Source organism: Pelodiscus sinensis, chromosome 27, assembly GCF_049634645.1.
Source record: "Pelodiscus sinensis isolate JC-2024 chromosome 27, ASM4963464v1, whole genome shotgun sequence".
Taxonomy (NCBI): domain Eukaryota; kingdom Metazoa; phylum Chordata; order Testudines; family Trionychidae; genus Pelodiscus; species Pelodiscus sinensis.
This window is the reverse complement of record NC_134737.1, coordinates 3,983,089-4,111,384: the sequence shown is the minus strand read 5'-3', so window position 1 is coordinate 4,111,384 and position 128,296 is coordinate 3,983,089. Positions and strand designations below refer to the sequence as shown.

The window sequence follows — 128,296 nt, the reverse complement described above, 5'->3', positions numbered from 1 at the left end:
TCAGCTTTTCATGGCTTGGTGAAAACGTGGCTTTGTTTCTTTGGCAACTGTGTGGGCAGCTGGGAATTTTCCCTGTGGCTCTCTGGATATGGCTGCCAGTTTGTCGGCATGGAATCACCTCTCATGTTATCCCCACCATCAGTACCCTGCAGCTGGCAGCACGCTGATGGTTTGATCATTCTTTTAAAATTCAGAATGAGACCAACTGGCCACTGCAAGTTCTACAAAGCTGCCAGAAGCAGATGCCGTATATTCCTAAGAAAGGTTTCAGAAAGGTTATGTGTGGAATTTCCTTGTCTTCCCTCTCAGACTGGTAGGGGCACCGACATTCCTAGGATGGCTTTGCTGTGAGACAGCCACGCCAGGTGGAGCCACAGCCTAGCTTGCCAATCAAGCCTTTGAACAACCACATTGTCCAACTTCCACTGCCAGATGGGTTTCTCCCTCCATTGTGTAGAGCAGCACCTCCCTCTCAGCTGCCCTCCCCATCCTTCCACTCAGGCCGGGACACTCCAAACAGCACTACATGAAAGCGCAGGAAACAAGATGCAAAAGAAACCCCCTTAATACAAGAAAGAGCTGGTACTGGATAAAGCTCACCAGACTGCCACTGGGCAGACAGAGAATGCAGGGATCAGGTAAGTTAATCACTGCTCTTTAATATGCCCCGGAAGCCACATCTAGAGCAATGAAGATTCCCTGCCAGTACTTGCATCCCAAGACAGCTCCAGGAAGTGGGACGTGCCTGACTTGTGCCTCGGGTCATGGACAAACAGAGACAGGCATTTCAGCAGTGTGCCTTATGCCATGGGTGAAGGGGACAGGGAAAGGTATCATGCTCATACCCATAATTCCTCCCTTTGCCTGCAGATAGCCTCTAGAATGGACCACACCTTCTGAAAGTAGAGTAGTAGCTTGCTTATGAAAGGGGAAATTACCAGATGTAAATGCTCACTCAGTAGTAGCAATGAAAGTAACTTAACATTTCCTACCAGTACCATCCTTTGCAACTCAGGTCCCTGCCAGCTCTCTCATTAGCTCCCTGCTGACTTTTGCCGCAGCTCAGCCAGCCCTTGCCAGAGCTGCACACCACGGTGCACCCGCTTACTGTCACCTCTGCTCAGTAGCGTGTCCTTTAAAGAGAAGCCATGTGCTTCTTGCCCTACAGAGTTTTCAGCCCTCACTTCCCATCTCAGGGTTGGAAAAACAGGCTCTCCTCTTGCTGTGGAGCAGCAGCACAGGATGCAGGAGTACAGTGATGGTCTGGCACCTCTAATTTTTTTGCATTGCCTTCCCGCACTTCCCACTTTGTGACTCTAGGAGCTCTGTGCTTTTATTGTCCTGTTCATTAGGCTTTTTTGTTAGAACCTTTACCTACAAATACAGAGCATCCTGGCTCCCTAGATACTACACACAACTGGGAAGTGATTAGACAGATGCACTAGGAAATTTAAAGGTGAAGATCTTGAAATGGCGCTTGCCTTTTTGTTTCCCTGATTTTTAACTCTTCTAGGGCCATTGTGGGAATCTCTGCACATAGGTATCAGAGGGTTAGTCTTATCTGCCAAAACAAAAGACCCCTGTGGCAGCAGGATTCCTTGATTTTGCAGATTAAAGCTATAAGCCTTTAAGGTGCCACAGAACTCCTCATGTTACGCCAGAGAGAGAGAAAAAAAGAGGGTTTGGGAAATAAAGAGAATTACATAGGAATGACCTTCCTACATTTTCTTTTTGGAAGTTTTCGCTTTTCATATGTTGCTTCAAGTATTCACCGACAACACGATCTCTCTGCTCTCCATACGCCACAAAAACGAGGAAGCAACCACCAGCATAGTGCCTATGATTTGCATTTCTCAGATTCCATCCAAATGAAGAACCAAGTCTGCTCGCACACATTTTTGCAAGTTCTTAGCCCCACCAGATGGGAAATGTGTTTTGGGTGAGAGGGAATGCTCACACAACGCTATACTGAAATGCAGAAAAAACCCCCACCACCTTCTGATATTTCATCAAGAACATTCCAATAAATAGCAACCACCCACTTACTAGATTATTCAAGTATTGATAAAGGGATCCGGGTATTCACCCATGGGCTGAGAGCAATATAAAACCTGCCTACCATTAAGGCCTTGAAGGGGAGTTAAGTTGCACCAGATTTAGTGTGAGCTTTCTGCACTGTTGTGCATTTCACTAAAAAGACCCAATCCTGCTGCTAATGAAACTAGGATCCATTTCAGGGCCTGAGCAAGGCGACTGTTTGCATTTTGTCCCCCCTGTAAACTCCACAGATACAAACAGCTTGTCATACCCAACAGATGATCCTCAATAGTTCTGGAAGTTGTCTTAAGATACATACGCTGAAGGAGCAAATTAACCATTAGAGCAGCTCACCAAAGAAATACTGAAGACTTTAAATCAAGAATGAAAGTCTTTCTAGAAATGTGCTAGTTTTTAGGCTGCACGTTGCAATCACTCCGTATCATTGTGTTTGTCTAATGCAGGATACCTGATTAAAGCTGTAATGTAGTCAAACTATGTTGGCACAATGTGTGTCATGCAGGTACGTGAATAATCTACTCCCAAGTCACACCGGGCAAGAAGTTGTGTGGACTGAACTATGGTGGCGGGAGAACACCATGGCTGTAGCCATGCCCTAGATCAGCATAGTCCCTTTCTCACCTAATTTTGAGAGTCTGGATATATATCCAAACTACTCCTCAGTAGTGGCCTGGAAGCAACCCACAGCACTGGCCCTGATCAACCTAATATTTGAGGCTTCAGTTGCTGGTGTCAGGGCACTCAATATACAATATTGGAATGCTGCTAGAAGGAAAAACAATATTCAAACTCTGATGTTACAATATGCTAAACGCCACATACAATAGCTATTATTTACACTGTCAGGCAAACAACTTGGACAATCCATCTTTCTTAGACAATATTATTCCCCCCCCCCCCAAAGATACTGCATTACAGCATTCTTTATTTATGACTATGTGTTTTCAAGCACTGATGTTAAAGCTCTTATCCTTTATCTTCTTTTTCGTTTGTTTGTTTGTTATGAATGTCACATTTTATTTATCAAGATTGGCCTGTAGTTCTTGTTTAGATATCGCAAAGAATGGGTTTATGATTTCCTCCCTTGCATGCTGCAGAGTGAAATTCCTGTCATAATAGAAGAACATCCTCACTTTCTGTTTTGTTCAGAGGGAGAGTAGGTGTGATCCAGGAGAGAGCCAAAGTCATCTGAGGTCTAACACAAACTAGGGTAAAACTACATGACTACCCATTTTTAAGGTTAGAGACTAACCCGTTACCCCTCTGAAACTTTGTGTTTATCAGCCCTCATGGAGGCCAGTAATCTGGCCACTGACCTGTGAGATTCTTCGAATTTGTGACTCTTGCTGGCCGACTACTACAATATAACCCAAGAATATACTGATGCTTGCAGGCTAACAGGTGTCAGCTGAATTGACTGACTATACCTTAGGTCAAGACAGTCATCAGTATAAAATGTTGCTGCAGCTGTACAGGTCAGAGACAAGGTGGATGAGTTAGTATCTTCTATTGGAACAATGTTAGAAGTGGATACAAAAATGCAATCTGTGTTGTTCAAAAAGGTCAGAGGGCTCCTAGGTGTCCAAGACAAGTGTGTAGCCAAAATGCATGCTTACTAGAACTGTCAGGTTTTATGCCTCCAGGACACAGAGAAATTGCTGCCCCTGGATACATGGGCTGTTAGTCTTGAAGGTGCAAGACTATTCATTGTTTAAGTTTTTCCAAGTTACAGACTAACTTGGCTCCCACTCTAAAGCTTCTGGATACATGGTGAGCTTGGCCATTGAAAGACCACACAAACAATACTGCAATCTCATTTCCATCAAAGCTGACGACATGTGGAGAACAGGATCCACGATGGAACAGGAAAGCAACTGTAGAGGTCAAAGCCAGTCCCCTGAACACATGGTGGAACGAAGCATCTGTTAAGGACACTGAAGTCCTGACTGAACAGACATTAGCAGCATTTCTGTCATGTCAAACAACAAACTGCCAACCTAGTAGGCCCACAAAATCGTACATGTGACAGAGTTAAGTCATGCACCAGTCAAGTGCTGAACAACCCTCAACACATTGAAGAGACTGAGAAGGGCACGGTAACAGGAGCTGAGTGTGTTTACCTATCAGCACTTTTACCAACATTCACCACCATCTACATGGTGGATCTCCACTCTTCCCCAGAACAAGAAGTTTTGTGCATTGCTGCCCATACCCAAGCTGAAGATCTTACTCCAGTTGAAACTGTTAACATTGGTGCAGTGCAGGCTCTCAGTCTATTATAACAAGCATCAATTGTGTACCAACCAAGCCCAAATGCAAGTGAGTCTTCTCCATTTTTTGAAGCGTGAAGCCAAGAGAACTCCTCATTTGGAATGGGGTATCACTTACTCATTAAAACCCCATCTTGCCTCCAACTGACACTAGCGCACACTGTCTCCTGCAAAGCACACATGGTGAAGGCAGCAGGTAAAATTTGGACCCAGACCACCACACTCAGGAAGGTTGCAAGTTCAAAAAAAGGGAACCAACATAGCAAGACTAAGAGCCACCACCCTTGCATTTTGCTATTCAGTGGCCTGGGAAAGATGGGATCATGCAAAAAATCTGGACCCTGTGCTGAATGACCCTTTTCACCACAAAAGTTTAAAACAGACCCCCGTGGCCAGCGTTTATGTGCTTGCCAGAACTACTCCACGGGATAGTAGGAGAGAGAACAAGCAACGACAGACCAAAGATACCAGACATCTGCACCATGGCCCCACTGCTTCAGGGTCATCCAAAATTATTAAGGGAAAGCTTCCTGGATGCAAGGGAGCTACTTAAAACCTCACCAACACCACTTGGAAACATGCCTGAGAAATCTTCATAAGGATGACAAATACACACTGAGGAATGCCTTCTTCAGAGCATGGAGAAGAACTGGCCAACCTGGGGATGTCTAAATCACCTCTGAACAAGAATTGGCATGTCAAAATTTCAGGGCTATTCCAGTGCCCAGACATAGGACTGTGGTAAAACACAAACCACAGAACATCTGTTGCTCTGCCAACTCCTAGAGGAAGCCTGCCCTGATGAAGATCTCACCAAGGCAACAGACTGGGGCATCACAACATGCCTAACACTACAAAAAGAACGGATTGTGAGGCAAGGACACTAGAAGAGGAATCAACCCATGCTTCGAAGCATAAGAAAAGTCACCTTGTGGAGTCAAAGTAATAGAAATTCACACCCAAAAGTTATAAAACCAGGGTGAAAGTCAGCTCTGTGCAGAGGGACAGGCAAATGCCTATTCACCACCAAGTTTCAATCCTTCTACAAGGCTATAACCTGGGGTCAGTTTTACCTCTACCCGTCTGCCCCTTTTTGTGCCCCAGCCCAAACAGAGGAAGGATGATGCTGGCAAACCGGAATTCATCTCAAGCTTGGAAAGCTTTTCTCACCGAAGCCCGGGTGAAGTCGCTTGCAGAGAATATCATGCTGGGTCCGGTTACATGCAAAAGCTTCCACAGCTAGACAGATGTCCATTGAAGCTCAGTCTGACTCCATTCAACACTCAGGCGGTCAGCCAGAACACGCTCCCATCAAAAGACCATGAATTATGACAAAAGCATTAAGGGAGTATGAACAGAATCTTTTCTTGTGCAGCAACGTCCAGCTGCACTGGATACATAATGGAAAGAAGGCCAAAGGACTTCATGCTCATAAAAGTGACAGTAACACACCAATTGTGGGCAAGCGCCTTACTTTGACACACATGCATGCATATACTCCGCTGGTGTACATCAGACATCCACTAACATCAATAGGGCTAGGCCAATCTACACCAGTACAGGAAGATACCATTAACAGCTTTACATAAGGGCTAATTATTTGTCTCATCGGAGTTGGTGCCCCGTGAAAGATCTACTTACCCTCCATTTTATAAGATTAAAAAATAACAATATTGTGATATCCTATAAACACTTAACTATATACCGTATAGCAAGTGCTATGCTACTTCAGTATCTTTTTAAATGAAGGGTGTTAAGCTGATGTTTCATAATAGCTTTCACTTAGCCTTTATGTAAAGCTGCTAACCTAATGCCTCACATGGCATGAACAAAGACATGAACTGGATGGACCATTATATTCAACACCCAAATGACATGAAAAGCTAAGTATCAGGCACTTACAGCCCACTATTAGCCTCGTTTAGCATGTATACTTTAATTGACAGGGTTTCCCCCCCCTCTTCCCCCATGAAAGCTCATGATACTATTTATATATGTGTTAGTCTAAGGTGCTACAGGACCATTGTTGCATAAATTAATACATCCTTAAAACACTCCCAGGACATGCGTGGTATCATGCCATTTTGCAGAGGAAAGCAACTAAACCCAGCATGCTGTTCCTGCCCTCCAATCCACTGCAGCACACCATGCAAAACTATACTTTGACTCTTTAATTTACTGTAAAAAGCAACAAGTTAGATGGGGATAAACTTTACTATTAATGTTTTATCTTCCCTCCCTTCATTAAACATAGCCCGCCCCTTTCTGTTTACAGACTAGATTTTGCACCAACGGAAGCTTGGCAGAATGTACCGATATTTCCTGGATGGGGAACCCTCTGTCAGGCCTGAGTCTTGAATTCCCCTTACAGCGTCTCCCTTCATATCTAAGCTCTGCCAAGAATTTTGCAAATGCTTTCTGCAGAACATCTAAGACACAGCCTTCCTTGTTCACCCAGAGCTAACATGCTTCCAGACTCAGCATCGCACAGCTCAATTATTGAAATGTCTTTTGCAAAACGCCCACCTGCCGTGCTCAGACCCATTCAGAACAATGCTGCAAAGATCACTTTCCTAGTCTGTTACTTGGGCAAAGGTGATGTGGCCAACCAGCTATACCTCTTCTCTCGATGATGCCTACAACACACTTGACAATAGTCAGGCTGCTGGAGCACAGGTACCATTACCTATCACAGGAACAATATTTATGGTGCTTCCCCCTAATAACACTTCATCTGCTGCTTTTTCTGTTATACCAAAGCACAGAAATTGTCTTTGTTCTGTCTTAACAGCTCCTACTGCAGGCTTGGCCTATGACTTGGTTCCTAGGTGCTACTGCAAAATTCACTCCTGTGCAAAGGGACAGCACTAAACATGTGCTGGTTACATCTCACGCACACCCTCAGAATAGGAATTCACTGGCACACAGGCCTTGTGTTACAACCCATATGAGGCAAAATACCAACTCTGAGGGAACCCATCCCAGTGCTTCACCTCTCTTCTAGTGAACTAGTTTTTCTTAATAGCCAACCTAGGCCACCCCCACTGCAACTTGAGACCATTGCTCCTTGTTCTGTCCTGTCACCACTGAGAACAACCTCTTTTTCCTTTTTGGAACCCCCTTCTGGTAGTTGAAGCTGCTATCAAATCCCCCCTAACTTTTCTCTTCTATAGACTAAACAAGCCCAAATCCCTCACGCTAGGTCTACACTGCAAAGAGAAGTTGGAAAAGGATACACCAATTGTGAACTGCAATTTATGTATCTTTCTGCTTTTCTTTCAAAAGCGTCTTTTCCGAAAATTGGCGCATCTATACAGTGCTAAATTTCAGAAAAAAATCTCAAGCCATCCCTTCTTCCTTGTGAAACAAGGTTTTCAGGGATGGCAAAAAGATGTTTGCTTTTCCAAATTTTTTTTGGAAAACCCGACATGTTTCTTGGAAAGAGCTGCAGCCTAGATGTTGCCTCAGCTTCTTCTCAGAAATCATGTGCGCCAGCTCCCTAATAATTTTTGTTGCCCTCCACTGGACTCTCTCCAATGCGTCTGCATCTTTTCTGTAATGGGGGAGCCCAGAATTGGATGCAATACTCCAGATGTGGGCTTTAGGACACAGATCGGTTTCTAAAGACCCCAACTTCCATTACACGATGGACAAATGGTCAGGATTAGAGGAGTGGAAACTAGAATGCTGGTGGAATACGTACAATTTGCCTTTGGTGGTAGCTGGAATCCCTCAAGAGACAATGCTTCTTCCATGAAATAAGTCATAAGATACCTTCCCAAATCTACCCAAAGACCCTATCATTAGCTGGCATGATGGCTTCCTAGGGAAAATAGAGCTACAAAAAGCCGCTCAGGGCATCTAAAAAGGGAAGATTAAGCTCTGAAAATCTGTGCTCTTCAGGGGTGCAAGTTATCTTCCTTTACAGTAATGAAAGCCCTCTTGTCCAATGTCCTCCAACAAGCTGCCTTTAATGGGGTTGCTATTGCAGAGGTAAAGCATTTTATATGGAACCAGGTTTACATTATCCTGCTATTTGGAGATCTAGCTTGCAATGCTGTTCAAATCCTTTAATCCATAAATAGGATTCCAGCCAGAGCTGGGCTGCTTTCCAAAACTGTAATCTGCAGTATATGAATTATTACAAAAAGATTAGGGTGTTTCAAGTAATAACATTTCAAATAAATCAGCTTTCATGGAGGAACAACAAACTAATATTGGAAATAACAATAAAGACATTTATATCGCTACTTGCTAGAGTAACTTCATGAACTAGGGGTAGGATTCTTTTTTCATTCACATCCTTCTTGTCGAAGAAAAGTACTTTTACATCCGTCATCTCACGGTGGGGGATTTGCTACAAAGCAATTAGGGTGCCCCCATTGCATTCTCTGCCCCCTTCAGATAAAGCAACCAAGTGCCAGGTCTTGTTACCCAGGAGTTTAGGGACATGTCACTCAAATGATTTTGTTCTTTCCTTCATTTCTGTGCAATTGTAATGCTGACAGACCCCAGATGTCTTGAGGGGGAATCAAACCAGGGACCTCTGGAGTTTAGTGCATGAGCCTCTATAGCTTGAGCTCAAGGTCATCTGGCTAGAAGCTAAGGCTGCAAAGCAGACTCATTCTCTTTGTAAGAGGTCTCAGTGTGACTACATAGGACAGTGCAGCACGCTCAGATGGGGTGGGGACTATACAATGCTCCATGTAGGATGGACAAATTATCCTCCTGGCCCAAGTATGTCCATTCATCACCATTACAACAACAACGGGCTCTGGATTTAATGATTACTTTTATTTTGGGGGAAAAAAAGCACTACCAGGTCCTTTCCCAGCGATTCAGACCCAGTTTTGTTAGGCACAATACACACACCACGACAGACTCTACCGGAGAGAATTTCCAAGTTAGGGTTTAAACAATATGCAGTTCAGCAAGGTACATAATGCATGCTTGAGTGCATCAATGAACACAGATGCTCTGCTGAATTGTAGCCCACGTGAATAAACAAATGAGCTAAGTAAGGGCTAGAGGACAGGGTCCAACAGACAGGTCTGATTCAATGTACTAAACATTACAATTTAGCTTTTGCAGCTATCGTAACTGGGATAAACCCCTACTGCATCCACAGACATCAGTTTGCAGAAGTATATTGGTTTTCTATTGAGTTGGTTATTGTTTAGAAATACTTTCATACAATATATCCTTAAGGCAGGCCTATACTTACCAGGAGATTGGTTGATTTAGCAAGTCTTCACTAGACCCTTTAAATTGACTCCTGGGGGGTGTCAATTGCCACAGCACCAATCACACTCATCAACTCTAGTACTTCACCAGAAAGAAGAGGGTAAAGAAAGTTAGCGGGAGAGTTTCTCCTCTTGACTGCCCACAGTAGAGACCCTGTGGCAACTTGACCTAAAGTGCTTCCATTCCAGCTAGACAACTCACGTAGCTGGAGTTGCGTGCCTTAGGTTGACACTGTTTCATAGTGTAGACCTGACCTTATTCTGTGTAGCTTTAGTTTTCATGCAACCAAGATCCCAGACAGTAAAGCAAAATAGCCAGAGAATTTAAGTGTGAAAAAATACATACAAAAATGAAGAGATAAGTGGAGGGGTACAGGCTATGGGCAAAAGATTTGGAAAAAATGTGAGCATGGCATTGTGGGGTAGTGATTGAATCAGGTTGTTCTTCTACTGACTCAAGGGGGACTTGAAGTCCATAGGTTTCATGCAGAGAACTGAGCAAAGATTCTCCTTTAGCTTCAGAAGCAGGAGGATCCGAGCTGATCCAATCTATCTGCCCACAGTCACCCATGAAGCTCTAGGTCACTTTGCAATAGCGCTGATATCTGAGGTAGCCACGGATTTATGACACCACGCTTCCATTTCCACAGGCTAATGAGTAAGTGCCACTTCTTGGTTCCTTATTTATCCATTTGGGAAGCTTAATGGACAGTTGTAGAGATTATTAATATATTACGGGGAAGCACATGCTGACTTTCTAATGTACACTTATGTTAATAAAGATGTGGTCATTTAGTTGAGTGCAACATGGGCTCAGTATATTTCCTTTTATTTTTTTTAAGCTACAAACTTACTGAAGATGGGCTCTTAAATATTGGTCTCCCAACTAGCCAGCAACCTAAGGTTTGTTTGTTGCTGCCACCCCAGTGGTCATTCTACATTATAACTGCCCCTCCTACCGGACCCCTCCCTTTCCATTTTATGAGGAAGGATCGAATTTCAGGCACATCCCATTATCCTGGCACAACCAAACCTTTACTTTGCTTTAAATTAGGGTAAGAGGAAGCTGCATACCCAATTTGGCGGCCCTAACTCTTACCATTTCAGACACACATTTCAAAAAATGTATAGTAAGAACTTCCTCCTCCAAAATCCCTTAGCAATGACCCACATAGTCCAACCTGCTTCCTCTCACCATGCCCTTTACCAAATGTACCTTCCAATTAGCAGCTCTGCAAAGTTACCTTCACATCCAATTCTCTTTCATTGTTCTTATTCTTAAACTCGCTTGCTAGAGACCTTCAAAAACCAATCAACTAAATATCCTGAAATCAAATCTTAAAAAGATACCCTGACCAGGATCAGAAAATTCTCCCTCAGGAGATATTTTATCATAAAAACATTTGAGGATCTTCATAATTTTTTGGCCAGCTTCACTATGTATTCAACTTGGGTTTATCTAGGACACTAGTCTCATACCATCAATTACACTTGGAAAAGTGGACAGTAAGTGAATCAGGTGGCATCTGATTTTCACCACCCTATAAGGAGGAAAATTAAAGCCAGAATTAAATTAAATTTTAAAAAATGCTGCTAATTCAAGGAAAACATGAAGTCACACAGAGCATGAGCAACACCAGTATGACAGGACATCCACAAGTTCTTCCAGGGAAGCAATTTTTGAAAAACATTGTTGATAATGACATGATCTTTGTGGCTGTTTTAGCAAGGAGCTAGGTAAAGATCAGCATGAAACATATTGGTTCAGTGCAGCCTTTTATAGAAGTGGTACAACCACCTCATGCTTTGTTTTTTAAATGAATGGGAATGCAAACAATCCCTAATCACATGAAATATAACACCTTCCCAACCTACAATTATAGTTGCAGCTTGCTAAGGTGGAGAACAATGTTCTAGACCAAGACTGTCAGCATGTCCATTATACAGCAAGTGTTATTTTTCCCCTGGAATTCATTTCTCAGCCATTTCAAATAGAGTTGGAACTTTTATGTACAAGCTCTGGGCTCAGAGGAATTATTCTTCCAAAATTAAATAAATCAGCTCAAATGTTGTGACTAGCTTCCTCACCCACGTCAAATAAAATGTCCAGGTTTACATATTTTTGCTGGCAACTTCGCAATGCCTTCAACTTGAACATAAGGAAAAACACAACTTATTATGCAAGGGGGGAAATTCACCTTGGGCAGAGGGTCCACAAGGCATATTGCACCACCTAAGTTGCACAGTGGCTTAATACAATACATAAATAGCACAGACTTTCTGCACAGAGAGGAACTTCAGTCCAAGGCTACATCTAGACTGCAAGCCTCTTTCAAAAAAGAGTATGTTCGAAAAAGCAAACTGCTTTTTCGAAAGAGCACCCAGGCAGTTTGGATGCCCTCTTTCGAAAAAGCAGTTTGCATTACATAGCACTTTTTTTCAAAAGGGCACTTTCGAAAAAAGGCGTTATTCCTCATCAAACACATTTTTCCAAGGTCGAAAAAACTGCCACATTTTCGCTTTACTTTCGAAAGAACGCGGCTGCAGTCTTGATGCAGGAAAAGATTTTTCGAAATAAGGCCACTTCAAAAAAAATCCCTGTAGTCTAGACACACCCCAAGTGTGCAGAGTCACTTTTCTGACTATCACTATTTGCATGAACAAAGCACCCATGGAGCTCCACTTAGCGACTGAGAGGTGTTGATTCTCAGCTCCCCCTTGCTTTGTTGGATGGTCTTATGGTTAGGGTGCTGACCTTGTGGCGTGTCAGGCCTGGCTTCAAACTGCCTTATGACTGCAAACTTCCTGTGGTACCTTGGACAAGTCACCCAGGTTTTTAAACCTACTGAGGTGCCTAAAGATGCTTTTGAAAATCCCACTAGGCAGCTAAACCTCTTTAAAAAGCTGGCCCTTGAAGCATGACTTCAGTGCAACAAAAGGGATTTTTTTTTACAGCAAAGTAACGCAAGCATGTCATCTCACAGTAAACATGCCCTTTTTGTGTTAAGTGATGACAAAGCTGTTACCACTCAGATACGACCCCTCTCCTTCCTCTTCACTGGTGTCTAGCTGGCCAGACATATGCCTCTGCTTTTCCCTTCTTCCTTGACCTTGGCTTTCTTAGTTCTAATTTGTGAAGCTGTTTATCATGCCTTTGGTATGTTATCTTTAGTACAATGCAATTTCTTGTACTCAAGGCCACGAGGTCCCATTTTGCTTAGAAACCGTATTGCTTATGAATGTGTGTGAGGAGTGAATGAGAAATACCCAACCAAAAAGGCAGTTTAGGATCTATGATCTTTTAAGGGAGACAAAGACCTTGCTAGCAGATAAATTAACTGAGGAGAGGCCAGAAAAATCACAGCAGAAGCCTGGGACCAGCTCAGAGGAAGTAAAGCCGCCTGCAGATCCAAAGGGATCTCCCAAGGAACATCATGGTTGAGTCTCTGGGAAGCTGACACCTAGCCAGCACTCCAGCCACCAGAGAAATCAAAGGAAATCTACACTGCACTTCAGCCCCCGCCAAACAGCCAGCATGACTGATGTTAAAGTGATACTCACGCACATACTCTTAAGACTCTGTACCATAAACAACCCCAAAAGCAGTACTGCTCCAGCCCACCCTTTGTCCGGGTTTGTTCCTCAGCAGGTCTGAGGAAGTGCAATGAAATCCATCACCTTTGTAAAATGGAGGTAACGTTTCCTCATCTCACAAGGGTGTTGCAAGCCAGGCTCTATACAGGAAAGACTGGGTACTCAAATACATGGCCTGTAATTACCATGGTTAAGTACTAAAGTGAATAAGGTATCTGCTTCCTGCACTAGAAACACTCATTTTGTTGTACTCTCAGCCTTGAAGCCCCTACTGCTCTGGGAAGGAGAGCAGGTTTCTGTTATGGCTCATGAATCATCTTCATTGATACTGGATCAGGCTGTCCTATTCAAAGCACAGGGCCTCGCTCCACAAGCAGTCCCATTGATTTCAATGGAACGTAGTTACAAGGTACAATTCATTTTAAGTGTGGCACAGGCTGAGTTGTGTGTGCATGCGCAGAAGTATGTGCGACATACTCATCACCTTCATACATGCAGGAAAACATGGTCTCTGCCTCCCAAGAGTTCATAATCCACAAGTGCAAGGGCTTATCTAGATAATATAGTCATTAACGTTAGCTCAGATTGCACAGTATTATGACTGTGACCAAGTCACTGCTGTGGTTTTGTTTCCATTGTATATATTTCTACTATCTACCTATCAACAGGAACTGCAACCATTTTGCCAGGTAGAACATTGTAGAGGTACATGCATTAGCTTCTCTCAGACTTGATTTTTGCTCACTCTTAGCTTTATGTTTTCCTTACACTGACCTAAAGGCCATAGACAATGGAAAAAGCAGAGTCTTTGTACATAGCGAAGCTTATGTACCCCTTGCGGCTGATAAGGAATTACAAGAATCTAGTCTGGTCACCAGATCCTAGGCAGTGTCTGTAGTACAAGGTCAGAGAAAAGTGATCTTTTGACCTGTGAATTGAGTGTGTTTGACAGACCACTGGAATCCCAGAGGCTATTTCTTTATTTTCTAATCCCACTTTAAAAATAATAATAATAATAAAAGACTACCCAATTAATGACACCATGGATATAGCTTTCCCATGAAAAGAGAAAATTATTTGGCTTAAAAGACTGCAGGATACATAAAAGAAAAAAACATTTCATTGCTGTACATGCCATGAATGGAAATTATGCAACAAGCCACCCGCCACAGCAATTTTCCCATCCTTTTCTTAAGCCACAAGGAGTCCTGTGGCACCTTATAGACTAGCAGATGTATTGGAGCATAAGCTTCTCGCAGCTGATTGCTAGAAGTGGGCCTCACCCTCCCTGACTGAATTAACCTCATTATCTCGAGACTTATTCTGGCCTGCATATTTATACCTGCCTCTGGAAATTTCCACTACATGCATCTGACGAAGCGGGTCTTTGCCCACGAAAGCTTATGCTCCAATACATCTGTTAGTCTGGATCTGCAAAAGCGATAAGGAGACCTGTGGCACCTTATAGACTAACACGGCTACCCCTCTGATCCTTTTCTTAGACAATTTAGATTCCAGCAAGCCACTCCCAAGTAAACCCCAAATGCAGCCCAAGGTGTCTCCTTGCACACCTCTATCAGAGCATGCGTCATGGAGCTGGATGGAACACAGACATAGCCCTTCAAAGAAGAGAGCAGAGATACCCCAGCATGCCCGGTCTCATTCACCGGTTAGAGTTCCCTGTGCAGACTCAGCTGGACTTGGAGGCTGACAAACCCTGCAAGGGGGCTGCATTCTCCTCTCTACCCACCCACGTTAACCCTTTCCCTACCAGATACTGAGTTGCCACAGTGTTATTGCAATGGCAACTCTTGTTTGTCCAATTGCACCTTAGAGGCCCCACTGTGATGCCTACTCCACGTACAGTCAGCCTCTGACCTGAAAAGCTTCAAGTCTAAGCAGACAAGACAGACATAGGGTGGGACCAAGGAATTATCATTGTCCCTGTTCAGACAGCAGGGAACCAAAGCACAGAACAATGACGACATTCTTCGGGGCAGGGACCATCTCTTTGTGTTGGCCTGGGGGTGCTTGTGCAATACCAACAGTAAAGGACTTACCCAAGGGAGTCTGTGGCACAGTGCGGAATCGAATCCAGATCTTTGCCATCTCAGCATTTGAACGATGCCAGCTCCCACCCTCTCCTCGGAGCGACGGAGAGAATGATCCTCCTTTCCCAGCAGGCTCGTCGTCCTTGTCAGCATGCTCAAGGACAGGAGTGAAAATGAATAACTGGGTGCACGGGACCGGGACAGTGGAGTTGCAGGGAAAAGGGGCTCTCAGTAGCATTTGCCCGCTGTTAATGGCACTGCAGCCTTTGGGGAAAAAACAACAACTTTGGAGAGTGACACTAAGTGCTTTTCATCATCATCACGATCATCCTCAGCAACTCCCGCAACTGCATTGCTCACTGTAGGACACTATGTTACGGCTACTTTATCTTCTCCAGAGCTTTCTGCCTTCGTCACGGGCCCCAGTTCTCACTCTTCCATCTAATGCTCTTACGCTTCCCTATCACTGATGTACAGCTCATTTCAAGATTACATTGGCCCATCTGTTATCTGTCTTGCTGGCTGTGTCTCTTGCTTGCTGCCATTTGTCTCTCCTTATCCTGTTAATGTAGTCACTTGCTGGCTTGGTTTCATATTCAGTTGATTCAGTCTCTTTTCCTCTGCAAGCAGTTTTTCACTTGGTGCTGTCTTCCAGCTTGCTTACAATCTGGGCCCCCTAACTGCAGGTCTGGCGGCTTTTTTTTTTTTTTTTTAAGTGCATGAGGATGCTCACTGCATAGGTTCTGTTCACTTAGAGCTGTGGTCTCCAACCTTTTTAAGCACGAGATCACTTTTTAAATTTAAGTGCAATCCAAGATCTCCCTCAAACCCACCTATCCTTGCCATGCCTCCTTTTTGCCCCTTCTCCGAGGCCCCCATCTCGGCTCACTCCATCTTCCCTCCTCTACTCTCTCACTTGCACCAGTCTGGGGCACAGGCTCTGGTCTTAAGGAATTTGAAGTGTGAGGGACTCTGAGCCTGGGGCAGGTAGTTGGGGTGCCAGAGGGAGTGTAGGTGCAAGTTCTGGGAGGGCGCTTGGATGCAGGGGTGCTAGGGAAGAGACTGGGGGGCAGAAGGGGGTTCATGACTGGGGTAGGGTTTTCGGATGTGGGCACCAGCTGGGCAGCGCTTACCTCAGATGGCTCCTGGGTGCTGGTGCAGTGTGGCTAAGGCAGGTTCACTCCTGCCCTGGCCCTGCACCACTCCCAAAAGCAGCCAGCAAATTCTATCCCAAGTCATGTTGCAGCCCCCGCCCTACTGTGTGGAGATAGAAAACAGGGTGGGAGGGGGCACCTTGACATCAGCACCCTCCTCTGCCCTGCACAGAAAGCAGAGGCTCCTGAGTGGACATCTCCAAGGCAAAGGGCAGATGGGCAGCAGGGGGGGTAGGGGGGAGGGGAGGAGCACTTGATAGCCTCTTGGCCAAACCAGTCAGGATCACCTGTCAGAGGCTCCAAGATCTACCAGTCGATCCAGATTGACCCGTTGGTGACCACCGACTTAGAGGCATGGCCTTTTTAAATGAAACATCTGGGTCATCACAAAATGGGCGAGATGCTTTGCCCTAGGAAGAAAATATTTGTGAACTGGCTTGTGTTCATACTACTGCCCTCCACTTGGCAGAATCTGAGCTGCTCAGTCATGTGACATAGGCCCTGCACTGCTAGCAACTTATTAAGATGCTCTAGAAATCTGAGGGGGGCACTAAGCAGAAGGAGCTAAGTGTTGTCCCTACAACTGCCTTAAAACTGAACAATCATGATCTAGTAGTAAAAGCATCTAAAGACCTGGGTGCAATTCCTTACTCCGTGGGCAAATTAGTCTTTCTGTACCTCAATTTTCCCTTTATAAAGTGGGACAATTTGCATTACCCTCTCTCACAGGGGTGTTGAGAAACTATATCCATAAATGATTATGGAGTGTTCTGATATTATGGGAATGGAGGCCATATACACAGTACTTTAATGATGGAGGCAGTGGTACTTTGGCAGCTGCAGAGTTGTTGCAGTTTTTCTGTTGCAACATGTTCTATGCTGCTAATGTATTTGGTCCTGGCATTCTCCAAGCTTCAGTTCAAATGTTTTCTAATAGGATACCCAGGTATTAGCATAAATGTGCAACAAGTCCTGTTGCTGGTGACAATCCAGACTGTTTCAGACACAGTACTTTATACTTGCTTGATTTCTCTGTGCTTCAGCCTTGGTTGAATGTGGGCATCTTCTCTTAGAGTAGTAGTATAATAAGAGTCCATCTCTGAAGACAGCATTACTTTGTATTTTCAGCTTCTAGGTAAAACTGACCGGCATTGTCGTTGGTTTACTCTGTGGATGCAAAGAATGTTTTTTTATTGAATTCAGTGTCATTTTTAATGCCTATCATTACATACTGATTTGGCTAGATTAAATAAAAACTACCTTCCTAAGTTTCTCCTTGCAACTCGTGTCTGTTTTCGTCCTACTTAAAATGCTCACAGATGCAATGTGGCTTTTATGCAAATCTTAGTCTTTGGGTACTGCACACAGCAAAAAACAACATCTGACAAAGTTTATTGTATTAAATAGAAGGTTGAGAATTCATTTAACCTACTGTACTCAAAGGATCTGGCAGCTCTGAAAAAACAGAAATAAGCACTTACCACTGAATTCACTTGCTATTCATATGGCTGTCACGTGTACCTTTCAACAGAAGTTCGAGTGCAATTCAATTTTAATAAATAGATGCTTAAAATAATGCTGTGTAGAATGTATCCATCTTATTGTATTAAACTTAAAACCTCAACTCCTAAGCCATCAGATTTCAGTCCAGCAGGCTGTTCACCTACAAATGAGATTGTGCACCCAATACTCCTAAGACAACAGCATTAAACTGAAAATTGTAAGAAGTCTCAACTCAAACTATTCTGCTGTTGGGGACTTTTAGAGCTTTGAAGCTTAATTAGGGAGTGAAGAATAAGTCAAGGGTGTAGCTGGGGTAGTTTCCAAATCTTCACTCTGATGCAAACTCCTGGGCAAAGAAAAAGGCCCGGAGCAGCTTCAGTCCCCAGATCCAAGGGAGGGTTCTCCTGATTCAGGCATCATGGAATTAATCTGTAGGCTAGCCCTAAAGAACCTGCTCATACACTTCTGTGTATTGAACAGTGATTCTCAAATCCCCACTTCCATCCCACCATGTGCAAATCCCTAAAGAATATCACTGAGGTGCAGATCCTTTGGGAAATGGCCCCACAGGGATCCACGGACCACAGATTTAAAACCACTGATCTAGGGAATGCCACAGCTGTGGTCAGGGATGGTGGACAGCCAGAGGACAGTTTGTCATAGTACACAAGCCCCTGGGCAGCTCAGAAATGAGCAGGGGAGGGAGGTTAAAGAGTAACTTACAGCCACCTTGCCCCTGTTTCTTTGGGCTGGCATAGGTACAGCACTGAGTCCCACCCTGAATGCTTACCTAAAGCCTTTGAAATTGGCCTGGCTAATTCATGAGTTCATGGGTCCTTAGGTACCTCTTGCTCCTGACCAGTTCATTGAAATTAAAGTATCTGAATGTTTCAGATCATGCCCCCCTATTCCCAAACGAAACACACCAACACCCTCTGTGCCAAAAGAAGAAGTGGAGATCTGGGCACATTACCTGTGGTAATATTTACAGAAAGTAGACCTCACTGCAAGCTTATTCACACCAGGATTTTGAGCAGAGTAATTTCAGTGGAGTTATTCTTGATTTTCCTGGTTGTCAGTGAAGCCAGAAGTATGCCAAATCCATTCACACCTTTGCAGATGTTGTGAAACGTCCCCTCTTTCCCAGGTTTCACTGACCAGGTTTAGAAACTGCCTCACAAACTTGTTTAAAAACTTTGTCCCTCCATCTAATCGGTCTGTCCAGCTGTCAAGAGCCCATAGCTATGGTATCGGAGCAGTAAACGTAGTACATTTACAGCTGCATAGCACTGCCCATCTGGTTGATGGGTATTTTTTTTAAAATATCAAAATCTTAGAATTACTCCATCAGGCAGAGGGGTTCTTTTCAGGCTAGCAGCTGGGAATGGACCACACAGAGTCAAGATGAAGATACGTTTGTTTTACTGTGGTTTTGTTTTCTACTTTTTTTGAGCCGTGCAACGATCCAAGGACAGAGCCTTTAAACAGTGACCCTGACTGCTGCAGGAATTTCTCACCTCAGTGTGGTATCTATTCATGCACTGCAAAATAGGATGAACTAGAGGACCAATCTTTAATTCCCTTGCAATAATAATGCCTAGTTTTTATATAATGTTTTTCATTCATAAATCTCCAAGTGAATGAGATCAATGGTTAGTTTGAATAGGAAGCTTGCTCTAATATTATTTTAAGTCTGTTGTGTGTATAGTGTTTCACCTCTATTGGGTAGAGCCACCCAATTTACATTATAATAAATCTGCCTCACTGTAAAGATTTTATTCTTTCACTGAATTAACCACCAGTGCAAAGCTAAATGACACTACAGTCCTTGCGATGCACAGTTCTGCTCTGAACTCAATTCCAAAAAAAATATTCACTACAGAGATACTTGGCTCCAAATGGAAGAAAAAACCTCAGCCACAACTATAACATTTTAACTCTCCAGAATGACCTCAGAGGAAGGGCACAGTGCAGATAGGTAACAAATGCATCCTGAACGCTATTTGAGGAAATCAACATCCAGGCTAAAAATGAGCTTGACAGGTCCTAACAGATGATAAAGCATATGAACTACTTTCTGCAACAGTAAGTATGGCTTAAAGCATCTTGTGGCAGAACACCACCTCTGGCTGGAGTGCTGGGAAAAAAAAATATCACTCAACTTTACTGCTGAGCTTACAAAAAGCTACGTTCATGTTTATCCTTCCATTGACACAATGACACACTGTTAAGGCAGAAGTATTTCATGCATATATACAGTGAGAGCATGTGGCTAAGTATATTTATAGTTAAAAGACAAGTATAAACTATATATGCTGCAGTCAGTGTGTATATAGCACAAAGTGCAAGATATATTCTACACAGGGAGAATGTATACAATACATTACTGTTAACGCAACAATTGAAACTCTGCTGGTGTAAGGAGCATTGTGTGATTAGTGAAAAATCAGTCCCAGTCTGTAGACAATGTAGTTTTTGGCTACATTTTGTTGTTAGGAGCAAGGCCTTTTCATTACAAAACCTCAACAAAAAGTGTCAATGTGTATGGGGAGGGGTGTGTGTGTGTGTAATTTTCCCAACCCCATGTCAGTTATAGAAGTTGTGCATGTGTTGGGTTGTTTCAAGAGGGAAAACCCAACAAAGTGAAGTTTGATGCTTTATCTCCGCCTACTGGTGATCAGCGGCACTTCAAGTCCTCAAATTGGACAACAGAGGTGGCCTGCTGAGTAGAGCTGGTTAATTTTTTTTTTTAAAGGAACTTTGTTGAATTATAGCTTTCACAAAAATGCATATTTTCATGACAATTTCAATTTTTGGTGATTTTTCCCCCCAAGTTTCTGCTGGAAAAAAAGTGAGTTTAAGAACATCTCAAAGTATAGGGAAATGTTTTAATGAAAACTTGTTTCATTTTACTTTTATTTTATGGAAAATAAATGCTAGCTTTCAAGCAGAGCTATTGCAGTGGCTACCTGGAGCACCAACACAGCCAACAACTTGCATTCTACGATAGGCAGGACTGACCTGATGCTTCAGGACAGCTGGTAAGACACTGGTGACTTGCTTTGTAATTCGGGGATAGGCACTGGAATAAGCAATAAAGTCAGACATAAGTGAAGAGGTGAATTTTTAAAAACAAGATTAAATTTTAACTACATCAGGCCTTACCTTTTCCTTCTACCTATGATTATATGGCCCTATTTCAGCAAGGTTATTTGAGGTCAATAGGACTATTAGTTTGCTTAGTATCATGCACGTGCTTAAATACTTTGGGGTATGAATATTGGGGGGCAGGTAGCGCATGGGTGTTGCTGGCTGATATTTTATGGACCACTTTCTTCACTGGGTTTTTCCCTGGATCTTTTTTGTAGATGTTTATTTACGCCTGGGGCCTTTTCTCCTTTAAATAATTAATTGCTTGGTTTTAGATTATTGTTCATGTCCCTTTTTTCCACCCCTAGTCTGGCTTCACAATTAAAAGTTCCTTATTTATTAGTAATGACTGAGTATTAAAAATAGGCAAATGCTTTGCTTCGTTGACGTTAATCATCCCTTTCTGAGAGCAGTATAGCATACAGATTCTCATGCTTCGGTATGTTGGCCAAGTTCTACCTAAAGGTATTAAGCAGAAATGTTACGTATGAGTAAGTCATCTTATCACAGCCTCCTCTACGGTTCTGGCACCTCTCTGAAGTACCGGGGACCAACCGATTTCAGAAACAGGATAGAGTAGGTAGACCAGAGTTCCAATGCAGCATAGCAATTCCTGTGTACCGAATAGAGGTGGGAAAAGACATTTCTTCCATGTAAGCAGTCTGACTGAGAAGCAGGTAATTCCCAGTATGCTTAGGGTTTTAAAAAGGACTGTGCCAGTCCCGATCTTATCACAGAATGTGGTAATTGAAGGCTAGAAGTTGGCCACTTTTTTCTTCCAAATGGGATCTTATGAACATCTGAAGTTTCTCAGTACTTTCATGCTCATTTTTTTTCCCCAGGAATTCTTTTCATTACTTAGTCTTTTTAAACAGCATTGAATTTCTTTCATCTTCAGCGTTCTCTGTTCATCAGATTTTAAGAAGAAACCTAGGTAACTTTGAAATGCATTGCTCTTCCATCCTGCTGTACAGGGTGGCCAGCAGCTTCTCTCCACTCTAATAAGAATTGTAAATGTGACCCCTCTAAAGTAATACAGCCAATGTCATCTCCTGTAAAATAAAAGACAGTAAAGCCTACTTTATAAGGCTAAGTAGAGGGGATTGTATTCGTTTGAGCTAATTAAGCAGATGGACAGCCTCTCTGATAAACAGGAGGTGGCCAGAACACGTGAGCTAGGGAGCGAAGTAATATGTCTTCAGATTCTTTTTTCTCCAAACATAGGGATCATATTCTTGTACCCAGCTCTGACCACATAGGGACAGATGAACTTTCATTTCCCCTCCTCTCACATCCTCCATCTGTTGGCACATATAGTTTGATATACCATCATTCTGATGAGCAAAAGAGAAAGTAGAAGCCTTCTCTTTTTAAGAGAAGGGGAAAACTGTTTTGGATCCTATTGCATGGTACAATTGCAAGTTCAAGCAGAGGAAAACACTTTTTCCTAAAACATGGCTCATGTGTGACCATGTCAGGTACCTATGGATATGAGCACCTCTAAACATCAAACCCCTCTGACTTCAGCATCCAAGTATTGATCTGTGTGTGCAATGTCAGGTACACTATTGTAACTTTGTGGTTGCCTTTACACGCTCCCTCAGAGTGTGACATTGCTATCAGGGGACTCTGAAATTTCACTCAACACCTCCTTCCTTTTATAGTCCCATGAAAATTCACTAAGGAACAGTTTTCCAAGGTAATTGATTAGTAAGCACGCAGCCTTATAAGATCCACAAAGTCAATCTTCAAATGAAGGACAGACTCATGGAGAAAATTGCATCAGCTATGACAGGTACCTAGCAAGGCAACTGAAGCATCATCAAGTTATTGGGAAAATTTTCCTGACAGGATCAGTTTCTTGTGGAATCCTCATTTTGAAGTGGAAACCAGAGAAAATCAGTTTTAAAATGTGGGACTATTGTTATTTCCCCATAACATGTGTTGTAAGAATCATCCAGCCATGGTAACAAATATACCAGCATAGCCAGACAACCAGGCCAATCAGTGTTGCAAGAGAGGATGGCAATGGAAAACTTGAAAGAGGCTGAGTCACAAATGGCTACTTGGTGTCTAACTCTGCCACAGAACACTCATTCCATTTTTTAATGGATAACTTCAAATGGAATTGAAGCTGGTGGCTGGTTTGACTGACTAACTTTAAGAGCACTTTATCAGGGGGAGGGGAAGAAGGGTGCAATCTCCAGATTAGCAGAAGAATGACATCTAGGAAACCTGGAAGTACTGCACAGAGCCATACAGTTGGCCTGTCCAGCACAATACATCTCTTTCCCATTGTTACTTAAGGGCTTGTTGAACAAAACCCCCATAGAGTAACTTGGTCATAGGGCAAACTTCTTTATAATCCCTTAAGCTTGAAGTGATATTCCTTATATCATCTTCATGTAACCAGGGTATCTTATATTAACTCTGTAAATATTCAGTGCTTCCTCAAACCCTACTAATCTCTTGACTTCAGTAACATGTTGAAGCAGTGAATTCCACAGGCTCATACGGAAAGCATCTTTTCCTTCACCTCTTTTAAGTGTCATTTTCTTCAGTTGTCCCTTTGCCTTTTTATTTTAAGGGGTCGAGATTCCCTGTGTAGCCACTGACTCATTGAGCAACTTTGGGTCCTACATTCAAACGCAAGGACAGCTGCTTGGTATTGTAATCTACATGCACAGCACTAGTGCCAACTCATCTCAAGCCTGTGCCAAAGTTCACATACCCTTTAAAAATATGATATTCATGTTCATATTTGTGAGCACACTGAACATGGGCCTAATACTATTCCCTCTGATTTCAGAGGACATTTAAACCTTGGACTTCCAGGGGAACAAAGACAGCACCACAAACTTTGGTTAAGATTCTCTCCTTAAATTCCTAACCTCTAGAATTGGTTTATCTGGGCAGTCCATTCATTTTCATCACCTAGCTTCTTGAAGATGCTTTGCCAGTAATATTCCCTTTTTGGCATGCATGGTAGCTCAGGGAGGAATATATTTCACAATTTCAAGTTGAGCTCAACTTTAATTGGAAATTCTCACACCCAGTAAATGATGAATGACTTTCCATAATGTTTTGTTGACCAACACATGTACACTGTGTCAGGCGTCGTAAGAGAATGCCATATGCAGTATGAAAATCTAATTATTTAGTAACAGCTGCTGCAATTACTCCCCCCTCCTCAACTTCAGCAACAATGCCTATGAATTTCTAATGTGCTTCTTTAGTTCTTGCTCCAGAGAGACATTTTTGACTCTGATTGCCATGCTTCCAATCCCAACCTGTCTGGTGGTAGAATGGGGAGATGTCATATTTGCAGACATATCCCAAGAAGGTTGGTAGCAAAAAGCAAGTGGCAATTCTGGATGCTTTTGAGGCCTCGGTCTTGTTTTTCTCCAAAGATTCAAGGGACAGGTTTCCATCAAACCTTCAGATAATGGTGCATCACCGTATGAGACCCTGTGTGCTGAAGAACCCGAAGATTAGGGGTGGATTCTATCACTGCAGAGAGCAGCATGGTCACATCTAGGAGTTCCTGAAGTGAACCCCACAGGGCCAGATCCTGTATTCCAGTAGCATCTAGAGGCACCAAGCGGACGAGAAGTCCAGTAGGCAGCTTGCTGCACCAAGTTGTTGCCCTGAAGAATTCTAAAATCTAAGGACATGAGGAAGTCCAATAAGGGATACACACAGGAGAAGCAACTAGCTCAGGGTCATATAGCAGATCAACAGCTGTGCCAGAAAAAAACCCAGATTTCCCAAATCCTGAGCAAGAGCCCTCTACATTGGACAACCACAACCAAATGAGGGGAGCAGCATTTCAGGTAGCAAAAGATCCTGCCTTGCTTGAACAACTCCATTCTGTGGCTCATTTACAAGACAGCACCAGAAGCAATAGAACTACCCTGGCCTGGGTAAGGGATGTGCAACATGAGAAAAGGCTGCAGATTCTGACATGGTTATTCCAGATGTAGTCAGCCCAAAGGAAGTGATCATAGAACACTAGAACAGGAAAGGACCTCGAGAGGTCTTCAAGTCCAGTCCCCTGCCCCCACGGCAGGACCAAGCACCATCTAGACCATCCCTGACAGATGTCCAACCAACCTGCTCTTAAATATCTCCAGTGATGGCGATTCCACAACCTCTCAAGGTAATTTATTCCAGTGTTTAACCACCCCAACAGGTAGGAATTTTTTCCTAATGTCCAACCTAAACCTCCCTTGCTGCAATTTAGGACAAGAAGCAATGGGCTTATCAGAGGCGATATTGGACTCAGCAATGCTGTGACTTCCTAACTGCAGTTATTATAACACTCATTCAAGGAAGGTATAGTCCCTGGCCCCAGCTGCTTCAAGAGAAAGGGAGAGAGAAAAAAAGACACCACACAACTGTCCCTTTTGGTTCTCAGTTCTTATACAGCACTGCAGCAAGGGATGCAATGTGAAAACCTGGATGGATCAAGCGAAGTTGCTGATTTTCCCCCAATTCTTGGCTGCAAAACAAACAAACCGCCCACAAAAAATGAAGCCTAAGACCTGGCTAGAGGGGGTTTGATTTTCACTCTGAGTATCTCACTTTGTCAGGCTGATGCCACCCTTGGCCTTTCCTATTAATCAGGGTGTTCTCTCGCCTCTAATGAAAGGCCAGACAGAGTAGATGGCAGCATTCTGATCTCATCAACTGCCTTCCCTTAGCAAAAGTGACCTCATTTTCATCTGCTCTGACATTTTTCTTTCCATTAGTATCCAAGGCTAGAAACAATTTGTCCAGGTGTTTGCCTTTCCCTTTATTCCCATAGCAGAGCAAAGCAAATCATGAAAGCCATCAGAAAGAGATGGGGAAAAGACCTATTAGACCTTTCAGTTCTTCCTTCAGGGACCTGTCTAAGCTTGATTCTTACAGCATGTTTTCTAGTGCTTCATTCAGTCTAATACTGTGTCAGGATTCTAAGGATTTAGAAAGCAGGAAAGCTTAGGGATTCAAGCAACAGGATGAGTTATCAGCCAGATTCTGCTCTTGATTAAAACAAGGGAGAGACTCCTGAATAAGTTTGCTCAACTCCTACTTAACTCCAAATTTACAGTTAAGGGGCTTGGTCTTCAACTTGTCACAAGAATGCTCCTTTTTCTATTATGCTGAATGATTACTTGCATTTCAGGTGTGCCCAGTGGTCTGCTCCCCTGGTCTGTGTATTGCACTGTTCCTAGGTGCAACACATCAATCATGGGCTCTATCCTGCAGAGAGCTGGTTAATGAGAATGCATTACATTTTCTTAAGTGCTTACATAACTTGGGAGTTACGCTCCTACTGAGTGTCAGCAAAAATGTAGGCCCTTGGGGTTTTAAGGGACTATTGAAAATTGAACATAGGAACTTCAGAATATTGCCCCTTGCATCATACATGATACAAGCGATCTCAGACATATGGAAGCGTGCAGAGACATTGTCTAATGAAGAACCAAAGAGAACACAAGCCATCAAGGCTGTTCCCCTTTCTGGGCACTTCAATTACAGAACTTCAACTTCTTTAGTTGGGAAACTTCATTTAATCTTGACAAACACTAGGGACACCTGTTATTTTCTCAATACTGTTTTCTGAGCTTCCCTCCCTTTTATCTGACAAGTCTCAGAAGCCAAAGCGATATGATGGCTTCCTACAGCATTCTGTCTTTGGAGCAGAAGACAGCTTTGTGTTAGATACGGATCAAAAAACCTTGTGCAATACTGCTGCCATCGTATCACTAATGCCAGATATCAGGTTTAATCTGCTCCATTTAATGCATGTACAGCCACCAAGACATTAACATGCTCACTACATAACCAGTATGTCTTAGGCCAACTCACACTCCATATTTAGCAGACAGCACTAGGGCCAGGAGCTGTTTAGAGAGCAGCAGCAGGAGGCACCTGCCCTGTTAGAGGATGATACCGTCCCATAGCCCAGCTGCGTGCAGGTTCCGATTTAGTAATTTGTATCGGGCTAATTAATTTACAGATTATAATCACTTGAAATACTCTAGCTGCTTTCTGCAATGAAAGATTAAATGCCTATGCTAGGATTCCTCACAGTACAAAGGATTCAGTTTTACAGGTTTGAACTAGGGAAAACATTAGAATATTCCAACCCTGAATCATCCCAGCTCTTGCAAAATTATGCACATGCGGATTATTTGCAGGCATGGTTATTGATATGGTGAAGGTGTCATTTCATCCATCTGTACAGATTTTGGTTCCCATACTTTGCAAGCACAGTACCTTTCACAGAAGATCCACAAAGCATTTACAAATGTGAGCCCTCTCCTACTTGCTTTCTCACCTTAATTTTACTCCCCCCCCCCCAAAAAAAAAACTGTTATAGCAGCACACAGTCCCAGACACATTTACCCAAGCACAACATTTTAACACATGGGCAACATTTTTTAGAAAACTTAGAGGAAGGGGAGTATAAGATTTAACTGGACCAGGAGTGTTGTGTTTTAAAATACTATTTGTTGAGATATACTAATATATCATGTATTTATTCTCTGGGCTGCACCACAGCCTGCTGAGCACAGCTTGTTTTGTTATTTGAATTTCAAAATCATCTATATCCCCATCGTGCTAGCCAGTGTGCAGACAGAGGGAGATTGATTTGGTGCCTGTCCCAAAGAGCAGGAAGTGAAAGACTTGATCAAGAAGGGAATAGAACCCAGATCAAGGAGATGGCCAGGGAGGTGAAATCATTTGGCAAATATCCAAGCTTAAAAAAGGCAGAGGTGCAAGAAAATCCCTTTCTCCAAATTCCCATTAGAGAGACCAGTGTGCTGTATCCCAGTGCCTATATCCATCTCTTTCCAGCGGAAAGATAGAATTTATTTTTGACTGCATCACACCTCCCCCTCCAACCATGGTGAGACTAAGCTAGCATCATATCTTCTGCTAACTTTATTATTGAATACTAAATGTTCTTTACAATAATTTATTCATTGGTAACAACTTCAGGCCCCAAATTGCTATTTAATTAATTACAGAGATAGGATTCGTGCTGACTTGACAGATCTGAAAAGGCATGATGCTGGCAGATATCACAGGGTCTAGTCTGTGCACATGGGAGTTCAGCTTGTCTGTCTGTCTCTGGAACTCCCATTAATTGTAACAAGCATTAAAGAGATAATTCTAAATACAAACACACACACACACACGGGAGAGCAAACCTTTGTGTGTTAGTCTGAAAGCACCTACTCTCCCACCCCCAACATAAACAATTCCAGGCTCTGCAGGATGAGCAACATGATAATACTGATAAGAGCAGAGATTATGTGTGATGTTGAAAGCAGGGCATGGCATTTCCCATCACTGCCTAGAAATATGGGACAGTTTCCCTCATTTTACTGTACATAATTGATATCAGGCCAGGAGCTGCTGGCAAATTAAATTTTACAACCCTTGACATACCAAGGCCTTGACTTAAAATTACTTGCGCTTTACTCTAATTATTCATCTTTTACTGGTCCAGAATTTAGGGATGTCATTTATTTTGCAGAAAAGTGATTTGCTGATCCACAACAGAAGGAAACAGATGGGAGGGGCAGAATCACTGTGGAGCTTCTGAACAAAAACAGCAAAAGGGAGAGCTGTTTAGGGGAACAAAATAAAGAAGTCCAAGGATAATAGATGATGCAACATTTGGTGTTATGCTATCAGCAGTTGTCATACCATGCTTCAGGACATGTTCTAATGGGAAAAGGACAGGAAGGTATTTGCTCCTCCCCATATGTAGCAATAGATAGGTCAAAGGAACTGGTGCCAGCCACCATACAGTATAGAATAATGGACTTTTGCGATTAACAGTCTGCTCTACTCCAAGGAGTCCTACATTTCAATGACTGAACTTTCTAGAAGATTTGTCCTCAGACAGCAGCAGTTCTTAACCTATGGATCATCACCTCCAAAAGGAAGCGTGTATAGCGAATTCAATAGAACGATTTCCTGATTCCCAAAAGTTCCTCAATCTACTGAATTAATTGTTGGAGCAAAGCATCATGGGCAGTGGCAAAAGCAATTCTGGACCGTGTGAGAGTGGGACTGGCTATAAACAGTGTAATAGACTTATATTCTAGCCAAGTCAGTACGCACGTGCCATGGACAAACCCTCCCTGTATCCTATGCCCTCTGATGGCAACTGCTCCCGCTCCCTTATATATGGGAAAAATAGATTTGTGAATCCATTTGTTTGTTCAAGAACGCCTATTAAACGGTAAGAGCTAAGACCACGAAATTTGGCATACAGCTTCCTCCTATCCTAACTTAAAGCAAGGTCAGGGTTTGGTTGTTCCAGGAAAACAGGATATGCTTGGAATTTGATTGTTTTCATAACAGAAAGGGAGGGGACAGAGAGGAGACGCATGATAATCCATCACCACCATGATTGCTATATGGACATTTAACATAATGAAAGAAAAATATACTCTTGAAAACATTTATGATCTTTTATTGGGCTAGACTTTAAGGCCAAAAGGGCCATAGAGAAGTCCTCCAGGCAACTAGAACGGCTGTGGAGGAACCAGCCAATCAGGAGCCAGGAGGAACTACAAAAGGAGCCGCAGGACTAAAGATAGTTCAGTAGCAGCCCAGGCCTGGGAGGGAGAAGGTTGGGGTGTCTTGATAGAACCAAAACCAGCTCAGAATGGGGAGCTGGAGAAGTCCTGGAGGCACCACTCTCCTACTGAGTGGAGAAACAGACTGAGGGATTGGATTCAGAGAGACTCTGCAGAGAGCACTGGAATGGGCTTCTGTTAGCGATATACCCCAGATGGGGTTTGTGATTTCACACAAGGCTGTGTGATTTGGCCAGAGGACTGAGTGGCTGAAAGGCTGAAGATTGAAAGCAGTGCAGGAACCCGCACAGCCAAAACATGGAAGGTGAGGCCTGACCCCATTACAGATATTAACAGTAAACATGAGGCATTAAAAGTCACTTGATGTTTGGAGGACCAAATAGAAACCATTTCAACCTGACAGGGGTGCATTAAATAAAAAGGCATTTAATGCCGTGCAGTCGATAATCTTTGTGGATACTTCAATAAATACAGATATCTATCAACACATTCCATATGCTCCATTTCGATTGCCTGTCCATACATCCCTTAGACACCAGAGCTGTAAGGACCATAGAAAAACCTAAGTAACAATCCCTAGATGAGTGGAAATGTCTGTACTTGGATAGATAAGCCCCATAGTGCATTTCTCCTCTTTATAGTAAGTATCTAATAATCTTTAATGAGTAATTTCTCTAGCCATCATATTTTCCCCTTCCATGGGCATCATACCTCCCTACACCCGTATGTTATTAGATGACAACATTAACTTTGGGGAGAAAAAAACTATTATTCAAACTGAGTGGCTTAAAATTGGATTGCTTACATGGTAATGAACCTTGGCTTCTGTTAAGAATAAATCCCTTTATCTGCATTGCTATCTCACATCTACATTTGCCACAGAAGGCCCTTTAAAACACCCGGGTGTCTGGGCCTGAACCAGATCTAATGTGGCTTTTAAAAAGTACAACGCCTGGTTCTCTCTGCTTTCCTCTTTGGGCCGACAATAGGAGATAAATTCGCTCCCCGGGAATCTTTTGTGGGCCATGCTGCTGAGGCAATTTGCAGTTTGCTGTGGAAAAGGCATCTTACGCTACATTTATCACCCCCTGCCGTTGGCTACAATTCAACCCACTTTGAGTCACCGAGCAGAGGTACCGAGTGGCTCTCCTGCATTATTATTCCTCATCATAATGGGTGTGCAGGGAAGCAAGCGATAAATATACAGCACATTCCAGAAAGGCTCAGCTGGGAAGTGAAGGTAGAAGAGCCAGAGGGTAGGTGGGAGGAGAGAGAAACATTTGCAAAAAACTAGTCGGACATATTCTCTCCTTTTAAATAAACATTTCTTACTGACCTTGCAACAGCAGAGATCACTGCCTGCCTCTTGCAGGAGATTTCAAGGATGGGCTGAATGAAATGAGCTCTTACAATCACCTCGATCAAGATCTACTGTCAAGAATGAAAAAAGGTAATAGAAAAGCCAAGAGAAATCTCCCCTCCCCACAAATGTTTCCAGCCTTTAAATATTCAGTTGCTTCCCTGCTTGCAACCCCCTTTGCTCCCCAGCATCCCAATCCAGACATGGACTCAACACCCTCAACTTCCATAGACTTCAGAGGATTTCGAGTACTGTGCACGATCAAACCTTGAATTTTAAACTTTAAACACAAGCGTAAAGTGCTTTGATTGATAACCATGAACTAAAGCACTTGCTGAGTCTGGGCTTTGTAGTTTACAGTAGCATTTGTCAGCAACGTTTAGACAGCCCCTCAACAGGTGTTGATCGGGTAGTCAATGGAGCTATCCCAGTTTACAAGTTTTGAACGTAGAGCACAGATCTTTATGCAGCTCCTTTCCTTTCTAGGAACTGTACCTCTCCACAGACACACGAACAGGATCTGCCCACAGCTTCCAAGTGTCCCACCCCAGTACCCGAGCAACTGCTGGATGTTAATTTCTGGGACATTAGAGTTGCATCAATTTCAGACATGACTTATGTTTTTAGGAAAAATTAGGAGTCTGGTGGCATCATTTTTGCAGGTACAGACTAACATGGATACCCCTCTAAGTCTTAAAGGTTATAATGCAAGCTGGAGACTTCCCTTATGGCAATAACTGGGAAACAGTATTTTGTTTCGGCCAACTGTAAAGAGACAGTTGAGAGGAAAAAGGAATACTTTATCACGCTATGGCATATTCTATGCAAGGAATTTATTCCTTACTACTGATGCCTAAAGACCTGTCAGGGATCAGGGTCCCACTGTGATAGGGGCTGCACAAACACAAAGACAGATCTTGTCCCATAGGCATCACAGTCTCTAGAACAAATGATCTGGTTATGGTGTGGTGAATCAAATCATGTCCGTCCATAAGCTCCTTCCTCATCCAGCATCAGTTAATCGAAAATGCAACGCAACCGCTGCCTGGGCTTTTAAGCACAATAAAAAACCCACAAAGGATTTGTTTGGCAGATTGTTAGGCACTGACCAGGTCTGGCTGTTGGGGTTATGACTGGAAGTAACTCTGCTGCCTGATGCTCACCCCGTAATCCTCCATGGAAGCAGACAAGCCTTATCTGGTGGGCTCCGATTCTGTCCCTTCTACTTGCTGCAGAACCAAATCCTTGGTTCCACCAGTAACCGGCCACGAGTGGATTGTCCAGGTTGTGCTAAAGTCCATGCCCTTCTGTCACAATTGAGGCTTCTTTTGGGCAGGCATTTTAGGGCAGTGATACCTTCAGCAGGAAGCAAAGATCTGGGGCAAGAGTCACAATGGTAGCCGGAGACTTCTTTTGTAAAGACAGAACCAAGTTTGATCCCATTACCTAGCATTCCTAATTAGGAAGCCACTTTTAGTCAATCAGCATCTTGCCTCCCTGAGCCAGGCACTGTGTACTAGAACTGGTTGCAACTTTCAATATTTGAAATTTCAATTTAATTTTTGAATTTTCTCCAGCTTTCATGTGCACTTGTGTAAATTCAATGCATGCCCTAAAGAAATTGCTGTCTTACTTTTGCTCGTTCCTCCTCCCTTTTACCTATTTATTTTCCTTTTACACTACTTCTGGGAGTAGGTACTGTGCCTCTGTGTGTGTGTGTGTGTGGAAAGTGTGTGCGCTCTTCAAGACACCTGTTAAATACCACCGCTACTGCTTTTCTCTTTTATAGAGCACACATGCATCTCTAAGGTCATAAATGATGCACATCTTCCCATAAACATAAGTCTCATCTCTCTGGAATGCAGCTGTGTATTATCAGGAGTTCACACCTGCCCAAGACTTTGTAATTGTCTATATGCTACACAGTGTCAGTCCTAGGATTCTCATGGCCAGATGCTCCTGGCTCTGAAAATGCAGGGCCCTATCATGACAACCCATGTGTTCCCTTCAACATCCCTGAAAATGTTTGTAGTGTTAACATTCTTGTGGGCACCTTTTTTTAACTTTGTGTTTGTAATGCCTTCACCTTAAGAATACATGTGCTTGCTTCTAATGAACTGTTTGGTAACTTGTAACAGCAAGCAATTATGCTGCTTACTGCTCTGCAAAGACAGCAAATCACAGATGCTAGGCTGTATAGGCAGTCTAGCCTCCTGGGAATATTGGTGTAAAACAAGTAGCAGCTTTCACACCTCAATCATAGAAGAGGGGGAAGAGATGTGGGTCTCTTCAAGCTAGTCGATGTCCCAGAATCTGGAAATCTGTAAGTGCCCCTGTAAAAGCATGGAAGGGCAACAGGTGCAGTTGCCTTGAACGGAGGCCAGGTCTACACGAGGCAATCAAGATATGCAACTCCAGCTACCTTAATTGCTTAGCTGGAGTGGACGTATCTTATTTGAACATTAGTGCCATCCCCACAGTGGGAGGAATGTGCCTGTCAACTTCCTTTACTCTTTACGAGGAGTAGGAATACTGGCATCATCAACAAAGTGCCCTCTGTGTTCGATTTAGTGGGTCTTTACTAGACCCATTACATCAAATGTCAGAAGAACAATGGCTGGAGCGCTCATCCACAGGTAAATATTGTCATGGCCTTTGACGCAAATCTCATGATAGCCCTGTAGGACCCATGACATTTGGGCAGTTCGAGTCCATTCAGTAGAGGGCAGTGATTCTATGGCAGCTAGATGCTATGGTGATGGGCCTGATTTAAGGGCTTGAATACAAGATGCACTACCCACCTCATCATAATATTCTCAGTTTTACTTAGGGGGAAGTTGAGACAAGACTAGTAAGTAGCCCAAGGTCACAAAGCAGCAGCAAAGCCAGCAACAGAACTCCAGGACTTGGGTTCAGTAGCCCTTAAAAGCCATCATTCCTCTTTCCTTGTCTGTACATGCATAGAAGATTCTTGATTTCCATGTACAAGAGCTATATTCTACAGTGATAAAACAAAACGGTAATGAACCATTTGAAAACCGTAGTAGATTCCTGTACAATAGTTAGAGGGATATTTTGAAAATAAAGTACCAATCAGTTCCAATGCCTGAGTGCTTCTCCCAGTCTCAGACCACCCCAAGAAAGGGGGCAAGTTTTCATTCAATGCAGCTGGTCGACAAATACAGCTTTTTACTATTATCCAGTATGCTCTCAACTCTGTGCATTGCTGGCAATCTTTGATGAATGTCTCAGTTAGCAAGTGTCTGTTAAGACCTCCTGTGCATATTAATTATGACTGCTACACATGCACAAAAATGTTACATTCCATGTCCCAATATTTTACACCTGTGGGGATTAGAAAATATAGCAGCCAACATGAAGATGCTAAGTTTGATCACTGGCTTACCTTGGGTCTTTGGTCCTTTGAAAATAATTGTTATGTCCCTGTTTGACACCTGGCATTATAATTAAAATCATACCATCATACCCTTTCCCCCATGCAGTTAGCTCTAATGGGGATGCCAATTTTAATTTCTCCTTTCCAGAGGAAGACAGTCCACGCACATAGAAATTATAGATTGAATCATTTAACTTTCGCCTGAGGTGAATTTTGCTCATGCTTAGCAGATTTGCAGCGTGTCGGGGTTTCGGGCCTGATGGCTTGCAGGCCCATCACAGACTACTCTGCACATGAAGGATAAATAAGCTCTCCTGCCGTTCAGCTTTGGCACCACTGACCTACCATAAGACCTTGCAATAATGTAAGATTTCAGCTACCCAGACTTCTGTTGGATACAGAGTCACCTCGTCCACTGGACAGTTCAGGGCAATGACTCCACGCCTTGGGGGCTGGTCTGGGGGCCTAGTGCCTTCAACTGGGGTTGGTCCTGCCCCTGCCTTCACTGGTGGAGGCAGGAATTGGTGCAACTGGGCTACCAGCTATGTCACTTGTGGGAGGGGGTAGAACTGTTCCCTCCTCCCCTCCATCCTCATCAGCAACAGGAAGTGGAACAACTTGGCGGGAAAGTCGGAAGAGCAAAGTGGCCTGGGGCCTTGTTTCTCTGCTTCCTGCTGCTACCAGTGAGTGTGGAAGAGCCCCAACTTCCCCAACCTTTGCTGCCAGTGCCAGGCTCCGGCAAACCCCCCCAGGTGGTATCACTCAGGGAAGAAGGCTTGGGCAGGAGCTGGTGCAGATGGGGGTGGCCCATGCCCTGCACCCCCGCTCCACTGGGGCAGCTCTGGTTGGATAAAGAATATCCCTGAATAGTTTCTAGTAAGCTCCTGCCATGTACTGGCAAGACTGTTTCAGAAAGCGAAGGAAGGAATGAGGGGGAACAGCCATTTTAGACTTCATTCTGTGCAACAGGGAGGAAGCAGTAGCAAAATCAGAAGGTGAAAGGCAATTTGGGGGAAAGTAACCCTGAAATGATAGATATGAATCTAACAAAAAGGAGCAGTGAACAGCAAAATAAGGACAGTGGACTTCAAGAAAAGCAAACTAAGAGACTGAAAGTCCCATGGGAAGACAATCTATGGCAAAAAAGGAATTCACTAGAGCTGGCAGTTTCTCAAGGAGACCGTATCAAAGGCAGAACTACAAACTATACCTGTGCAAAGGCAAGATACAGGAAGAGTATTAAGAAGCCAGTAAGACTACAACAGGAACACTGAACCTGAAAATCAAAAAGGAATCCCACAAAAAGCAACAACGTGGACAAATTGCCAAGGAGTACAGAAGAATAGCACCAACTTGTAGGGACAAAACCCAGGAAGGCTAAAGCACAAATGAGTGACACCAAGAAAGGAACAAGGGCAATGAGAGGTTCTTTAAATACATTGAGAAACAGAAAGTGTAGGTCCTCTACATATTGGGGAAGGAAAGCTTGACCAATGATGTCAAAATGGTTGAGATGATTAATACCTATTTTTCTTCAGTTTTCTCTAAAAAGGTTAATATTGACCAAATACTCATCTGAATTCATATTAACAAGGGCAAAGAATGCAAGTCTGACAATGGAAGGCCAGGTTAAAAAATATTTAAAAGTAAGTTAGAAGAATTCAATTTGGCAGGGCCTCTTGCAATTCATCCTAGAGTACATACAGAAATCTCAGAAGCAATTATCTGAGAACTCATGGAGGACCAATGAGGTCCTAAAGGACAGGAGAAGGGCAAACTTGGAATCTATCTTTATAATGGGGAATGAAGAGGACCCAGGAAATTGACCAATCAGCCTAATTTCTATATCTGGAAGGATACTTGGAACAAGTTACAAATAAAGCACTTTGTAAGCACCTAAGGGAAAAATAGAATTAAGGAGAGCCAACATAACATGGATGTGTCAAAAATACATCATGCCAACTCAACCTGATTTTCTTTTTTGACTGGCTACTAGACTAGTGGGATAGCAGGGAAGATGTGATAGATTTTTGTTTAAAAAACCCTATGGCATTCTCAAACAAGAGAAGCATAATCTAGATCAGGGGTTCTTAGCCAGTGAGGTGCACCTCCCCAGGGGAGGTGTGAAGGGGATACAGGGGAGCTGTGAGGTGCCTCCCAGAAAATTTATCGCAATTGCCTTTTCACTGGATAAAATTCTAAAGTTTACATTTCTTCATAATTAGTATTATGAATTAAAATTATAAACATTTCCTATTAACTTCTAGAGATCAGCACATTACAATAGCAGTGCGAATCAATCAGGCCTGTGACGACACACTACAACAACAGTACGCGAGCATTGCCGACTTTCATCTTCAAACATTACGTAAATTTGTTAGAAAAAAGTTCAAAATAAAAAGCTCATATTATTCCTTTAGGCTTTATAACGGGGTTCACTCACCACACAGCGCCACCAGCTATTGGACTTGGGAATTAGCTCAGATGGCTGCATGCAGCGTTGTAGCCAGACAGGAACCCCCCTTGTAACATCAATTTTTGCTTGCCTGGAGCATACAGGGCACACAGAGCAGAAGGCCCAGGCTGCTGTGACCGTGAATGGCTATAAACAGAGATACGCCAATTGCTGACCAAGAGGCTGCCAAGGAGTGCCCTTGACTCAAACCCATATTCATCCGAACACACATCCGTCCGCGGGTGGAGGAATCTCTCGCCCAGTAAAAAAAAAGAGTCTAGTACTCACAATTTAGTTCTCTTGCAAGTGTAAATTAATTTGAAACTTGCTTGTAAGAACTGGCGCCACAAAATGGACCAGTAGAATTTGGCCTCTTAGATAAAGAGGATACGGGCCCCCAGGGGTATAAAGATGGGTCCAGCAGCACATTTACTCTGAGTGTCAATCTACCATCTATCTGCTGGTAGGGTTAGGTGTTTGATCTCCCGAGGTTCCAGAGGGGACGCCCACCTCATATTCGTCTTTCCTAGGAATTGAGAGACCAGCCCTGGCCTGACACGCTGGAGTCGAGAGGCACAGAAAGGGGTAAAAATTGTACCTGGATGTGGTCCTTTGTTTAAGTACATATATATACACATAGTGTTAGAGCTCTTTAAAGATTAAGCTGTCACTTGGTACCATTATTTCTATTTTCTATCTTTATCTTTTTCCTGTAATCATTATTAAGACCTATATATATATATATATATATATATATATATATATATATATATATATATATATATATATATATATATATATATATATATATTTGTTAACAGTTAAGAAATAGAATAGCCATTGAAACCATATGTTTTTATAAGTCTTTTAATAAACCTGTAACTGTTTAAGCTTTAACCTGACTCCTTCAGTTGCTGTAATAGAACCAAGCACAATTTAAAAGAACTTCAGCAGGTCATAAAGGGACAGACATAGGGAAAGCTTGGGCGTTTGGATCTGTGTCACTCCCAGGTGACAAGATCCATTGGGGCACCTTTTCAGCCTTTCCTAGGCTGCCCGCTGCGAAGGAACCCCTGTGTTCTAGCAGCTAAAATCTAAGGTGTAATAAGCTCTTCCTATATAACGGAGCATCTGTTGGCTTGCTGGCCACCCTCTGCGACGGGACCCTAGTCTGAGGGTAGGCCTGCTGGCCAGTTTGGCCAGGCCTTGGCAGCCCAGGCAGGGAAGCCTTCACTGGCCTGAGGGAAGGCAGCTGTGGGAGGCCCAGGCCAGGTCTCAGCCTCATCAGCCAGGAGCTCTGGGCAGGCCTCTGTCTCCCTCAGAGGCTGAGCCCCGACTGAACTTCCTGGCAGAGTTCTTATAGTCCTAGCCACGCCCCTTAGCTTCCTGTCAGGTGAGGGGGCGGGGCTAGGCTGTGCACAAAATGGCTGGGGGGGGGGGGAAGACATGAAGTTCACTTTCAGGGGAGGTGTGAAGGTAAAAAGGTTAAGAACCCCGATCTAGATGAAATTACCACAAGGTGAGTGCACAGCTCATTGAAAAGACCATACTCAAAGAGTAGTTCTCAATGGTTTGTGGTCAAGCTAAGATGGCATGTCTAGTGTGGTCCTGCAGGGGTAGGTCCTGGTTCCTGAACTATTAAAAGTTTTCATTAATGACTTGGAAAATGGAGTGGAGAATTTGCTGGTAAAATATGCAGAGGTCTTAAATATGGATGGGGTGACAAAGACACTTTGTATGAGAGGATTCATATTCCAAATGACCTGGACAAATTGCAGAATTGTCACCAAATTTGATCTTGTCGATTTCAGACCAAATACCAAGTAATAGACTTAAGAAAAAAAAAGTACAACCACAAAGAGGCAAACCACATGTTCAACTTGCTACATGGTTGTGTTGCTGAGAAAGACCTGGGGGTTATAGTGGATCACATGTTGAATAATGGTACATCTACATGGCACGCTATTCTGGAATAAGCTATTCTGGAAGGTATATTCTGAAACAGCACATGGACACTGCAGGGAAGCCTCAAAATTAGTCTGAGGCAGGCTTCCCTAACATAGATGCGCGACCTTGATTTAAAGCCCCAGGAAGCACTGGGGAGAAATGACCTTGGAGAGGAGCTATTTTGAAATAAGCAGCAGTGGAATGTGCACAAATGCCCTATTTCGAAATAGTTATTTTGGAAGAGGAGATATTCCTTGTGGAATGGGGTTAACAAGTCAGAACAAGCCCTATATTATTTAGAAATAATGGAAATTGCTGTGTAGCTGCTCTCATTGTTATTTTGGAATAACAGCTATTATTCAAAAACAATGGTGCAGTGTAAAAGCACCCTATGAGTCAAACGTGATGCTTCTAAAAAAAGCTAAACATTCTTGGGCGAGTTAACAGGAGTGTCATATGTAAGACATTGCAGGCTCTACTCAGTGCTGTGAGTTCAGCTGGAATACTGTATCCAGTTCTGGGTACCACACTTCCAGAAAAATGCGGACACACTGGAAAGAGTTCAGAGAACAAGAAAGTTTTGGGAAACTTGACCAATGAGGAATGTTTGAAAAAAATGGGTCTGGTTTAGTCTTAAAGAATTGCATGGGGACTTGGTAAGTCTTCAAATATACTAAAGGTTGTGATAAGGGGACAGGGATCGTGAATACTCCATGTACTCAGTAGTACCTGGAGTGAAGAAACCCTCAAAGGCAAAAAGAAGGAGTCCTGTGGCACTTCAGAGGCTAACAGATTAGGATAAACTTTTGTGGGTAAAACCCACTTCAGATTAATTGGAGTGGAAATTAGAGACAGGGGTGTATATTTATGTAAGTACAACAAAAAAAGTCACTCATCAAATGTAGGACAAATGTTAGAGGCTAGTCAAGTCATGGTGGATGTGGCTCATTCACAGCAGCTGATCACTATGGAAAACATTTTCTGGAGAAAAAGAATGTGTCCCAGAAACAATAAAGGGTATTATAATTCTTAATGAGATAAGATAACTGCATTTTTGAAAACTCTGGTTTCAGAAGGGTGCAGGATGAGTAAACGAGTGCTGGGACAGCAACACAAGATAGGCACATTCCTTCTAAAAAGGACAATTTATAATCTTTAGGAAAAATATAGCTGCAAGCAAAATCAGAAAAGGAAAGAACTGGAAAAGTGAGCATAAAGAACGGGGATTTTACCTTGATGTTTGTAAATGTAGTTCATTTTAAGATCTAAGGTAAATCCCATGATGTACTGACAGTACAGCTGTAGGGCTGGGGGGACTAAAGGCTAGTAAAAGCAAAGGACAAGAAAGAATATAAATGACTTCAGACTCCTGAGCCGCATTTTAAATTCTATGGCTTGGATTTCCCAGCAATAGAACTTTTGTATTATCATAATTAAAGGGAACATGCTCGAGTTGGCTAGGAAATGGACTTTCAGCTCAGCAAAGAGTTTTTGGATAAATATGTTAAGGAAATGATCCCTGCCAAAGAATAGGGAAAGTTAAGGTAAGTTAGCTGATCCAGTTCCTTCAAAAGGTCATCAAGTTCTACACATTCCCACGGAACATTTCACTTTTCGACTAACTGGCATTTTCCAGCTGAAATATGGGACTTTTTTGGATGAAGCACTGAGCTCTAGACCACACTAGTGTACCAATGAGGGAGATTAAAGTATGCTCTATGGGGTCTCAATGTGATAGTTCCAAAGAGTTATCCGAGTCAGGACCACTCAACTCTTGCCACATCACTCAACGGAAGACAGGTCTTGGTTACATAGAAATGGGTTTTCAGGTCAGTGTGGGAGGTCCCATTATTTTATTTTTAATTCCTCTAAAGGATTAATTTGATTATTAAGCTTATCTCTGTGGTATTTGCCCAGGCAGCCAGCAAAGATAGATTATAGAACAGTGGTTCCCAAAATTTTCAGCATCACCCCCCCTTCTGATTTTTGAAAAACCTTCACATTCCCCTCCTCTCCCCCCCAAAAAAAACTTGAACCAAAAAAAAAAGAACTCGAGCAGGGCAGCAAAACTTGATGGTGGGGCTGGGTCGCCTCGCACCCCCCCTGGAATTTCTTCACAGGCACACTCTCCAGTTTGGGAACCCATGTTCTAGAATAAACGAGTCTGACAGATAATAAAAATATGGAAATACACCATCTCATAGAACTGGAAACTACCTTGAGAGGTCATCGAACCCAGGCCCCTGCTCTCACAGCAGGACCAAGTACATGACAGATTTGCTCCAGATCCCTCAACAGCCCCCTCAAGGATTGAACTCACCACCCTGGGCTTAGCAGGCCAATGCTCAAACCATGGAGCTATCCCTACCTTTGTAACCTTGGGTGATGGGAGTGACAAGGTATGATCAGCTGGGATGCTGGCATGGGACTTTCAGATGCACAGCCCAGGACCAAAGAGGGGCTGAGGATTAGATTATACATGTAATGAAGAAAAACAAGTCAGATGCAGGCTGCATTATTTCCCCAAACAAAGAAATTTACCCCTGTGCTAGAAATCAGGACAAGACCAATAGGTTACAGTGTCGCACTCAAAACAGAGCTTAAGTGAGACCTCATTGAGCCAACATCAGGTTTGTACACTACCTAACAGGAGGAAAATCATCCACGATCTAGTGCTAGTGCACAGTACCACCCCACTTCATGTGGGAATCCTGTTTCACTTCCAATGGCAAATTTTCAGTATGACACTGCACACTCCCACAGATTGTGAGCACACAGATCATGTGGGCTCACCCACAGCTTTTTATGCACTGTTCAATGTGTGCCCACCAAGGCACGTTTTGCACATGCTCAACAGATGCATTTGCAAATACTGGGGGTGCAGTCCAGGCTTCCTGGTAATTTGCCTTTCAGCGTCCTGTCTGGCAGAAGCCGAGAGACTTGCAGGAAAGCACATTCTGAAGTCAGGAGAGCAGTGTAGAAAAGCCTAATAAAAGGTAGGCACAGGAACCATCTGTCTGGCTCCATAGCATTCTGTAATAATTAAGTGTAATACACTATTTGGTCTTAAGACATTTGGACTATATCCACAGTAGTGGGCAGCTGGTGACATTGTATTGATAGGGGCTATAACATCTGAACGCTGGCTAGATCAGATTAGTCAGTAGTTTGTTACAATCACTTTCCCGCTGCTAACTCAGCCTGCCTGCTTGATTTACTGCACCCCTCCTAAAGAAAACTCACATGTCTATTTGTATTCAGCTCCTAGACAGGCATCCGGATTCAAGGAAACAACCATATGCAATTGTGAAGGGAGCAGATGCTACATAATCAACTGTAATTTAAAGAAAAAGGAAAGGTGATAAATGGACCAAAATTGCATTCAGCATCAAGAACTTTTCTGTTGTTGCGCTCACAAAAATGATGTTCTGCTTGCAGCTTTGCATCTCCTGCTGACACTGGCTGGCTTCCAGAATAAAGCCACCAAAGGCCAACTGTTTCTTGCCATGTCAGCTTCATTTTATATCCTTACTACCGACTCACTCACCAACTGGGATTTGTTTCACAAGAGATAGTTGTACTTCTTACTAAACCACCATGAATGGAATGAACTTGGGGCTGTGTCAGATGATGGGGTGATTCACTGCGGCACTAATCTTCTACAGATTTCATAAGACTGGCCATTAAATAGCACAAGAGATTCCAGAATTATTCCTTCCTGTCAAGTCCCTTCTTAGGGATGAGCTAGAGCTGAACTTCTGAACCTTGTATCTTCTCTGCTCACCTGAGATGCCTTGCTGCAAAAATAGCCCTAGGATTCATAATACCACAGTTCAGTTCCCTGCTCAGTAACTGGCTATGTCTACACTACCACCATGTAGCTATACCCATTGTAATCTAGCTAGCACAGCTCACAAGAGCATTAAAGACACAGGCTTTGGTGTGGGATAGCAATAAGACTACATAGCCACGGGGAAGTGCAGGGTTGCATGGCTAGAACCCTGCAAATTCTGCAGAGATCTGGGGACCATTAATTAGGGATTGTGGATGGATGCAGATCCAAACTACCTCTTTAGAGACTCACAAATTGGTGCCTGTCTGCTTTATGTCTGTGGAGCAATGCAGCCAGGGGTGTCAATATTCAAGTTTGTGGAGGGGATATGGATACAAATTGTGTGTCTGCGCAGGGTTGTGTGTGTGTGTGTGTGTGTGTGTGTGTGTGTGTGTGTGTGACCCACACTGCTGGGTCTTCACTTCACTGCTGCATTTGGTTTAACTTATAGCGGCTACTCGTGGGAGTGGAGTTAAGTGGAACATAGGAGGCCAGGGGTAAAAAAACCCAGACCACCTTCCTCACCCTAAGAGTGCTATGAGACAGTCAGGATTGAGATGCCTTTACTGGAGAGAACCAGCATTGCAGCTAAGGGCTCAGGAGAGCTTTGTGGGAGCTCTGGGTGGCATGGAATAGCAGGGGGTGCAGCAGCATATAACATACACAGGTAGAGCTGAAAGGAGAAAGCGGTATATTGCTTGCCAGCTTGAGTCCCAGGGCTGTCAGCACATCAATTTCTGCAGCACCTCCCTCCCCAAAGAGATATTTAAAAAAGAAAAATAAAAGTAATCATTCTGTAATTCAATACAATACTAATCAATTGTGACAGGACCTAGAGAATATTTTCACGGTGCCAATTACTTAAAGGGCAAAGATGCCATACCACTATTAAAATGATGGCACAGACAGCTCTCTAGGACATTGTGGAACAATGAATTAAATGCTGTTCAACTTGTTCAATGAAATAAAGTATTGGATCATTAACCTTACCAATGTCAATGTGTTGCCACTATCAAATTCAACTAAATGAGTGTCCAAGGTAATAGTAAAAAGCACACTTCAGACCAAGAAATGCATTAATATATTATTGGCTGCTAATAAAGAGAAACTCTAATGCAGTGTGAGCAAGAGAGAAAGGAACTAAAGAAGTACGTCTTAGAGGTAGTCAAAATTAGATAGAGATGGAAAGATCTGTATGTACATTTACTCCTGCATATGTGCGCATGCATAAAAATGTTCAATGCGTATTATTTATATGCATATTATGTACAATATGGATCCTTCTTTCATGGCTACATCTCTCTTCCTTTCTTGCCACCTCCCTATTCAGGGTCATCAACTTTTATAGACTTTTTCCACGACACATGATTATTCATCTGGCTGTTGTGTTAAATGGGCGCTAGTCTGCTGATATTCAAACCACACATCGACTTTGGACTCATTCTTGACCTCTTCCATTCAGTGTCAGCGCAAAGGTCATCTTATCAACCTCACTGTGGGTCTCTGTTGGACACATCCAATCCAGTGTGCATCTTCAGTGAATTTGGCCCCATCACCACAATGTTTTGTTTCTTATCCCAGAGCATCCAGCCATTTCACTTTCAGTTAGTCAAGTGCAAGGCATGGCAGTGGGGATCTCTCCCCATCCCCAATCAGCTGGGAGGCTGAATGTTTCTTCACTGCTTCCTCCCTTGCAAGAGCCTTTCACTGGCATGAGCATACCCAAAGTGGATGTACCCTGTTTTTTCACTCTAGTATGTCACTGAGCACACACTACATGTCCCCAGTTGTATGTTATAACATGGGAAGCAAAGTTGTGTGAATACACAGACACTTCACCCATCACTGCAAAGCAGCCACCTCTGAGATGGAAAATGGCTTTTAGAAGCACAAGCAGCTTACAATACTCTGGAAAAAGATAGCGTGTAATTGAAAATGCATGTGACCAAATAGACATGACCGAATAATAGCCGCATGCTGTTACATTCCTATTTTAAGACCGAATGAACCAAATTTAAAAGAGGACAAGAAAAAAACCACACTTACCCTTTCACTCATGAATGAGCAAAAAGAAGGCAGGAGGAGGAGAACCGTGCCTTCCTAAGACATTTTCAATTTTATTTTAAATGAAAATAGAATTAAAGACAATATGCAGATTTAAGACAGGCAAAAACCATAGAAACATATGGATATTGGCCATGACTGGGCTCATTTGTATTCTGTGATAATAGGGTTACTTAAACCGGTTGATTCTATTACAAGCTCAGATGATACTAGAGATGCCCATCACCAGAAGGGTTAAATACTCATGGTACTAGCTAGTTACCAAATCACCATTATTATACTATTTCATATTAACTTTACAGTAGCAGCTGATTCATTAGAGCATCTTATGTTACTATAGCATGAGCTAGACTCAAAATACTGTTTGCAGAGTAACAAAGCTTGAAATATCTAAGTTAGGTTCAGATTCTGCCTAAGACAGCACAAGCAGAGTGTGTTCAGAGGGTATGATGGGTGAAAGGCCTGCACACAACCTAGGCCAGGTCTACACTACATGACAAAGTTGACCTAACATACACAACTCCAGCTACCAGAACTCCAGCTACCAGAATAGTTTAAGATGAAGCCCATGTATGTTAAGTCTAATTTCTCAGGCATCCCCACTGCCAGAAGTCGACAGGAGAAACTCCTGATGGAGAATTTTAATCCGAGGGTTCCGATGGGGGTCCAAAACACCTACCAAATCAATTTCATTCACCCTTCTTAAGCAACCAGCTTTATTCAGGAGTGCATTCCAGAGCAAAAATCTCCAGGATACTCAGGAAAGTTTTGCAACTTCCTGAACAAAGTCTTTTGTACTATCTTACATGGTAATCATCCCTTTCCCACTGACCACTTACAGTTACACACATACACAGGTCATGCCATCTGCACCAAATCCCCTTCAATCATTACCTACTGCCTCACATTCCCTTCTCTGGCCTTACAACAGGTTCATACCCGTAAAACAGCTTTATACCAGTTTCACCTATCTCCTTGTTGCATATCTGTGACCAAGCATGGCCCCCTTTACAAAGACCAGGCTAACATCCAGGTCACACAGAGGTCATACTGACAAATTAATTTTATCCTTCACCCCCATCGACTTTCCTTACTCCTTGCCATCCTGTGGCATACCAGGTCAACAAGGGCACCATCAGTGAACGATTTAGCAGGTCCTCACTAGACCCGCTAAATCAAACCCCAGAAGATCGATCTTTAGAGAGTTGTTCTCAGGGTAAGTGTAAGGCAGGCCTGAGACTAGGACTCAAGTTTTTGAGATGTTAGACAATACAAGCTATTTAGGCTCCCTTAACTTTTGTGTTCATGTAACTAATCCTCTTTGCTGTTCATCAATGGGCCAAACACTATTGAGTTACACCAGATGCTATGACATCAAATTCAAAGGGACTAAAAAGGCTCAATGCAATACATTTCAATACTCCTTTATTGTACTTAAAGTTATTGAGGTCACTGCTACAACCCACAAGGATAGTCACACTTGATAAACATGGATAAGAAGAGCAGCCAGATGACTATATTTAGGGTACATCTAAAGCTACATACCTCTTTCAAAAGAGGGATGTAAATTAGACATATCAAAATTGCAAATGAAGCCAGGATTTGAATTTCCCGCATTTCATTTGCGGGATCGCGTCACGGCATTTTCGTAAAACACTATTTTGAAAGTGACACCATGGTCTAGATGCGGTTCTTTAAAAAAAGCGCCTTTCAAAAGATTCTGTAAACCTTGTTTTTGAGGAGTACAGGATCTTTCGAAAAAGGCTTCTCTTTTCAAAAGAACCATGTCTAGATGGCAGTGTCACTTTCAAAAGAACTCTGTGATGCGATTATGCAAATGAAGCCCAGGAAATTCAAATCCCAGCTTCATTTGCAATTTTGATAAGTCTAATTTACATCCCTCTTTTGAAAGAGGGATGTAGACTAGACTTACCCTTACAGTGCACATCAACAGTCCTGCAAAATGTAGGGATGACACTACGTAGTCGTGAGCATTTCCCTGTCACCCTGCTCATAATCATCTACATAACCTAGCATAAGTAGATATGGTAATAATGTGTAATTAACAGAAGAATGGCCATACTGGTCAGACCGAAGGTCCATCAACCCAGTACCCTGTCTGCCGACAGTGGCCAATGCCAGGTGTCCCAGAGGGAGTGAATTGAACAGGTAATGATCAAGCGTCTCTCTTGCCATCCATTTCCACCCTCTGACAAACAGAGGCTGGGGACACCGTTCCTTACCCATCCTGGCTAATAGCCATTTATGGACTTAACCTCTATGAATTTATCTAGTTCTCTTTTAAACCCTGTTATAGTTCTAGCCTTCACCACCTCCTCAGGCAAGGAGTTCCACAGATTGACTATACACTGTGTGAAGAAGAACTTCCTTTTATTTGTTTTAAACCTACTGCCCATTAATTTCATTTGGTGCCCCTAGTTTTTATATTATGGGAACAAATAAATAACTTTCTTATTCACTTTCTCCACACCACTCATGATTTTATAGACCTCTCTCATATCCCCCCTTAGTCTCCTCTCTTCCAATCTGGAAAGTCCTAGTCTCTTTAATCTCTCCTCATATGGGACCCATTCCAAACCACTAATCATTTTAGTTGCCCTTCTTTGAACCTTTTCTAATGCCAGTATATCTTTTTTGAGATGAGACCACATCTGTACGCAGTATTCAAGATGTGGGCGTACCATGGATTTATATAAGGGCAATAAGATATTCGCCTTCTTATTCTCTATCCCTTTTTTAATTCCTAACATTGTTTGCTGCTACAAACAGGATGTTAGGAATCATTAAAAAAGGGATAAAGAACGTCTTCAGAGAACTATCCATGACGACTCCAAGATCTCTTTCCTGATTAGCTGTAGCTAAGTTAACCTACATCATATTATTGGGTTATGGCTTGATTTGAAGAATTGTAACATGCTAATCAGGATACAACTTGAGAAACCTTAGTGAAAATATTGTATGTGCTGGATACCCTGGAAGGTGACACTTGTCCCTGTGAAAAGAGCCAGCATGAGGCTAACGTACCAGTTACGTCCCACTCAGGCTAAGCATTAAGTGCCAGATGGAGTACCACTTTACGAATAGCCTCACTGATTGTGGTACGCAATACTCTGATGGGAACAAAGGGTTCACGCTAATTGGGTCTTCACTGCTGCATAGACCTAACTCTGGTCCTTTGTACCAGGGTAAAGGGCTTTCATCCTTGGTCCATATTTCTGTTCTTCACTCAAAACTTCATTATACTTCTCTGCTCACCTTTGGGTCTTAACCCACATTTTCAGTGACTGAATTATCAGCCTTGGCTAAATATGACATTGCCTAGAAATAGTTTAGAAGGAACAAGGGCACCATTGTCCTAATGTAAGAAAGCATGCACGCCACATGATGGATCATGTGCTAGATGCAATGCTACATTTGGTCAGGTTCATTGGTCACACCCCAATCTGGACCATCTGAAAATTTAAAACCAGAGGTCATGAACCACATCAGTGATCTAAAATTTGCATACTGTATTTGTGCTGGCTGGCATTAGAGACCTTTTTCCAGATGTGCTCACTGGTAATTTGGTGCCCCTTTTGAGGTAAAATGGTTCCACTTACCAAGCAGACCCTGTAGAAGTATTTAGCCTCCTAGTCCTCTTGTAGAAATTCTTCATGGATGGTCACCTCCATTTTTGTAACTTCAACCTTAAGAGAATTACAGACTTACTACTGAAATGAATTCTTTCATCATGAGACCACCAACTACTGCGGATGTGGAAAGATATTATTGCTGCCTGGGGGTAATGGGAAGGTGGCAGATAGTCTTCATGGTTTACAGAGATAGAAATGATAGTCTAGTAACAGGCTGTTTTACTCCCCCAGTAAGAGTTGTATAGGAACCATATCGTGATGCTAAACTTGGATGGAAATCAGTAATACCTTGAACAGCGCTTCAACAGCTGAGAAATCAAGCACTTGTCATGTGCCAACAACATCAGGACTGAATCCATCTGTTGTGCTACTGCATGTACCAGATACATGTCTGGGTCTCCATCCATGCCAAACAAACATTAACGCATCACAGCAACAAAAAGGTAAAGTGGGAGGACTGTTAGAAAAGGGATTAATATGGCTGGCTGAATTATCCCCCTGCATGTTCTGGGATTTGACCATTTGAGGATTTTAGTGAACAATTCCCCTCCTCCCATGCCAAATGCCCATTTAGCATATCCTTCATCAAGCTGGTGACAGCTGCTTCTCACCCCCTGGTGTAGGACCCAGAATTTTCTCCCCTTAGTAACTGTCTTCTCAGGCCAGAAAAATCATGTGGGGGTAGCTTCCAGCCCACCCCAACAAAAAAGTCAACACACAAAACCCCTTTCAGCCAGTCTCCTCCTCGGCCCTCCAAGCTCATTCAATAGTCCTTTCTCCAGTAGGGTGTGTCCTGGCTTTCCCCTTGTTGACCTGAGTTGGAAGGGTCACTCAACTCTATGGAAGTTTATATATGGCCTCCAAGCAAGGACCAGTACTTCCAAGGACATCACTACTGTACTGCCTCAAACCTTCGCTTGCTCTTGCTTCATCTCTTCCTGGAGTCTGTCTTTGTCCTGGCTCCTCACAAGCTTCTTCCCCATAGGCTCTCTCCTCAGCGGTTCATGGAGCCTCACACGAGTTTGTCCTGTTAAAACAGCATCCCTAGCAAAGCAGTTACTCTTCTGCTACTTCCAAGGAAAGTTGGCTTTTAGGTTTGCCATGCAGCCTTGGAAAAAGACATCAGTTCTCTCCAGGTGACAGAGCGAGGGAAGAGGAGAATTCTATGAAGTATGCTAATATCCTTTTGGAGCCAACACAAGCAGAATGACAAAGAGGGATGTGGAATGGGGTTGAGACTGCCAACTTTTAAGCATCTTTAAAAAAAGTGATCCATTTCAAAGAACACAACAAGGTTTTGGATGTGCCTTTGAAATTCTATGGAGATGCTCCTTATTTCAGAGTAAACCAGGCCAAAAGAAACAAGACTTGGCAGGTCTGTCAGGTCAAAGTGAGAGATGAAGTTGTGGCTTGAGTCTGTTCCATGATGGATTCCTTGATTAAGGAGTATGTTTCAAATTTAAATATAACCCTTCACTTGGATTACCCTCTGGATATAGCATGGAGAAAGGAACTGGAGTGTTTTTAGCACTTATTGTTGGTAATGATTTCAGTTTGCAGTACAGCTGCACTTGATAGTTATTGCTATGTTCCAGTACATTTAACGCCTCCCAAATGTGAGTAAATGAAAAACCACGTATACTACTCTGTTCTGCAAGTGAAATGTTTTTATGATTTCATAATGTGGGAGAAGAATTGCAGGCAAAGAACTTTCAGTTGTACTGATCTTAATTTGCCCTGCAATTTTACATCCCTTGGCCACCAAACTACCTGAGAACTGGAGCGAGGCCTCCGGGGTGAATTATTTAAAGACCACCCTCCATGATCATGTGACTTAGATGGAGGAGGAATATCCTAATGAACATACGAAGAGAAAAATAAGTCACATGATCACTGATTGAGAACTGTTCCAAGCCATTGAATCTGTATAATCAAGTCTGTATTTGAAGTACAACTGAAACACTCGTTTGTGATTAGATAATCAATAATGGCATCTTCTACAGAGCCATTGCCTATACGATTTAATATCTTTCCTTGCAATAAGTCTGACATCCTATTGATCAACAAAGACATGAATGGCTGCTTTAGGATCACCCCAGTTTTGGTTTTTAGCTTTTCCCTTGTTCCATCTTTGTGTTGCCTCTCCCCTACTTTTCTTGCCTAAAAAAAATCTAAACCCTCAGATGGACGCTAACATTTCATTCCCATGCTAGTCCCAATATCCATTTTGTTCTAAAGCCACCCCTGATACCTCAGTGTTTATGCACTGTTCAGAGTACATAAATGCTGCAAGCTAATCCTTTAATTCCTGCACTGAATGTTTCTTAATGTGAAAATATGGCTGTTGTATAATGCACAAGGTCTGTGCTGGTAGAAGTGGCCTTTCTACATCAAAAATACATGGAGTTCTATGTTTTCTACCCAATGTGTTCTACCCATTCCCAGGAGAGTGTTGGTGCCAGGCACAAATCTAGGCCTTTGTCATAGCATAACGTTAGTGATAGAGATACAGGTGCTTGCTATTCATATTATCCAATGTGCTGTGCACAGTGGACCAGGAGACAGCAGTTGAGCACAAGCAACTCATCTGTTCTACGTGAAGCAATGCCTTCTTAGCATTTACTCTGCTATCCAGAAGCTGACCTGATTCTTTGCCAATACACAGCACTGGCTAAGGGGATTAGTGTTGCTACATCAGACAGCTCTAGAGCCTGCTGCTGGAATGGTAGTCCTTAAGAGGAGACAAGCATTTTGCTGCATCTAATAGGAATTTCCAGCTTCTTGAAAGGTGGACTGGTTTATGGGGCAGAGTTATGTTGGCAGATGTTGTAAACCTAACTATTGATTTCCATAATTTCTAGTCTTATCCTTTTCAAGTCATTCTACTCAAGCTACTTTGAAGTACAACTTGCTCTCATCCTGTACTTGAGAGGAAACTGTCCAGGAACATGCAACAATTTAAATCTCCATAAAACAAACTTCAATGCTACTGTCCAGTCTCTGGCTTCATCTGCACCATCAAGCTGCAGTGAGTCAATCAGCTCCCAGCACTAACTCCTGAGATGTCCACACAGGCAAGGTACTTTGTGCAGAATAACTTTGCAGTTGCTGCATTCTTCTAGGGAAACACCTTGACAAGAAACTGCTTTTTGCAAAGGCTGCCATGCTGGGGCATGTGGACACTAAAATGGTTTGCTGCCTTGTGACAGGCTTCTGGAAACAGTCCATAATACCTCAAGTCCCCTCTGCTCTGTTTGGAACTCGTCTGTCCTTTCTGCAGGTTCATGCATGCTGCTTTTCAGAGCTCTGTTTCAGACAGCCTGTAGGCTGTGCCAATCTGCTGCAGGATGCAAAGGAAATTGTTCAAGTGAAATGCTTGTGCTGTTGAAGACAGAGGCAGGGGTATGTGCACCCACATATGGGAGTGAGATTGCTCTGCAGAAAGCTGGGGAAGGTGGCAGAAGGACTGATGTGTAGTGTGTCTACCCTTCCTCAGAAAGGGTTGTTTCCTGCTGCTGTTTGAATTGAACTGTTTGAAGACAGGATGCTAAAATCCCTAAACACCATCTCCTTCCCTAACACACTCCCTGTCACATTCTCTCCCTCCTGCCAGCAGCTGTCAATGTAGTAGGGTGACCATGAAGCATCTGATGCCGACTGCCCCATGGGGCATTACAAACCCTTCCCAAAGCACACTGTGGCCAGTTGAACAGTGGAAGAGTTACTATAATGCACTATTCTCCATGGTATTGCAAGAACTGCCTATGTGGATGTGCTCCATCACAAGGAGCACGCTGCGGACACACAACAGCTGTTTTTCTGTGAGCAGCACGGAGATTGCCAGCGTCATACATCTGCTGGTGTAGACAGCCACAGACTGTTCATAGACACCACACACAAAGGAGCCCTAACCCTTCTGCCCCCCCTCCCCCCGAATCAGCTCTGCTCATCTAGACCATTGTGCTTTTTGGCAGCAGCTGATCTTCTATGCTATACCCAGAATTAGGGCATGAAAAGGGCCATCTTCCGTTGGCAAAAGTCAGTGGGAACCTGAAAGGCCAATTCTGTAACAGCTATGTAGATAGGTTTCCTGACAATTGGTAGATGTAATTTTCCTCCACTCTTTCTGCAATTTACACTTCAAGACAAGACTTAATAAATTGCAAGATGAATGCTGCAACCAAAGTGCTTGAGAAACAGAAACAATGAAAAAAACAAAACAAAAAATTTAAGGGGAGAAAGGCAGAACAGGTCTTTGGATGAGAAATGATGCTAATGACACAGGAATATGAAGAGCCCCAGACAAGTACTAAAATAAACGGTTCTTGTGCTTTAAAACCTAATCTATCACTTGTTTTTTTTAAATGGGGCCATTTCATAAAAATAGATTTGGTGCTTTGATGTTACTGTGAGTGTGCCCCAGGGCAAGGCAGAGAAAGGGCAATAATATAACTAATAGGGATCAACTTTATAGCATTAACTCATCAGGAGCATGCAAGGATGCGTACCAATTGGTAGGTGTAAAGGATAAAACTTAATTATGTTTTTATTAAAGCTTTTCTGGTCTAAAGCACTAAAGGATTTGCTGAGCATTGCTTGGGCCCTTGTAGTAGTCATGGGTACAGGAGTGAGGACAGGGGACTGGGAGGCTCAAGCATACTGGGGTTGCATTTCCTGGGCCAGACCCAGGTTCTGCTCTGATGGCTGGCATCCAGAGGGAGCAACCAAGCACAGCTGCCAGGGCTGCAGTTGTCAAACCCCGGCTGGCACCCATGGAGGAGCTATAGGGGCTGTGCTGCCTGGCCATGGCTAACGGCTGCTCCCCAAAGAGGCTACAGTGGCAAGGCTCCTGCCTATGTCTGGCACTGGGGCCCAAGAAGCGGGGAGTGGTTTGGGCTCCAGGTCTGGGAGAGGAGGGCCACTTATCTGTGGTTGGTGGCAGGCAACAAGCAGAGCCCCGCCTCCTGTGGCTATTGTATTACAGGCACAGCTGGCCCCTGTGGTCACTCTGCAATATAATTGTCCCCCCACACTTGCTGCCTCCTGTGGTCATTCTGGAGCATAACTGTCCTAGCTGTCAATCACATTCCAGGCACATCCCATGGCCCTGGCATTACCAAGCCTTTACCTTGCTTTAAGTTACCATGTGAGGAAGCTTCATATCAAATTCGGTGGTCCTAGCTCTTACCGTTTAAGAGCCATGCTTGAACAGACTCCCAAATGCATGGACAGACAGATGCAAAGTTCCTAATATACGTAGTAAGAGCAAACACTGCTTGCTAGTGTACAAACAAGGAAGCCAACATGGTTTGTTTTAGAAGACTGCTATATTAGCAAAGACGCCCTTCTCCTCATTCTTCCCCATTAGATCCACTCCCCAAAAAGAAAGGGTTGGTGTCACTTGCACTGCAGCATCTTTAATTTCATTAGCTTCCAGCAATATGCTGTTCAGGTACAAAGAAAACAATCCTTGAAGGGGAAAATAGGGTCTTGTGCTGCAAGGGGAAAAAAATCTTGTTTACTGGGTCAAATGTGTTTACCTCATTTACCTCAGTAGAGACATTTCCATGCATTCCTCAGTAGCAACAGCCGGCACAGCAGACGCAATGCAGAGTGGGTCATCTGACAAAGCAACAACAGGAAGAGAAGAGAATGACCAGGGGGTTCCAAGTCACTGGAGTCATTTCACAAAGGAGGCGTGTGAGATCCCTAGCCCCTGCCCTGGAATGCAGCCATCATTCTCTGCCAGGGACCATCAAACTCACTGGGAAACAGACGTGCAAGTATTGTCCATTGGCCAAGTATGGTTACGATTAATTAGAGCCGCGTGTCGTGCTTTTGATAGCCAAAGTGCTGCACGAATGTAACGCCAACAGGCGGAACTGAACCTGGGACCTCTAGAGCTTCGTGAATGAACCTCCTCTGCTTGAGCTAAAAGCCAGCTGGCTCTCAGCTAAGGCTGCAGTGCAAGCTCAGTGGTCTCACTGCCACTACATGGGACAGTAAACCACACCCTGAAGGTGTGTGCATTACACTAACATTAATTAACCCTCATGTCGCAGCCCTTTGATAGGCAAGCTGGTATCAATAGCCCCATTTTACAGGGGTGAAGTGAAGTGACGGAGTCTGCGGAAGAGGATTTCTTGACATTCTTGCTCTTAGGGTGAAACACTCCTCTATACAGAGGGCCAGTGCCAGGCATTCAAACTACTTCAGTTATATTTGTGAGGTCAAATACACTGGTCCCTATCACATAACCCACCATCAATACCAGCACTACTTGTTGATCTCAATGACAGGCCAACAGACTGAACTCCACTTTTATCTGTACTAGTTGAGTCATGCTGGCAGTGACTAGTGAGCATCTGGCAGTGTAGCTCTTCCAGCAATGTGCTGGTCTCTGGATCAAGAAACCCATCTGGTCTCCGAGGCCCAATGCCTGTGTTCTAATGCTCAAGTCCACATCATCTTGTGGACTTCTGTGGCACCCTGCAGAGGAATGGGCCACTCAGTAAATTGGAAAGCAAGATCAGGACCCAAATTTGTAGCTGTGATCCTTGGCACTGAACTCCTTAACAAAAAGAAAGATTCCTTAAACAAAATATCATGGCATCACACCTTAAATAAAGCCAACTGAAGTTTGAGCCTATGACATCTTATTATCCAATAGATTTGATACATTTAGACATGTATGGAGAAACAGACACTTTAAATACTCACTGAATATTGGTTGAAATATTCCACCAAGAAAAAAGTGCAAGCAGCAGCATGTGCACACACGTGTTCTGTCTTGTCAAAGTGATAGATTTTATATAAAACTGACTTAAGGCTCCAACTTTCTTGATTTTAATAAGGTTGTCAGTAGTGAATGTTATCTTAACTCATGAAAAAAATCAAAAGACTTGTCTTGTTGCACCATATATCACAATGAACAGTTGACGAACAACAGAGAACATGCCCCAATTTGGGAAAGATTACTTTTTCTTGGAAGGAGGCAGGGGAAAGAGAGAGGAACACTGAAAGGCTTATACTCAAATGACTTGTGGTCAAAAGAGTAATTCCAATAGATATTCTTGAATCATGCCCAGACAATAAATCCTGCAACCAGAGGAAGACCTCTATTACATTAACAAGTACATTTAGTTCCTTCATAACAATGCAGTTCAACTGAGGCCTCAGACATTGAAAGAGTTAATGCCTGCCTTTCAGAAATGATTTCTGTGGAGAAGGGTAATTAACAAAAGCAGTACCAAACAATGAGATTCGTTCAATTGTTTCTATTACTGCTCAGGCAAGTTCTAAGAGGTGGAAGTCACCCCACATGGAGAAACTCACACTAGGGCTGACACCTAAGTCCCATTTAGCCCCAAGGGCAGAGCTCTTCACTTGTCTTCCTTCAGTGGAGTCAGCAACTGGACACAGCCTAACCCCATAACACTTTTCTTCCAAGTGTTGCCCTAAGATTCTAGGTAGAATTTAAGCCTTAGGCTCTGTATTGCAAAGCTTTGCATTAGAGCCCCTTTTTACAAGTGCTCCCCAAGGAGACACATTGCTTTGAGAGGAAGCCATCTTCAATAACCTAGGGTAAAGCTTTCCCAACTGCTCACGTGACTTGAGAACCTATGCCCCACAAATCATCATTGGGTTTTAGGCACCTAAATCACTTCTAAAAGTGTTACCTCGAGTGTAAGATATGCAGCTGTTACCTGCTCTGTAGCCGTGGTCAGCACTACTCCATGAGACAAGGTGTTGCTGCATTGGAGCTGTATAATATGGTTACTCATTTGGGGCCAGTCTCAATATTGGGGCCTCAGAGTTCCTTGCAGCTAACCATTAGATTCCCTGCCACTGTTCCAAACATTGTCCTTCAGACTGAGCATATGAGATGTTTGGCAGCCATGAAAATCGGCTAGTATTAAAGCACCATCGTCTGTGCTTAGAGGAGAGCTAACCCCCGCCCAGGTTCCACACTGACGGAGGGGATGGGCTAGGGAAATCTGTTCCGGGAAAGTGCCTGAAGCCTTTTTGAAGCCAACAACCCCAAAAGATTTTACTTGTCCATGAACAATGCAACCATGTCACTGTAATATGCACTCTGCATCTAACTCCTAGTCCACTATGCACAGGCTTTCAACAGCCACCAATAATGATAATTCTCCACCCATGATGGGTACTAACTCTATTTGGTGCTTACTTCATTAGCTAGGGAATTGATGCTGGGTGCCATCTGCAGCACTGTTTAGGCCTGCCGGCAATCTCATCACCTTGGAAATGCGACTGGGGTGGAGTTAAAATTAAAACATTGTCATAGCCAGGTCGTAACATTTCACGTGCTAGAGAATGGTGTCATTTGTTACTGGCATCTTGGAAAAATGGACCCCACCTGCCATTGAGAAGCAGCAGAAATGGAAGCTAGAGCTGGCTTAATGGCTCTTTCTTTCCCTTCACGTGTAAGTCTAGTTCGAGGCATGTGTCAGGATGGACCTTTAGCAGAATGGACAGCTTGTGCTTGTAGCTCAGACAGAGGCTTTTGCTGGTCAAGGTACCTGTGCACTCCTCCATCATAAATGATCTGGAGAAAGGGGTAAGCAGTGAGGTGGTAAAGTTTGCAGATGATACCAAACTGTTTAGGATAGTCAAGACAGAAGCAAACTGAGGGACTCCAAGAAGATCTCACCAAACTGAGCGATTGGGCAACAAAATGGCAAATGAAATTTAATGTGGGTAAGTGTAAAGTAATGCACATCGGGAAAAATAACCCCAACTATACGTACAGTATGATGGGGGCTAATTTGGCTATGACAAATCAGGAAAGATCTTGGCATTATCGTGGACAGTTCTCTGAAAACTTCCATGCAGTGTGCAGCGGCAGTCAAAAAGGCAAATAGGATACTAGGAATTATTAGGAAAGGGATAGAAAATAAGACCCCAGAATATTTTACTGCCCCTGTATAAAACTATGGTACACCCACATCTTGAATACAGTGTACAGATGTGGTCTCCTCACCTCAAAAAAGGTATTTTGGCCTTGGAAAGGGTTCAGAAAAGGGCAACTAAAATGATTAGGGGTTTGGAACAGGTCCTATATGAGGAGAGGTTAAAACAACTGGAACTTTTCAGTTTAGAGAAGAGAAGACTGAGGGGGGGTATGATAGAGGTCTACAAAATCATGAGTGGTGTGAAGAGGGCCGATAAAGAAGTTATTTATTAGTTCCCTAAATAGAAGAACTAGAGGACACCAAATGAAATTAATGGGTAGCAGGGTTAAAACTAATAAAAGAAAGTTCTTCTTCACGCAGCGTGTAGTCAACCTGTAGAACTCCTTGCCAGAGGAAGCCGTGAAGGCTAGGACTATAACAGTTTAAAGAGAAGCTAGATAATTTCATGGAGGTTAGGTCCATAAAAGGCTATTAGCAAGGGGATAAAATGGTGTCCTTGGCCTCTCTTTGTCAGAGGCTGGAGAGAGATGGCAGAAGACAAATTGCTTGATCATTGTCTTCAGTCCACCCTCTCTGGGGCACCTGGTGCTGGCCACTGTCAGCAGACAGGCTACTGGGCTAGAAGGACCTTTGGTCTGACCCAGTACGGCTGTTCTTATCCATTATGTCAGCTTCCAGCTAACCCCAAACCTCCAAGTCCTATGCAGCCAACGTTCCCCTCATTTAGAGCCTAGAGTATCCTAAATCTTCATTTTGGAGCCACATGACCTGATTTCTCTACCACAAGGAGTGGTACACACAGGACTTGGATACAATGACTATAAAAAATGATTCTGTTCAGAGGCTGCTGGACTCAGATGTGCTCTGTGGTTCTCCTGGGCACCTCTGATCATCACTGCCCAGTGCACCTCAAAATCCTAGACCAGCCTACACATTCATGGAAGGATTGATTACAACCAACAGAAATGGTCTGAAGTGTGAAGGAACATTCCATTTTGTAACAACTCCCTAACTGGGGGAGTTCGTCACCCAGACAGTCAATCATGTTGGGTTCATCATTTGAAGAATCTGGAATTCGTCCTTACACTGGAGCCTTTTCACTTGGCTACCTGTAGGAACCTACTTGTGACCATCTTTGCGGCATTACAGGACAGTGAACCAGAGTCTTTCCTCCAAGCATTTGCTCATCCCAGAGGTAGTTCCATTACTGCTCTCCAAGTCAATACAGCGATGTCTCAGCTTTTACCTTAATTTAACAAGTCTGGGTTTGGTTCTCTGCTACCTTCTGAAGCTACTTTTATCTTGGGCCTAATTGGCAGAGATTCCTATTTTTTCAGCTACAGCTCTCCTTTCACTGCCAGGGCAGTGCTCAAAATGGGAAGTGTCAAAGCAGTATGCAGGATCCACACTAATTGATCCATGCCCTGCCAGCACCAAAGGAATATCAGCTGCTACCACAAAGCTCGCCACTCCCTCCCACTGGGGAGAATGTTTTACACCCACATGGCTTAATCATGAGCCATGATACATGGCCAAAGAGAACAACTCTCCTTCTAAATCTATTAAGACCCTGACTGCAGAAGTCTGCTGAGTAACAAATTACCACCTTATCACCACCCCACTCCTGTGGAATTATATTTTATTGCTTCTTGATTTTTTTCTAGGCTGACCACAGCCTTTTATCATTATATCTGCACTTTATCATAGCTTTATGGCCCATCATTCCCTCCCATTGGTCTTTCCCCCTTTCCCAAGGAACAGCTCCTTATATGCACCTCATCTAGTTTATCGGCTGATATTCCTCAAGGTTCAGTGGCTGCTTCCATGGTTATTTGCAATTTATCTGATTCCAAAACCTGACATTATTCCCGCACTGCGATATACAGTTGCCTGACTATTGTGCAAGCTTATTAGTCTGCATCAACAATTTTTTGTGCTACTCCCACATTTAGAGCAGAATTTGTTGAATTACAAAATTTGATGTCTGAGAAACATCACCCCATCTGCGCAGATAAGACAGAATTCATTACTGTAGGATCTACCATTACTGGGAAGAATTTAGGGCAAATTACTTTGCCCTTGGACAACATAGCCCTGTGCTAGTAACTCACTGTGCCCCAAATCCTCACCTCTTACAGATACTCTTTGGATCTGTGGCAATCAATTATGCCTAGTAAGGTGATAATGGAAACCTTCAAGCCCATCAGCCAAGTTTATCATCAAGCATAACACTCTGGCATTTTCTACCTCACCCTTCCTTTCTCCAGAATAGATCAACAGAAAGATTATTCCTTATTCAGGCGAATTTTCATGAATGGGTAACTAGTGATCACTGACAGGTGCATGGCAGCAAGAATAAAGAGTAGGTTTGGACGCATGCAGCTAGATAGGGCTTTAAATTACTAGCTAAGGATATTGTTGGGACTTAGGTGGTGTCAGTGTAAATGAGTCAATTCACCTTGCATTGATTTGTCCCCCCCGCCAAAGGCCATGTATTTGAGAGAGCTTGTGCATCTGTGTCCAGCCATGCTTCTGCTTGTTCAAGAACTCTTCCTAAACACTAAGAGCTAGGACCACCAATTTTGGGATGTAGCTTCCTCTCTCCTAACAAAGCAAGGCCAGGGTTTGGTTGTGCCAGGACAATGGGCATGTGCATGGAATGTGATTGTTTCCTCAAGTGGAATGGGAGGGCTCATAGCAGGAACAGTTATTCTCCAATGACCTCAGAAGAGCCTCCTTGAAGAACAGCCAGCAAGCAGGTCATGAAGCCCCTTGCCCTAAGCCCTTGCACCTGATACCCCCTGCCCAAAGTCACCCCTAACACCAACCCTGACTTCTGCACTCTCCCACACCTCCTGCCCCACAACCCCAACAGGGCCAAGCAACGCTGGGTAAACTTTTTAGTTTCATATAAGAGTTGTGAACAAATGGGTGACAGTTAAATATAAATAGCCCTTCTCCATAACGTATTGTAAGACCCTTATCCAAGACTGTTAATAAATGGCAAAATGTCAACAGCAAAAAAGTTTCATAGGAACTCCGCCAGCCAGCCACAGACTGACAAAAGTAGTCCTTTTTCTATTTTGTCCTGCAAAAATGCCAAAGCAGACTTTTCTTAGTGCCCAGGTGGTCAGAATCCAGATAAGGATACTTGACTGTTTCATCCACACTCCTCCATATGCTTAAAAATATTGACTAGTTATTTTGTACAACCATCTTATGAGCTTGAGGTGTTCTCTTCTCCAGTTGGCAGAAGAGACTGTTACCGAGTGGGTTAGTAGCGCACAGGTCACAAACAAGGATACCAAGCCAGTGGTGAAGCTGAAGGGGTGAACCAAGAGTATTCACTCCAGAAAGTGGTAACAGATACTTAGGTGCCTAGTATCAAAAGACAAATAGCAAAGCCACAAGAGCTAGGAGCTTGCTCCAAAGAGAAATGACCACCAGGGAATGTGTACAGAAAATGGTTCACTCCGGCTTCCATGGCAATCAGTAGCAAAATTACCTTTGATTAGTGAGGAAAGAGGGTTAGGTCTCTGGCCTGCGATCCAGAACATATGGGTCCACTTTGCCATCAAACAGAAATCTGTGACAGATATTTAGGCATCCAAATCAGATTGGAATCCAAGGTGGCTGGGTTTGTTTGCAGATTTTGGCCTTAATCTTGTGCTTCAGCTCCCTGGCTGTAAGGTAGGGGTCATGACCTTTCCTCTCCATATGGTCTTATCTTGTAAACCCATATGTGTTTATGTACAGCTCCTAGCATGACCGTTTGGGCATCTGAGCACAAATAATTCCAATGACTTGACAGACCAGATTTGACTTTTAGGTGGTCCTGGAAATGGGGGAAGAGGTGCACCTTTAGTGTAACTCCTTGTGGCACACCAATATTCCTCCCTTTGGGATTTGTCAAGCCCATGGCCAAGGCTAGTTCCAGCTAAGCCAGCTCCCATTGATCCACTGCATGGTAGGTTTGCTGGATTAATTGACAAAGTGCTCGGTAATCATCCTGCTGTGAAGAAAAAATGCAACGAGACAGGCCTGACAAATGGGAGACAGATTAGATGTTTGTCACACATTAAAGACCCCATCACAGAAGCTGCACACCCAATTAAAAGCAATACAGGAAAGCAGACAGGTGCTTTGAATGTGACTGTCTCTAGTTCCCTTTTGCACTGTGCCATGGGAATTCTCAGCCTGGGAGGTATTCTCCCCACCATCAGGCGAAACGGATCGCTAGGAGGGAAAGATTTGATCAGACTCATCTACAGGTAGACCCGCTCTGAAGTTCCACTGGAGCTGAGAGAGTTCTATGGTTCTATAAGAGCAGAATTCTAGAACTGAAGGGACCTTGACAGGTCATCAAGTCCAGTCTTTTGTCCTCACGGCAAGACCCAACACCAGCTAGACCATCCCTGACAGATGTCTCTCTAACCTGCTCTTACATAACTCGTGTTGGAGATTCCACAGCCTCCCAATGTAATTTATTCCAGTGTTTAACCACCCTGACTGTTGGGAAATTTTCCCTAATGTCCAACCTAAACCTCCCTTGCTGCAGTTTAAGCCAATTGCTTCTTGTCCAATCCTCAGAGGCCAAGGAGAACTATTTTTCCTCCCTCCTCCTCTTGACACCCTTTTAGATACCTGAAAATCGCTATCATGTCCCCTCTCAGTCTTCTCCTTTGCAAACTGAACAAGCCCAATTCTTTGTCTTTTCGTAGGTCATGTTCTTTAGAGCTTTAACAATTCTTGTTGCTCTTCTCTGGACCTTCTCCAATTTCTCTACATCTTTCTTGAAATGCTGTGCCCTCCAACGGAGGCCTAATCAGAGCAGAGTAGAGCACAAGAATGACTGCTCATATCAGGAGTTTGGTGCACACAAAAAAATGACAAGACTTTAGTTGAGAAAATGTTTTCCTTGTGTGACCCCAGCTTAAATGTTGCCTGGACCTTCCAATGGGCAATTTGAAGTTTTGAGGTGATATTTATAAGAGCACCTCTAAACTGTGGGGGAATGCTTTTTTCTCTGTATTTATGTAGAAGATGGTATGCAAATTCCATTCTGGATTCATTAAAAGGAGGCAATTCTGTGCAAGTGCACTACTTAATATGATTAACTCTGCCAGTAATACAATAAAAATGAGCGAGAGGGGGGGACAAAGGTCCTCAGTTGATCCAAGTCACTGAACTCCAGGAGCTATATGAATTCATACAAGCTGAAGATCCATCCGAGTAACTAGATGGCAAAGTCAACAGCAAGAATTCTTTCATAGCCTCCTATAGTTACAACAAGGCAGTTCTTAAATTGATAGGAAACTCTGAAATTGCCAAGATAAGACTGTTTTGCAACCCACATGCCACCTACGCACCAGAGGTTTTTCTCTGTGAGGAACGTCAAAATGTAACAGAGGCAGACCCATTAACCTTAATCCATTATACAGCCACCTACAAGACTCATACCATAGATGGAAAATGACAAGAAAGGAATGTGTTGTATCAAGTTGGAATAAAATGCATGAAGATCTCATAAGCCACACATGCATTAGCCAACAGGGGTACCATAGGGTAGGGTGCATTTGTAGAGAATAACCTCATTACAAAAAATTCAAACAATTATACACTAAAGGAAATAGGAAAGTTAAGATGGGATAGTAAGAATGGGTGGCTTCAGGGCTCAGAGGGAAAGTATGTGTGCTGGGAGACCAGAGTTATGTGGGAAGGGTTTAGCAGATTGGGCCACATTCTCTAACAAGAAAGAAAAAGGTGATGATACAGAGATGGCAAGAGAAATGAAGTGAGTGGTGTGGACTGAATGGGGAAGCAGTTCAGTAGACTGAATAATTTAATGAGGAAATGTTAGTAAAAATGTATTACTCAACCCCACAGAGGAGTAGAGTAAGTGGACACATTCTCTGTCATCCTGGGCTGGGCTGTGTCATGTCATCCTACTCTCCACCCAACACTTTTAGTAAGCATTTGAGACATTTGCATGTGCTAAAGAACGAAGTGTGCATTAGTGCCTGAAGAGTATTAGAGTATAATTGCAGGTAATGCCTAGAAGGCCTGGCCCCATTGTGCCACACACCATGCAAGAAAAAAAGGAAGAGGTACCGAATGGGTAAGGAGTGACTTGTTAACTGTAAATCTTGATTTTGGGAGAAGATGGGCATATCCCTGGTAATTCAAGTGTAATTTTTAAGTTTGGTTCACTAACGAGCAGGGCTGTTGGGGAGGGAGAGGGGGAAAGGGAGGGACAGAGACAGACCAACCTTTGCAGAAAAAATTCCCTCATTTATAGAAATTTCAGACTTTCAACCAACTGGCAAGTTCTGTTAAAAACAAGTAGCTTGTAAGCCTAGTTAAGTACACCTACCTAACGCTCCAGCATGGCAGAAAACCTGAGCTAAACAACCACATGGTAAGGTAGGTAAGTAGGTAGATACACAATCTAGAGTCCGATACAGTGCCCACCGCAGTGAATAAGAGCCATGGGAATCCTTTCAATGGGTACTAAAGCTGATCCTCCCAGTTGTCCTTCACGTCACAGTAGGCTAGTCCCCTACATGATTTTCTAGTCAACTACGAAAACATCCCGACAAGTGGTGCTGCCATCACTTATCTTGGGAAATCAATCCATACTCCAGTAGATACTGGGGAGCTCTAACAGCATCCAGATGCTTTCACTGTGCTGGACTTCTGTTATTCTCTTTGAAAGTGCTGTCATGTGGAATGGCAGTGGTAGCACTGTTTACATATACAGCATTGTACATCAAAAGCACAGCAGCTTCCCAATTACTGGGATACCCTGTTGATTAACACAACTGTGGATTCCAGTTTTGGAGTGAATGCACAGACTGCGCTTTGCATTTCACATGACAACACTATCTCAAGTGTACCAAAAGTAAAGTACAGCCAAATACCTCCATCTACCTTTCTAACCATTTCGTTTTATACTACATGAATATAAATTCACAGAAGAGCAGTGCTTGCACGGCAAGAGGAAAAACAGTCTTTTGAAAGTCTTGCAAGCTAATTGGTCTTGAACCTAAATCATAAAAGACCTGTAATTATACTGCTCAGAATTAACACAGAATGCTGCTTTAAAAAGTCCATTTTTAAGAGAATTTATACTATAAGACCTGTCACTTGTGAGTAATAGAAGCGGAGATGCTAAGTTAAGCTTTGTTATCCTGTTTGTTCATATGGTGCTTATACCAGCTGTATCCCACAGAAAAGCACTTTTCAATTTATTTTTATTGCTTCTTTCTAAAAGCATTCCATTAAAGTAATATTATGCTATATGAAGTTTCAAACTGCCATCGGAAGTTTATTTGCTTGTTTTGCAGGAATGGAATAAACGGTTATTTGCAGTAACTTATTACAGCTTCATGCTTGTGATACCATAATTAAGAATCAATAGCTGGTAATAACCAGTGGTAACGTGTCTTTCCAAATTTGAACTGGACTGATACTTGGCCTACAGGCCATCTAGTCCCACGATTCTGCCCCACATATATAAACTTACAAGGGGTTCTAAGGTATCAACTCCTAGGAGCTCTTACAGTAACCAAATACTGTTGAGGAACTAATTTTTTTAACCCAGAGAAAACTGAAACACCAAAACCTTGAAATCTGAAAGTTACTAAAACCCAAGAATGTCTGTTTTTTCAAAAGCACTTGTCATAAAGTTCTCGTTTTCTAAGTCCAAATCTATAGCTCAGAGCTCATACACTTGTCTTGGTTTATTCTGGGCTACCCACCTACCTAGAAGCCTGGCATTTAACAGCTTGGCACTCTTCATAGATGAGAAACAGAACAAGAGTTTGAGATCTTGTCCTGTTTGACAGTTGAGCCCTTCCAGAACGGTCGCAAACTTGCAGACACTGATGGAAGAGCTGTATTTTTGAACCCAACCTTTTCAGAATGATCATTTTAATAAAGGATTTGGATGAGCAGCGTGAAGAGGCATTCTCCAGGCTTTTAAATTGAATTCAGACAACAGACAATGAGAAAGTGCTCCACAAAGTGTGTGGGGGGGGGGGGGGGGGGGAAGGAGGGGGAAGAGAAGAGAGAAGATACACTGGGATTGATTATTTTTCATGCTATTATGTGGAGTGCAGAGTCAGACATCACACTGTCCAGACCAAATTGGAAGGTTATACTTAAAGTAATTGTTACCTAATAAAGGTTAGAAAAACGGACAGCTAGTTCTTTCGAAGCCTGTAAATTTCTCCACACGCTAATCTTTCCCCCTAAGGTATTGCACTAACTGTATTATCAATTTGACACTCGATTGCTTTAGAGGCACAAATTCACTCCCCATATTATCAGCTTCAGAAGATTGGGAGAGAAGTGTCTGATTTGGACAGTAAAGGCAACGGCGAAATCTTCCCCCACTTCTTGGTTAGAAAACAAGTGGAATGCAGTAGAAGTTTTTGAAAGAAAATTGGCTGGAGTGAAATGTGAATAGCACAGAAGATCACACAGTAACAAACAAAAAAGGAACAGCCAATCATTCCTATCACCTTGGGATATGGTATTTGGAAAGAATTTGCTCCGATATTCCTCTGCTGTGTACAAATACATGTGCATGCGTGCACACGAGTAATTCTTAAACCAATCAATACAAGTCTCTAAAGTGAAAGATTGAAGCCATCTGTGGCAGGAACGTCAGTAAGCAATGCATGCAGGTTTCCTTGTCCAACTGTCAGCTTATCCACACATTGCTCAGCTTGATGAAATGCAGTTGTAAGGTACAGTATTTAAGCGATACAGAGCATAAAAAAGCAAGCCTAGACTCAACTTGTCTTCTAAGCCACACTAAGCACAACTGGGTGTGGTCAGTTTGAGGATGGGGCACCTTCTAGCAAAGCCCAAAGGGTGCTGGTAAAAGGTTCTGTTGATTTACTTGGTGGTGCTTTTCTTCCTAATACACACACTCCAACTGGTCTGGTCTGGTCCCCAGAGGCATTGCTGCTGATGCCATCATCTTTAAGATCAAAGATCTGTAGGCTTGGGAAAACCTCATTAGATGGGTGTAACACAAACTTAAGCAACTGACGGTTGAGAAAACCCTGGATTCCAAACATCTATTCTTGTTTGCACTGCATAAGTTACTTACTTTTTAGACTGTATTTAGCCTGTATTACTGTATACGGAGGACTACTGAATCTTGCTCTCCTGGGGTTCCTTTGGTGGTGTGAAATGGCAGAACTAATTAGGGCAACATTTTCAAAAGAATGCCTTGGACTTTGGAAACTCAACCCCATTGACACTGAGGCTCCTAAGTTGCTTGACGTTTTGGGGGAATGTTACTCAATACTTTGCAGTTGAATAGCTCCATGTACCTAAACATCTCAAATGGCATCAATAAGATTAGTAGGATCATCCCCACTTCAGAGGTCCACTAAAGCAGAGATGAAGTGATGCCCAGTAAAATACTATCAGTCCAGAAGAGACTCTCAACTTTAATGAAATGCAAGTTCAGAGATGGGGGTCACACTAGGGGTATGTCTAAACTACATGCTTCTTTCGAAAGAGATCGTTTAGACAACCACCACTTTTCGAAAAAGCAATCTGCTTTTGAAAGTGTGTAGTCTAGAGACTTTTCTAGTGTGTAGTTGAACTGCTTTTTCGAAAGAACACCCAGACAATCTGGATGCTCTTTCAAAAAAAAAAAAAAAAAAAAAAAAGCTTTGTTTGCGTTCAAGAACACATTTTTTTGAAAGCTCTTTCAAAAACAGGTGTTATTCTTGTAAAATTAGGTTTACTGCTGTTGAAAAAAGCCACCACATTCTTTCGATTTAATTTTGAAAGAACATGACAGCAGTCTAGACGCAGGTGAAGTTTTTTTTGAAAAAAACAGGTTTTTGAAAAAACCTGTAGTTAGGGTTGCCAGATGGTTTCAACGAAAATACCAGGCACACTTAACATTACATCACAGTCTACATTACATCTTATTTAGAAGATACTGGCGATTTATATTTTCTCAATTTGTTTCCCCAATAGAAAGCTCAAATACAGGACTGTCTGGTTCAAAACCAGACACCTGGCCACCCTACCTGTAGTCTAGACATAGCCTAGGTCTCTGGAATGCTAATCCAGTTTTCTAACCACCTGTGCCTCACCTGGGCAGTGCATGTGGTTATAGCTGGCTTATGAGATTGGATTCATAGCATGCTTAAAATGCCAGTGCTATTCTAGCCACATCAGGTTTTATGATCTGTTAAATATACGTCAAAACTGATCATATCATATCATTGTCATGTCTTCATGGATGCCATCTGTCAACTTTCTGATGCAGAAAAACAAAAAAAATTAAAAGTCATTCTGTGGGTTGCAACCTAGTCTGTCTCTTGAAATGAAGATAATTTATTCCCCTCTTTTGGGGGCATTCTGGTTTGCGATAGAACAGGATTAGTGCCAGGAGAAGCCCCTCGACCCTACTCTCTCTGCTTCTCCCCACTGAAGTGAGGGATACAAGGATCAGGAAGAACATTTGCAAAAATAAGATCCGTACCACAAAATGAATTGGATAGGATTGAATAAGTCATATTTGCTCTTAGCAGTCATGAACAGTGGAGTTTATTTTAAGTGAATATTTTTCCCCAGTAAGGCCTTATCTGAATAAAATAGGATGTAATAGCTTGCTGTATTATACAACACAAGAAGAGAGTCCTGTTCAAGAAAAGGAAGATCTCCATGCTGTAAAGTAAGCATCTCTGGCTTAAGATCTTATCCTACAGACTTTAAGTAGAAGCCTGGGAAAAATGGCTGATTTACCCCTTCATAACACTTGATTGTGTGCCCCTGATTCTTGTTTACAGATAGAAAGTTTTTTTAAAAAAAATGAAACAATCAATTATCTCTTCCTAATAGTCAATCTATAGAACATGTTGATGATGGATACTGTCAAGTCAAAACCAACTGGGTGCATAGAAGTCAGAACTTTATGGAGGATGGACATCAAGGGTTATTAACCAAGATGCTCAGGGCTGCTACTCATACTCTGGGGCTAACTCTACATGACAAGGTTTTTGTGCAAAACCGGCCATTTTTGCGCAAAAACCAGCAGAGCGTCCACACCTCAAGCACGCAAATAAATCAGAAGAGAAGGCTTTTTTTGTAGAGTTATTCCTCCCCACAAGGAATAACTCCTTTTTGCGCTACAGCTCTTGTGCAAAAAGTCAAGTGTGGATGCTTGAGGGGTTTTTATGAAATAAACCCCTAGCAGAAAAAGCACAGATGCTCTGATGGCCATTTGCAGAATGGCCATCAGAGCTTTCTTGTACAAGAGCATCCATGCAGTGTGGACGCTCTCTTGTGCAAAAGCACATTGCTTTTGCAATGCACTTTGAGATCTGGATGCACTTTTGCACACGTTTTTGTGCAAGAACTCTTCTGCAGAAGGCTTCTTGCACAAAAACCCTGAAGTGTAGACTAAGTCCAGGTGTCCCTAAACTTCTGCCAGCTGCAGAGACTGGGTAACAGGAAATGGATCCCTTAATTGGCCTGTTCCATCCATTCCCTCTGAAGCACTGGTGATTGGCAGAAGACAAGATTCTGGACTAGATGGATCAGACTGAAGCAGCACGGCTGTACTTATTCCTAAGAAAGCAAGGAAGGGAATTCTGCTCTCAGTAGCACTAAGAGCAAGCTGGACAGAAGGGCTTGATCTTTCAAGGTGCTCAGCTCCTCCTGGAAGCTGTTGAGAACCCTCAGCTTCCAGGAAAGTTAAATGAGTGTGGAACATCTCCCATGAGCAGGTCCATACCATGGAGATTTAGGTCCGCACTTTACAATCTACACAGGCATCACAAAACAGATGTTGGCCCTGAAACTGATGGTCAAATGTTGGAATTCAACCTATGCGGCAAGGAGTACAGGATTTACAAATTTGGGGCCAAATTCACTATTATGCCCTATTAATCTATTTTTTTGGGGGGGAGGGGTTGCACTGGTAAACTGACAGCAAAAATTTAGACTCACAGATCACTTGAATCGTCTGATTAAATCCTTGATCCTGCAGCCATCAAACTATCAGAGTTAGGGGCCAAAGAGCTTATTGAATTGTTTTTTCCAGAGCCTGTTTCTCTCCTTCCCAGGATAATAAATACAGCTATGTAAAAGAAAGGACACATACAAATGGCTGTTATCAGAAAGCCACTCTTTAATGCCATCCAGATAATGTCACAGTACTCAGTCTTCCTAAATTTAAATTATTAGCAATGACCAAGCTGTGCTCCATCTTGATGCATCACTTAACCTTGTAATCAGAAAATCTATCCCCTTGTGTCTTAGATGGATGATGTCACATTACACGTTTTCCCCCCTGCCAGACCAAGCAATCATGCGGGAGTGAATCAGTCCTGAGTTTGGCTGTAGACTGCCTCATGAGTGCGATTAATAATGTTGATTTTATTGGTGAGCTAGAGCAGGCTTCTTAGAGTCTACTATAATTTGGACACATTATAATTTTGCTAATCTCCCTCCCCCAACCCCACCACCACGCCACAAAGAAAATAATTTGTAACCTTAATGCTCTAAAGGAAGATGGTTTTGAATAAGATATCATAGCTAATAGTAACAATACAAATCAGCTGATCCAATGTGGGTTTTACTCACAAAAGCTCATGATACAATTTGTTAGTCTCAGGTGCCACAGGGCTGCTCATTGATACAATTATTGTTTTCCAACTGGGTAAAAAACTCTTGGTAGTTATCTAGACATGGCTGTACAGAGCCCTGATGCAAGTGTCTTTGGCCTAATATATTGTAGTTGAGAGGAAAGCATCTGGCAATCAATACTACATTCGCTTCCCAAGACCAAATGCAGGGTTTTTTTCCCTCCCTCCTGTCTCTGGGTTGGATACTCCTCATGTACAACCATAAAACTGATGTAAAACTACTCCATTGAGGCTGCAGTCATTTATTTCTCATCAATGCCAGTGAAAGCAGATTCTCTAATAGAAATATGCCCTCACCCCCAGTCCCAATAGCACCAAAACCTCCCCCAAATGTCAGTTACCCTTGAAACGCTGCTATGATGCTCTGAAGTATTATCCCATTGTTCATTGACAGCTGACTTGTAATAATCTATGAGCCATGAATGACACAAGATGCCAACATCTTTCCAAGTCTGAGATCTTTTCTGGTTTCCTTGATGAACCCTCACAGCATGATGGGCCAAACCAAACTCCAGAGCTGAACCTCTTTGAAAACCAAGGCTTTAGTGAAATTCTAACCCTTCTCAAGTCAGAATCCAAACTCCAATTCATTTTGACGGAGCAAGGATTTCATCCTTATATGTTGGGTCCATCTCTACTTCTGTTCTGAGAAATGCTCCTCTGCATACAAAGGATGTTTATTAGACTAAAAGCAGCTCTAGTTGAATTGCTCCTTCAGTTTGTCACGGAATGGCACATTTTGATTTCTAATATTTGTGAAGAGCAGTCACCCAGGGGAAGGTACCTTCAGTTAATACAGCCTGAACTCAGCAGGGCAGGTATAATAGCTCTCATATGACACTGGAAATGCGCTTGCTACTACATGCACCTGAGTCAGGTTTAACTGAAAGATCTTCATTCCCAAAGGAGAGACTAAAACGAAAACAAACCTACATTGCCCAAGTTAAAATCAAATAAACTACATCAGCAAAATAATCTATTAGAATAGGTTTATATTTACTTGATCCTGAAGGAGTATTTTGGGAAATAAAATTTTAATTCACTTCAAAAATCCCAAATACATTTCTTCTTTTCAAACGGCCTATAAAATTTTTCAAGATGAAATGAATGTTTCAACATTCCCTCAGTTCATAAACACTGTTTGTAGAGATTAGAATGTTTATTTAATGTCTGTTTACAAAAAAACCCAACTCATTCATATTGCGATAGACAATTTATTTGCTGGCATAGGTAGGGCTTCAATTCTGTGAATTGCACAGGAAAGATTTTGCCTGGTTTGATTCAGTTTAACCTACACTAATTGGGGGAGGAGGGGGGAGGGGACAATGTCCTTGCAGGGAGGCAGATCAGTGGTAAGTATCTTCTCTCAAAAAAGAAAAGGACACATTCACAAGACACAGGATATAGGCATTCAGGTAATACATACTCACTATTGTACTATATTATATATAAGCTCTCACAAGCTGTGCTACCCAGCACTTTGATATCTGGAAAACTCACTTGACTGGCATCTGTCATAGATGGCAATACAATTTCCCCTTCAATTAGCTGGAAAAACTCAGATAGCCATCCATCATTATTCCACATTTTCCAGCACTTGCGGAAGTCAGGTTTGTAATCTTGTGGCAGTCAAGTTTGTTTGTACAATCATAGAACACTAGAACTGGATGACCTCTCGAGGTCTCCAAGTCCAGTGCCCTGCCCTCATGTCAGGACCCAGTACTGTCTAGACCATCCCTGACAGGTGTCTGTCCAACCTGCTCTTAAATATCTCCAGACATGAAGATTCCACAACACCTCTGATTTATTTCGGTGTTTAATTACTGGACAGTTAGGAAGTTTTTCCTAATGTCCAACTTTAACCTCCCTTGCTGCAGTTCAAGCTCATTCCTTCTTGTCCTATCTTCAGAGGCTAAAAGAATAATTTTCCTCTCCTCCTGGTGACACCCTTTTAGATACCTGAAAACTGCTATTGTGTCCCCTCTGTCTTCTCCTTTCCAAACTAAACAAGCCCAATTCTTTCAGCTTTCCTTCACAGGTCATGTTCTCTAGACCTTTAATCATTCTTGCTGCTCTTCTCTGGACCTTCTCCAATTTTTCCACATCTTTCTTGAAATAGGATGCCCAGAACTAGACACAATACTCCAACTGAGACCTAATCAGCGCAGAGTAGAATCGAAGAATGACTCATTCCTTGCTCACAATACTCCTGTTAATGCATCCCAGAATCATGTTTGCTTTTTTGCAACAGTGTCACACCATTGACACATTTAGCCTGTGGTCCACTATGACCCCTAGATCCCTTTCTGCAGTATAGGAGGCCCCTGAGTTGTGACTGCCTGAGTTCCAACCCCCTGCTCTTAACCATTTTTGCAAGTGTGGAAGGGGCTGGAAACCCTCAACTTATGGACTCGGCCCACATTTATGGTAGTGTATAGTACCTTTCGTCAACGTGGGTTCGAATTAGGACGCCCCCGACTTGTGACACTTCCCCCAGAACCAATCATTTTGCCAGTCAGGGGCCTCTTGTACTCCTTCCTAGACAATACTCCCCGTTCTTTTGAAGGGTAGCTGAGTTAGTCTTTAAAGTGCTACCAGACTATTTATTGTTTAAGTTTATCTTGTAGAGACTAACAAAACATGTAGATGGTATCATGAGCTTTTGTGGGCACAGCCCACTTCTTCAGATGACCGGAGTGTTGGATGTCCAGAACCAAAAGTAAGGAAGAGGGGAAGGGGAAGAGAGGAGAGGAAAAATGGGAGGAGGGGAAGAGGCAGTGGGTATATAAATATCAGAGAAAGCCGAGCAGTATGTCACAGGCAAACACCTAAAGACTGGATAGTTAAAAGAAGCAGACAAGAACCATTAGTTCGCAATTAGAGAGGGAGAGTACTAACACCAGATTCTACACAGAAAAACCATTGGCATCTTAATTGTTTGGTTGATAATGTCCCAGCCATCCGGTCTTTTGATTCAGACCAGTGGCATGAGAATTAAGCTTGTGAATGAATTGTAGTTCCAACTCTTCCCTATTTATTTGGCTTCTGGAATTGGTCTAACAAAACAGCAACTTGATCTCTTAATGAGTGACCAGGCACATTAAAGCATTCACCAACAGGTTTCTGTATGTTCGCTTTACAGATATCTGATTTGGGTCCATTGATTCTTTCCTGCAGGGACTGTCCAGTTTGTCCATTATATATTGCAGTAGGGCATTGCTGGCATAGATCATGTTAGTGGATGTGCAGTTAAGCTTCCCATTCTGTATGTGTGAAACTCATTGTTCCTTCCTAAGCCGAGCACTTTGCACTTGTCCTTATTAAACTTCATACTGTTTACTTCAGACCATTTCTCTAGTTTGTCCAGATGGTTTCGAATTATGACTCCACCCCCCAAAGCACTTTGCAACCACTCCCAGCTTTGTAACATCTACAACCATAAGCATATTCTCTATGCCAATATCTAAATCATATGTAGTGTTCAAGATGTGGGTGTACCATGGTTTTATACAGAGACAATAAGATTGTCTTATTTTCTATCCTTTTTTAATTATCCTTCTTTGTAGTTTAGCCTGTTTAAGTGAGTAGCATGATGTGCATGGAACCCCACAGTGGTTAAAAGCCTACAAGGATACCTGAATTTAAATGTTTCATTTTGGTCACTGTGACAGCTTGTCACTGATCGGGGGGCGGGACGGTCAGAACCCCGATGGAGGTTGCCGCCGGGGAACCGGTTCTCCGGCGTTTCCCCAGCTCGGGCGGCGGCAGCGAGCGGGGGAACTCCCCCCGCACCTGCGCCGTGCCGGCTCCTTCCCCGCGGCGCAGGACCACGCCCCGCTTGTATGGTTAAACTCTATGAAAAATTCGAACCCGCGCCTAACACGCTGGTACTTGGCATTACAGCCCTACTGCTTTGACGTAGAGTATCGAGCGGGCAAATCCCACCAAAATGCCGACTTTTTCTCGCGGGTATTCGAACCCGTGGAGGGCGAGGGGGACCCCGCCCTTAGGGGGGGGGTGTGTGACAGCTTGTCACTGATCGGGGGGCGGGACGGCCAGAACCCCGATCCCCCGGAGGTTGCCGCCGGGGAACCGGTTCTCCGGCGTTTCCCCAGCTCGGGCGGCGGCGGGCGGGGGAACTCCCCCCGCGCCTGCGCCGGCTGCGCCGTGCTGGCTCCTTCCCCACGCCGCCGGACGGCGGGGACGGGGACGGGGGCGGATCAGCTGGGCGGCAGGACGCCGCACAGCGGCGTGCCCGGAAGGGGAGGAGTCCCCAGGAGCGGTGAATACGGCGGGCCAGCTCAAAAGGGCCGGCCGCCGGCACAGGAGGAGGCAGGCTCCCGGCAGGAGCAGAGGAACCGAGCCGGAGGCAGGACGGAGCCCGGGCGGCACACCCCGCGGCTACCAGCCCGGCGCTGGGCCCGGGGGCTTCGTGACAGCCACTGCCCCTGGCGGTCCCTCAGCCCGTCGGCCGACGAGGGGCGTACCCCACCGCGCCGCGCCCAGCAGGAGCGGGACGCGCGCAGACGGAACGGCGCCTCAGAGCGATCCCCCGAGGATACGTCGGGAAGCGAGACCCCACGAGACCCCGAACCAGGGTAGGTGGGAAGGCGGCGGGCCCGATTGGCGGGCACCGCCCGGGGGGAGGAAGGAGTTCGGGGCAGGGCGCTTTTGGCGACCGTGGGTGGACGAGTTTCGGAGGGATTAGCTCCCTCGTCCACCGCGTCGGGGCGTTAGCAAGCCCCGGCGCCCAGGGCCCCGGGCTGGGACCCGGAGAGAGGGCGGGACCGGGTCCCCCTCCCTCCCCGACGGGAGTATCCCACTCCCCGCGGCTGGCGCAGAGAGCCGCAGTGAGTTACGACCCCACGAGGGGAAACGTTGGACCAGGGGCCGGCTGCCCCACCCCGCTCGGGCTGGTGACTGTCGCCGGGTTCGCTGACCCCCCCCCTCCCCTTGGTAGGGGGTGATCGCACCCGTTACCGGGGGTTCCCAGTTGGGGGCTCCGAGGCCGACTAGGCCCAAAAAGGGGGACACGAGGGTTCGCTGACCCCCCTCTTGGCCCAAGAGGGGGTGATCGCACCCGGAAACCCCCACACGTGGTGGAGAATGTGGGCATCGACCCCACTGGGCGCTCAGCGGGTAGGGTAAGATGTGCTCCACACCTAGGGAGCAACCGCTGCGGGAGCACACGATGGACGCCCAGCAACTATTGGATTGGGTAAGGGACACCCAACGTCAGCAACAACAGCAGCAGTCCCAACTGATGCAGCAGCTGGCGAGCCAGTTTCAAGACCAGCAGAGACTCCTAGTCCAGGAGCTATCGGCCCAGCACGAAAAATGGATGCAGGGATCCCAGCCGGCTACCTCAGCGGGCGGACCAGCATGGAGGAACGAGGACTGCAACCCCGAGCTAGGAGCGCTACCCCTCCGCCTGACCAAGATGGGACCCGGGGACGACCCAGAAGCCTACTTGACCACTTTCGAGAGGGTGGCCACGGCGGCGAGGTGGCCGGAGGCTCACTGGGCGACCCTGCTGGCCCCCTCTCTGTCCGGACCGGCCCAAATGGCCTACCGGAGCCTGGCGGCCCGAGAGGCCTTGCAGTACGCCCGGGTGAAGGAAGCGATCCTGGACCAGTTAGGAATTAACAACGACACCTACCGCCAACGCTTTCGCAATGAGCGGTTCAAGCCAGGTGAGCGGCCCCGGGTCTTCGCGCAGCGCCTCCATGAGTGGGCGTGGCGGTGGCTGGAGCCGGAGCAGCGCTCGGGCCCTGAAGTAGCGGAGCTCGTAACGCTCGAGCAGTATGTCCACCTCCTTCCTCCGGGCGCTCAGAAGTGGGTGCGGAGACACCAGCCGGGGACGCTGGCCGCGGCCATCGCCTTGACGGAGGCGCACCTCGATGCGGAAGGCGGAGAGGTGGGGATGCGCCGTGAGTCCATGCCCGGCCCCACGACGAGGGAGGCCCCGCGACCACGCGCAACAGGCCCGACGCCGGTAAGAGACCCCCCCAAGCCGCCCACGGGGATGGGACGGCGCCTGGCCCCGACTTGGCCCGCCAGGCCCGGCGAGACTTCCGGGGAGGCTAGGAGGAGCCACGGGGAGCTGGGGGGCGACGGCCGGCGGGGGGGCGGGCCACACTGCCTGTTACCAATGCGGGCAAGAGGGGCACCTAAAGCGAGATTGCCCTATGATGGACTGCACACTGTCCGCGCCCGCCCCGAGGGAGACCCCGGCAGGACAATCCCGCCCGGTGGTGACTATCTGGTTGGGGCTGAAGCCCCTCCAGGCCCTTGTGGATTCGGGGTCCGCCCTCACTTTGGTGCGTGAAGACCTCGTCCCGGAGGCACCGCCCACCGGGGAAGCTACCCCGATGAAGTGCGTACACGGAGATGTGCGGACCTACCCCACCGTCTGGGTCCACCTGGCAGACGGGCAGGTGGCCAGGGTATGGCGAGTGGGGAAGGCACCGAACCTGCCGCTGCCGGTGGTGATAGGACGGGACTGGCCAGGGTTCCCGCGACTCCTCAGGAAGGGGATGGACCCATCGGCTGGACGGGCCCCTACGGCGGAGGCCTATGTGCACCCCAGGGCCTCGGGGGAGCCCGCCCCCACCGCGGGCGTCGGAAGCCAAGACCCCGACTTTCTCGAGGAGCAGCGGGCGGATGAGACCCTGCGCTACGCGTGGGAGCAAGCCGGAGCGCCGGACGAGACTGACGACCCGCGGCCAGGCCCCCGCTTTCAGGTAATCCAGGACCGGCTGTACCGCCTGGTAACAGGCGGGGAGGGGGAAGGGGAGAATAGACAACTGGTGGTGCCACAGACCCGGCGACGGGAGGTTTTGGACCTGGCACATGCGAACCCTTGGGCCGGCCACCTGGGGCGGGAAAAGACATTGGCACGGGTGCTCCGCCGGTTTTACTGGCTAGGAGTTTACCGGGCGGTTCGGGACTTCTGCGCCTCATGCCCCAACTGCCAGAAGGTCGCCACGGGCAGGGTCCCCGCGGCCCCCCTGGTGCCTCTCCCGGTAGTAGGGACCCCCTTTGAGAGGGTGGCCCTGGACTTGGTGGGCCCACTAGAGCCATCCAGGGCGGGCCATCGATTTATTTTAGTAGTGGTGGACTACGCCACTCGGTATCCGGAGGCTATCCCGCTCCGTAATGTCAAGGCCCCCACCCTAGCCGCGGAATTGATTAAAATCTTCACGAGGGTCGGGTTTCCCCAGGCTATACTGACGGACCAAGGGACCAACGTGACATCCCAGCTGATGAAGGAATTGTGCGCGCTCCTACGGATCAAAACCCTGCGTACGTCAGTGTACCACCCCCAAACGGATGGCCTGGTGGAGCGGTTCAACCGCACCTTAACAGAGATGCTCCGCCGGGTGGCCCAGGACAGCCCGAGAGACTGGGACCAGATGTTGCCGGCGCTCATGTTCGCCGTTCGCGAGGTGCCCCAGGCGTCCACCGAGTTCTCCCCCTTTGAGCTGCTATACGGGCGCCAACCTAGAGGGATCTTGGATATCCTGAGGGAGGACTGGGAGGCGCAGTCGTCCCGGTGCCAGGGCACCGTGCAGTATGTCCTGCAGCTCCGGGAGAGGCTCCGACGGCTCGGGGCCTACGCGAAATGGAACCTGCTGAGGGCCCAAACGAGACAGGCGCACTACTACAATCGCACGGCGGTGACCCGTCAGTTCGAGCCCGGAGACCGAGTGTTGCTGCTCCTCCCCACCCGGGACTCCAAGCTCCTCGCAGCTTGGCAGGGCCCACACGAAATAGTGCGGAAAGTGGGGGACGTGAACTACGAGGTCCGACTCACGGGGCGACGGAGAGCCACCCAGGTCTACCACGTGAACCTGCTCAAGAAGTGGGTGGCCAGGGAAGGGCTCCTGGTGGCGCCCGCGGAGCAGGAGGAGGATCTTGGCCCCTCCCCGGCGGACCGGACGGAGGGAGGCGCGCCGACCGTGGGATCGGAGTTATCGGTAGACCAACGGGCACAGATGGAAGGACTCCTACGCCGCTTCCAACAGGTGCTGACAGCGACCCCAGGGACAGCCAAGGTAGGAGTACACCGCATCAACACCGAGCCGGGCCGGGCGATCCGGGAAGCACACAGGCACCTTCCGGGGAAGAGATGGGACACCGTCCGGCAGGAGGTACAGCTAATGAAGCAGTGGGGGGTGATAGAAGAGTCACGGAGCGATTGGCGCAGCCCCATAGTATTGGTCCCCAAACGCGATGGGAGCGTGAGATTTTGTATCGACTTCCGGAAAGTTAATGGCATCTCACAATTTGACGCATACCCCATGCCACGAGTGGAGGAGTTACTGGAATGCCTGGGGAGAGCGCGGTACATTTCCACCTTGGATTTATCTAAGGGTTATTGGCAGATCCCGCTGGACCCCCAGGACAGGAAAAAGACCGCGTTCGCAACCCCCTTCGGGCTGTTCCAGTTCCCCCGTATGCCATTCGGACTCCACGGGGCAGCCGCGACCTTCCAGCGGGCTATGGACCAGGTACTGAGGCCCCTGAAAGGGTACGCGGCGGCGTATATTGACGACATCGCCGTGTATAGCATGACGTGGCCAGACCACCTCCGGCACCTGGAGGCAGTAATGCGGGCGCTGCAGGAGGCCGGCCTCACGGCGAACCCCAAAAAGTGCCACCTCGCCCAACGCGAGGTGTCGTACCTCGGTTATACCGTGGGAGGACGACGCCTAAAACCCTTACTGGACAAAGTGGAAGCCCTTCGGAGCTACCCACTTCCAGCAACGAAGAGACAGGTACGGGGGTTCCTGGGACTGGCGGGATATTACCGCCGATTCGTCCCAGATTTTGCCACAATCGCAGCCCCCCTGACCGAACTGACTAAAGACGTGCACCCCAACAAAGTCCAGTGGACAGCCCAAGCCGATCAGGCCTTCCGAGAATTAAAGCGCAGGTTAGTCCAAGCCCCGGTGTTGAGGCAACCTGACTTTGAAAAACTATTTTCTCTATATACAGATGCATCCGAATGCGGTATAGGAGCCGTGCTGGCCCAGGACCACGAGGGAGAAGAACACCCGGTCCTTTATCTGAGCCGGAAGCTCCTACCGCGGGAAAGAAATTATGCAACAATCGAAAAGGAGGCCTTGGCAGTGAAATGGGCCATTGAGACCCTAAGGTATTACTTTATGGGGCAATAAATTCAAATTAATCACGGACCACGCCCCGCTTGTATGGTTAAACTCTATGAAAAATTCGAACCCGCGCCTAACACGCTGGTACTTGGCATTACAGCCCTACTGCTTTGACGTAGAGTATCGAGCGGGCAAATCCCACCAAAATGCCGACTTTTTCTCGCGGGTATTCGAACCCGTGGAGGGCGAGGGGGACCCCGCCCTTAGGGGGGGGGTGTGTGACAGCTTGTCACTGATCGGGGGGCGGGACGGCCAGAACCCCGATCCCCCGGAGGTTGCCGCCGGGGAACCGGTTCTCCGGCGTTTCCCCAGCTCGGGCGGCGGCGGGCGGGGGAACTCCCCCCGCGCCTGCGCCGGCTGCGCCGTGCCGGCTCCTTCCCCACGCCGCCGGACGGCGGGGACGGGGACGGGGGCGGATCAGCTGGGCGGCAGGACGCTGCACAGCGGCGTGCCCGGAAGGGGAGGAGTCCCCAGGAGCGGTGAATACAGCGGGCCAGCTCAAAAGGGCCGGCCGCCGGCACAGGAGGAGGCAGGCTCCCGGCAGGAGCAGAGGAACCGAGCCGGAGGCAGGACGGAGCCCGGGCGGCACACCCCGCGGCTACCAGCCCGGCGCTGGGCCCGGGGGCTTCGTGACAGCCACTGCCCCTGGCGGTCCCTCAGCCCGTCGGCCGACGAGGGGCGTACCCCACCGCGCCGCGCCCAGCAGGAGCGGGACGCGCGCAGACGGAACGGCGCCTCAGAGCGATCCCCCGAGGATACGTCGGGAAGCGAGACCCCACGAGACCCCGAACCAGGGTAGGTGGGAAGGCGGCGGGCCCGATTGGCGGGCACCGCCCGGGGGGAGGAAGGAGTTCGGGGCAGGGCGCTTTTGGCGACCGTGGGTGGACGAGTTTCGGAGGGATTAGCTCCCTCGTCCACCGCGTCGGGGCATTAGCAAGCCCCGGCGCCCAGGGCCCCGGGCTGGGACCCGGAGAGAGGGCGGGACCGGGTCCCCCTCCCTCCCCGACGGGAGTATCCCACTCCCCGCGGCTGGCGCAGAGAGCCGCAGTGAGTTACGACCCCACGAGGGGAAACGTTGGACCAGGGGCCGGCTGCCCCACCCCGCTCGGGCTGGTGACTGTCGCCGGGTTCGCTGACCCCCCCCCTCCCCTTGGGAGGGGGTGATCGCACCCGTTACCGGGGGTTCCCAGTTGGGGGCTCCGAGGCCGACTAGGCCCAAAAAGGGGGACACGAGGGTTCGCTGACCCCCCTCTTGGCCCAAGAGGGGGTGATCGCACCCGGAAACCCCCACACGTGGTGGAGAATGTGGGCATCGACCCCACTGGGCGCTCAGCGGGTAGGGTAAGATGTGCTCCACACCTAGGGAGCAACCGCTGCGGGAGCACACGATGGACGCCCAGCAACTATTGGATTGGGTAAGGGACACCCAACGTCAGCAACAACAGCAGCAGTCCCAACTGATGCAGCAGCTGGCGAGCCAGTTTCAAGACCAGCAGAGACTCCTAGTCCAGGAGCTATCGGCCCAGCACGAAAAATGGATGCAGGGATCCCAGCCGGCTACCTCAGCGGGCGGACCAGCATGGAGGAACGAGGACTGCAACCCCGAGCTAGGAGCGCTACCCCTCCGCCTGACCAAGATGGGACCCGGGGACGACCCAGAAGCCTACTTGACCACTTTCGAGAGGGTGGCCACGGCGGCGAGGTGGCCGGAGGCTCACTGGGCGACCCTGCTGGCCCCCTCTCTGTCCGGACCGGCCCAAATGGCCTACCGGAGCCTGGCGGCCCGAGAGGCCTTGCAGTACGCCCGGGTGAAGGAAGCGATCCTGGACCAGTTAGGAATTAACAACGACACCTACCGCCAACGCTTTCGCAATGAGCGGTTCAAGCCAGGTGAGCGGCCCCGGGTCTTCGCGCAGCGCCTCCATGAGTGGGCGTGGCGGTGGCTGGAGCCGGAGCAGCGCTCGGGCCCTGAAGTAGCGGAGCTCGTAACGCTCGAGCAGTATGTCCACCTCCTTCCTCCGGGCGCTCAGAAGTGGGTGCGGAGACACCAGCCGGGGACGCTGGCCGCGGCCATCGCCTTGACGGAGGCGCACCTCGATGCGGAAGGCGGAGAGGTGGGGATGCGCCGTGAGTCCATGCCCGGCCCCACGACGAGGGAGGCCCCGCGACCACGCGCAACAGGCCCGACGCCGGTAAGAGACCCCCCCAAGCCGCCCACGGGGATGGGACGGCGCCTGGCCCCGACTTGGCCCGCCAGGCCCGGCGAGACTTCCGGGGAGGCTAGGAGGAGCCACGGGGAGCTGGGGGGCGACGGCCGGCGGGGGGGGCGGGCCACACTGCCTGTTACCAATGCGGGCAAGAGGGGCACCTAAAGCGAGATTGCCCTATGATGGACTGCACACTGTCCGTGCCCGCCCCGAGGGAGACCCCGGCAGGACAATCCCGCCCGGTGGTGACTATCTGGTTGGGGCTGAAGCCCCTCCAGGCCCTTGTGGATTCGGGGTCCGCCCTCACTTTGGTGCGTGAAGACCTCGTCCCGGAGGCACCGCCCACCGGGGAAGCTACCCCGATGAAGTGCGTACACGGAGATGTGCGGACCTACCCCACCGTCTGGGTCCACCTGGCAGACGGGCAGGTGGCCAGGGTATGGCGAGTGGGGAAGGCACCGAACCTGCCGCTGCCGGTGGTGATAGGACGGGACTGGCCAGGGTTCCCGCGACTCCTCAGGAAGGGGATGGACCCATCGGCTGGACGGGCCCCTACGGCGGAGGCCTATGTGCACCCCAGGGCCTCGGGGGAGCCCGCCCCCACCGCGGGCGTCGGAAGCCAAGACCCCGACTTTCTCGAGGAGCAGCGGGCGGATGAGACCCTGCGCTACGCGTGGGAGCAAGCCGGAGCGCCGGACGAGACTGACGACCCGCGGCCAGGCCCCCGCTTTCAGGTAATCCAGGACCGGCTGTACCGCCTGGTAACAGGCGGGGAGGGGGAAGGGGAGAATAGACAACTGGTGGTGCCACAGACCCGGCGACGGGAGGTTTTGGACCTGGCACATGCGAACCCTTGGGCCGGCCACCTGGGGCGGGAAAAGACATTGGCACGGGTGCTCCGCCGGTTTTACTGGCTAGGAGTTTACCGGGCGGTTCGGGACTTCTGCGCCTCATGCCCCAACTGCCAGAAGGTCGCCACGGGCAGGGTCCCCGCGGCCCCCCTGGTGCCTCTCCCGGTAGTAGGGACCCCCTTTGAGAGGGTGGCCCTGGACTTGGTGGGCCCACTAGAGCCATCCAGGGCGGGCCATCGATTTATTTTAGTAGTGGTGGACTACGCCACTCGGTATCCGGAGGCTATCCCGCTCCGTAATGTCAAGGCCCCCACCCTAGCCGCGGAATTGATTAAAATCTTCACGAGGGTCGGGTTTCCCCAGGCTATACTGACGGACCAAGGGACCAACGTGACATCCCAGCTGATGAAGGAATTGTGCGCGCTCCTACGGATCAAAACCCTGCGTACGTCAGTGTACCACCCCCAAACGGATGGCCTGGTGGAGCGGTTCAACCGCACCTTAACAGAGATGCTCCGCCGGGTGGCCCAGGACAGCCCGAGAGACTGGGACCAGATGTTGCCGGCGCTCATGTTCGCCGTTCGCGAGGTGCCCCAGGCGTCCACCGAGTTCTCCCCCTTTGAGCTGCTATACGGGCGCCAACCTAGAGGGATCTTGGATATCCTGAGGGAGGACTGGGAGGCGCAGTCGTCCCGGTGCCAGGGCACCGTGCAGTATGTCCTGCAGCTCCGGGAGAGGCTCCGACGGCTCGGGGCCTACGCGAAATGGAACCTGCTGAGGGCCCAAACGAGACAGGCGCACTACTACAATCGCACGGCGGTGACCCGTCAGTTCGAGCCCGGAGACCGAGTGTTGCTGCTCCTCCCCACCCGGGACTCCAAGCTCCTCGCAGCTTGGCAGGGCCCACACGAAATAGTGCGGAAAGTGGGGGACGTGAACTACGAGGTCCGACTCACGGGGCGACGGAGAGCCACCCAGGTCTACCACGTGAACCTGCTCAAGAAGTGGGTGGCCAGGGAAGGGCTCCTGGTGGCGCCCGCGGAGCAGGAGGAGGATCTTGGCCCCTCCCCGGCGGACCGGACGGAGGGAGGCGCGCCGACCGTGGGATCGGAGTTATCGGTAGACCAACGGGCACAGATGGAAGGACTCCTACGCCGCTTCCAACAGGTGCTGACAGCGACCCCAGGGACAGCCAAGGTAGGAGTACACCGCATCAACACCGAGCCGGGCCGGGCGATCCGGGAAGCACACAGGCACCTTCCGGGGAAGAGATGGGACACCGTCCGGCAGGAGGTACAGCTAATGAAGCAGTGGGGGGTGATAGAAGAGTCACGGAGCGATTGGCGCAGCCCCATAGTATTGGTCCCCAAACGCGATGGGAGCGTGAGATTTTGTATCGACTTCCGGAAAGTTAATGGCATCTCACAATTTGACGCATACCCCATGCCACGAGTGGAGGAGTTACTGGAATGCCTGGGGAGAGCGCGGTACATTTCCACCTTGGATTTATCTAAGGGTTATTGGCAGATCCCGCTGGACCCCCAGGACAGGAAAAAGACCGCGTTCGCAACCCCCTTCGGGCTGTTCCAGTTCCCCCGTATGCCATTCGGACTCCACGGGGCAGCCGCGACCTTCCAGCGGGCTATGGACCAGGTACTGAGGCCCCTGAAAGGGTACGCGGCGGCGTATATTGACGACATCGCCGTGTATAGCATGACGTGGCCAGACCACCTCCGGCACCTGGAGGCAGTAATGCGGGCGCTGCAGGAGGCCGGCCTCACGGCGAACCCCAAAAAGTGCCACCTCGCCCAACGCGAGGTGTCGTACCTCGGTTATACCGTGGGAGGAGGACGCCTAAAACCCTTACTGGACAAAGTGGAAGCCCTTCGGAGCTACCCACTTCCAGCAACGAAGAGACAGGTACGGGGGTTCCTGGGACTGGCGGGATATTACCGCCGATTCGTCCCAGATTTTGCCACAATCGCAGCCCCCCTGACCGAACTGACTAAAGACGTGCACCCCAACAAAGTCCAGTGGACAGCCCAAGCCGATCAGGCCTTCCGAGAATTAAAGCGCAGGTTAGTCCAAGCCCCGGTGTTGAGGCAACCTGACTTTGAAAAACTATTTTCTCTATATACAGATGCATCCGAATGCGGTATAGGAGCCGTGCTGGCCCAGGACCACGAGGGAGAAGAACACCCGGTCCTTTATCTGAGCCGGAAGCTCCTACCGCGGGAAAGAAATTATGCAACAATCGAAAAGGAGGCCTTGGCAGTGAAATGGGCCATTGAGACCCTAAGGTATTACTTTATGGGGCAATAAATTCAAATTAATCATGGACCACGCCCCGCTTGTATGGTTAAACTCTATGAAAAATTCGAACCCGCGCCTAACACGCTGGTACTTGGCATTACAGCCCTACTGCTTTGACGTAGAGTATCGAGCGGGCAAATCCCACCAAAATGCCGACTTTTTCTCGCGGGTATTCGAACCCGTGGAGGGCGAGGGGGACCCCGCCCTTAGGGGGGGGGTGTGTGACAGCTTGTCACTGATCGGGGGGCGGGACGGCCAGAACCCCGATCCCCCGGAGGTTGCCGCCGGGGAACCGGTTCTCCGGCGTTTCCCCAGCTCGGGCGGCGGCGGGCGGGGGAACTCCCCCCGCGCCTGCGCCGGCTGCGCCGTGCCGGCTCCTTCCCCACGCCGCCGGACAGCGGGGACGGGGACGGGGGCGGATCAGCTGGGCGGCAGGACGCCGCACAGCGGCGTGCCCGGAAGGGGAGGAGTCCCCAGGAGCGGTGAATACGGCGGGCCAGCTCAAAAGGGCCGGCCGCCGGCACAGGAGGAGGCAGGCTCCCGGCAGGAGCAGAGGAACCAAGCCGGAGGCAGGACGGAGCCCGGGCGGCACACCCCGCGGCTACCAGCCCGGCGCTGGGCCCGGGGGCTTCGTGACAGCCACTGCCCCTGGCGGTCCCTCAGCCCGTCGGCCGACGAGGGGCGTACCCCACCGCGCCGCGCCCAGCAGGAGCGGGACGCGCGCAGACGGAACGGCGCCTCAGAGCGATCCCCCGAGGATACGTCGGGAAGCGAGACCCCACGAGACCCCGAACCAGGGTAGGTGGGAAGGCGGCGGGCCCGATTGGCGGGCACCGCCCGGGGGGAGGAAGGAGTTCGGGGCAGGGCGCTTTTGGCGACCGTGGGTGGACGAGTTTCGGAGGGATTAGCTCCCTCGTCCACCGCGTCAGGGCGTTAGCAAGCCCCGGCGCCCAGGGCCCCGGGCTGGGACCCGGAGAGAGGGCGGGACCGGGTCCCCCTCCCTCCCCGACGGGAGTATCCCACTCCCCGCGGCTGGCGCAGAGAGCCGCAGTGAGTTACGACCCCACGAGGGGAAACGTTGGACCAGGGGCCGGCTGCCCCACCCCGCTCGGGCTGGTGACTGTCGCCGGGTTCGCTGACCCCCCCCTCCCCTTGGGAGGGGGTGATCGCACCCGTTACCGGGGGTTCCCAGTTGGGGGCTCCGAGGCCGACTAGGCCCAAAAAGGGGGACACGAGGGTTCGCTGACCCCCCCTATTGACCCAAGAGGGGGTGATCGCACCTGGAAACCCCCACAGTCACTTCAAAACCCTTTCCTACCTCTCTCCTTTCCCACTGTTGCTTAGATCCAGCATTCCCATGCTAGTGGATCATTTTTCTTAAGTGACTTTCCAAGGAATAGCCACACACAGATGTGCTGCTGAAGAATTCATGTTGGCTTTGTTAGCATATATTATAAAGGGGAGCAAAGATTATCAGCTCTATGATGTTTTCCCTGCTTGTTCCACAACTGTTGAAAATCCAATGCCGTCAGATTCATGTCATAAGGAAAGCCTGATTTACAACCTAAAAGCTTACCTCCTAGTCCTGTTTTATCTCACTATCTTGTGTTACCCTTCAGTTTATGACTTTCTGCAAAATTGCATATTATCATGCTCAAAAGCGATATGTACATTTTTATCTTTTTGTTCTCCCTGCGATGAAAAACACTTCCTGTGTTTGTTTCCTTTTCTAAAGCCAAGTTGGTTATTGTGGGGGTTTCCGGGTGCGATCACCCCCTCTTGGGCCAAGAGGGGGGGTCAGCGAACCCTCGTGTCCCCCTTTTTGGGCCTATTCGGCCTCGGAGCCCCCAACTGGGAACCCCCGGTAACGGGTGCGATCACCCCCTCCCAAGGGGAGGGGGGGGGTCAGCGAACCCGGCGACAGTCACCAGCCCGAGCGGGGTGGGGCAGCCGGCCCCTGGTCCAACGTTTCCCCTCGTGGGGTCGTAACTCACTGCGGCTCTCTGCGCCAGCCGCGGGGAGTGGGATACTCCCGTCGGGGAGGGAGGGGGACCCGGTCCCGCCCTCTCTCCGGGTCCCAGCCCGGGGCCCTGGGCGCCGGGGCTTGCTAACGCCCTGACGCGGTGGACGAGGGAGCTAATCCCTCCGAAACTCGTCCACCCACGGTCGCCAAAAGCGCCCTGCCCCGAACTCCTTCCTCCCCCCGGGCGGTGCCCGCCAATCGGGCCCGCCGCCTTCCCACCTACCCTGGTTCGGGGTCTCGTGGGGTCTCGCTTCCCGACGTATCCTCGGGGGATCGCTCTGAGGCGCCGTTCCGTCTGCGCGCGTCCCGCTCCTGCTGGGCGCGGCGCGGTGGGGTACGCCCCTCGTCGGCTGACGGGCTGAGGGACCGCCAGGGGCAGTCGCTGTCACGAAGCCCCCGGGCCCAGCGCCGGGCTGGTAGCCGCGGGGTGTGCCGCCCGGGCTCCGTCCTGCCTCCGGCTCGGTTCCTCTGCTCCTGCCGGGAGCCTGCCTCCTCCTGTGCCGGCGGCCGGCCCTTTTGAGCTGGCCCGCCGTATTCACCGCTCCTGGGGACTCCTCCCCTTCCGGGCATGCCGCTGTGCAGCGTCCTGCCACCCAGCTGATCCGCCCCCGTCCCCGTCCCCGCCGTCCGGCGGCGTGGGGAAGGAGCCGGCACGGCGCAGCCGGCGCAGGCGCGGGGGGAGTTCCCCCGCCCGCCGCCGCCCGAGCTGGGGAAACGCCGGAGAACCGGTTCCCCGGCGGCAACCTCCGGGGGATCGGGGTTCTGGCCGTCCCGCCCCCCGATCAGTGACAAGCTGTCACACACCCCCCCCCCTAAGGGCGGGGTCCCCCTCGCCCTCCACGGGTTCGAATACCCGCGAGAAAAAGTCGGCATTTTGGTGGGATTTGCCCGCTCGATACTCTACGTCAAAGCAGTAGGGCTGTAATGCCAAGTACCAGCGTGTTAGGCGCGGGTTCGAATTTTTCATAGAGTTTAACCATACAAGCGGGGCGTGGTCCGTGATTAATTTGAATTTATTGCCCCATAAAGTAATACCTTAGGGTCTCAATGGCCCATTTCACTGCCAAGGCCTCCTTTTCGATTGTTGCATAATTTCTTTCCCGCGGTAGGAGCTTCCGGCTCAGATAAAGGACCGGGTGTTCTTCTCCCTCGTGGTCCTGGGCCAGCACGGCTCCTATACCGCATTCGGATGCATCTGTATATAGAGAAAATAGTTTTTCAAAGTCAGGTTGCCTCAACACCGGGGCTTGGACTAACCTGCGCTTTAATTCTCGGAAGGCCTGATCGGCTTGGGCTGTCCACTGGACTTTGTTGGGGTGCACGTCTTTAGTCAGTTCGGTCAGGGGGGCTGCGATTGTGGCAAAATCTGGGACGAATCGGCGGTAATATCCCGCCAGTCCCAGGAACCCCCGTACCTGTCTCTTCGTTGCTGGAAGTGGGTAGCTCCGAAGGGCTTCCACTTTGTCCAGTAAGGGTTTTAGGCGTCCTCCTCCCACGGTATAACCGAGGTACGACACCTCGCGTTGGGCGAGGTGGCACTTTTTGGGGTTCGCCGTGAGGCCGGCCTCCTGCAGCGCCCGCATTACTGCCTCCAGGTGCCGGAGGTGGTCTGGCCACGTCATGCTATACACGGCGATGTCGTCAATATACGCCGCCGCGTACCCTTTCAGGGGCCTCAGTACCTGGTCCATAGCCCGCTGGAAGGTCGCGGCTGCCCCGTGGAGTCCGAATGGCATACGGGGGAACTGGAACAGCCCGAAGGGGGTTGCGAACGCGGTCTTTTTCCTGTCCTGGGGGTCCAGCGGGATCTGCCAATAACCCTTAGATAAATCCAAGGTGGAAATGTACCGCGCTCTCCCCAGGCATTCCAGTAACTCCTCCACTCGTGGCATGGGGTATGCGTCAAATTGTGAGATGCCATTAACTTTCCGGAAGTCGATACAAAATCTCACGCTCCCATCGCGTTTGGGGACCAATACTATGGGGCTGCGCCAATCGCTCCGTGACTCTTCTATCACCCCCCACTGCTTCATTAGCTGTACCTCCTGCCGGACGGTGTCCCATCTCTTCCCCGGAAGGTGCCTGTGTGCTTCCCGGATCGCCCGGCCCGGCTCGGTGTTGATGCGGTGTACTCCTACCTTGGCTGTCCCTGGGGTCGCTGTCAGCACCTGTTGGAAGCGGCGTAGGAGTCCTTCCATCTGTGCCCGTTGGTCTACCGATAACTCCGATCCCACGGTCGGCGCGCCTCCCTCCGTCCGGTCCGCCGGGGAGGGGCCAAGATCCTCCTCCTGCTCCGCGGGCGCCACCAGGAGCCCTTCCCTGGCCACCCACTTCTTGAGCAGGTTCACGTGGTAGACCTGGGTGGCTCTCCGTCGCCCCGTGAGTCGGACCTCGTAGTTCACGTCCCCCACTTTCCGCACTATTTCGTGTGGGCCCTGCCAAGCTGCGAGGAGCTTGGAGTCCCGGGTGGGGAGGAGCAGCAACACTCGGTCTCCGGGCTCGAACTGACGGGTCACCGCCGTGCGATTGTAGTAGTGCGCCTGTCTCGTTTGGGCCCTCAGCAGGTTCCATTTCGCGTAGGCCCCGAGCCGTCGGAGCCTCTCCCGGAGCTGCAGGACATACTGCACGGTGCCCTGGCACCGGGACGACTGCGCCTCCCAGTCCTCCCTCAGGATATCCAAGATCCCTCTAGGTTGGCGCCCGTATAGCAGCTCAAAGGGGGAGAACTCGGTGGACGCCTGGGGCACCTCGCGAACGGCGAACATGAGCGCCGGCAACATCTGGTCCCAGTCTCTCGGGCTGTCCTGGGCCACCCGGCGGAGCATCTCTGTTAAGGTGCGGTTGAACCGCTCCACCAGGCCATCCGTTTGGGGGTGGTACACTGACGTACGCAGGGTTTTGATCCGTAGGAGCGCGCACAATTCCTTCATCAGCTGGGATGTCACGTTGGTCCCTTGGTCCGTCAGTATAGCCTGGGGAAACCCGACCCTCGTGAAGATTTTAATCAATTCCGCGGCTAGGGTGGGGGCCTTGACATTACGGAGCGGGATAGCCTCCGGATACCGAGTGGCGTAGTCCACCACTACTAAAATAAATCGATGGCCCGCCCTGGATGGCTCTAGTGGGCCCACCAAGTCCAGGGCCACCCTCTCAAAGGGGGTCCCTACTACCGGGAGAGGCACCAGGGGGGCCGCGGGGACCCTGCCCGTGGCGACCTTCTGGCAGTTGGGGCATGAGGCGCAGAAGTCCCGAACCGCCCGGTAAACTCCTAGCCAGTAAAACCGGCGGAGCACCCGTGCCAATGTCTTTTCCCGCCCCAGGTGGCCGGCCCAAGGGTTCGCATGTGCCAGGTCCAAAACCTCCCGTCGCCGGGTCTGTGGCACCACCAGTTGTCTATTCTCCCCTTCCCCCTCCCCGCCTGTTACCAGGCGGTACAGCCGGTCCTGGATTACCTGAAAGCGGGGGCCTGGCCGCGGGTCGTCAGTCTCGTCCGGCGCTCCGGCTTGCTCCCACGCGTAGCGCAGGGTCTCATCCGCCCGCTGCTCCTCGAGAAAGTCGGGGTCTTGGCTTCCGACGCCCGCGGTGGGGGCGGGCTCCCCCGAGGCCCTGGGGTGCACATAGGCCTCCGCCGTAGGGGCCCGTCCAGCCGATGGGTCCATCCCCTTCCTGAGGAGTCGCGGGAACCCTGGCCAGTCCCGTCCTATCACCACCGGCAGCGGCAGGTTCGGTGCCTTCCCCACTCGCCATACCCTGGCCACCTGCCCGTCTGCCAGGTGGACCCAGACGGTGGGGTAGGTCCGCACATCTCCGTGTACGCACTTCATCGGGGTAGCTTCCCCGGTGGGCGGTGCCTCCGGGACGAGGTCTTCACGCACCAAAGTGAGGGCGGACCCCGAATCCACAAGGGCCTGGAGGGGCTTCAGCCCCAACCAGATAGTCACCACCGGGCGGGATTGTCCTGCCGGGGTCTCCCTCGGGGCGGGCACGGACAGTGTGCAGTCAATCATAGGGCAATCTCGCTTTAGGTGCCCCTCTTGCCCGCATTGGTAACAGGCAGTGTGGCCCGCCCCCCCGCCGGCCGTCGCCCCCCAGCTCCCCGTGGCTCCTCCTAGCCTCCCCGGAAGTCTCGCCGGGCCTGGCGGGCCAAGTCGGGGCCAGGCGCCGTCCCATCCCCGTGGGCGGCTTGGGGGGGTCTCTTACCGGCGTCGGGCCTGTTGCGCGTGGTCGCGGGGCCTCCCTCGTCGTGGGGCCGGGCATGGACTCACGGCGCATCCCCACCTCTCCGCCTTCCGCATCGAGGTGCGCCTCCGTCAAGGCGATGGCCGCGGCCAGCGTCCCCGGCTGGTGTCTCCGCACCCACTTCTGAGCGCCCGGAGGAAGGAGGTGGACATACTGCTCGAGCGTTACGAGCTCCGCTACTTCAGGGCCCGAGCGCTGCTCCGGCTCCAGCCACCGCCACGCCCACTCATGGAGGCGCTGCGCGAAGACCCGGGGCCGCTCACCTGGCTTGAACCGCTCATTGCGAAAGCGTTGGCGGTAGGTGTCGTTGTTAATTCCTAACTGGTCCAGGATCGCTTCCTTCACCCGGGCGTACTGCAAGGCCTCTCGGGCCGCCAGGCTCCGGTAGGCCATTTGGGCCGGTCCGGACAGATAGGGGGCCAGCAGGGTCGCCCAGTGAGCCTCCGGCCACCTCGCCGCCGTGGCCACCCTCTCGAAAGTGGTCAAGTAGGCTTCTGGGTCGTCCCCGGGTCCCATCTTGGTCAGGCGGAGGGGTAGCGCTCCTAGCTCGGGGTTGCAGTCCTCGTTCCTCCATGCTGGTCCGCCCGCTGAGGTAGCCGGCTGGGATCCCTGCATCCATTTTTCGTGCTGGGCCGATAGCTCCTGGACTAGGAGTCTCTGCTGGTCTTGAAACTGGCTCGCCAGCTGCTGCATCAGTTGGGACTGCTGCTGTTGTTGCTGACGTTGGGTGTCCCTTACCCAATCCAATAGTTGCTGGGCGTCCATCGTGTGGTCCCGCAGCGGTTGCTCCCTAGGTGTGGAGCACATCTTACCCTACCCACTGAGCGCCCAGTGGGGTCGATGCCCACATTCTCCACCACGTGTGGGGGTTTCCGGGTGCGATCACCCCCTCTTGGGCCAAGAGGGGGGTCAGCGAACCCTCGTGTCCCCCTTTTTGGGCCTAGTCGGCCTCGGAGCCCCCAACTGGGAACCCCCGGTAACGGGTGCGATCACCCCCTCCCAAGGGGAGGGGGGGGGGTCAGCGAACCCGGCGACAGTCACCAGCCCGAGCGGGGTGGGGCAGCCGGCCCCTGGTCCAACGTTTCCCCTCGTGGGGTCGTAACTCACTGCGGCTCTCTGCGCCAGCCGCGGGGAGTGGGATACTCCCGTCGGGGAGGGAGGGGGACCCGGTCCCGCCCTCTCTCCGGGTCCCAGCCCGGGGCCCTGGGCGCTGGGGCTTGCTAACGCCCTGACGCGGTGGACGAGGGAGCTAATCCCTCCGAAACTCGTCCACCCACGGTCGCCAAAAGCGCCCTGCCCCGAACTCCTTCCTCCCCCCGGGCGGTGCCCGCCAATCGGGCCCGCCGCCTTCCCACCTACCCTGGTTCGGGGTCTCGTGGGGTCTCGCTTCCCGACGTATCCTCGGGGGATCGCTCTGAGGCGCCGTTCCGTCTGCGCGCGTCCCGCTCCTGCTGGGCGCGGCGCGGTGGGGTACGCCCCTCGTCGGCCGACGGGCTGAGGGACCGCCAGGGGCAGTGGCTGTCACGAAGCCCCCGGGCCCAGCGCCGGGCTGGTAGCCGCGGGGTGTGCCGCCCGGGCTCCGTCCTGCCTCCGGCTCGGTTCCTCTGCTCCTGCCGGGAGCCTGCCTCCTCCTGTGCCGGCGGCCGGCCCTTTTGAGCTGGCCCGCCGTATTCACCGCTCCTGGGGACTCCTCCCCTTCCGGGCACGCCGCTGTGCAGCGTCCTGCCGCCCAGCTGATCCGCCCCCGTCCCCGTCCCCGCCGTCCGGCGGCGTGGGGAAGGAGCCGGCACGGCGCAGCCGGCGCAGGCGCGGGGGGAGTTCCCCCGCCCGCCGCCGCCCGAGCTGGGGAAACGCCGGAGAACCGGTTCCCCGGCGGCAACCTCCGGGGGATCGGGGTTCTGGCCGTCCCGCCCCCCGATCAGTGACAAGCTGTCACACACCCCCCCCCTAAGGGCGGGGTCCCCCTCGCCCTCCACGGGTTCGAATACCCGCGAGAAAAAGTCGGCATTTTGGTGGGATTTGCCCGCTCGATACTCTACGTCAAAGCAGTAGGGCTGTAATGCCAAGTACCAGCGTGTTAGGCGCGGGTTCGAATTTTTCATAGAGTTTAACCATACAAGCGGGGCGTGGTCCGTGATTAATTTGAATTTATTGCCCCATAAAGTAATACCTTAGGGTCTCAATGGCCCATTTCACTGCCAAGGCCTCCTTTTCGATTGTTGCATAATTTCTTTCCCGCGGTAGGAGCTTCCGGCTCAGATAAAGGACCGGGTGTTCTTCTCCCTCGTGGTCCTGGGCCAGCACGGCTCCTATACCGCATTCGGATGCATCTGTATATAGAGAAAATAGTTTTTCAAAGTCAGGTTGCCTCAACACCGGGGCTTGGACTAACCTGCGCTTTAATTCTCGGAAGGCCTGATCGGCTTGGGCTGTCCACTGGACTTTGTTGGGGTGCACGTCTTTAGTCAGTTCGGTCAGGGGGGCTGCGATTGTGGCAAAATCTGGGACGAATCGGCGGTAATATCCCGCCAGTCCCAGGAACCCCCGTACCTGTCTCTTCGTTGCTGGAAGTGGGTAGCTCCGAAGGGCTTCCACTTTGTCCAGTAAGGGTTTTAGGCGTCCTCCTCCCACGGTATAACCGAGGTACGACACCTCGCGTTGGGCGAGGTGGCACTTTTTGGGGTTCGCCGTGAGGCCGGCCTCCTGCAGCGCCCGCATTACTGCCTCCAGGTGCCGGAGGTGGTCTGGCCACGTCATGCTATACACGGCGATGTCGTCAATATACGCCGCCGCGTACCCTTTCAGGGGCCTCAGTACCTGGTCCATAGCCCGCTGGAAGGTCGCGGCTGCCCCGTGGAGTCCGAATGGCATACGGGGGAACTGGAACAGCCCGAAGGGGGTTGCGAACGCGGTCTTTTTCCTGTCCTGGGGGTCCAGCGGGATCTGCCAATAACCCTTAGATAAATCCAAGGTGGAAATGTACCGCGCTCTCCCCAGGCATTCCAGTAACTCCTCCACTCGTGGCATGGGGTATGCGTCAAATTGTGAGATGCCATTAACTTTCCGGAAGTCGATACAAAATCTCACGCTCCCATCGCGTTTGGGGACCAATACTATGGGGCTGCGCCAATCGCTCTGTGACTCTTCTATCACCCCCCACTGCTTCATTAGCTGTACCTCCTGCCGGACGGTGTCCCATCTCTTCCCCGGAAGGTGCCTGTGTGCTTCCCGGATCGCCCGGCCCGGCTCGGTGTTGATGCGGTGTACTCCTACCTTGGCTGTCCCTGGGGTCGCTGTCAGCACCTGTTGGAAGCGGCGTAGGAGTCCTTCCATCTGTGCCCGTTGGTCTACCGATAACTCCGATCCCACGGTCGGCGCGCCTCCCTCCGTCCGGTCCGCCGGGGAGGGGCCAAGATCCTCCTCCTGCTCCGCGGGCGCCACCAGGAGCCCTTCCCTGGCCACCCACTTCTTGAGCAGGTTCACGTGGTAGACCTGGGTGGCTCTCCGTCGCCCCGTGAGTCGGACCTCGTAGTTCACGTCCCCCACTTTCCGCACTATTTCGTGTGGGCCCTGCCAAGCTGCGAGGAGCTTGGAGTCCCGGGTGGGGAGGAGCAGCAACACTCGGTCTCCGGGCTCGAACTGACGGGTCACCGCCGTGCGATTGTAGTAGTGCGCCTGTCTCGTTTGGGCCCTCAGCAGGTTCCATTTCGCGTAGGCCCCGAGCCGTCGGAGCCTCTCCCGGAGCTGCAGGACATACTGCACGGTGCCCTGGCACCGGGACGACTGCGCCTCCCAGTCCTCCCTCAGGATATCCAAGATCCCTCTAGGTTGGCGCCCGTATAGCAGCTCAAAGGGGGAGAACTCGGTGGACGCCTGGGGCACCTCGCGAACGGCGAACATGAGCGCCGGCAACATCTGGTCCCAGTCTCTCGGGCTGTCCTGGGCCACCCGGCGGAGCATCTCTGTTAAGGTGCGGTTGAACCGCTCCACCAGGCCATCCGTTTGGGGGTGGTACACTGACGTACGCAGGGTTTTGATCCGTAGGAGCGCGCACAATTCCTTCATCAGCTGGGATGTCACGTTGGTCCCTTGGTCCGTCAGTATAGCCTGGGGAAACCCGACCCTCGTGAAGATTTTAATCAATTCCGCGGCTAGGGTGGGGGCCTTGACATTACGGAGCGGGATAGCCTCCGGATACCGAGTGGCGTAGTCCACCACTACTAAAATAAATCGATGGCCCGCCCTGGATGGCTCTAGTGGGCCCACCAAGTCCAGGGCCACCCTCTCAAAGGGGGTCCCTACTACCGGGAGAGGCACCAGGGGGGCCGCGGGGACCCTGCCCGTGGCGACCTTCTGGCAGTTGGGGCATGAGGCGCAGAAGTCCCGAACCGCCCGGTAAACTCCTAGCCAGTAAAACCGGCGGAGCACCCGTGCCAATGTCTTTTCCCGCCCCAGGTGGCCGGCCCAAGGGTTCGCATGTGCCAGGTCCAAAACCTCCCGTCGCCGGGTCTGTGGCACCACCAGTTGTCTATTCTCCCCTTCCCCCTCCCCGCCTGTTACCAGGCGGTACAGCCGGTCCTGGATTACCTGAAAGCGGGGGCCTGGCCGCGGGTCGTCAGTCTCGTCCGGCGCTCCGGCTTGCTCCCACGCGTAGCGCAGGGTCTCATCCGCCCGCTGCTCCTCGAGAAAGTCGGGGTCTTGGCTTCCGACGCCCGCGGTGGGGGCGGGCTCCCCCGAGGCCCTGGGGTGCACATAGGCCTCCGCCGTTGGGGCCCGTCCAGCCGATGGGTCCATCCCCTTCCTGAGGAGTCGCGGGAACCCTGGCCAGTCCCGCCCTATCACCACCGGCAGCGGCAGGTTCGGTGCCTTCCCCACTCGCCATACCCTGGCCACCTGCCCGTCTGCCAGGTGGACCCAGACGGTGGGGTAGGTCCATACATCTCCGTGTACGCACTTCATCGGGGTAGCTTCCCCGGTGGGCGGTGCCTCCGGGACGAGGTCTTCACGCACCAAAGTGAGGGCGGACCCCGAATCCACAAGGGCCTGGAGGGGCTTCAGCCCCAACCAGATAGTCACCACCGGGCGGGATTGTCCTGCCGGGGTCTCCCTCGGGGCGGGCGCGGACAGTGTGCAGTCCATCATAGGGCAATCTCGCTTTAGGTGCCCCTCTTGCCCGCATTGGTAACAGGCAGTGTGGCCCGCCCCCTGCCGGCCATCGCCCCCCAGCTCCCCGTGGCTCCTCCTAGCCTCCCCGGAAGTCTCGCCGGGCCTGGCGGGCCAAGTCGGGGCCAGGCGCCGTCCCATCCCCGTGGGCGGCTTGGGGGGGTCTCTTACCGGCGTCGGGCCTGTTGCGCGTGGTCGCGGGGCCTCCCTCGTCGTGGGGCCGGGCATGGACTCACGGCGCATCCCCACCTCTCCGCCTTCCGCATCGAGGTGCGCCTCCGTCAAGGCGATGGCCGCGGCCAGCGTCCCCGGCTGGTGTCTCCGCACCCACTTCTGAGCGCCCGGAGGAAGGAGGTGGACATACTGCTCGAGCGTTACGAGCTCCGCTACTTCAGGGCCCGAGCGCTGCTCCGGCTCCAGCCACCGCCACGCCCACTCATGGAGGCGCTGCGCGAAGACCCGGGGCCGCTCACCTGGCTTGAACCGCTCATTGCGAAAGCGTTGGCGGTAGGTGTCGTTGTTAATTCCTAACTGGTCCAGGATCGCTTCCTTCACCCGGGCGTACTGCAAGGCCTCTCGGGCCGCAAGGCTCCGGTAGGCCATTTGGGCCGGTCCGGACAGAGAGGGGGCCAGCAGGGTCGCCCAGTGAGCCTCCGGCCACCTCGCCGCCGTGGCCACCCTCTCGAAAGTGGTCAAGTAGGCTTCTGGGTCGTCCCCGGGTCCCATCTTGGTCAGGCGGAGGGGTAGCGCTCCTAGCTCGGGGTTGCAGTCCTCGTTCCTCCATGCTGGTCCGCCCGCTGAGGTAGCCGGCTGGGATCCCTGCATCCATTTTTCGTGCTGGGCCGATAGCTCCTGGACTAGGAGTCTCTGCTGGTCTTGAAACTGGCTCGCCAGCTGCTGCATCAGTTGGGACTGCTGCTGTTGTTGCTGACGTTGGGTGTCCCTTACCCAATCCAATAGTTGCTGGGCGTCCATCGTGTGCTCCCGCAGCGGTTGCTCCCTAGGTGTGGAGCACATCTTACCCTACCCGCTGAGCGCCCAGTGGGGTCGATGCCCACATTCTCCACCACGTGTGGGGGTTTCCGGGTGCGATCACCCCCTCTTGGGCCAAGAGGGGGGGGTCAGCGAACCCTCGTGTCCCCCTTTTTGGGCCTATTCGGCCTCGGAGCCCCCAACTGGGAACCCCCGGTAACGGGTGCGATCACCCCCTCCCAAGGGGAAGGGGGGGTCAGCGAACCCGGCGACAGTCACCAGCCCGAGCGGGGTGGGGCAGCCGGCCCCTGGTCCAACGTTTCCCCTCGTGGGGTCGTAACTCACTGCGGCTCTCTGCGCCAGCCGCGGGGAGTGGGATACTCCCGTCGGGGAGGGAGGGGGACCCGGTCCCGCCCTCTCTCCGGGTCCCAGCCCGGGGCCCTGGGCGCCGGGGCTTGCTAACGCCCCGACGCGGTGGACGAGGGAGCTAATCCCTCCGAAACTCGTCCACCCACGGTCGCCAAAAGCGCCCTGCCCCGAACTCCTTCCTCCCCCCGGGCGGTGCCCGCCAATCGGGCCCGCCGCCTTCCCACCTACCCTGGTTCGGGGTCTCGTGGGGTCTCGCTTCCCGACGTATCCTCGGGGGATCGCTCTGAGGCACCGTTCCGTCTCCGCGCGTCCCGCTCCTGCTGGGCGCGGTGCGGTGGGGTACGCCCCTCGTCGGCCGACGGGCTGAGGGACCGCCAGGGGCAGTGGCTGTCACGAAGCCCCCGGGCCCAGCGCCGGGCTGGTAGCCGCGGGGTGTGCCGCCCGGGCTCCGTCCTGCCTCCGGCTCGGTTCCTCTGCTCCTGCCGGGAGCCTGCCTCCTCCTGTGCCGGCGGCCGGCCCTTTTGAGCTGGCCCGCCGTATTCATCGCTCCTGGGGACTCCTCCCCTTCCGGGCACGCCGCCATGCAGCGTCCTGCCGCCCAGCTGATCCGCCCCTCCCCCGTCCCCGCCGTCCGGCGGCGCGGGGAAGGAGCCGGCACAGCGCAGCCGGCGCAGGCGCAGGGGGAGTTCCCCCGCCCGCCGCCGCCCACACGAGCTGGGGAAACGCCGGAGAACCGGTTCCCCGGCGGCAACCTCCGGGGGATCGGGGTTCTGGCCGTCCCGCCCCCCGATCAGTGACAAGCTGTCACAGTTATAAAGACTGACTTCATATCAGCACTGACCTTTTGTTCAACAGTTACTGAAGTTTAAAAAAAAAAAAAAAAAAACACATGAAGTGTCCATTTCAATACTGGTGGGAAAAGGAAAGTTCATTGATTTTCTTAGCTTGCCAAGCTATCTGGGCTCTTACAAGTGTTGGCCTCTGCAGAAAGAGACAGCACAGAATATGGGGGCTATTCTTTATTCCAGCTAATATTAAACTTGTGCTTCAAAACAGATGAGAGGTCTGTTGGAGGCAGCCTGCAGAGTCCTCATCTTTTGGCTAGCAGCCAGAAGGTTTGGCCAAGCAACTCTGGAAATTAAACAATCTTCCTCCAGCAAAAGACTCCTTTACAGCATTTTAACCTATTTCTAGCTGTGAAGAAGTCCAGTCATGGGAGCTAATTCATTGAACATGTGCAGTATTAAGACCCACCCTGTAGGATTCAGCAAAAGCCAACATAAAAGATCTGAGGAAGTGGATTCTTTCAAAATCCAAACAAACATTATTGGAAACAAATCCTATGGATGAATCACCTAACTCTCATATGGTGTTAACAGGCCTGATTTTTTTGGTTCTTTGTTTTACAGAAGCCCTTAAGTGCGCCATTGTTCTAGGGCAGTGTTTCTTAAACTGTTTAAGACCAAGAAACACCAAACAATTTTTTTTTTTATGAGGAACACCAAGGGTTTTTGGTTGAGCAAAGAAAAAAGTTCAGGGGGAAAAGGGTTGGGGGAAGTTATTGAGCTAAAAAGGTCACCTTCCTCTATAAGGGTGGTCATTTTGAATTCTGTTCTCTGCAGCACACCTCCAACTGGCTCGCGGAACAGTTCAAGAAACACTGTTCTAGGGGTTGAACAGTGTGTTCATCTCAAGGAGTTTATATTCAAACTATGCAAGACAGACATGTTGGAGAAAGTAAACAGACTGAGAACTGGGGCATGAAAGAATAAGTCATTTCCCTAAGCTGCTGGTGGATGGATTTGGTGCTGCATGTCCATCTCCCCAAAGGGATTGTCTCTTGCTTTGTCAAGGACCCAAAGGGGCAATGCTCTTGTGGAGGCAGGAAAAGGGAATAAGGGAATTTGTGTGCAGCCATCTTGGTCTTGTTAACAAGAGAGCAAGAGTCAGGCTAAGTCTGTGGCCTGACAACGCGAGATCTGTAATTAGACGCTGCCTTCGCCTCTCGCCTCCATACGGAGATAAGGATAGAATGCTGACTCTGGTAGGGACCTTGAGATAAGAAGCATCTGGGTGGAACTAAATAACTGTTAGCCATTGGTGTTTGTAATGGGAAGGAGACTAATTGTTATTGTTATTATATTTAATAGACAGTATATAAACTGCTTCATAATTGCTTGTATTCAAAGATCTGCCTCGGTGAGGGGGGGGACTCCCCCCCCTTGCCCGAACCAGTTTTTCCCTTGCTGCAGCTCGTAATAAAACTGCCTCTGGCTACTTGTTGCTTACAAACTCAGAGTGAGGACAATGTTTTCTTCCACAATTTGGTGCCGTGACTTGGATGGCAACGCCCGATTGAAGACAGCAACAGCGGCTGCAGACCGTCCCCCTTCACCCCCATGGTGCCAAACGAGAGGTAAGAGACCTTTTGAAATCTCTACTGGGGTGTGGAGGAGGACTGCCTGTAGGGTCGTCTGCTTCTTGTGGGCTCACGCCATCCGAACTTCTTCAATCTGCAACAAGGTCAGACGCAAAACGGTTCCAGGGAGGTTGTTTTGTTATCCCCGAGTAGGCCTAAGTTTACGCAGTGCTGGGAACTGCTGTGGTATTGGTGGTGCCGCCCCGGGTACGGGAAGAAGGTTGTATTGCGTCTGGACATAAGGCACCTAGGTTTACGCAGTGCTGGGAACTGCTGTGGTTCTGGGGGGAAACGTGTTGTTTGCCGCCCCTGGGGGGAACAGTGTTGTTTGCCGCCCCAAATATGGACAAGGTCCATAATGAGAGATGCATCTAAAAGTGGGAAAATTTCTGTGTGTGAAAAGCATGCTGAGTGTGAATGTAATGACTGGAGTGTGAATGCCGCTGCCCAGGTCTCTGAGAAGTAAGCTGATTCCAGCCGCACCAGTGCTCTCCCACAAGGGAGTTCTCAACGCAAGGGGGGTCAGCCGAACCTCAAGACCGAGCAGATATGTGAGGGAGTGACGACTCCCCTTATTTCATGAGCTGCTGATAAGGCCTGACACTCTAGACCCAGCAGACCCCTTCTTTGGAGTGTGTAGATTTAGTTTCCTATAAAGCCACTGAGGAGACGGGGAGTGGACAGGATGTTCCCCTGAATGACTAAAATGGATGGGGGTCAGTCTAAGCATACCCCCCCCCCCCAGACCGCTAAAAGGCACCCCTGCGTACTACATGTACGTGCATCATGGTCTAAGAACCTGTAAGCATTTGACAGATTGACAGAGAAAGAAATCAAAGCCCTAAGGGATGAGATTGAAGCTCAGAAAAGCAAAAATCCGCCCTGCAGTGAGAAGTGTAACTTACACGCAAGTGCACAGCCTCTCCCAAGCTTAGGGGGGAATTTGGCCCAACATTACCCCCTCCACTCCTTTCTATACCCAGCCCTATATGGGCCCTTACCCCACATTACTGAAGATAGAGAGGAGGCACAGAAGATAATTGAAAGGTGTCAGCTCTTCCCTATGGAAGAACGGGCTCTAGTTACAAATCTGTCCGATCCAAAGCAAAACACTGAGTTTTGGAATAGACTTAACAGCTTGTGGGAAGTATTCCTCCAAATTCTCAAGGAAGGAATGCCTGCCGACCATCAAGCCATATTGGCCCTAGGCATTTTGGTTGGAAACATATACACAGAACACAACGCAGGAGTAGGAAAGGGCTGCCAAGCAACTTTAGGAGATTCTCAAGCCCTTGTTAGCAAATAGATAACTACAGCCTCTCTGGCTGGAATCGCAGGCTACCCAAGGATGTTTCTCAACGCACAAGTGGGGGCCATCCAGAAAAAAAAAAAAAAAACAGTTAAAACCTTTCCCTCACACACTGTTATAATTAGCTTGAGGGCGTGGGAGGACATAACCTAAAAGCCACCCTAAAAGCCAACTAGTGGGAATTGAATTTGAAGATGTAATCACTAGAAGCTAAATCTGCCCTAACAAGGAGACACATTCTGCAAAATAAATCTCCTTACAGAACATGGCCGAGTGATCCACCCCAGAGTCAGCAGCATAGATCAACTGCTGCAGCATGGATGTTATGAAAACCCTATACTGAGAAGTTTAAAATTAGTAATAGCTGACTGCAATAATACACATTTGGATTTACCTATTGAAAAGAATTAGGAGGTGTGGGGGATATGGGAAAGCTCACCCTCCTTACCAAATTAATACTGGACAAACATGTGTCATTGGGAAGGGTCATTTAGCAGGAATCAGGACATAAGAAGGAATTAAGCGATTATTGTAATATATGAAGGGAAACCTGCTTTAAAAACTGACTCCTTGTTTCTTGCAGCCTTTCAATAATCCAGGCAAAGAAACAATTAAATTTAATTATTTGACTACAGACACTTTTGTTAAATATTCAAAAGGAAAAGAAGGAATTCTATTGACACTTAACTGGTTAACTGTATAAAAGAATGAAATCTATACATTCAATCCTTAAGGTTAAATTTACTCCTTAAGAAAACAAATCTTTGTTTTAAGAATCCAAGCCCTGAAACTTCACTGTGTCTCTGTTCAAGGCTGAGTTGATAACACTTTTGGCTTGCTTTCAAATCCAACATTATATGTGAATACAGGCTGCCTGGCTATTTCAAAGGAATATAAAACACCTGTCCCCTCAAGTAAATTGTCCAAATACAAACAAAATATTTATAAGCGCCCATATAACAAAATTTAATGTCAATATTATTATTACTATAGTCTTAATAAGTAACACTGTATATGATTCTTTTCAGGAAAAGAAAAGCTTTTTGCTTGCTGGAACAATAACTAACCAACACCTTGTGCTAAGGAGAAGCATTATAGCTTCACACATTAAGCCTGATCTGTGGTACAAGAGGGAAACTGAGGCATGCCACTGTTGGGGAGGGCTAGCAACTCTAGAGGTAATTCGAGGGAGTGGAAGGTCACGAGTACCGATGAAGCGCTCTTGTTCTCGTAAAGTTGTAGCTCACTCGCCCATGGAAGTGGTAAGGAACTAGCTGTAACCAGTTCCCCTAACAGATCTTAGGCAGTATTTTAAGTTATAATGGACCACCCCGACGGGGGTAGAAATGTTTTCTTGTCTTTCAGATCATCAGAAAGTGCTGGTGCCAGCTGAAGAAAAACAACAAACAACAACAACAAAAAAAACCATGGTTCTGTGTCATGACACAATAAGTTTGTGTTCTGTCCAAGTTTGTCTTGTGTGTCTTAATTGTAATACGTATTGCAAATATTGTTGTGTGTAGGATATTGTTTTAATGAAAGGATAATTTGAGTAAAGCAGAAGCATTAATTTAAACCAACAAAATTAATAATTGGGCCCAATCAATTGGCAACTTTAAAATTCAGTGAAAGGATAATAGTTTGGAAATTGTTTAGGCTAGGAGAATGTTAACAATGTCTCCACAGGTGAACAAAAAAGGAACTGGAAGGAAGCAAGGAGTGCATCATGTGAACAGAAGGACTGGGAGTGGGGTACCAGCCCTCTCCCCCACCGGATTGGTTTTGCTTTAATGGCTACACAAATGAAATATTTAGCTTCTGTAAATTTGCACACCAATGATAACGTGGTTTGGCCAGAGATAATAAGAAATTTATAAGTAACAACACGGGCAAGTGGGACATCAGCATATTTAAGTAAAGATGCCCACAACAATGAGGAAACTAGTAACCTCACCATTGCAATAACAGCTACTTGCCCTGCTACTCATTAGTGCCTGATGCCTTAAAAGGCCTCAAGAATTATGGAATTGCATGTGTTCCTATTAACAATTAAACATCTGTGAACCATGCTTGGTCCTATAAGAGAAACCGTGACTCTAGTCAATGTAACCTCCTTCAAGTCACATACATAGAACAAATACACACTAATAGCGATGGGGAATACACGGCCTTGGGCCTCCCCTTATTCAAACATAATTATTCTGTTTATTGTAACATGAACACTATGAGGACAAAGAATATACAGTCCTCTGAGTTAAAGTTTGTATGGAATATTGTGGGAAAGAAGCTAAACACTAACATTAGGCCACTGAAGTTGGACCTACTGACTCCCACTGGGGCTTACCACTTAAAGCCCAGACAAAGGTAACCCCTGAGGCATGGCTGTTATTTGTTAAACAATGGCCATTGCTAACTTGCCCTCATTTGGATATTATTAACCAGGTCCTTAAGGACAAAATAGAGCCTCCCAATTGTGCATGAACAGACCTGTCCCAGAACCAGGACAACTGTCACTGGTCCTTACCTTGGTGATGTTCCAAACTGGTATAGACCAGCTGTGTGCTAGACTGGCTAATCAAATTGGCAAGTGCCTGATTAGGCAACGAAGGGGCTTAGCAGATACTGTCGCAGATTGGTTTGGGCCTGGAAACTCTGTCAGCAACACTTATGTCATAGCCCAGAATTGTATAGAAACCAGGCTGGTAGATGCAGTAATATACAGTGCCCGTAAAGGCCTAGACACCAGCCAAGCCAACCGACTGATCCTGAATAGTTTGAAGGATCTGTCCAGCTCTGTGTCCATTTCACTAAACCTAACCAGATATTTGGACCAGAGACTAATTGGATTGTTAATTAATGGAACTAAATTAAAGGAATTAGAAGGCCAGTATTGAAGAATAGGATAGCTTTGACCATCCAGCCCTTATGGTGGTGAGTCCCCATCTCCCCCGTGCCTACCTATGGGAGTGGGGAAGTAGAGAATCCATGAGGACCCAAAGGCCCACCTGGACAGGGCATAGTTTGTTTTTGGCCCCTCTGGGGATTCCTCACTCAGATCAGATCAGAATGGTAACCTCCCTGCCTGTACCAAAGCAGGAGCATATAGATAGATCAAGGGCATCGCTTATTCTGAAGGTGTGGGAGCCTCCCTATACCCAGGGATTGTTGCACCCACTTTGATAAGGAAATTTTATGTACCTGCCCATTTAACATCATGACGAATCTGCCTAGGTTTGATGTGGTTGTCTCAGAGAAACAAAAACATCGAGCTGGTCCAAATAAACGGTACCTACTGGTGTTTGACTACCCAGACAGATCACTCCATCCTGCCCCTCTACATATCCGTCTGTGTGTATAACAGCCCCTCACCGGATGATCCTGACTGTTGATGGAATGCGGCTCTATCGCACTTCGGCAGTGATGAGTAACCTAACATGAGATTCTGAGTGGCACGGCGGAAGTAAGTACCTAGAGGAGGGTTTACTGGCCCTACAGGCAAATATCGAGGAGTTGGTGGCCAATGCCCAAAGATATGTCGGGGCTGGCCGTCTGAGGTACACACAGATAGGGAAACACTGTGGATCATGCCAAACACCTACCTCTGCAGCACTCAACCAGGCAGTAGAGGTCAAACCTATAATCATGGGCAGCGCCAGTAAGGCGATGAAATATCTTAAAGATGGATTTAAATAGTGTTTGCCAAATTATGTGGGAAGTTTTGATTTTAACATTCATAATAGTGCTGGTGCTGTACTCGTACTTCCAGAGTAAATTAAAACCCCTTATATTGTATTTAACCTGGTGGGTTAAGGAGAACCCCAAAGTCAAGAGAAAGGAACTATAGGAGTAAACTGAGGCAGTCCATGGTATCTTGCTGAGAACTGACAAGCTCAAAGTATTAGGCCAGCTTGGGAAGTAAAACAGTTCAACAGTTACTGTGACCCTAGTTCCCCTGGCAACCACATTCCAAAAGAGCCTCACTTTGATAAGGCTGGTACCAAACAACCGCACGGGATTGTTTTTATGGTTTTTGTTTTATTCCTAGGAAATAACCTTGGTTCCAAAGGAGCCAGCTGGCTTTTAGCTCAGAGAATAGAGACTCGTATGTCCATCAGCGAAAGACTGCTCTAGAAAGACCTTTACCAAGTTTTGCTAACCACCAACACTGCTGTGAAGTGCCAAGAACCGACTGTTGGCCAATGCTTCTCACTGCAAAAAGATCCCTCCATCTCGAAATGATCCTACCCCGATTGCTGATAAGCCTCTCTCTTCTGGTCCTGCTTTCCTACCTGCTGGACACCGGAAGAACCAAAATATTACAGGGTGATGTGCTGGTAACCTCTCCCCTGCATGATGCTGAACCACGACTGTTTCAAGAAAAAAAAAAAAAAGGAAAAGTCCGCTCCTCTGACACCGCCAAAGCCCAAAGATTTCTGACTACAAAAGGACATTAAGAACTGACCTTGGTGAAAGAAGCGAAGTATTGTATATTGCCAAGGAGAAACTTGTGGGAGTGGTTTGGTTTTCTCCCTTTGATCTGGACTCTGTGCTTATGGACAGGTACTATCAGCATGTACCTGCCCTCCCTAATTTGGTTACTAATTATAATATGTTGTATGATGTTACTACAATTATAGAACAGCCCCATCATAGAATTATATTGGGGATATTAATGATTATATTGCTTTTGCTTATTAAAAGTTTCATATTTGATTGTTGTTGTAAGGGATGTGGTGGTAGAGATAGCTTTTATGTTTGTACTAATTATGTAATGTTTAATGACAATAAAGGTTTAGAAAGATAGTTGTGCTGTGGGCACAAAAGGGGGGATTGTGGAGGCAGGAAAAGGGAATAAGGGAATTTGTGTGCAGCCATCTTGGTCTTGTTAACAAGAGAGCAAGAGTCAGGCTAAGTCTGTGGCCTGACAACGCGAGATCTGTAATTAGACGCTGCCTTCGCCTCTCGCCTCCATACGGAGATAAGGATAGAATGCTGACTCTGGTAGGGACCTTGAGATAAGAAGCATCTGGGTGGAACTAAATAACTGTTAGCCATTGGTGTTTGTAATGGGAAGGAGACTAATTGTTATTGTTATTATATTTAATAGACAGTATATAAACTGCTTCATAATTGCTTGTATTCGAAGATCTGCCTCGGTGAGGGGGGGGGGGGACTCCCCCCCTTGCCCGAACCAGTTTTTCCCTTGCTGCAGCTCGTAATAAAACTGCCTCTGGCTACTTGTTGCTTACAAACTCAGAGTGAGGACAATGTTTTCTTCCACACTCTTGATTCCATCTCTGAAGAGTTTGCTTAGGCCATGAAAAAGGGATGCCCAAAATGGTAGGGCCAAGAACAATTCCAATTGAATCAAACCTGGGATCATTTCTGAGAAGACTTAGGGTAATGTATTTCCATTTCACTACATCCCACTTCACTTTCATGTTGTGGGCAAGAGCAGAAATATCTTGGAACTAGGGGATATACCTGGTCTGGACAGAAGTTAGTCTCTAGGAATCCTAGCAAGCCAGTTCTCAAAAGGGTGAGATCCACGTCTTAAATCCTAAAAATAGGGCTCATAGGTAAAAATAAGAGCTATAGTATCCCTTATATTGGCCCTATCAATAGAGTAAATCTCAGCTAAGATTTCTATGCTGATTCATATCCAGAGAGGGGTATTCTACTGCAGATGCCTTTTAGATATTACTGGATATACTATGAAAGTTAAGAGGGAAAGGGAGGGACAGAAGCAGACAATGACTACGTATGCCTTGGAAAATGTCAGTTTGTTCCACTGACAACATAAGGAAAGCGATTAACGGCTCAAGAGCATACTTGACATAAATCTATGGATGTGACAGTTTACATACAAGCATAAATTTCCAGTTGCCTATGGGTTTATTTACTTGGGGCAGCAGTGTCATCATTTATGGGAAACTCAGCAAATAAGTCGAGATTTGAATCTGTCAAAGGTAACCTCTAAAATACATTGGCACCAGAGAATAAACCAGGGCGTGACAAGTATAGGATCTGTTGTCATCAATGTGGATGATCATACTGCCAACTTGCAGTATACAGCATCAATTTAAGTAGTGAGAGCTTGCAAGAAACATGAAGCTCCTGTTCCAGAGGATATCCCATTTCATCAATAGAGCAGCCCTTTGGCTCTTGTTTTCATAAAGAATTGGATCTGAAATATTCTGGTGGATAATTTCTTCTATTGAACTTTTTACCCATGTAATTACTCCATCGAAAGTCCATGAGACCTTGGATCCTAAATCATATAAGCACATCAAAACAGATTACCTGTGGTGTCTATGACACAGATGAACATTGTGATTCCATCCACTAGAGAGCTGTAGCAACTGATGCACCTATACAGACCAGGTTTATAATGGGCATTGAATACTTTTCTGGGGCACTGAGTCACAATCAAGCTCTGATCTAACTTGATTTCAGTCACCAGGGACCAAACAGGGCAATTTTGCAAGGGAGTTTCTCAGGTCTAGCAGGAGTCATTATGTGACTCCGGATAAAGTTGTCAGGGTACATCTGTGGTGTACCTGATGCTTGACCAAAAGATACTGTGCTGTCTTTGTTTGGAGAAAGTGTGCTGAGGCTAGCAGTCTGCTAATGAGGCATTGATCCCTAATCCCGTTAACACCAATCACCTCTTAATCATGGGGTGGGGCTTCTCAAGACAACCAGGACTTTAAAAAGCCCATTCTTAAGTGATCAGAGAAGCTAGCAATGAAGGGAGTTTTGTAAAGAAGTTCTGAGGAGGACTGAGCAGGGCTAGACAATTTAAGCTTAAAACTAAAGCCATCTGATTTAAATATAGTTGGACAGCTTGGTAATAACAACCATAATTAAATTTAACATCTCTGCTTTAACACCACAGCAGCCCAACACTAGCAGTTTCAGGAAGGGGATTACACAGAACGAGGAATTTAGGGTAACAGAAATAAGATACAATGCCACAAGTGAAGTCCATGCAAGCTGCATGGAAGCTTTTGAAGGATGCTGTAAAATATTCAACTTACATGGATAACCCACATTAAAAAAAAATAATGCAGAAAAGTGCCACCTGGCTAAGTTGTCAAGTCAAGAATCAGTGAGATAAAAGGCATCACTTAGAAAGAAGAAATTACAGGCTAGTGAGGTAAATAGAAATGGCAAATAAAGCCCCCTCCCCAAAAAAGCCCCACAGAACTTGAAGACCAGCTAGCCAAAGACTCAAAAAATAATTAAGTATCAGAAGCAGGAAGCCTTCTCAACAATCACTGGGGCTGCTGGATGACCAAGACGCTAAAGGAGCACTCAAGAATAAGGTCATTCTGGAAAAACTAAATGTTTTGAATTGGTCATCACAGCTGAGGACACCAGGGAGATACCAAACCTGAGCCATTCTTGTTGGGGGACATTTCCTCAGATTGTCACCAAGTGAGGTATCATTATAGGTGGTTTTGGAATACTACTATTTAGCTGATCAGTTTAAGTCACCTGGACAAGATGACACTATTCCCTGTTCTGTTCACTCCCTCTGGGGCATCTGGCATAGGCCACTGTCAGAAGACAGGAAATTAGATGAACCTTTGGTCTGACCTAGTACAGCTGTTCTTAGGAACGTTCTCTTCATTGTGGTCAGAACAAGTGGGTTGCTTTCAGCAGGCAGCTATCATTTCCATTTTCAATAGGAACACTTCCTTCCTGAATAGGATTTGGGGGACCAGTAATAAAATCTGTTGTATATGCCACCTCCTTCTGGACATACCGGCAGTGCAGGGCACTGCAACATTAGGGAAGGAAGAGAGTACCTTTCCTATTTTCCAGAGACTAGGAAATAGCTGAATATTTCATTCAAATCCATAGCATTTCCTAAAACTTTTCAAAACATATTTGATGAACTGTACTTCTGTTTTGACCCAGTATTCCCAACTTCACCAGTTTTAGGCAGATTAAACTGACAATGTGGCATCCTCCTTGAATTCACAGGTCATGCAGTTCACCCACTCAAAGTACATGGACTATGGAAAAAACTGATGAAATGCCTCTGTTTAGAGAGGAAACTGAACTTGCAATTAATTCATAGCAGAGCCCGTCCACTGTGGTTTTGTAAACTTATGGGGGGGCAATACAGGTGAAAAGAGCTCTTAAGATTCACTGAAGTGTTCTCTGACTGAAGACCCTCCAGGCAGAGAGGAACAGCTTGAGGGATTTAGCAGCAGTGGTTTTATGAACAGCAGGGAATTACAAATATTCCCCTTGTAGCTAGCAAAGTGAATTTCTAGGTTTGCAGGCAAAGCTTAAAACTCAAAGGCCAAGGGCTGGGTCTACTCTGTTCTACTGAGAAGAGAGCTTCCTTTCCTCTCTGCACTCAAGGACATGCTGGAAGTGGAGTGAGTATAATGAGCAGGATTTCACCCAGCGAGTGCACACAGAATCAGGCCACTGGGGTGGATATAAATTTATGAGCTAGAGGAGGAAGTCTGTGGCTGGGAAAGCATCCCCTGAACTCCTCAGACTTGCCCTGCTTTGCCCTTCACTGGGGCCATTCCAGCAGACGCTTAAGTAAAGAGTCACATGCCCAACACTCAAATGGATTGGGTCTCTGTCCTTTGCTTTTTTTAAAGCCAAAAGGGATCTTTAGTTGACCTAGTCTGATCTCCTGCATATCACAGGCCACTGCATTTCATCCACCTGTTGGAATGATTAGAACATTTATGACGACCATGAAGCATTGCTGGTTTCTAGCCTAGTGGGATCAGTTGTGTGAATATCACTAAGGCTATGTCTAGACTACAGGGTAGTTTAAAAAAAGCTTCACCTGAGTCTAGACTGACACCACATTCTGTCTAAATTACATCAAAAGAATGCGGCGGTTTTCTCAACAGCAGGAAACCTAATTTTATGAGGAAAAACACCGTTTTCTGAAAGCTCATCAGAAAAAAGATGCTCTTGAATGCAAACAGGGCTTTTTCGAAAGAGCATCCTGATAGCCCGGGGGCTCTTTCAAAAAAGCAGATCGCTTTTTCGAAAAGAGTTGTGGCTGTCTAGACCATCTCTTTTGAAAGAAGCTTTTTCAAAAGCTTCTTTCAAAGGAAGCCCGTAGTCTAGACATACCCCTGGTCAGGGGTTCCCAACCTTTTTTGGTCCCCGTACCCCCTTGGCTTTTAGTAAACCTTCCTGTACCCTCCTATTCAATATGAAAGGAAATAAATTCTAGACTTTAGAATTCACTACTTTTTTCACTAACACTACTACTTTTGGAATATTTCAATTAGGATAATCTAGTTATTTACCAAATATTCTCTGTACCCCCTTGACAAGCTTCTCGTTCCCCTTGGGGGTACATGTACCCAGGTTGGGAACCCCTGCCCTAAGTCATTACTCTCCATGACCCAGTTTTTCTATCTGAAAACTGGGGACAATACTAATGCCCCACCTTTGTAGGGTGTGTAAGATTGACAGATCCAACACTGAGAGACCTTTTCAACAGCTTTGGCCCCTCTCTAGGGCAGCATATCACGAGCAATGCAGTTTCAGCCCCAAAGCACTGAATGATCTTGCATTTTGTGACATAGAAAAAAGCCAAAGAATCTGTACCTCAGTGAATAAATTACGTAATGGGGGAAAATTGAGGCATTATAAACATTGGGGACTGGTCAGCTTGGAAATCTCTCCCACAATGATTACTTCAGTTAGATTCACTGAATACCACTGGCAGTAGGGTCTTCTAACCCTCACCATACAGCACAGCTTGAAATGAAGGAACATGCTCAAACTCTCATTACTTTTCCTATTAAAAACTCAAAGAGGGAAGCCTGTTCTCATTGCATTTCATAGCACACACTGCTATGCAAGAGTATTTAACCTAAATGCAACTGAGGTCACACCCCCATTTGTAATGTAATTATATTGAAAAGAGCTTGATTTACCTTAAAGTCAAAGGCTAACTTGGCATCACCATGCAAGTGTATTTAAATGAAACCTATGCAAAGGTTCAATAGGGCATTTCTGGAAAGTCAGTCAAGTCCATTGGTTGAGAGTGGATGCTTTGAAGTATTAATTGGAAAGTTGAGAGGAAGTGCTTAAGATAGTAAAAGAAGGATCAGACAGCAAGTCAGAAAATTACTCCTGTCCTTAAACCAAGTCAAAATAAAAACAAAACAAACTAAGGCAAAAGAACCAAATATTTAAAGCTGCTGTTTACGTCTCACATGTCAAGGCTGCTGTGCAGGGCTGCCTGGAACTTTGTTCATGAGGAACGGATCTTAGGCTGAGATGGTGCTTCTCACTCTAGATAAGCTCTGAACTGCTCTATCAGCTTATTCCCCACCTCCTGCCACTGGAATGTATCATCTGAAAGGTGGCAGCCCAGACCACAAAAGAGGTAGAGCATTTGCATCAGCAAAGCAGGCTTCTGGCTAGACACCTTTATTATAGTGCTCATAGAATCATAGAACACTAGAACTGGAAGGGACCTCGAGAGGTCATCAAGTCCAGTCCCCTGCCCTCACAGCAGGACCCAGCACCATCTAGATATGAGCAGGCAAAAATATGCCTGTCAGCCACATTTGACCCACCAAGCTGCCAGATCCAGCCTGCAGGTGCCTCAGCCAGGCTCCCTGCCTGCCCCACCTCTGTATGCTGCTTGGAGCACTTCTTTGAAGATTGCGAACTCAGGAGACATCGTGTGCTGCTCCCACCCCATCTCAATGCCCATTGGCTGTTTTCCAGCCAATGGTAGCTGCTTGTTTTCAGGGCAGCATTCGAAGTACCCTTCTGGTATCGCAGCTCCTTCCCCCCCCCCTTACCCTCTGCTCCCCTACTTCCTCCAGACCCTACACTCATCCCAACACCCCGTCCCAGCTCAAAAGCCTCTCCCAGACCTCACACTGCAATCTCCTACCCCCATCAAGCCAGATCCCTGCACCAGGTCACAATCCCCTCAAAGACCCTGTACTCTCCTCCCACACCCCTTCCCCAGGGCAAAAATCTCTCCTGCCCACAACTCCCTTCCAGACCTTGCACCATAGTCTCCTACTCAAGTCACAATCCCCTCCCTTCACCTAAACTCCCTCTCAGATCCCACAGCTCCTCCTACACTCCAGTGTCTTACCCCAAGCTCCCTTCTGCACCCAACCTTCACCCCAGATCCCACACCACCTCCATTAATATCACGGAAGAGTGTGGCCCCTGACCACTTTGCCCACCCTGACAGGTGTCTGTCTAACCTGCTCTTAAATATCTCCAGTGATGGAGATTCCACAACCTCCCTAGGAAATTTATTCCAGTGTTTAACCACCCAGACAGATAAGAAGTTTTTCCTAATGGCCAACCTAAACCTCCTTTTCACAATTTAAGGTCATTGCCTCTTGTCCTTAGGTAACTGTTTTAGTGCAGTGCTGAGCTCTCCCAGCCAAACTAGGCCCTGTAAAACATGGTGAAACAGTCTTCAGCTGAAACAAACAAAACAATATGTATTGAACAGAGAGGGGAAACTGAGGCATACTGAGGTTAAGTGATGTGTCAAAGGTCAATTCCTGGCTATGGGCAGAGACATACTTGCTTTCTCTGAGACAGTAGGTAGTGCATGAGGTGCAGAGGACATGTACTGATGAGTCAGGGAGGAGAGAGTTAGGAAGAGATTTCCATGGCAGATGCAGTTACTATCCTGAGCAGTAGTGTGGGGCGAGTGTTGAGAAAGTGGTCATCTTTATTCCTGGCCCACCAATGGTCCCCCTAATATTTTCCATTCATATGAAGAATAAATTTTCTATGTGCAGCAATACATATGCACCACCAGCAGAAAAAGCCTACCTGTGGATGCTCTGCTAAGTATCTGGGCAGCATTTGAACCTCTCCTGACCGCACGCACTTCCTCCCTCCCCACGCTCGGCTTACAGAGAACACTGGCTATCACCTGTCTGGGCCCCACAGAGCCAATATCCTCATACCCTGAAACAGTGTCCAGAGGTGTAATATCCTGCTGGCAGTGTGCCGGGGCACTTTTTGCTGAACAGCCTAGGAATGTCCAGGAGAGTATGTAGAACACTCATATCCTTATTGGCTGATGCAGGAAATAAAATAATGAACATAAATATTGATTGGGACAGTCATGGAAATAAATGCCTCTACCTTCCTGCTAAATTGAACAGGAATGGTGTTCTACCACGTTTGGAAGGGTGTACATGAAAGGAAGACAGTGAGTTGAGTTAAAATGCAACAGCGACCAGCAAAATTTAACTGGGCCACACTTTGGCAATGGAAATCCAGTGAAAACAGTCAGAGATGGTATCTGAACACTAAAGAACATTAGCTACATTTGGTTTAAAAATGATAAGACCCAGACTGTACTGTTGTGTACAACATCAAGACAGTTCATTCTGGATATTCTGAAGGGCAGAAGAGATCCTTAAAATGTTTCATTGTTTTTAATAATATCCACCATTTACTAGCCTGCTTTTATACAAAGCATTTTAATTTTTTTATTTTGAAAGTGCAAAAACAGCAACAAATAAAACCCTTACTCTTCTATGTTCCATTTTGCAAACTGATTTTATTGAAATAACCCGAGGGAGAATAAAAATAGAGCTTAGAATGAACTTAAATTGCAAGCATAACAAAATGGAGTTAACCAATGCCTTCAGGAATAATAAAAACAGCACCTGAAGCTGCACAAGGAAGCTAAAAGTACCATGACTTGAATCCTCATGCTTTGGAGTATAAAGTGACTAGGTTAGGAAGCAATTTTCTTGTGTATATTGCTCACAGGACAGAGGCATTATGGGAGTTTTGCAGCTCTGAAACATCTTGGTTAGAAATAGGATACCAGACAAACTGGGACACTTGCAATTTTTAAGACTCTTACAGGTTGTTCCTAGGATATAAATTTCAAATGAAAGTCTTGATCCTACAGTCCTTACTCTGAATAAAAATCCTATCATCAACATGGAAACTGCAGGGCCAAAGTAGCTACACATAATTAACTGTTTTCAGTAGAGTAAAGCTAAAAAAAGCGATGTGTGTGTATGATTTCAAGTTTCTAAAGTCAAGACTTCATTCTGTTAGGTGATTATGGTCCTTTCTGCCTGTGAAATAAAGACCTATGAATTAATATAAGTAAGTGGGAAACTGAGTCGGGGTGGAAGTGGAGAATAGCATTTTGAAATCACACTCCACAAGCTTTTCAGGAAAGCATGAATGCAAGCTTTCCCCTCCTGCAAAATTCATCTGTCCCTCTCTAGTGGAATTTTATAAACCCATCTCCATTTGTGTCAGTTACAATTGAAGGAAGTCACTCATAGCATCCTTTCCATTATGACAATCAGAGCAAACAGGAATTCATTCCAGTCTCATTACATTTGAACAGTAGGAGGCAGTTCCATATATGACTGTAATCTTGTAAATTTTCATTAGTTATCAAGATTAATGAAGTCAAAAGAAGTTTTGGTAAACCCAAGAAATGGTTTTGTCACTTGGTGCAGAGCTAAACCAATTTAGAATGCTGACAGTTCTCCAGAACATAAGAATGGCCGTACTGGGTCAGACCAAAGGTCCATCTAAGCCCAGTATCCTGTCTGCTGACAGTGGCCAGCACCAGGTGCCCCAGAGAGGGTGGACCAAAAACAATGATCAAGCGATTTGTCTCCTGCCATCCCTCTCCAGCCTCTGACAAACAGAGGCCAAGGACACCATTTTATCCCCTGGCCAATAGCCTTTTATGGATCTAACCTCCATGAAATTATCTAGCTTCTCTTTAAACTCTATTATAGTCCTATAGACTATCAACCAAATTGCCAAGGTCACATGAAGAACCATAATTATTAAATTTCACCCTCCTCTGCAGAGACAGAGAAAGACTGCAACAGTTTTCATTTGTGCATGTCAGTGTGGCACCTATAAGCACCATTTCAGAGGAAGGCCCATTGTGCCAGGCACTGTACACTGCAATAGACAGTTCTTGCCCTGATGAACTCACATTCTAAACAAACAAGACAAAGTGTGTGAAAGACTGACATTTGTACCCATTTTACAGAAGGGGCACAGATTAAGTAACTTTCTCAAATGCGAACAGAAGGATCCATAGCAAAGACAAGCATTGAACCTCTGTTTTGTTATCCCCACCAGAGCACCTTAACTACAAAAGCATCCTTCCTCTCACTTTGCCAGAGCCATAAAATCAACTGTCTAGCCAACTTCAATACAGCCTTTTTTGGGGTGGAAAGAGCCCTTTGCCTCTAAGAGTTTCTGCATTAGGACCACCAAAGCTCCTCTCCAGGGGAGATTAGGGCTAGCACACAGCAAAGGAACTAGTTAAAAGTGTGTGATTCTTTAGACATGAAGACCCATCAGAAGGAGGAAAAATCTTCAATTGCAAGGCACAGAAATGGGGCTAGTTTAAATCATGATATATAGGGACTATTAGCATGTAGGATAATGAGAATATTTGTTTCTCCCTGTTACCAGCACTGGGCCAAGGAATGTCAGATGGGGGGGGGGAGGGGGAGAGAGAGGGAGAGCAGCTAATACTTCAACTTAGGCCAGGTCTATACTAGACCCAGAAAGTCAGCTTATAATACACAACTCCAGCTATGTAAATGATGTAGCTAGAGTCAATGTACCTTAAGCTGAGCTGGGTGTCATCTCCACAATGGGAGATGGATGAGAGCAAATGCTCTCATAGGCTGCAAATCTTCTCATGAAGGGAAAGGATTTCAGTCTCCATAAAGGTGGAGCCTTCCCCTTCCTTTAAGCCTTCTTTCTAGCATCCAGCTCTTCCCACAGGCTCAGCCTCCATGACCTGCTCAGTTCTCAGCCTCTCTATGGACATGCTCAGCAGAGGGGAAGCAATGCCAGGCTGCAATGACTGCATATCCACAGACGCTTGAGACTCATGGGATTTATTGCACAAAGGCTACCAAGGAGCAGATATGTGCACTCGCCCATATGTATAGTAACAGCATATACTCACCCTTAAGAAGCTTCATAGAGCAGGGTCAGCAGATTAGCTTTCACTTGGCCTGGTGCCTTCTCCATCTGCTGCTCACCCGAGGGCCTGGCTCTCTGGATTGAGCTACCTCCCTCTTCAAGGCTCAGCCCTGCAATGAAGTCACTATGAACCCCTGTCTTGTAAGATGCTGAATTCCCTCTGGAGAAGGGACTATGTACATCCCATGTCAGGTATTCTTTCAATCCAGCTCCCTATCAAGTAGCTAACTAGTACTTTTACTAGCCTTCCCATTGCTCCATATGCCCCACAAGAGACCCTCTACCTAACAAGCACTATCTACTCAGCCTCAGACCCTATTGCTGTTTTCTCTGGGCTCCTTCTTTGCTTCTCTAGCTCCTAGTCCAAAACTAGGCTTAACATCCGTACCTTCTTCCACTTACAAGAACTACTGCCCCCTCTTATAAGACTGTTTAGCAGACACTCAAGCTCTTCTACCTATGCCCAGGAACTAAAGAACATTCTCACACTCTCTTTCAAAAAAGAGCAGCCTCAAAGCTCCTACCTTTATCCAAACCCTGCCTGCCCTTGCCCAGCTGGGCTTCATCTTCAATTAGCCTTTCTCCCGCACTGACTCTCCTCCAGGTGCAGCTTGTAAGATTAATGGGCCCTTTATAACCAGCTCAGGCCCTAGGCAGGGTGGATGTTACACCATAAAAACTGTAGGGCTGTGTTTGTATTGGCATGAGTGTGCTCTAAAGTGGCTGCTTTTGTGCTAAAACTTATTGGCTGTCTATACTGGTTGTGAGTTCTTGCACAAGAACACTGATTTTTTTAATGTATGAAATCAGTGCTTCATGCACAAGAACTATGATGGTCCTGCTCAGGAATAAGCTCTCTTGCACAATTGTTCTTGTATAAGAGGCTAGTGTAGACAGACAACATGAATTTCTTTTGCAAGAAAGCCCTATGGTTAAAATGGCCTTCTGAGCTTTTTTGCTCAAGAGAGCTTCTACACTGGCATGGATGTTCATGTGCAGAAGCATATGCTAGTGTAGATGCTCTCTACTAGAAGAGTTTTTACACAAGAACTCTTTAGCAAAAGTGTTTTTGCGTGAGAATGTGCCAGTGTAGACACAGCCTAGGTGTCCCGAGTACTTTGGGGTTTGGACTACAGAAATCCTTTTAGGGAGTGAATGCATGAGGCACAGAGAAATACTGTTTAAATGGGGTTTTTGAGGATGATGGTGGCTAGGTTGCTTTTCAAATAAGCTTTTTCTTATTTTTGGCTGTTATATAAGATTAAAACAGGTGAAGAAGCGGGGAACACTGAGCTAGGGAAACGAAGGGGGGAATTTAATGGGAATGTAAGCGCTAGATGCTAGTTACACTTGTTGGTACCAAATGCTCTGATGGTCAGCTCTTGACCTGGAGACTGTAGCACACTTTTGCTGAGGTTTCAAAGCTGTTTGTTTGTTAGCTACTAATGTAGAGTGTTTACTATCACACAAAACATATAGCTATGGTCAACCTTTACTATCTAAATTAAATCTCTTGGTTGTGTTTTAAAAAAAAAAGAAGTCTGGGGCTCTCGTATAATTCTGCTCATGAAAGCAGCATCCAAAGTGGATCTGGGAGCCAGGGATGGCCTGAAGTGCAAGGTAGTAATATTCAGAAAGCAAAACCTCAGCAAAAGGGGAGCACTGGTATTAATTTCAAGACAAACTTCCCCTTATTTGTGATTATTATGTAGTGTACCTATGTAATACTATGGTTCAGTAATTAAAGTCAGAATGATTTATGAAGCTGCAATGTGGGGAGATGTTGTTCTGAGACTTGGAGGAGTGGGCTACATTATTTAACTGAATTCAGCTGGAGTAGTTTATTTCCATAGTAGTTTTTTTGGGTTTGTTTTGCTATCCCTGCTATCCTGGCCAAATTCCAGCTCAAACAATTAGACCCTGCCTGTTTAAATTACAACTGGTGTTTTCATGAGGCATGGTGTTTTTCATTCCTGCTGTAAAACAGTCACCACTTCCCATCCCCAGAGGTGGTTGCATTTCAGTGATAATGGGTAAAGTTGCAGCAGTGGTTTTATAGACCAGTAACTTACCTCCAATAAATTATCATAGGTTGTGTCCATCCCATGTGGCTCAGTGCATGAATATCACTTGGGCTTCTTCTCCTGAAAGACAGGACTATTGAGAGTTTAAAGCACAGGATTATGGCATCAGCACATTCTTTCCACCTCTGCCACTGAATTGCTGTGCGGCCATGGGCAACTCACTTTACTATGCAGTGCTATCGGCAAAGGGGATACTATAGGGTTGAAATAACCTATTTCAAGGAGAGCTATGAGATTTACATTAGTTAATCTTTACAGAGCCTTTTGAAATTCTTGGAGAAAGAAACCATGGTATAGGAAAAACTGGCCAACATGTTCAAACACCACTAGTAGGCTTGCCGATGGGAGAGCAAATTAGTCAACTGCTCCAGGGCTTGGCCACTCAAAAGAGCCCAGGGCACCTGGCTGCCATCCCAGGCCCTTAAAATAACTTCCAGAGACCCAGGCAGTACTGAGGCTGCCTGAGGTGGGTGCAGAGTGCTCTGGGCAGTGCTGTGGCTGACTGAGCCTTGTCCCTCCCACCTTTGGCCCCACACCTTTCAGAGATGCTCTCTTGATTTTCTGAACCACAGGAGGTCGATATTGTCTAGCAACTTGGCCAACACTTCCACCGCTTACTGGGATGTGCATAGACCGGAGGGTGAAGGGCAAGACCTGAGTAACAGTTTGATTTCATTCTGCAGCAAAGCTGGAACCATAGTTTAAAGAGTGGGAGGACACGGGGAAGGAGACATATGCAAAACTGGCAATAGACTGCTCCTCACTCCCATCGTAGGACCCTAACCACTGCCCTCCACTGCCTCAGATGTCTGTGGAACCTCCAGTGAAAGGAATGAAACAGCAGAGCACCTGAAGTGTACATGCTCAGTGTACCATACTTGAAACATCAATCACCACTACAGCTTTCCACAGTCAACCCCCCATCAGAAGTAGCAGTACTTCCTCTGTGGGAGTGTGTGTGTCAAAACGATTCATTTCACCTTTAACTGTAAATTCTCTTCATGCCAAAGGAGCCTCAGCAGAGGTTCTACATCCTTCCTCTTAGCAGAGACGAATACTCATCTAACACCTCTTCATTCGACTTGTGATACCTCACCTGATGACTGTCACTTTCCTTTCAGCTCTACTTGATACAGCTAACCCTTCTTTCTTTGTTAATTACACGAAGGGTGCTGTGCCACAAGAAAAGAGCCTTAAAAATAAAAAGAGAGAAGGACCTCAATATTTCTTAGCTTTTCAAACCCATCTTTCTCTGTCTCCAGTGCTTTAGAAATGAAAACCTGGTGATCAAGGGCACTAGCAACATGCCATTTGCAGACATGCTGTGCACAGCTTTCACCTTATACAAGTTGAACCTCTGTAGTCCAGCACTCTCTGGTCCAGTAACATCTGTGGTCCGTCATGATTTTAGTTAGCCAGATGTCCATGTATCATGGGTGTGGCCAAGTTTCCCCGCAGTCCCATAAAGTTTGTTTACAGCCACCAGCCCTGGCTCTCATTGTTCTGTGCTGTTCTTTACCTCTATAATTTACCCCTAAATATCTTCTAACAGCCCAGCAAGCAGTGGAAGTGTTGGTGATGCTGCTAGACAATATTGACCTCCCATGGTCTGGCAAATTCTCTGGTTCGACACCAATTAGGTCCAAAGGGTGCCTGGCTAGAGAGGATTGACTTGTTCCAGCAACTCACAAGTAGAACTCTTTAGCGGCTATTGGGCTGGATTTACCAAAAGGACAGAGGGAAGATATTTAGTGACTGCTTCACAAGATATTCATAAGGGGTGGTGTGGGCTGCTGGAATAACAAAGCAGGAGACAAGGGAAAAGGCTGGTCTTGTTGTGGTGGCACAAGTCTGAGATGCAGGTTCAACTCTGCCCTGTGTGATCTCTTTGAGTCATTTAATTTCTCTGTCTCTTACGTCCCCAGCTGTAACATGGGGATATGAAGCTTCCTTTGTCTTGCCAATGGTTCTGAGGAGTGGACTGTCTGATGCCATGTCTTTGTCCCTAGCCAAATCAGGCCTTGATAAGAGTTGAGGCCACTGGTGCAACCGCAGTACAGAGGAAGATGAAAAGGCTGCTGTTTATTCATAGAATGGGTAGAGATATTGGATGACCACCGGGATGGGCGTTTCCCTGGTTAATTAACTGATTCCAATCCTACCATGGCCAGTTTTGATCTGAAGTCATGGCTATTTGACATTTGCTGAGGGGCCCGGGTGATGAATTATAGTCTCACTCTTGTTTTCAGTGTTAGAGATAGTCTGGTCTAGCTGAAACAAAAGACAGGACTATGTAGCACTTTAAAGTAGTCAGAAGTTAGCATCTCCCTCTGCTGGTCATCTGTGTAGCAAGGCGATGGACCAAATAGAGCACAGAGACTAAACTCTGTTCTCTCACTTCCTGGATGTGTCATAGAATCCCTGGGCTGGCAGACACCTCAGGAGGTCTTCCAGTCTAGCCCCCTGCCCAAAGCAGGACCAACCCCAACTAAATCATCCCAGCAAGGGCCTTTTTCAAGCCACGATGTAAAAACCTCTAGGGATGGAGATTCCACCACCTGCCTAGGGAACCCATCCCAGTGCTTCACCAATCCTGGTAGGGAAATAGTTTTTCCTAATATCCAACCTAGACCTTCCCCCACTGTAACTTGAGACCATTGCTCCTTGTTCTGCATCCGTCATTACTGTGAACAGCCTCTCTCCATCCTCTTTGGAACCTCCCTTCAGGCAGTTGCAGGCTGCTATCAAATCCCCCCTCACTCTGCTCTTCTGCAGACTAAATAAGCCCAAATCCCTCAGCCTCTCCTCACAGGTCATGTGCTTCAGCCTCCTAATCATCTTGGTTGCCATTCACTGGACCCTCTCCAATGCATTCACATCCTTTCTATAGTGGGTGGCCCAGAACTGGACACAATACTCCAGATGTGGCCTAACCAGAGCCAAATAAAGGGGAATAATCATTTCTCTAGATTTGTTGGCAATGCTCCTCCTAATGCAACCTAATATTCCATTTGCCTTTTTGACTACAAGGGCACACTGTTGACTCGTATCCAGCTTCTCATCCACTGTAACCCCCAGGTCCTTTTCTGCACAACTGCATTTTACCAGTCAGTTCCCAGCCTGTCGCAATGCTTGGGATTCTTCCATCCCAAGGGCAGGACTCTGCACTTGTCCTTGTTGAACCTCATCGGATTTCTTTTGGACCAATCCTCTAATCTGTCTAGTGTCCCTCCAAGTTTGGACGGGCACTGGGGATGCAGCCCATCGGAGAAGCCGTACCTTTTCTGAAGTTAAACTCCATCCTTGTGGAGTTCCCCATCTGGTACTCTTCACCATTCTCTGGAAGACAAACAAGCACCAGAGTATAGCTATAGCTCCATATCTGTGAATAGGGGTTCTGGACTCAAGGGGCAAGTGGATTCTGCCAGTGCTTTCTCTTGCTGTGTAATGATGCCCCATAACTGTTGGACTCATTCAAAGGCCAGTGTAATCAGGGAGGAAGCACTAACAATGCTGAAGAAACTATCCCTGTATAGGGATGAAGTCGGTGTTTCTGGAAGGGAGCTTGGTAGCCTTTTGTGTTGCTGTCTGCAGATCCAGTGGAGCATGTTTTAAAGCCACATTCAGACTCGCTCTTCTCCTGACCCTCAGCCCCATTAAAATGCTTGTGCTCCAGACATCATAAAAGAGGAGGTAAAAAAGGGCAAAGTGAGCACAAAGCGCCGCGCCGCTGGGTTAATGCTGACCGTCTGAATACACTGGAAAATGCTAACTCTACCAGGCTAAGCGACACCTCCAGGACTGCAAAGAGTAGCTGGGAGAGGGGGAAGGAAGGGAAGGTTTAGGAAAAGCGATTTCCATTTTGATCCTATGGCTGCACTGCCGATTTCTTTGCCCAGAGGGCAGATGCATTTTCGTCTCTCAAAGCACAGTGACCCAGCTGCAGGCAGGCTGCATAATACCGGCCTTTGCATGCACAAAGCGTGCACAAAGGAGAAGGAGGAGGAAGGGGCGGCTGAGCTTTCTGAGCAGGTGGGAGAATTAGTAAAGGGTGGTGAAGCGTTGGGTTCACACTGGGAAACAGGGACATCAAGCCGAAGGCACCGGAGGCTGCCCTCCACCTCAGCTGAGGACTTAGTGGGTTCTGGAGCAGCAGGATGTCAAGAAGTTTCACTTATTTCCTTTTCTTTAAAAAATTCTCCTCAGATGTCCTACTGATATTGGCTTTACAGTAAATGGAGGGTGTGTGCGTGAGTGAATGAGAGAGAGAGAGAGAGAGAGAGAGAGCTTCTAACTGGATGTTCTGAGTGCCCTAATCTCTCTGAATCAATAGAAGTTGCACTCCGTGCCTCTCAGGACTGGTGTTCTGTCAGATACTTTCAGATGGTGACAAAACCTTGTGTGCTGTTGTGTTTAATAGGTACCTAAAATTCACCTGGTGTAAAACTGAGTGTTGTCAAACTGGGGAGCGGGGAGTGTCTGTCAGGGTCGCCCCAGGTGCCCCATGTGTATTGATTATGGTAGACTGGATTCTCATTTACACGAAGGATGCCATATGCAAAGCAGCTTGGGGTGGGTGGGACTGCCAGCCCAGTGTAAAGAGGTTTCGGTGTAAAGGAGAGTCCGTCTCCGTGTTTCACACTTGTATGTGCAAGTACCCATGTGTGCATGTTTCCAAGTGGCACTGGGTGAGACTTGTTCCCATGAATCCCTGCCAAGACACTGATTCTGTTCTAGGACCTATATTCTCACCTACATTTGATGTGGGTGCAGCTTCACGGGAATCATTCTTGATTCACACTTGCAGTGAGGCTAAACTCAGGCCCCTGGTGGACATCTGTTTGTGTGTGCGTGTGTGCGTGTGTTTTGTGTACATGAACTCTTAGATCTGGCTTGCTTGCTGAATAAAATATGTCGACAATTTTATCAGCCATTCGAGTCATTAGTTGTGTGGAGCCCGACTGAACATACTGGGAGGTCATGCTATTCATTAATATTTATTACCCCTGATTTGTTTAACAAAATACATAAGAGGCTTTTTGAAGTAGGGAATTTCTAACTGCAGAAGGCAGCCAGTATAAATGATGCGGGTAGAGTACACACAGCCTAAGGAAATAAATTTAAGGACAGATAAATGCACATAGTGTGATGCTTCCAAGAGTGGAGGGCTCTTTTGATTAAAAGTGGCAACATCTTAAGTGGGGGAAAATATTGCAAGCGCTGTAGCAAGGTGTTACGTGTCTTTATTTTCCCAAGCTGCCCAGGTTTCTGTCTTAGCTCTCAGGCCAGGTCTACACAACAGGTGAAAGTCGAAATTAAGATATGCAGCTCCAGCTGTGTATGGAGTTGACGTACCTTAATTTAAATTTCCACACTGTCTCCACAGAGGGAGTTCAATGGGGCAAATGCTCCCATCTCCCCTTACTCCTACTGAGCAGCAGGAGTACTGGCACCGATGGGGGTACTCTCTGAGTTCAATTGAGCAGATCTTTCCTAGACCTGCTAAATCAAACTCCGAAAGGTCGACCGCGGCAGCGTCCGTCTTCCACGTAGTGAAGAAATGGCTTCAGGCAGATGACCTGAAGCACAGTATCAATTCATTAATGACAGTCATGTGAAGGGAGCTGTCACTCACTAAGTGATGCCTGATTGAGCAGCAGTGTTCTGCATTAAAGGAGGCCAAAGACAGGTTAGGCTGCTTGTGTGCACAACGCTCGGACTGTTGGATTTGGGGATGAAGAAGGATAAATACAGCTATGATGTTTATTGGGGAGTAGAGGTGAATCGATCATCATATGATTAGGCTCACTTTTGCTTTCTGTTCTGGGTTCTGAAGCAGTTTGAGTGGCTTGGTATTATAATAACTATAATCTTGGGGATTTGACTGGCCTTGAAAGCAGAAAGTATCCCCATAATCCAAATGATCCATCAATGCTGTGTAAATACTTCTGGATATTTCCAGTGACTGATATGGATGTTTGACAGGGGGAAAATCATGTTAGCTTCATTTATATTGGTTAAACATATTAGGCTAAGAATCAGCCTTCATGTAATTATCTCCACGGTCTTCAGTGACTTTATTTAGTCCTATTCTGTTACGTTCCTGGGGCAGTCTCAGAACGTACATGGATGCGTCATCACACCCTGCGCAGAGTTAGTGCTGCCCATTATTTCACCAACTGGTCTCAGTGCCTCTAAACTAAGGATGGGTCAGAATAAACAACTGAGATCTGGGCACCCCTGAAGAAGCATATGTTTATACCTGCCTATACAAAGAGGTATGGTGAAGCAGAGATTATATTCCATGTAGAGACTGGGTGTAATTGCAATTCAGGATAAAGTGCCACCCACCTGAATATACAGGCTGGAGAAATATTGTATTGTGGTTTCCATAGTAATTTTTGTGGGGAGGTTCATATTTACATACATTCATTTGAACAACACTAAAAAGATAAATGTGGGTGGAAAAGGAGAGGGAGAGAGCTATTAAGAAATGGAAAGGATTTCAAGCTGTGTATTAGCTTATGAGTATTAAGAAGGGGGAAAACCTGTTCATAAAGCAATTTTTAAATCTGATCTAGTGAGTTTATTTTCTCCTTTGCTGCATTTTCCCCCTGGGAGCCATGTATACATTTACAGGCAAATTAATATTTTTATATATAATTTACCAGCTAAGAATTTCAAAGCACACAGATTTTCAAGAGCAAACAACTGACAATGGAAGGTGCTAGGGAGAGATTTAACAATGCAGAAGGCTACCCAAGAGGGAAGGATTGGGCACTGCTCCCATGTTTCACAGGATGGGTTAGTGGGCTTTAAGGATATATAAACAGAGTGGGTACCTCCACTTTCAGAACCTGGAAGTACTTTGAAATTCAGGTGATTTTTTTTGAATCACTTTTACTGAAGGCTCTACACTTACAGAATTTGTGGTCAGGAACGAAAATGGAAACAACAAACACTGTGGATGTGTCTACACTGGCAAGTTATTCCAGAAAATCAGCCGCTTTTCCGGAAAAGCTTGCCAGCTGTCTACACTGGCAGCTTGAATTTCCGGAAAAGCACTGACGATCTACTGTAAAATCATCAGTGCTTTTCCGGAAAAACTATGCTGCTGCCATTCGGGCAAAAGTCTTTTTCTGAAAAACTGTTCCGGAAAAGGGCCAGTGTAGACAGCACAGTAGTGTTTTCCGCAAAAAAGCCCCAATCGCAAAAATGATGATCGGGGCTTTTTTACAGAAAAGCGTGTCTAGATTGGCCACGGACGCTTTTCCGGAAAAGCGTCCTGCCAATCTAGACGCGCTTTTCCGAAAATACTTTTAACGGAACACTTTTCCGTTAAAAGCATTTCTGGAAAATCATGCCAGTGTAGACATAGCCTGTAGGTAGACATATTTTTTTTTACAACTTATCTAGACTGACTCCATAGAGGAAGGTCTGGAAATCATGTCAGAAAATCTGTCCAGATGAGATGTTTAGCTGGATGGTGCAGACTCAGATAATCTCCTGACAAGCATCTGAGCTCTGAATCCCTTTCTGAGCACTTAAGCCTTCGGAGATTGGGCCTTTGCTCAACATTTCGCAGTGTATTTCAGTCCTGCCAGCTTTAAACGTTCAAAAACCATAAGTCAGGGCTCCCAAAATCATGACATTGGCTTAAAAATGATGAGATTAAAAAAAAATAATGCATGATGGTGATTTTGTTTAATTTGCATGTGTATTTTGAGCATTTAGGAGTGATGTTTTCAATCTTTCCTCTATTACCAGAAGGATTGGACAGTTTAAAAAAATTAAATCTTAGGTTCTACCATAATAACATGACCCCTGGAGCTAAGGCTTTAAAAACACCAAATACTATGAGATTCATGAGAAAATTGTGACTGTGGGTAACAGTGGCATGGGTATTCCAGGCCTTGAGTTGTTTGATTTGCTTAAAGCCAGACCTGGGGTGACAGGTTCAATTCTTGTGAGTTTGCATTGTTGAGTTGCATTTAAATGAGCTGTAATTTACTTTCACAGGTGAAAAACAAGCCATCGAAGGCAATGTGGGTCAAATTCCTTTTTAATCAGGGGTGACCACATGGTCCAGTGCACATGGAATTCCACTGGACATCAGACAACAAAGTTTCTGCCGCTAACCTTTTGTGAGATCTTGGCCTAGCCACTTCCCTTCATTAGGCCTGTGTTTCCTATTATTTGTTCATTCTGAGTATGTAGATTATAAACTCTTCAGGGCAGTGGCTGTCTCTTAGTATACATTTGTGTATAGTGCCTAATACAATGGGGTCATTAGATGATGCCATAATTATAATTAGTTTCAGCTTTAATAGGACTGAAAGACCAATGACACTGACCTTAAAGTTTATTTTAAAATTTGAGTATAATTGAGAATGGTGCTTCTAGGGCGGATATATACTTTCTGGGAGACACTCCAGATGTGAGTTTGATACATAATAAATAAAACAATGTACAGAAATACAATCTATGCTGTTTAGCAATGTAGCAGCTAGTGCACAGGAATGGAAGGCAGTCTCCTATGCTATATTCCTGCCTTTGCCACTGATTCAGTGTACGAGCTTCAGTCATTTGCTCGGCAACTCTGGTTCCCAGTTTGCCTGCCTGCAAATTGGAAAGAGTAGCTACTTACCTCTCGGGGGGCTGAGGAAATCAATGAGTGTTTATAAAGTGCTTTCTGGAATGATAGAAGTTGGAAGTATTAATAAAGAGGAAACCACAATAGTGCGGCAGAGAGAGAGTGAGTGTGTTAATAGAGGAACAATACCAAGTCACCCAGCCACAGTGTCGGCTCTCTCTGCATTGAAGTTACCCACTGGCATGTCTGGACTAGCTGATTTTTGGTGGCTGCACATATATTTGCCAATGTTCCCCCTCCTTTTTTGCATCCAGGTGCCGATTTTTTCCATCCACGTGTGGAATAATTTTTGTGTGCATCGAGGCATGTGCGGATGGGTACCACCAGCAGTAAACAGAAACTAGCTGTGGGCACTCTGCTAATCAGCTGGGCAGCATTGGAATCTCTCCTGAGCAGCTGCACAAGCACACAGCTTACCTGGAATATTGATGTTCGCTCATTGCTTTGAGCTGTTTACTAGGATATGCAAGTGAACCTACGCCACTGAACATAACGCTTTTACCAAACTCACTTCTAAGAACTTTTTGTGGTACAGTGTAGCCCAGGCTAGGCTCTACTTCTCAATGAGCCTGTATTCCAGCCCCATCATGCCACGTTTGTTGCCATCTAAGATATTATCTGAAAGAATAAGGTAGGCTACGGCGAAGCCTCCTGTACTCTTCATGTCCAGGACCTTGGAGAGCAAAATACCCCATGTATGAAACCCTGCTTGCTGTCTTTGTTCCTCTGAGCAAATTTCTGCCACCCTTATGCATTCAGGTCCTTACTCCATGGCTAACTTACTTGGAAAGAGAAACACCTATTGGAGGGGAACTACTCCGAGTAAAGCAGTGCTCAGTGTGAATACAGCTGTCAGAATCTAGCCTTCTGAAATCACACCCTCCAGCACCCCATCCATTCCTCAACTCGTTCCCTGACCATACACATTTAAAAATCTGCTGGGGATACAGCATTTAAGCCTGAGACAAACTTCATGAGCTTGGCAGCACAGTCTGGATTGTGAGCCAGTAGCTCCCTTTTGCTGAAGGAGTAAGAGTCGGAGATGGTGACAGCTTTATTTGTAGTACAGTCAGGAACCCTGGCTTGTACCATGTTTCCAAACAAGAGAGAAAGGGGAGATAAAGGGTCTAGTAAGTCTTTCAAATGTGACACATACAGTAATTACTTTATGTTTGAAACCAGCAAATATCTATTGATTTTTTTTCCACTCAGTACCTGTCCTCAACCTCATAAACATGCTGACATGGTGTTTTACTATGTGTTTTGACCACAATTGGACTTAAGGCTCGATTAGCACCCGGGAAGATCAAAGTGGCATTTGTTTTGGAGTCTAGCCTAATGTAGCAGATTAAATTCGTTGCCACCAGAGAATTTGGCCATTTCACAGCCTTTAGCCCCACTGACATGCATGACAAGAAGCAGCTTCCATATTGGAATGGCAAGTTTCCTTCCGCTAAGCTGACTTGCAAGAGAGATGGCTACAGCAGTGCTGTGCGTAGAAGCAATAATAGGATCCCTGGAATGCAGTATGGAAGGAGAAGTGTCCAGTAAGGATGTTAAGTATC

General features: G+C 47.4%; 1 long non-coding RNA gene across 2 annotated transcripts; it reads right to left on the bottom strand.

Annotated features, from left to right (window-relative positions):
• Positions 1-17,156: 17,156 nt before the first annotated feature.
• On the bottom strand, positions 17,157-116,455 carry LOC142820906 (uncharacterized). 2 transcript variants are annotated; one of them, XR_012897910.1, is made up of 4 exons: positions 115,978-116,455; positions 53,878-53,959; positions 48,305-48,391; positions 17,157-17,537 (listed from the first exon to the last, which is right to left on the bottom strand). It is a non-coding gene; the product is annotated as an uncharacterized LOC142820906 (long non-coding RNA). The 2 variants fall into 2 exon arrangements; XR_012897909.1 differs by having other exon boundaries at positions 53,887-53,959.
• Between the last annotated feature and the right edge of the window lie 11,841 nt (positions 116,456-128,296).